At 39.9% G+C, this 144179-nt stretch overlaps 1 protein-coding gene across 3 annotated transcripts; it reads left to right on the top strand.

Annotated features, from left to right (window-relative positions):
- The first annotated feature begins 23683 nt into the window (after nt 1-23683).
- On the top strand, nt 23684-112420 carry LOC136866899 (gastrula zinc finger protein xLCGF3.1). 3 transcript variants are annotated; one of them, XM_067143996.2, is made up of 5 exons: nt 23684-23782; nt 51308-51427; nt 51751-51846; nt 67745-67827; nt 107113-112420. In XM_067143996.2, exons 2-5 carry the CDS (start codon nt 51362-51364, stop codon nt 107921-107923), a joined length of 1056 nt encoding a protein of 351 aa, XP_067000097.2. In that variant the 5' UTR covers nt 23684-23782; nt 51308-51361; the 3' UTR covers nt 107924-112420. The 3 variants fall into 3 exon arrangements, with proteins under 3 accessions (XP_067000097.2, XP_067000096.2, XP_068082993.1); XM_067143995.2 differs by lacking the exon at nt 23684-23782 and having other exon boundaries at nt 50512-51427; XM_068226892.1 differs by lacking the exons at nt 23684-23782; nt 107113-112420 and adding an exon at nt 74050-74105 and having other exon boundaries at nt 50512-51427.
- Nucleotides 112421-144179: the final 31759 nt, after the last annotated feature.

Genomic DNA, 144179 nt, shown 5'->3' with positions numbered 1-144179 from the left:
ACGTGAATTTTATTTGGAACAGAAATGTTTCTGCAGGAAATTTAATCTTTATGTGTTCATGCATGCGTTTCAGAATAATACAGGTAGCTGCTTAACCCTGTCAGACCCTATCCATACGTTTGTGTCGGTATGTTTCAACAGTAGGTATGATTCATTGCAGTGACCGAGAGAATTCTGAGCCGTTTCTTCTAAAGCATAGGTTTGTGCAAACTCTTTGATATGCATTTTTTTAAAACATTTTTATTCACAATCGGTATCTTACATATATATACAGATGTAGTATAAGATACAGTGTGAATCCCACATAAGGTAAACTTGTGTGTGGGCTTCAAAAATACAATAGCTAGATTATGTACATCATGGCATCTAGTGAATATCATTTACTCCATTATAATTTTGGTGATATTTAATTAGAGTAATTTTATGAACTGTTTTTCTGCATTTGGTGTAATAGGCCTAAACAGGAAGCTGGAAAGAATGGGCATGGGTTAAGGAGAAGGTTGGTTTCTTAGGAGAGAGGAATAGTGTGCAAGTTGATTTAAATATTATAATGGAAATTTATAAGTTGATCTACTTTGTAATAATTGTTAATGAGCCATGTGAATAGCCTTTTCTTCAGTGTATTCTGATTGCCACTGATCACGTCCACAGGTATTGTATATCCGTGGTTGTAGACAACTTAGATTACTTTGTCCAAGTAAAGTGTTCTGGCATGGTATACTTATTCCAGTTCTGTCTTGCAGCCTAGTGCAAACTTTTGGCTTGTGTTCTTTGCAGAAGAGCTTTAAAATTTATGCATGTATAGGGTCACTGACTGCACAAATAGCTGCCGTATGTTAAGTACCGTGCTTTGCTGGAACAGTTCATATGTTGGAAGCATCAGTGGCTTTTTGTACATGACTTTCAGTATGTAGTTCTGGCATGTATTTACCTGAGCCAAGTGTGAATCAAGTATTCTACCCCAACTGTTAATTCGATATTGCAGTTGTGATTGAACTAAGGCAAAGTATAGAGACTTCAAGGCTTTTGTTGAAATAACATTTCTAATGCTGTAAAATATATAAATAAATTTCTGAAGTTTAATGATCAAATTTGATGCACGAAAATTCCATTTCAGATAACTATCTATAATTATCTCTAGGTATGATACATGTATTGATTTCTGTAAAGTATAACAGTTGCAGCTTTCAGTATTTTTGCAAGTTGGTATGTGGAGTTTTAGTGTTAGGTTGTCTGAGGGTTTCATTGTTTTATTATGCGAGAAGCAGAGGAATTTTGTTTTATTTTCATTTAAAGTAGGTGGTTGTTTTGCCATTTCTGAACTATGACTAGGGTTTCTTGAGCTCTGTTGAAGGTGTCCTCCCAAGTTTCACCCGTGACTGTGACTAACGTGTCATCGGCATATAAATTAATTTTTGCATTACAGTTTAGCTCACACAGATCATTGATATATAACAGAAAACGAATTGGTCCTAACATTGTTGCTTGGGGTACACCGATTTTTACTTGAGGAATTTTACTTAGAGTATCCTTGATTCTTACCTTTTGTATTATGTTAGAAAGAAAGCTTTTAATTAGATTTTGAGGAATTCCACGAATGCCTACTTTTTCAAGTTTTCTGAGGAGTATATTGTGATCTACGGTATCAAATGCCTTTGTTAAATCCAAAAATATAGAAATAGTCCTTTTGGAGTTATCAATGGTTTTATACAAATAATCAATTAAGGAGAATATTGCATCTTGAGCACAAATTTTTGTCTAAAACCAAACTGATTTGGAGACAATATGTTATACTTATTCAGGTAATTAAGTAATCTGGTTTTAATGCATTTCTCTAGTAATTTTGAAATGTGGGTTGTGAGAGAAATTGGGCGATAATTGTTTAATTCTCTCTTATCACCTGATTTATGGATTGGGACTATGACAGCAATTTTGAATGGGTCTGGAAATTGTCTTTTCATTAGTGAAAGATTAAAAATATATTACAGGGGGTGTAGAATATGTGAACAATTGTTTTAAGTGTTTTACTTGAGATATTGTCATAGCCATTGGCTGAGTCATCTTTTAGTGCAGCTATGATATTCATTATTTCTGTTTCTGTTATGGGAAGAAAAAACATTGATTGTGGTTGAGGTATTGCACGAATATCATATGTACATGTGTCATTAGGTTCTTTGCTGCCATTCATTATTTTGTCAGCATGTTCTAAACCTATACCACTGAAATAATCTACACATTTTTCTGCAATGATAGTTGGTTGGGTTGTTTCTTGTGAGTCTGTAAGATTTATGCTGTTTATATCTGAATTTCTTTTCTCCTTTCTACATGTTATATCATTTATGTTTTTCCATAGGATTTTAGTATTGTTTGAGCTTATTTTATTAGAATAGTACTTCTGTTTTGCTACTTTAATGAGCCTGTTTATCCACTTTCGGTATGTTTTATGTTTGTTAATAGTGTTTGTGATCTCGACATTATTAAAGGACCTCATCTTTTGCTTTACAATTGTCTGGTGTAATTTGTCCCTTATTCTAATGGAAGTTAGGATTCCAGTTGTGATCCATGGTGTTATCTTTTTGAATTTTGATCTTACATGTCTTGTGTTAGTAGAGTGTTCAGAGATATGTTGAGTTAACAGCTGCATAAAACTACTGGTCGCTTTGTTGACATCATGTTCATTCAGGACAGATTCACAATTTTCCTTTTTAAGGCTTTATTTAAAGCTTCACAATCTATTCTGGCATTATTCAGTATTTTCCTTCCATTTGTAGTATTTGATGTTTCTGGGTTTGTTTATGTATCAGAAAAATAGGACTGTGATCTGTGATACTAGTATGTAGAACATATGACTCAAAATTGTTATTTCTATGAGATTTAACATGTATGTGATCTATACATGTTCTAGATTTTGGGGTTATCCTTGTTGCAGAGTTGATGTATGAAATGAAACCATTTGCACTTAAGGTGTTTATGTATTCATTTTTTGAGCATACTGACCAGTTGGGTTAAAAATGTCTATGTTAATATATATTATTGTATAATGTGTGGCTGCAGGTAACTGCTGAAGTGTATTTCCTAGTTCTTCTATGAATATCATTGGGCTTGTGGAGGGTGATTTGTACATTGCAAGTATCAAGTAGCTTTCTTTATTATATTGTAAGTTGAGTAGGCTACCTTTGGCTGCTTTTAGGGTTTTCACTGTAGATATTGCAACATTTTGTATGGTTACATGTGTGTATATTTTTAGACTGTCATGTGTAGAATTTTGTGTGGGTATAAAGTACTCATTATATCCTAAAATAGGGAAGGGTATATCCCTAATGAGTTGGGTTTCAGATAGTATTATAATGTCTGGTTTATGGTCCAGTTGATTTAACCTTTAATTACTCGCGCGGGGTCTTTGAGGCCCCACTCCCTTTTTAAATTGTTATATTTTCCCGAAGTGACTACGTGTGACCTTGACACATTCAATAGCTTCTTGTAGTGGGGAGCGTAGCTCAGTTCAGTAGTTGGATCACTGTTGCCGAGTAAGGTACTCAGTGGAGAGCAGTGACCAAGCCTGGAAGACCCCACGCGAGTAATTACGTATGAAAATAAAATAAGGTAACTCTTTTCATATTCTTGCACATATTGCGCATAACTAATTATTTATTTAGTTTTGATGATGTGAACATGTTATACACATATTTTGGCCAGCATCTGAACCTCTTGTGATGTCTGGGAATTGTTAACATACAAAGGTAAGCCTATAACCTACAGTATAAGGTGCTTCTACTTTGACATGAGATACAGTGCAGCAAATAGAGCTATTTTCTCCCATATTTCCGTGTTACTTCTATTTGTATTTCGCTTTCAGATGAATATGGCTGGAAGGCACAGTCATCAAATACAGGATACTAAACAGTGGCTTATAGAAGAAGAAGAAGATGGCGACGACGACGACGACGACGACGATGATGATGATGATGATGATGATGATGGTGATGATGATGATGTCCCAGTTGATTCTGATTCTGATCCAGAATGTGAAATATTCAGCAATCATAAAGCAGTAATACTGATCTCCAGCATTTTTATAACAGCACGAAAGATGGTGTATTGTAGACAAAAATGACAAGTTATGCTAAACTTACAACATAGCACGATGAACCAACAGATGGACACTCGTTGTCTTCTATCATATCATCAATGTGGTCGGTATGAACGCTTTCGTTGTATGGAAATTCAATTCCAGCCACGAGAAAAACATGCCACGGAGAGTATTTTTGAAAGAGCTGGCGAAATAACTCATGAAACCATGGCTGTTGGCGTGTGCTGCTGTACCTAGCCAGCCTAGAAATCTCAAGAAAAGACTACGTACAGATATGGTGACAGGGAAGATATAGAGGAGCCAGACAATTCAAGAAAGAGATTTTCCCTAGGTCAAAGGACAGGAAAATAAAAACTAGATGTGAAAAATTTAAGGAACATGTCTGTGGAGAGCACATGAACAAAACATGTGAGAATTGTGTGTAATGTGAAAAAAGGACACGGTCATGAACTTAATGATACTTAATGTGTATTGATTTCTTGTAAAAAACTTTTTAATGTGGTGCAGTGTTTGCAATAAATTAAGATGCAATTGTATTGTAATTAGGGTATTTTTTCAATGCATACTGTCCTGGAGGCCTTAAAGACCCCACGCGAGTAATAAAGTGGGAAAACTGAGCACGAGTATCTAAAGGTTAACATAACTAGCATGCTTTCAAAATTTGTTATCATGCCACTTATATTCAGGTGCATAATTCTCATTCCTGCAGTATAGTGGATTAATTTGTTCAAGTCTTGAGGGGTGTTTACAATGCCTGTGGTGTTGTCATCTTGTAAGGTAAGCCCTAACTCATGATCTGGTTTCATATCCATAGCCTAATGTGTAATCAATCAATCAATCAATACTGATCTGCATTTAGGGCAGTCGCCCAGGTGGCAGATTCCCTATCTGTTGCTTTCCTAGCCTTTTCCTAAATGATTTCAAAGAAATTGGAAATTTATTGAACATCTCCCTTGGTAAGTTATTCCAATCCCTAACTCCCCTTCCTATAAATGAATATTTGCCCCAGTTTGTCCTCTTGAATTCCAACTTTATCTTCATATCGTGATCTTTCCTACTTTTATAAACGCCATTGAAACCTATTCGTCTACTAATGTCATTCCACGCCATCTCTCCGCTGACAGCTCGGAACATACCACTTAGTCGAGCAGCTCTTCTTCTTTCTCTCATTTCTTCCCAACCCAAACATTGCAACATTTTTGTAACGCTACTCTTTTGTCGGAAATCACCCAGAACAAATCGAGCTGCTTTTCTTTGGATTTTTTCCAGTTCTTGAATCAGGTAATCCTGGTGAGGGTCCCATACACTGGAACCATACTCTAGTTGGGGTCTTACCAGAGACTTATATGCACTCTCCTTTACATCCTTACTACAACCCCTAAACACCCTCATAACCATGTGTAGAGATTGGTACCCTTTATTTACAATCCCATTTATGTGATTATCCCAATGAATATCTTTCCTTATATTAACACCTAGATACTTACAATGATCCCCAAAAGGAACTTTCACCCCATCAACGCAGTAATTAAAACTGAGAGGACTTTTCCTATTTGTAAAACTCACAACCTGACTTTTAGCCCCGTTTATCAACATACCATTGCTTGCTGTCCATCTCACAACATTTTCGAGGTCACGTTGTAGTTGCTCACAATCTTGTAACTTATTTATCACTCTATAGAGAATAACATCATCCGCAAAAAGCCTTACCTCCGATTCCACTCCTTTACTCATATCATTTATATATATAAGAAAACATAAAGGTCCGATAACACTGCCCTGAGGAACTCCCCTCTCAACTATTACAGGGTCAGACAAAGCTTCACCTACTCTAACTCTCTGAGATCTATTTTCTAGAAATATAGCAACCCATTCAGTCACTCTTTTGTCTAGTCCAATTGCACCCATTTTTGCCAGTAGTATCCCATGATCCACCCTATCAAATGCTTTAGACAGGTCAATCACGATACAGTCCATTCGACCTCCAGAATCCAAGATATCTGCTATATCTTGCTGGAATCCTACAAGTTGAGCTTCAGTGGAATAACCTTTCCTAAAACCGAATTGCCTTCTATCGAACCAGTTATTAATTTCACAAACATGTCTAATATAATCAGAAAGAATGCCTTCCCAAAGCTTACACACAATGCATGTCAAACTTACTGGCCTGTAATTTTCAGCTTTATGTCTATCACCCTTTCCTTTATACACAGGGGCTACTATAGCAACTCTCCATTCATCTGGTATAGCTCCTTCGACCAAACAATAATCAAATAAGTACTTCAGATATGGTACTACATTCCAACCCATTGTCTTTATCCAACAATGGGCTGAAGAGAATAATATGAAGGTTAATGGAGGCAAATCAACTGTTACAACTTTTTACAAACAGGAGTTTTAAAACTGAATTTGAATGAGGTAGTTATCCCAAAAATGGCAAGTGCAAATACTTAGGTGTGAGATTTGAAAGTAATTTGCACTGGAACGGTCAAGTGGATGACATTGTTGGGAAAGCATACAGATCGTTACATGTCATAACGAGGCTACTTAAAGGATGCAACAAAGAATTAAAAGAGAAAAGTTACTTAAATATGGTTCTTCCGTTATTGGAATATGCAAACAATGTTTGGGATCCTTACCAAGAATACCTAATAAAAGAAATAGATAGTGTGCAGAGGAAAGCAGCAAGATTTGTAACAGGGGATTTCAGGGGAAAGAGTAGTGTATCAGAAATGTTAAAGGAACTAGGGTGGGAAACTTTAAGTAAGAAAAGGGAAAAACTAGACTTATAGGATTATATATAGCCTTTACAGGAGAAAAGCATGGGGAGATAGCCATGAGAGGCTTCAGTTGGAAAATAATGATATTGGCAGGACTGACCACAAATATAAAATTAGAAGGAATTTTAGCAGAAGCGACTGTGGTAAATTTTCATTCATTGGGAAGGGTGTGAAGGAGTGGAACAATTTACCAGGGGTAGTGTTTGATTCCTTTCCAAAATCTGTACAGATATTCAAGAAGAGAATAAACAGGAACAGAGAAAATAAATGAAGTGTTAGAGGGCATTTAACCAGTGCAGGTTAATGTAAATAAAAATGTGTGTAAATAAATTAATTCCATTCCCTGGTCTAAGGAGTGTGGACAGCCAAAGTAGGAGAGTGCCTGTAGGGGTGAAGTACAGTGGGGACTTTGAGGGCCCAGGAACCGCTACGGTAGCTGTGAAGGCCCTTCGGGAACTCTGAAAGTGGTGGCAAAAGTAGCTCTGGTTAAGACGCAGCAGGTCGTTATGCTGCTTATGTTTTTTAAAAATGTAAATAAATGCAATGTAAATTTTAATCTTATTCCAGTTGTATTGTATCATTTGAAGTAATTCCACATACTGTATATGAGTTGACTGTGTTTGTAAGTATAGGAGATATTATATGTAGAATTTTGTAAATAATATAAATTTATTGATGAGCTGTGTGTTTAATAGGAAAAAATTTTTAAGCATAAATTGTATAATATTGTATTATGGGAAAATTTTCTTCTCATGTTAATTTAATATTTAGTTCTTGACAATAATGTATTATAGTGTACCATTTGCCACCGAGGTAGACACCTCATTTGCAAATAAAGTGATTTTGATTTTTTTTTGACAGCCTTTTGGTCATTTATGCTGAGATCAATTTCATGTGCCCATGCTGCCAGAAGATCAGAAGACTCTTTCAGGTCCTCCAGCCGTTCTGCAGCGAGAACCATATCATCTGCATATACATACAACTTTACACCATCTTTGATGCATCGTGTCACATCCGAAGTGATTATTGGGAACAGAAGAGGACTTAGCGGATCTCTTTGTAGTACACCATTGGTCTGTGCTATTGCATCTGATATTGATATGTTATCCTGTATACATACTGGACTGTTGGAGAGAACGTCTTTGATTATGACCATCATGTAGTGACTCTTACCTATGAATTGTTCCAGCTTTGTCAGGAGTATGTTCCTATTGAGCATATCGAAAGCTTTAGAGAGGTCAAGAAGGATTGCGTGGAGCTTCCCATCTGGTACTTTTAGTGCTTCCTCAATATCTTGTTTACTTTTTGAGAATAGCTTACGTATTATAGAGTAAATTGTATATACAGCAGTCTTCTTATTGCTTCAAGTATTCAATGGTGACAGATGTGATCACGTGTAATTCCATGGCCCCCGAAACGGGACCGTTGTGTATTAATGTAAATTGAGCTCTTGTAAAACTTTCAGAAGCCAAAGCTTCTTTCAATGCTATGTACCTTCCTGAAAGTGGAAAGAATAGCCTCCTGTTTTCTCAAAATATAAAATCGTGGAGACGTGCGGGCCATGTATTTGAAATGTGTGTTCCACTAACCAAGCACCTAGTAATCTGAGTTTACGGGCAAATGGTTTTGAGCGCACAAGCTTTTCTGAATTTATTAATTCGCTATTTTAATTTCTAGAGCTTCTCGGACTCCTTGGTAAGTGTTCACAGTTTTTGTAGTATTTTGATTTAAAATATCCTGATACAAGGAGAGAGAGAAAAATGAATTTTAACTTGGACTTTCATTGGCAATATAGGTAGTAAGTGTGGTTAGCCCTTCCTGCTCCCATTCACAGTGCATGCTTCCTTCCATCTGCAAACCACGGAAAAGACGGTAACAGTTACCCCGTAGTGAGTTATTTCATTCACAGCTATGTGATTTTTAAAATATAATAGTAAACAAAAGTTCATCCCACGTCAGCGATGTGGGCCAGAATGAAGAAGCGTGATATGGCGAAAAACTATTTTAAAGTATCGTACACGGTTCCATAGATAGTAAAAATATTTGTTGACAACATTTAATAGAGATTATTTATAACAGCAACTGATGGGTACACGTTTGTTTGTTTTAAAGAGGACAGTTCTCGCTGTCAGCTTCATGAAGTTCACTACAGTTCATTTCAGTGATACAAAATCATCCTGTACCGATATGAATTTGTTTTTGTTACGTCTGTCTGTAGAAGACGGGTGTTTAAAAATTTGTTGTACTCCGGCTTTGTTTCTCATTTTTGTAACCCGCGACGGTCGGGGTAGCCTATGTGTAGTTGTTGTTATTTGAGTCATCAGTCCATAGACTGGTTTGATGCAGGCCTCCATAACACCCTATCCTGTGCTAACCTTTTCATTTCTACGTAACTACTGCATCCTACATCTGCTCTAATCTGCTTGTCATATTCATACATTGGTCCACCCCTACTGTTCTTACCGCCTGCACTTCCCTCAAAACCCAACTGGACAAGTCCTGGGTGTCTTCATATGTGTCCTATCATTCTATCCTATCTCTTCTTCTCGTGAGGTATAGCGAAATCTATCTCCTCTCACCAATTCCATTCAGCATCTGTTCATTCGTGATTTGATCTATGCATCAAACCTTCAGCATTCTTATGTAATGCCGTATTTCAAAAGCTTCGCTTCTCCTATTTTTCTGTGCTAGTTACCGGCCACGTGGCTATGTGTTAAGTACCGGCTCCTATATAATGATGAATTAAACACACTGTGTACTTTTAACAAATAGTGGTTATAAGGTCCCTTGAAAGTTATCATCGTTTGCATAGAAGTTCAGGGAATTTATCCTCTCCTTACAATCGATCAAGTGGTACTGAGGGCAATACAAGCCGCAGAGTGTACAAGAACACTGGGTTGAAGCATGATGGTAACCTCGTCGGTGACAAATTCTGTGATGAAAGCCATGCGCTGCAGTCCGCGTGAAGACATGTCGGAGTTCAAAGTTGGACTCTTTCCATACATCTGTGTTCATTGCTGGAGTTTCATAGAAGTCTGGATCTATTGCTGCAAGCTTTTGCTGTCTTTGCTCGATGTGGGCTTCATATGCTGGGGTAGATACTAGATTATTGCTTATCATTATCTCCCGTATGAAAAAGTCCGTGTCTACCAGTTTGTACACTAACCGTGTCCGAACTGTTCTGTGTAGTCGTAGTGCTCTTTTCAAGTAGGTGGCTCTCCTCAGGTTGGCCATAGTGAGGTGCTTCCATATTCTGCTGATGGCATAGCAGGCTATTGGAGCTATCTTAATGTTAAAGAGAATGAGGGCGGATCTTACTGATAGTTTCTCAATGCTCTTTATTTCAAATATGGATGTTGGGAATGCACTTCGAAAATGATAAAACACGGGTACAATTCCACAATAATCGAACACATTTATTTTAATACACATATATACATGGAAGCCATCTTGCGAACTACAAAAATGATACCAAACTAAAACCTGAAGTGTCTTTCTTTGCTTATTTCAAAGCTCTCGTAAACAAATCTCAGGAGTAACAAGAATCAAAGAGGTTACACTAACTGATCTCACACAACATCCTCCCACCTAAGTCAAATGAATGTTAACATGAATTGACTTACACCCTTTATGCACAAATTGCCACTTTCATAAAATAGTCCTGAAACAATTACAAAATGATAAAATTCAATAACATAAACACAAATAAATATGTTAATTGACACATATCACAAATTTAACTTTTCTGGCTTGTGAATCAATCGTCCTAGACGAGTTATTTTCACTGTCTGCTTTGAAACTTGAGGACCATCTTCAGCAGGAGTTGAAGAGTCACGTGTTCCGGCCTCGTGATTATCCTTTATATTTTCCTCACTTGGAACAAAGTCTTTCCTTAGGTGGTTTCGGATTTCCTGGGTATTCTCAGGTGGTTGAAACTCGAGTCCTAGTGGGTATATTCTTTGAACTGGCCTTATAAGCTCGCCTGAAGCAGTGATGACACGAACTACTCTAACAGTGCCATCCTTTCCCTTAACAAACTCGACAACTCGTCCCAATGGCTAATCCATTCTCCTAGTGTCATCATTGCCAACCAAAACAATTTCTCCCAGTTTGAGATCATGTGGTTTATCCTTGCTGGCGAATAACTTCAACTGACCTAAATACTCAGTACAAAATCTTTCTCTAAGATTCTTTTTCAACTGAAGGCGATACTGCAGTCTTTTCCGAAGATCAGTTGCTTCGAACAGGTCATACTCAGGTACTCCTACTTCTTCTATGTCGTGTAGAAACATGTTTGGAGTTAGAGCAGCCAGATCTGATGGGTTGTCAGACAAACAGGTTAATGGCCGAGAATTTATGACGGTTTCGCAGTCACAGAGGATTGTCTGCATCTCTTCATAGTTGACAGATGATCGACCAAGCACTCGACGGAGAAGAGTTTTGAGCATTCCTACTAGTCGTTCCCACCAACCTCCCCACCATGGCGAAGCTGGAGGATTAAAACGCCAATCTATCTTCCGCGCTGAACTGTATTGTGAGATTGCATTCCAGTCCAGTTTGTGACAGGAGTTCTTAAACCCAACAAAATTTATTCCCTGGTCACTGTAGACAATGACAGGTCTTCCTTGTTTGCTGCAGAAACGTCTGAAAATTGTAGAAAGCTATCTGTTGATAACGAAGATACCAGTTCCAATCGAACTGCACGGTAAACTCCACAAGTGAATAAGCAAACCCATGCCTTCTTCGAGGTTCCATCATCGGCTTTGATGTAGAGAGGACCAGCAAAATCAACTCCAGTAACTTCAAAAATTCTTGCGTCACGCACTCTACTCTCAGGTAAAGGTGAAGGATGAGCTGCCAACTTCTTTGAACTATGACGTTTACAAATCATGCAGGAGTTAATAACAGCTCTAATTGTTTGTCTACCTCCTAGAATCCAATACTGTTGCCTCAGAATTGACAAAAGCATCTGCGTACCAGCATGACAGTTGCTAAGATGGGCGTCCATAATCAGTCGCTGAACGACTGGGTGATCAGCCTTTGGGAGCACAATGGGATGACAAAAGTCCCTGACATCATCCCGGTTTGATATCTTGGTCATCAAACGAATCAATCCCTGTTCGTCAACAAACGGAAGTAAGCTCTTCAGTTTGGAATTGAAAACATCTATGAACACTTTCTCCTGCACCCACCGTAAAATCTTCCCTTCTGCCGTGACAAATTCCTCACTTGTCGGGTCACAATGTATGCGTTGAGCTTTGCTGATGCGACAGTTGTTCAGAAAGCGGAACATCCAGCCTACCATCCTTACAATTTTCTTGTACTGAGAAAAGTGTTGGTAATACCAATCTTTACCGATGTCTTCTGAATTACTTGATATCAATGAAACGACATTCTTCCTTCTCTCCGAATTTATCTCTTCCTCATTATAAGAAAAGTCAGTTTGTGGCCAGCAGTCTGGATTTTCTCTCAACCAACCAGGGCCTTCCCACCAACGGCATTGTATCAACTTCTTCACAGAACATCCGCGTGATGGAAGATCTGATGGGTTTTCTTTTCCAGGAACATGTCGCCATTCACAACCAACTGACAGTTCTCGTATCTCTTTAATCCGGTTCATGACAAAAGCATCCCATGCTTCACTTCGCTGAATCCAAGCGAGAGCAGTTGCAGCATCTGTCCAAAAAATTGCCTTAATATCGGGAATACAATAATCCTTTACAATCGATGCATATAATCTCGTTGCTATAGAAGCTGCTAAAAGTTCTAACCTGGGAATGGTCAATCCCTTGCCTGATTTTCCAGTTGGTGCAACTCTTGACTTGGCAGCCACCAAGTGAACACTCACTTCACCATCTTGCTCAACACGCAGGAATACAGCTGCTGCATATGATGTCTGACAGGCATCTGAAAAAATGTGAAGTGTCCAGGAGTCGTCTGGGCTGTTGCAGTTAGACAACCAACGAGGAATCTTGACTTGAGCTAAAAGAGGAACTTCTTCAAGCCAACTCAAAAATTTCATTTTGATCTCTTCATTGACTTCTTCATCCCATGTCAAACCTTCTCTCCAAGTCTGTTGAAGCAACAATTTTGGTATTAATGCTACACTACATGTGACACCCACAGGATCAAAAATTCTATGGGCAGCACTCAAAATAACTTTCTTTGTTATTTTCTCGAAGCTAATCGAAAGAAGGTTATCTATGTTGATTGCTAGGGAATCGTCGGACTTGTTCCATAGGAGTCCTAACACATTGGTAGGTCCGGAAACATCATTACTTCCGGTCAACTCCCACCCTCGAAGACAAAATTGCCGTTCCCTCATGACACCTGAAGCTACATCAATAAACTGTTTAGCTTGTTCTTCATCGTCCAAACTGGCAAGGCAATTATCAACATAGAAGCTATGGGTAAGAAGTTCCGCAAATGACTTGGGCCATGGTGACTTCCCTTCCTCACACAGTACTAATGTATTTTCAAGGTGAAGTTTGATGCATGATTCTAATAGAAAAGGACTTGGAGAGACTCCAAATACAACACGACAATGTCTGTATGTCTTGAGACTTCCATTTCTGTCTAACCACAAGAATCTCAAAAAATTTCTGTCTCTCTCACGAATGCTGATCTGGAGAAAAGCTCTTCTTATGTCTCCAACAACTCTCACCTTCTTCAGTCGGAAACGAGCCAACACGGAAGGTATTTTCTCAATTAAATTAGGGCCTTTCTCAAGACATTGATTGAGGCTGGGCTGTTTATCTTCTTTAGATGAGGCATCGAACACGGGGCGCACTGGTGTTGTTGATCCAGGTTTCACAACGTGACGATGAGGCAAATAGTGGCAATGAACATCCATTTCCTGAGGAGGCACTTCTTCTATCACCCCTTCCCTCAGCCAATCATCTAGTACTTCCTGATAAGCATCATAGTAACCTTCAGTCTTCAATCTCTTAACAGTAGACATCAGTCTCTTCAGTGATAATTGGTAATTATCAGGCAGTGGAGGATGGTTCTCAACCCATGGGAGGTGAACTTCAAACCGCTCTTCTTCATTGACTGATACTGTATCAAGGAAATGTTGCTGTGTAGTAGACTCAATCTCAGATCTGCTGCGTTTCTCAGATGGATCGCTAATCCCTAAAGTATCTAGAGTCCACATATCTGTGATGGTGGCTTCTCTTGTTAGCATAGCAGTCACCACCATAACCATACTTTCCTCATTCCTATGTTCTGAAGGTACTTTGCCCATTAAAATCCATCCCAAACGAGTTTCCATGGCCACTAGTCCAGTACTTAGTATCTTGTGGCCTCCTGTAAACAATTTGCCTGCAACATCAGCTCCAATTAATATTTCTATTGGTCCATAAGATTCGATGTCACTCAAAACAATGTTCTGACTACTTAGTTCTTCAATCCAAGGACCTTGCTGTACTGAAGGTATGGCACCACAAATTCTTGTTTGGTCTAATGCTTCAAAGTGACAGTTGTAGCTACCATCCAGACTAGAGAGATAAATAGTGTACACACAATGATGGTATACTCCAGTGGTTGTACCTCGAAATAGCGAGTGTTGGATATTTTCCTGTCTGCCAGTTTGATATCCCATTTCCGTGGCTGTACTCTTCAAAATGTAGGAACGTTGTGATGCTGAATCAATTAATGCTCTTACAGTCCGCTCAACTCCTTGGCCACGAACCTTGACAACTAGTGTTTGCATCAGCACCCCACAATGGTTCGACAAACTAGCTAAAGCTTCATCTTTCTGGACTTGCGCACTAGAAGCCATCTTGTCTCCTGTTGAGTTCAGTCTCTCTACGGCTGAGTCTACCTGGGTTTGTGGCAACTTATCACACATAACCACAAAGTGTCCTCGACTACAAATGATGCACCTAGGCCTATTTCTATATTTCTTCGCTGGATGTACGACCTTGAGACAAGAAAAACAACATCTTTTAGTCTCAAGTGCAAGACGACGTTCTTGCAAAGTCATCTTCTGGGCCTTAATACAGTCTTGAGACTTGTGATTAGACGAACAAAAGACACACCCTGCTGTTTCTCTACCAGATGCAGTAAGGAAACCTGCTGCTGTGGGAATGTTCTCATTCGGATTAGTGGTGTGATTCAAGCTCTTTTCCTTCTTCTTTGGACCTCCCTTGACAGCTACCGAAGACAAAACACCAAACCCTGACATAGCCAAAGTAATCTTCTGTTCCTGTTCTACTTCACATCTAAGAAATTGCATCAAACTGTCTAAACGATTCTTGGAATTCACACTCTGGTCACCGACACTAGCCCCCCCCCCCCTGGTTCAACAGCTGAATTTGAAGAAGACTGGCCAATGAGCGCGATTGAAGAAGTTCTCTCCCAAGTTCTTAGAATGTCCTCAGGCAAACATGACTCTACTAGTGGTAAAAGCATGGAATTACACTTGTCCGTTGTGACACCTAAGGTTCCTAGGGCTCATATATGGCTCTGGAGCTTATCATAGAGGGATGATAAACACACCTTATTAGGGCTCACAGCATTCTGTAAGATTAAACTTAACAACTCCCTAATGTACACTTCTACCAGCAAATCATCCTTCCCATAGCATGCTTTGAGACTTGATATTGCTTTACAGTAATTTTCTCCGGTAGCAGGAAAGCTCTCAATTAAATCTCTTGCTCTGGATCCAGAAGTGGTGGCCTGTATGAGGTATTGGAATTTATCACTAGGGTCTAAAAGAGGGTCCTCATCAATTTTCTTAAATTGTGACCAGAAAGAAAGCCAATCTTTTAGTTCACCTCCGAACTTTTTCAATTCCAACAAAGGTAGTTTGTATGAACGCTTAACTTGGAGTGACGAGTTAGAATTAACTGATACTGCAGTAGCTTCTGAGTTCCGGTCTTCATTTAATAATTTCGTAACAACAGTCTTAACCTTATAAAATTTGAACTTATACTCGTCAGCCATACTGATTTCTTTGTCTAACTCGTCATCCCTAACCTCCACGTTCTCAATCATATTAGTGAAGATAAGAGTATCCATACCTGTTAATTCATGAAATTTTGTTTCTAATAGATCCATATGTGCACTAATACTTTCCGTATCTTTCTCCGGCATCTGTAGTAACGCGTCGAGCTCATTGTAGATCTTGGTTATTGATCGCCGTAATACCGCTCTTGATTTCTTTGTCACAGCTATATTCACTTCCATGCTTGAAATACTACGTATGAAACTGTTTATATGATTATATAACTGTCTAATGTCCTGTCACGGTCGCCAAATGTTGGGAATGCACTTCGAAAACGATAAAACACGGGTACAATTCCACAATAATCGAACACATTTATTTTAATACACATATATACATGGAAGCCATCTTGCGAACTACAAAAATGATACCAAACTAAAACTTGAAGTGTCTTTCTTTGCTTATTTCAAAGCTCTCATAAACAAATCTCAGGAGTAACAAGAATCAAAGAGGTTACACTAACTGATCTCACACAACAATGTATTTGATCGCTGCGGTGCAACGTTCCTCTATGTGTTTAGTAAACGTCTTCCCAGTTACTTGCAAAGTTAAGCCTAGATAACGGTACGAGTTTACCAGCTCTATTTTGTTATTGCCGCACTCAAAGACATCTTCTGTGGAGATATTTCCTCCTCGCCTAAATTTCATAACTTTGGTTTTGCTGGTATTTATCTCTAGATCATTTCTCAGTGACCATTCGTTTAGCTTATTGAGTCCTTGCTGCAGGGATTTTCTGTTTCTTGATAGCAATATCATGTCATCAGCGTACATGACCATTGCAACATCTTCCGAGGCCACCTCACTGATGACATCGTGAGTCAACAGATTAAAAAGCATTGGGCTGAGAGTGTCCCCTTGGAGTACGCCATTAGTCTGGGCTATAAGTCCAGACCGGCCTACTTTATCACTAACCGTAAGCCAGTTAGAACTTAGTATATCTTCCAATAAGTGCAATAGTGGATTCCCTGGTCCTAGGATAAAAGATAGTTTCCTAAGTAGAATGGTTCTGTTAACTCCATCGAACGCTTTAGTGTAGTCCACAAAGATAGCGTAGACGAAGCCTCCAGTTATGCTTGTAGCATCCCATATAATGCTAAGTACCCTCTCGATTGCTTGGATTGTTGATCTACCTGCAGTAAATCCATACTGTTTTTCTGGTATGTACATCATGGCTTGTGGTAGGATGCGGTCTAATATTAACTTGGTACCTAAATACTTTAAAAGGAGCACATTCGAGGGCTATCCCACGATATGAATCTGGAGAGTCCTTTGGCCCTTTTCCTTTATATAGCACCTGGATAGTAGATTCCCTCCACCTCCTAGGGATTTTCTTCTGTACGATGCATTCATTGAATATTGCTGTCCATATAACTACAGTTAGAGGAACTGATTCTTTTAGAAGCTCGTTTGTGAGGTTGTCCGGACCTGGCGCTTTTCCTTGTTTACATCTTTGAAATGCATTCCATACTTCTTCCACTGTGATTGGCACGATTGGATCCTGCTGCGTGGTTCGAGTCTGTGTGACGGCCATTTGGGTCCTTTGATATATACTTGAAAAATGGTCCTCCCATATTTTCATCGGTATAGTGGGATTCACTTTCGTTCTGTGGGGTTCTAGTATTCTATACGTTTTTGATTCTGCTGCTGCTATTGTCTCCAGCTCTTGCTTTAAAATGAAGTCTTGTCGTTTCTTTCTGATTAATTCCTTGTATTTGCTCCTTTCTTCTGAATATTCTTTCAGCGTTATTTCTGTGTTCTCTCCATCTGTGGAGTTTCTCCAAGGTTACTTTCCTTTGGGTGTAACAATCCTCGTCAAACCAGGACTTGCTTATTCTTTTCCCGGGCATCTTTCCCGCTGAGTTAAGTAAGGTATTTTCTAGTATGTCTAAGGCCTTATCGATATTCCCTCTAGATAGACATGAGGTTATTGCGTTTTTATCTTGTGACTGTTCCAGTAATGCTATGTTGATGTGCCGTGGGGCCCATTGTTGCTTAATGTTAATGATTTCCAGGTCATCTATTTTGAAACTAGTATGTATTGGAATGTGCTTTCTGATCGGTAACCAGATGTGTTTCTGTTGTAGTATGTGAAATTCATTACCTCTGAAGAATATTAAATCTATGACACTCGAGCCATTGTGACCTATGTACGTTAGGAGTTGTTCTTGGTTGACCAGAGAAAATCCTTCTTCTTCAAGGGTTTCGAAAACAGTTAGAGCCTTTCGGTCGGGTTTGTCCAGACGGCAGTTAAAGTTCCCTGTTAGTAGTATTGGTAAGTTATTACTCACTTTTTCTATAGCATGTAAAATGGTTTCTATCACAACTTCTGCAGAAACGTTGGGTCTTATGTACATTCCGATTACAGCAAAGTGTCTAAAAGTGACGATCACGGTGTCGAATTCTGTGTATTCACTAACTATTTGACCCATAGACGGCTTGTAGAAACAGGATACTCCTCCTGACGGTCTGCCTTGATGTCTTATCGTTGGCAGTGAGTGAACCGAGTAGTAGGCCTTGATGCTGATTGGTTCCAGGAGGAAAGTTTCAGTTAGAATTATTAAATCTTGAACTAATATGGATATCTCAGGAGTGAGCGTAAGTGACTTGAGGCCTTCGACGTTCCATAGGAGGCATGTAAGTACACTGTTGTCGGATACGAAAGAAGCGAAAAGTCACATCTTCTGGCTAAAAATCAGGGCTGAATATTCTCTCCTTAATGATTTCCAGGTCATCTATTTTGAAACTAGTATGTATTGGAATGTGCTTTCTGATCGGTAACCAGATGTGTTTCTGTTGTAGTATCTGATGCCTTAGTGTCGCTCAGAGTGCTTCGCGACGCACCGTCGCACTAGAGGGGTTTGGCAAGGAATGTACAAACAGAAGTACCGGCTCCTATATAACTTGCAAGCCTCTGTGAACTAAAGTGTTGTTCCGTTCAGTATTTTGCAGTCTATAAGTGTTATATTTGCCGGGTAGGTTCTCAAATTAGGAATATTTTTTTGAATATGTACAGTTATATTACTTCTGCGTGTAACTGACGTATCGTATCTAAAACTTCTGCTAAGTGTTTTTGTTGCACAGTGTGTGATTTTCAAGATAAGTTTCTGTCTCACACAAACAGTGCACAGTCATCGCGGCGCTGTAGATTTTGCCTCAAACCAGTCTTCTAAGTGGGCTTTGCAGTCGTGTTTCCAGGTGCGTGATGTAATCAATTACGCATATAGATCGTAAGAGCTCTAAGAATCAATGGTGTATCAGTTCATTTTAAAGAGTGTTCTAACAACAAGGCCATTTTAATTTTGGGGAAGGGTTGAGTGGTTCTCAGACAGTTGAGTCTCTGGCCTTCCGACCCCAGCTTGGCTGGTACGATCCTGGCTCAGTCCGATGGTATTTGAAGGAGCTCAAATACGACAGCCTCGTGTCGGTAGTTTTACTGGCGCGTAAAAGAGTTCCTAGGGACAAAATCCGGGCACCTCAGCGTCTCCGTAAACCGTAAAAGTAGTTACTGGGACGTGAAGCAAATAATATTATTGTTAATTATTATTATTATTATTATTATTATTATTATTATTATTATTATTATTATTATTATTATTTCACTTTGGGAGTAGCCTAAATCAGTTGCATTTTTAATATCCTTCAGGTGTTCTACAACAGGAAACGGGAACATAACGAACAATAGCAAGAAACATTTTAACTTCGATTTTCTCTAAGAAAACCAACTGTTATAGTATTACCTAAGAACAACCAGTGTCTTAAAGTGTTCCGTTATTAAAAAATGCTTATTGCGGAGTTAACAAGGTTATATGTTGACAGCTGAATGCTGTTAGATCTTAAGACACGGAGGATCTTGCTTCGTGATGTAGAAATCGCTGATGATGTGAGTTGGAGCTCCCGAAACATGTACGAGTTGAAATATTAGGAACTTGATAATATGTTGATGGGGTGGACCAAATTAGTACTTGTAGTATATTGTAAAATGTTCAGCATGTTGTAGAGCCACTGCTACTGCCCTTTGTTCTGTCAGGATTCTTGGAGGGCCACCGGCTGTGCTTTTTTCTGGAGACATATTTGCTGGCACTCATTCGACCCATCCCAAACAGTTTCTGTTGTGTCATATTGTACCACCAGGTAGGTTGCAGTAAATTAGTTTAATATTTATTTAAAACACATAATGTCTATAGAGCAAAACAAAACTTAACCTAATCTTCACACTAACTTTTGGACTTCAGCATAGCTAATTGAAATTTTAGTGAAAATGAAGGCATTACAATAGTACCTTTTCCATTAGAGTAACTTCCAAATTGGACCCATGCTGCCATCTTGACGTGAATGTTCTTCCTTTCAGGTCTGAGGAGTTGATGTATTGTACAGATTGCAAATCTTGTAGAGAACATATCAGCTCACAGTTTTCGGTGTAGAGAAGTCCTTGTTGGTTTCAGTATTAAGTTAATTTGCAAGAAACCACATTCACATTCATGGGGTAGAAATGGAAATGCTGTTGATGGTGTTTAAAAGTGGTTGACGTGAACAACAAGCAATTTACAATAATCTCTTAGAACTTGCCTCTCTTGAATCCTTCATCACCTGCACAAATTTTGTACTTCAAATTCAAACGTGACATTTTTCTGAACATTAGTCAACATTTAAGATACAGTAATTTTTTAATTTTATTCTTTGTGGTATTTGTGTTTCTTCTTTTGTTAACAGACAATTTTACATGTGTTGTCTTGAGCTGTCATAGGACATTTTAGGATCAAGAGAGCTTTTTGCATTGGCAGCTTGACTGTTTTCTCTCTCTTCTCCAGATTCTTAGCTCCACTTCGAGCTGTTGAAATTCCTATCTTCAAACAGAACAGTATGCCTGGATATTACTTTATGAGCCTCATAAAGAGTCATATCGCGCGCTCCTAGTTCAATGCTGAGTTCTGACAACTCTTGAAAAGCATCACACATAAGACCAAGATCAAGAATAAAATGAACATTTGTAATTGTTTTCAACAGACAATCACTGATATCCCTGTTGTCATCCTGTTTTGCTCTTTAACAATGTGCCACAAATAATCCGTCATTTTTCAAACGGCAGAAACACTTCTGTAACTTGAAGCTATAGAACAAGTATTTAGAATTCTTCCAATGTGGTACAGTTGCTGGTCCAGATCATTTCTCTGGCATTTTTAGATGGCTGTTGATATGAAGTTTGTCAAGAAATGACTTAGCTGTGATGGGAGGTCCTTAACAGCTACATCTTCAACAGAGAGTTCAAGTGTGTGGTTGCCCAGTGCCAAGACAAGACGTTATTGCTCCTCAATCAAAATCATTACGCCTTTCTTTTTCCCTAACATCACATGATACAGCAATAAGGTATTTTTTCATAATTTCTTGAGAGAAGCCCTATTCATTCAAAACATTAATCAGACATTCAAGAATATTTTGGACAGACATATTTTGCAACTCAACAATATCAATCAATATTTGTATGCCTATCTGTATGATGAAGCATTGTCCTTACATATATTATTAAAAATTATAATTAGCTAATAGTAATGCTCTCCTCAATTAACAAAGAAATTATTTGCTTCATTTGGTTTAGGGTTTTCTTGATGTCAGTTCCAATGTGATTAACCATGTTGATACAATCATTTGGCAGATGAAGAATTTGGCCCATGTCACTACCATTACTTCTTGGAGATCAATTTCATTTTAAAAGCTGGCAATTTTATTGGCTGTTGTGAAGATTTTGAAGGTTATCTCTTTGTGCAAACAGACCTCTATTGCAGCAGTTAATATGCTAGTGGAAGCCTTATGAATTGAACTAATTTTATGAACATGGATTTTTTTTCTCTCAGTGAAGTTATTTGATTTTTTAAATTTTCACCAAAAGAAGTCATCTGAACATTTACCCATACCTTAGAAATATTAATGTCTTGTTTGTTTCTGTCTGGCCCCAAATTGATTACTTCTTGACATATGTTACAGCCAAGCCTTTTATCTTTTAAAATAACCCATCTCCCCCTCTACAAAAAATCAGCTATTTCCTGTGGAGTTCTGCTGTCGGGAAGACTCATTCACCACCACGTGTTTAGCTTCTACAGATTCTATTGCAGCATTTTCCCCCAAAACTTAATAATCAGCACACAATATTCACTTGAGTCACTCTCAGAAAGTTTCAATTTGTTACCTGCTGGAGCCAAGGACAAAAACTGAGTGATTTTTGAATTCATTGTGATTTTACAACCTATCCACTTCATGTCCGTATAGATATGACAATCTAAGGATCAATGAATTATTTCACCATCTAATCGATGCCTTTGGCAATTTTACAAAATAATCAATAGTACATGTTTCGACTACTTCGCAGTGATCATCAGCAACATTCACTTTTGCTTAAGTATTAAAAAGGTAGAAGTATACCCAATATATGTTCTCACAGCCTTGATCTCTTCTTATGGGAAACTTAAGACTTTTACTAATGGGGAAGGATGATGGAGGTGAGGGGGGATAAATTCATAAGTTTTAATTATAATTTTGAGCATTCTCCTGCGTCTCCAACCACCCCCACCACCATCATCCTTCCCCATTAGACAAAGCCATAAGTTTCCCATGAGAAGAGATCAAGGCTGTTACGAAAACACATTGAACCCAATTTGTTCATGTCATTGGCATACAATTGTAAAGAATGTATGGAAGTAATATTGTATGAGGCAAAGTCTGTATGGGAAGCTGGATGCATGTTGTAATCCAACCTGCTTAATTTATAAGTCCGAAAGCGCATGTGTCAAGGTGGGCAGATATTGCTTAAGAGAGATGGCAATGGAATTTTCCATTCTAGAGAGAGAAGTGTAAGAGGTAGGCGACAGAGATATCCAAAATTAAGGTGGTAGAACTTTTGAACCTGTGAATCACAAGATAGCATGCGAGAAGCCAAGTGAAGCAGTAGCAAGGACACCAAAGTGAACGCACTGCGATATTAGCACATATCCACAAGAGGATATTATAAGAGATAAATAAGACCTTTACATAGTTAAAGAAATTAAGTTGAAATATCCTGGCTAACTTGTTAATTTAAATATGAATGCTGGGGCTGTACCTTAATTAAGGCCACGGCCGCTTCCTTCCCATTCTTGAGCCTTTCCTATCCCGTCGTCGCCATAAGACCTACCTGTGTCGGTGCGACGTAAAGCAAATAGCAAAAAAATTTAAATATGTGGCTACGGGAAGCAGGATATGATGAAACTGGTCAGGAGATTCCCCTGATGCTGTGCCGCAAGGAATACGGATGGAAGAATGCCAAGCTTTGAAGAAGACGCTCACTACTCTCTTTACTTCGGAAGGGTTTGGATGTATGTGTGTGATCGCCGTCGGAGAAACGTGGACCTGAGCATTTCTTGACTTAATGAATGCTAACTTGCTAAAGAAGAACCTAATCTGCAGGGATTATTCCCATAGGGATGTAGATATTCAAATTGCCATAGATTTAAGATATTAAGTATCGAGTGCTGATAAGCCTGTTCGCCGTACAACAGCAATGTGATCATAAATGAAGTTGCGGGATACTTTGGAGTGCAGTTTATCGTGGAATCATGGATTCTTGCCGAGATGTAATTCTAATCAAACTGTAACGGGAATTGTTCATGAGTGAGAAGATTGTATATTTGTGTATAATTTGTAATATAATGAACTTGTATTTTTCTTTTTGTATGCTCAGTGTAATGAACGTGTGTGGACAATGTGTGTTATGCTGTACATAAACTGTGTCAAGATCATGGACATCAAGAAGAAAATTTTCTCAGATGGTAGTGCCACCGTCATGATGGCGTGAGCATAACGTCAGTAGGCTGACCTGACAGCCGAGATGAGATGGTGTGTGGCTGAACATGGAACGAGACCAGACTAAGATGAGTATGCTCTGATTTTATGTAACTAACGTATCCATGATCAGTTGCTGTATAAATTTGTAAATAAATACTTAATGCATGTGATGGTTAATTTCATTTTGATTTTAAAATGTAGCAAGGGTCAGCTAGGGTTAAATAGTTAATTTTAGTACTAATGCCTAGGGGGAGTGAGTATTTTATATGTACAATTTGCATGTGTTAATGTTATTGTGATCTTTAAAATATATTTTATAAGCATGTGTTGTGTCATATGATCTTCTGAAATAATATAAGCGTGTGATCTGAAAGAATACTCGTGTGTGTGAATATTGTGATAACGATAGATGGCATTTAGTACATATTTAGGAGTCCTTGGGGCATGTTAATTATAGTAAATAGCATGTTGCATGAACCGTCATAATCTTCGAGAAAGTTAACCTCTTAACTGGGCATGGTGTATATATTCGTTCGCTGAATATTACAGGGTAATGGGCATGACGAATATATACGTACTCGTCCTTTACCGCGAATATTTCCTGGGTTTGAAGAGCTACTTTGCCGTGTCATGTATTGTCGTCTTAATTGATGTTTTTCCTGCTCGATGACAACAAATATCACATGTCACGCTTCTGGAAGCTTATTTGTTTTTAATTTACAACTGTGTGGTGCTACTTGTCTGCAGTAGGCCAAATACGGCAGCATCTAGTTCAAAGCGTAATTTCGAAACGCTCGAAGAAGACGAGATTTTTCAACACATAGATTGTACGATTTATCTTCTGAGAAATCCAGAGATGAGTGGTTTGATACAAATGAATGTGAGTCTGATAGTGAAAGTGGTTCAGAAAGTGAGAATGAAGAACAAGATAAACAACATGACGAATTGGATGAGGGCGAAGTGCTAGGCATGTTTCAACCTTTCCCGCCGCATAGTATTTCACTATTAATGACCTTGACCATAGTGGCCGGTATTGGATACGTATTGACTTAATAACAGAAAATATGTTGATAGATGGTCTGCCTAGTCAATACTATTTATTCATTTACCTTTCACCTTAACATCTAGCACATGTTTTGAGAATATTTATGCATTCACTTCCTCAGCTAGTGGATTAAAATTCAATATACAATAAGACCTGATAAAATAGGGGGTCCCCCATTAAAAATTCAAAACTATGACCATATTCGTTTGCTGAATATTACAGGGTAATGGGCATGACGAATATATACGTACTCGTCCTCTACCGTGAATATCTCTTGGGTATGAAGAGCTACTTTGCGACGTTGTGTATTGTCTTAATTGATGTTTTTCCTGCTCGATGACAATAAATATCACATGTCATGCTTCTGGAAGCTTGGAAGCTTATTTGTTTTTATTTTACAACTGTGCGGTGCTACTTGTCCCCACTAGGCCAAATATGGCAGCATCTAGTTCAAAGTGTAATTTTGGACCATCTATCAACATATTTGCTGTTATTAAGTCAATACGGATCCAATACCAGCCACTATGGTCAAGATCATTAATAGTGATTATGCCAGCCAGGCTAGAAAAATGATAAATAAATCGGTATTTCAAAAGACCTGAACTTTCTTAAGAAATGTATTAAAAGTAATGTCATACCTAAACATTTGAATTCAGTACAAAAGAGTGGTAGATTGCAACATCACGTAATGAGAACACAGCAGAAAGTAAATCACTTGTGGATTAAAGTGAAATTAGGTTTTTACACCTAAAAAAAAAAAAAACGAAGTTGAACAACACACTTTATGAATTACACCTACTCATAACCAGTCAAATTTCGGCTCTGGAATGGGAGGAGGCGCAATTTAACTTTGACCTCTCATTATTTACAATACTAAAGAAAAAACAAGAAATTCTAGATAGGAAATACCAGAGGCTTATTGATGACAAACGCATCACAAAAGATGAAATGTGAAACAATAACACTTACACAACAACACACTTCACCGCCACTCAAAAACCTGACCAACGTCGATTTCAATAATGATGAAGTCGAGATCTTAAGCAAGGGTCATAAACATAACTGGCCACACACGATTAAGACTGTTCAAAATAGGGAACTAGTGAAATTGATAGCGGAATCTGAAGTAGCAATTGCAGAGGTACCTATAGATGAACAAGAGAATATGAGGTTTGAGACTAAACAGAAAATTTGCAAAATAATGGAACATAAGACCATCGCAGATACCCACACAAATAACAATCTCCAAAAGATTAATAAGAAGATCAAAGATAACAACATAATTGTCATGAAGGCTGACAAGGGTAACACTATAGCTTTAATGAATAAAGATGATTACGTCAATAAAACGAATGATTTCTTGAAGGGAGACAACTTTCGTCAGATAAAGAAGGACCCCACTAACAATATGCAAAATACATTTAAACAAATTTTAGCTAACACTAATTTTTTGATGAATTCGAATGACACAAAACGCTTGGTAAATATGAACCCAGGATTACTTAAATTGAGGGCAATGCCTAAGGTACACAAAGAAGGCATACCTATTAGACCGGTTGTAAACTTCAGAAACAGTCCCACATATAAAACGGCCAAATGTGTACACACGTTTTTTAAAAAAATTACAGATTTAATGTAGATACAAGTCTTTGCAATACCATAGAATTTTGTGATAGGACAAAAAATATAATTTTATCACAGTATAATACTATCCATAGCTTTGATGTGAAAGATATGTATTTGAATATTCCGATCACGGAGACTATCAACATTGTCAAGGACAACTTAAACACACATAGTCCGTTGAGTAAAGTAGAAATTGATGAATTCATCAACTTGTTAAAGTTCACATTAGAAAACAACTTTTTTACTTTCAACAACAACTTGTATAAACAAATTATTGGGCTGGCCATGGGATCACCAGCGTCTGGTATCCTTGCGGACATATTTATGGACCATATGGAATCTAATAAAATAGTCGGTAAAATAAAAGGATTAGACTTATGGTTAAGGTTTGTTGATGACGCGTTTGCTATCATTAACAAACAAGAACTCAAGCCAATCGAGCTGTTAGACTAATTAAACAACCTAGATAAACACATAACGTTTACAGTCGAGTCGCAAGATAATAAAAGTCTAAACTACCTAGACGTAACAGTAACTAGAGACAATAAAAACCTGATTTACCAAGTATTTAGAAAACCTTCACACACAGATATTGTTATCAGGAAAGACTCGAACCACCCAGGAGAACACAAGAAAGCGGCATTTTACAGCTTCATCAATAGAGCAGTAAGAATACCATTAAATAGAAATGATTTTAATAAAGAGATAAACATTATCCAAGATATTGCCAGCAGAAACGGTTACCCCAAGAGCTATGTCAATAGGATAAAGAGTAAGGTCATGAATAGACCTAACACTCTACTTGTAAATAAGGAAGAAAAAAAGAAATTCGCTACATTCACTTATTAATAAACAATCATACAGTTTGCTTAAACTCTTCAGGGAACATAATATCAATGTATCCATTAGTACAGATAACAGTAATAACAATTTGTTATTCAATTCGAATAGCGTAAACATCAACAGTAGGTTCAGTAAGTCAGGAGTATACAAACTGTCTTGCCAAGATTGCGGAAAAAAGTATGTCGGGCAGTCGGGTAGATGTGTGTTGGTACGGTATAAAGAGCATGTCAATGCACGAAGACATTCTAGATACTCTGCAATGTGTGAACACATGCACAAAAGCATCCATCATTTCACTAATATTGAACGAGACATGGCTTTATTACATTCATTAAACAAAGGTAAACAAATGAATGCCCTCGAGAAATTAGAAATATACAAGTTGCAAAAATTCGAAAGTGAAAACAGCCTAAATGAACACATGGCAGAAGACAATCAGTTGTTTAAATTGGTGACCCAATACCCTAGAAAGAGGGCAAAAGAGAATGAGGTTGTGCGTGTAAGGGGAGAATTGTGACTGTAGTATCAGGGGCGGGACCTTCCACCCCTCTTTCCATCCACCACGCATCCCAATGTAACTCCGCAACCAATTGCCGTACAACACCAGTTACTTTCACATCTCTTCAACATATGCACGCCACACGTAATATTTACATCATCACACTGGTAAGGTTTAATATTTTTGGCCCGTTGTATTCTCATTTTGTTCATGATGGAGCCGTTTTGTTAATTTATATTTCCTTTCCTTTTTACAGACCATTTTAACTTTATTTCAACCTGACTGCATAATACACCCATTCACCGAAGATAATGACAGGACTTGAAGTTTTAATGAAACTTCATTTATTCTTATACAAATCCAATTGAACTTAGCAAGATAGTATTACAACTCCAAGGACACTGTAAACTCACATCACTGCACGACGCTATGTTCAATATTTTAATTTAAATAGACATTATTTTAACACCTATTAACGGTGGATATCGGCAGGACTTCAAGTTTTAATGGAATTTCATTTATTCTTAACTCAACTTTATTTGAACTACGCAAGATAGCATTGCAACATCTAGGATACTGTGAACTCATATCACCATAAGACGCTGTACTCAATGATTTTACCATCCAAAATTTTTTAAATATTGCATTGTAATGGTCATAGTTTTGAATTTTTAATGGGGGCCCCCCTATTTTATCAGGTCTTATTGTATATTGAATTTTAATCCACTAGCTGAGGAAGAGAATGCATAAATATTCTTGAAACATGTAGGGTCAGTCAGGGTAAATATGAGACATATTTTTACAACTTTGTTCATAAATTACAAACGACAACAGTGATAGTTATACAAAAAATCATAATAACTTGTGACTGGTGTTACAAAAAACACTGGAAACAACAGATTACTATTTATTCATTAACTTTTGAAAAATAAATATAAATGTGCATCTCATTTTTAACCCGTTAAGTGGGGAGGTCATAAACGAGGACTTCCTGCATAGTGGGGAATCATTTTCAGTAAATTTTTTCTTTAAAAAAGAAATAGTTTTTGCCAAACTACACCCGCTTAAATATTATATTATGTTAAAATTAGCATAAAGTTATACGTTGCGGTGTAAATTGCGCTATTATTTACAATTGAAACGATTTTTCAATCCATCCAGTGTCAGTGCAAAAATTGCATATGTGCCATTTCATATTTACTTCGATTCGGAGTATTATTTGTGTTGCTTACATTAATTCAACGTTGAAATACGTAACACACAAATAAAAAAGTATCAAATACTCCAAATAATACAGACACATTCACTCAAATATGACATTTTCCTGAAATAAAATAGAAAAATGTACTCACCACGTAGGCCTATAACTTGCCATTGAAGAGGGCAGCGAGTAATCCATGAGTTCATTCATCACAATTTTGTCACCACATTACACAAAATTACACTACACTGTTCAACACTACTTACACTCAATAGCTATAACAAATGACTGGAGAGAAAATTGACAAGAACTATTTCAGGATGGTCACTGATAGTTGCCGGCACGCAGAATGTACAGCGGTCACCGAGTGTAGACTACGATCTTCTCAGATTCCCCGAGTATGGAACCTGAGACTCGCTGGCATATTTGCAATGCTCATACTTCAACTGTATGGTATAGCCTGAAGCAAGGAGAGGGGCACAAAACAACATTGCATACTGCACAACAATACTGAGTGTCCCGCCGCTGGCCTTTCGCCACGCAAACAACGCATCTCTTATTTGCGTGCAGTCTTGACTTCGAGGCTGGATTGAAATCTGGAAAATGCCTTCCCGAGAATCGAGTTGACAAGTCAACGAGTGCGGGTCTCACTGATCGAATTGGCAAGGCTGCGTTAGGGGTAGCGTTCGCATACATTTCAAATAGTTTCTGCACAATTTGAATACGAAACTCCAGCTGAGTGAATTTACCGCCGTGTTTCTTGTATATCACAAAAGCATTGAACACTGTTATATCCAGTAGGTGTCTAAAAATCTTGTGGTAATATTTCTTCATTCTTTTTCTCGCCATACTGTATGGCACGATACATTGGTCCGATAAGTCCACCCCTCCCATTGAGTCATTGTACTCAATACATACGACCGGCTTCTCTTTGGTTTCTCCTTTCTTGTTTGGGACAGTGCGCATTTCCGCGTCATGAATACTACTCAGCATGCAGACTTCTCTCTTGTCTTTCCACTTCAAGCCCATGAGTTTGTTTTTATAGGCAAAAGCCACCTCCCCTTTTTTCAGCTTTTTCCCCATGACGTCCTTCGGAAGATCTTTCTGTTAGATTTTACAGTGCCGACAGCGTCTGTCTGAAACTCATTGAGCTGATCGAAGAGTTCCGGGCTACTGTAATAATTGTCTAGAGCCTTGAGATATCCCTTATTTAGAAGAGGTTCGGCTAGAGCAAACACTACTTTCGAGGGCTTGGTATACTGGGAAATATTTACCCCACAAACCTCATTTACTAGCTCAGTTTCCTTGCCTGTGTACCACAGGATATTCCACACATATCCTGTTTTAGCCTCACACAATTTAAAAGATTCCATCCCGAAACGAGCTTTCTTCTTCGGAATGTACATTTTCCACCCCAAGCGACCTTTCCAAAGGAGTAAACTTTCATCAATTGATAGACGATCATCTGGTAAATAGGACATTTTAAATTTTGATACAAGAATGTCTAGAACTGGCTTCACTTTGTAGAGTTTTGGGGATACTTGCCGATCGTAAGCCTCATTATCTGAGAAATGTAAAAATTTCAGTAGAAGGAAAAAACGTTTCTCGGACATGGTCTCGTAAATGATGGGAGTAGCAAACAATCTATTACGTGAAAAATAATGTGATAGCTTCGGCTTTTGAATTATACCCTGAAGAAGAAAGATCCCAAATAAAAGTTATTTCATCCTTGTTAGTAGGAACCCAATCCCTCTCTCTACTTCTCCTTTTCATCTTAGCTGTTCCTATACTAGCTTGTATTGACTGCTGAGCGTACAGATTAGTTTGCTCTGCAATAAGTTCGCACAGTTCATCGTCAATGAAATGCTCATATATTTCGTCCGGTTCTTTTTTATTTAAAAGTTCGCCCTGAATTCCACTTTGATATGTAGCTGGAAATCGGGCTCTCCTACATCCCCTTACATCCCAGTCATTAGGCGGAATAGGAGGCAAATCGCTCTCACTTTCTGACCCGCTACTCTCATCGGAGCTCGAACTCGACACCTGTCCACGGCATCTAGGCAACAGGCCTACTCCAACGGAAGCACTCGTGCTTGGAGCATCTAACAGTGGGATAGTTTCACCATTACTATCTAAACTAGAATCACTGCAACTATCTTCCTCACTGAGCTCGAGAATATCCCGTATATCATCACTCGGAAGATCTACAATTCTTTTGGACATGTTGATTACAAATATGAAATGCTACATGTAGAATTAAAACAATAAATCACAAGATAAATGTGTGTACCAACAAAACAGCTTATGAGAGCTGAAAACATTCACACAGAGACACGAAATACTACGCTCCTCGCGGCAGACTGACTTGACTGAGCTTCTCGCCAAGCGCCACATAGGTTGTTCTTGCGCTACGCAGCTATGTAGCAGATAATAAGGGGATTCCTAGACGAGAACTGCTTAGATACACGAAGGTGAAAAAAATTCTGTCAGATGGCAGCACCTCTCGGAACATATGGAGAAAGTTTCAAACCTACCGCTTGTTTCGTAACGGAGATAAAAAATAAAAACTTTCCGCGCTTCACATGACGCGCGCCCACCATCGGGCTCGCTCCAGCCGCGTCACCTGAAGCGAGCCCCACTCTACGGGTTAACCTGCAAAAGGGGGAATTATGAGACAACCCAGGGGAAAAGTGAGACAGTATTGTAGCAGACTGTAAAATCATATTGGAGAGTTAATAGGGTAATTGTAAGACAGCTTAGGGTCAAAGGAAGACAGGAAAAAATATGGGTGTAATAGTTTGCAACACTTTCCTCAGTTTTATTATTGTTTTGATACCACGAAATTTGGGCTTGAGATGTATTTTTATACTCATTCCTGATAAAAATTACTTAGTATAGACTGTTGACATTATACCATCTAATTAAATGGTACCTGAACTTTATGCCCGAATTTATGTTATATTTTAATTATACTAAATAAATACATAGTGCCCATTGTAATCAGAATGGTGAAAAAATGAGACATCACTTGGTTTAAACTGGCTTAACAGAAATTGTAGGAGTTCTAGTTTTTTTTTTTTTTCTTTTCAAAAACATCAACTGTTCCTGGGAATGCAAATGTAATGCCTCTACCTTTCCCTGTTGTTATTGGAACAGGCAATTTCCCTAGTAATTTTGACTTTTCCACAACAGATACATCATTTTCATTAAGCCTTAACACAGTTTTGTTATTGTCCACACAATTGAGACATATGATTTGCATGTCTCCACCTTCCAGAACTTTCTGAACAGTGGCAACATATTTATATTGAAAAAAATGCCGCTTTCCAGAACTTTCAAAAAGTACAAGTACAAAGTTACCTGGATTTACTTCATCTGCCATGGTCATTTCCACAGCATCTGTGTCAGGCAGATCAACTTCATCAAGACCGTCACCGCTACCTTGCCAGTCTTCGTCTTCGCTTGTAGCTGAGTCAGAAGATTGAAGTACTTTTTTTTTGCTAGTTGCTTTACGTCACACCGACACAGATTGGTCTTGTGGCGATGACGGGACAGGAAAGGGCTAGGAGTGGGAAGGAAGCGGCCGTGGCCTTAATTAAGGTACAGCCCCAGCATTTGCCTGGTGTGAAAATGGAAAACCATTTTCCGGGCTGCCGATAGTGGGGTTCGAACCTATCTCCCAAATACTGGATACTGGCCGCACTTAAGCGACTGCAGCTATCGAGCTCAGTGAATGAACTTCTGCTCTTGTCTTAGATGGAGGTTTTATTGCTGGAACTGTTGCCTTTTGAATACCTGTACCCTTTCTATCCTTCTTATGAAGTGGTTTCTGCTTTTCCCTCACAAGCTGGGAATACTCTTCAGATGTTATCACCTTTGCTGTTGGGTCCACTCATCTTCGCTTCATCATGGTTTTGTCAGTGTGTTTGATTTTTGAAAGTAGGATATTCTCAAAAGAATTTTCAGGAAGTATATCAGGAAAGGAGTCTGTAGGAACGACAAACATAAGTATTTAGGTACAGAAACAAGTGTACCAACTGTCTCAATTTTCCCCTAAAAGTGTCTCACTTTTACCCTAATGATGTCTCATATTTACCCCCTTTTATAAAAATGAATTTTCTTCTCAAATCAAAAACTTAAAAATTGTGTTTTCAGGCTGAAAAAGATGATTCTCCCTTACACTACCAAATAAAACCAGAAACACTTTCCTGGATATTTGTGTTGAGCCAGAGTAACAAAATACAAAGTGCAATGCACGAAAGTTTTTTGGTTAGAAAAAACACCACTGAGGAAAAACTTGTGTACTGCTAGATATATAGTTCAGACACTTTCCAATTATTTTACCATAATGGATAAAAGACTAATTTATAATATCATTCATGCAAAGTGTTGAGATTATTAATCAGAGCAGAAAAAATTGAGTGTCTCATTTTTTCCCTTTTTTTTTTTTTTGTCTGCCTCATAATTACCCTGACTGACCCTACTAGATGTTAAGGTGAAAGGTAAATAAATAGTATTGACTAGGCAGATCATCTATAGACACATTTGCTGATAGTATTTCACGTCAGAAATTCATATTTTCTTGTGCTAGTGGTGTAAATGTGGACTTTGATGATGAATCCAATGTGTTGGAATATTTTGTGTAACACTTAGAGCAATAAAAGCCATAATTACCCCAAGTGACAGCACCAAGGGTCTGACCGTGTACCAAAGGCACGGTTCAGATACGTGGAAACGTGCTAGACAAAGACAAATTAAAGAAAAAAAGGGCACTTACCATGAGAAAATAAAACAGGGCCCCCAAAGGAGCGGATAAAATACACCTGGTCATATCAAATTATCCCCCCTTTTAAAGGAAAACACCAACACCTTGGGGAACAAGATATTTAATCAGCATAATTAAGTGATAAACAAATAGGAAGGAATATCCTCGCTGGAAAATAATAAAATTAAAAATTTAAAAATATTTAAACTCAAACCAAAACCCTACGGTCGACCGTTTATAAAGAAAATAATTATTTAGTTCGTGAAAGACTTAGCAAGATAATGTAGATTTATGAAACCCCTCATGAACTCTCAAGTTTTCTTACAACCAAAGGTTTTCTTGGTACAGTACAAAAGTTTTTTTTTTAACATCCTTTCAACCGTGAGAAACAACCTTGACAGAAACAGTTTTTGATATTGATACTGAAAACCCCTTTTTAGGATGTGTCAAACGACCCCCTGCAAGGATGGGTAGGTATTACGTGCACTTTTCAAGAAATTAAAATAATAATGATAATAAGCACCGAAACACCGGGAGGAAAAATGAGCAGAAGGTAAAATTAAAATCTCAAAGAAAAATTAAATGGACCAAGGAAATCCGCGGAGAAGGTAGAATTCATCATCGGCACATCAAATACAAATCATCAATCCCATCACAACAACATCAACAACATTAGCATTCCCATGGCAACGACCAACAATGGGTCAAGGGAAGGAAGGGGCCAATCACAGGCCGCAAACAACAATAGGCGAAAACTAACAAAGGACCAAGAAAACAGACGCAGAAAATAACCCAAAACCCAAAAGGAAGAATAAAACTAAGTTAAATTAAAATAAAATTAACCAGAGAAGCAAGAAAGAAAGGCACTGGGACACACTGTACACGTAACACCCACATCCCTGAAGCGACTCGCTTGTTAAATTATTCCAGTAAAATGATAGCCTTTATCACAAAACCTTTAGGCCTAGAAAGGTTATTAATTAACACTAGGTTACCCAATTACGTTTTCGAAGAATCCAAAACGTTCTTTCACACAGTACGCAAGCCCCAATTTAACAGACATAATTACACATGGTATAAGTTCCAATTAACGAGCCGAAAATATGAAATTCCACAAGACAAGACTTAGTCTTTAGATGACGCCAGTTACCTAGTGTCGCGCACACTTTCTTCACATAGGAAAATTTTCAGGTCTTTCACCAAAATTCAGTAAAGGTTTAGTTGCAACAACACTTACAGTTTCATCCAGTTGGAAGGTTGTGAGGACGGCTTCGGTAGAATATGCTACTTACTTACTTAAAAAAAAACATAACATGCAAATTCCAGACGAGGAATAATAAACCAGAACAACTTGCAGAAATCCCCAGGGCAAAAGCCCCACGTATGTAACCTTAGCCAGGCTCGAACATTTTCGGAGAAATGATCTCCTTAGGGAGAGAGAAGCCACACACGTCCATCTCTTCCTTCTCACCAAACAGCAATGGCGACCTCCCAAGATTCCGCAGTGCCGGCCCCAACGATCGCATGTACGCAGAGGGCAAGCGCCTGAGTGGTAACGTAGCTTGCGAGGTAGTACATACCTACGCCACTAGAGTGCAGGAGAATACAGTCAGGCACCGATAGGACGTGCATACAGACAGCCGGGCAATAAGTTTTGAAAGGAAGAAGTAAAGAAGCGGCGAACCACTTCTAAGGACACAGTTTTTCCACAGCCATGAGGCCAGTTTCGAAAATATTTCCCAAGAGGGAAAAATTGTTACGCAGGTAACAGTCTCCCTCCCCGAAACTTGACATGTCCCACACATGTTTACCATCATAAGGCGGTGGTCTTGAAGCAAACAAAGTTTTTGGTAGAATAGTCCGAATGTGAAAATGACCACCAATCGCCAGCCTCAGTTTATGCACCACCAGCAGAACGAGTCCAACAGTCACTAAGAACCCAAACACATGTGATTTAAATTAAAGAAACAGTACAGTTCACTTAGACGACACCAAATGTCTAGCCACTTTCAATAATAATGAAGTTCCATGCACCAAACTGTGCAACACACAAGTCGCAGGCAAATTATTAATGGTCCAGATCACAGGGAACACTTATTCTCTAGATTTCTTGCTAAACTTTAATGCGAACTATTATCTTCCGGAAGTTCGTATGCGTCATCTGATCGGAGGTTACGCTACCTTGTGGTACATACACACCTTTAGGTAAAGTTCATAACTATTTACTTCCAGAACATTAGACCTTCTAGGTCTTAACTGCACCAGATCACATACCTAGACTTAAATTACTACATGTTTGTTAAATTTGTAATATTATAGGACTTGCGTTAGATAAGAAACGCCTTCATTTGGTTTCCACCCTTTGGTTTGGATGGTAACGACAACCCCAAAAAGGAAAAACGCCCAGAAAGGGAAGGGAAGAGAGAGAAAACAACAATGGTGAGCGTAAAACACAATCATAAGGTCCAACCGAAAATACTTAACCTAACCATAAACTAGATTAACATGACTTAAGATTACAGTATGGCACAGGAACAGACTACGATAATTATTTAAACAATCCATACCCAAAAACCAAATTACATTACATTTAAGGTATCATGCCAACAAAAATATGTAGGCAAGGATACAATTTTCAATACACAAGAAAAACAATAACCTAGGAAACCAAGATGGTTATCTCCACAAAACACCTTTCAATGCATACAACCAATCCTACCAGGATGGCTACACAATAACGTCACCATTGACAAACAGAAACCAGGAGGCAAACGTTACATAGCCCAAAAACTTACAGACAAGCACCAACTCAAGGGTGCTGAGTGATTGCAATAACAGAAAAGCTAAGAGAAACTCCCTTCCATACATAATATTACGAAACCAAGACCCAGACCAAGGAAAAGGAAGTTGAAAAACATTACACAGAACTACAAGTTAATTAAGCTACAACCTCCCTTAAATTAAATTTAAAACGGAATAGAACCACCAATCAGTGAGCCAATTAACAAGACTTAAACCCTTTAAGTACATGCCCAAGGACAAGAAATAAATCTAGCAATAAATCAATTTTAATACCACGTATACATTCCATGCAAAACCCAAATAAACAAGAAACAGGATTTGGATATAGTTTACCCCTTATTTTTTTTATTACCATTAAGAGAAACTCCCAGAAATAGGATACTAGGTAAGGATCAAAATTTCATGGGTCACAGTAAATAATTACTCAAGACAAGATGAATGTACAGGCTGCGGTTGGAGACTTCAAGATCTTTCAGATGGAGGGTACGCGTATAGTTGGTCATCAGCAACGAGCCAAAACAACACCATGCAAAGAGTAATAGGAGGGTAGCAGAGGTTATGAAACACAATCTTTAACACCATGATGAAACGGGACAGAAATTGGCCGAAAGGAAATAGGAGTGTTACCCAATCTAAAAACACATTTCTCACAATTTTACTGCACATACAAAAATATACCTTAACCAAGGGCGACTCAATCAATTAAAAGGTTCAATAAAGCACCTCAATCAAGCCAACGCCTTTGAATATGGGAGCACAGATCTGACAAGATTCCCTACCGGCTATCCACCAGAAACCTCGGACAAATCCAGACTAGAACAAGGTGATATCCGAGACTCACGCTGTGGCCACTCAGTCACAGGTAGCTCGCCAACAATAGTACGAGGGAAATAAGATATGAAAGGTAGGTCACGAACCAGGTAACTAGAAAACACTCCAAATAACAGAGAAATAAGAAACACCACCAAACAAACACATCACCAGATAGTGGGAAGGTTTCAGTGCCGCCTATGAAGCACCAGCTGATCCCATACTCAACTGGAGCACCGTAGGACGACAAGATGATGAACGATAGCCAAGGTTTTCAAACACTCCAGAAGGAAAAGGACCAATAGGCTGGCAGGTTATTTCGAGAAGAACATTATAGTACAGGATAATTGCATGATGACGTCAGATTACTAGGGTATGCAGAGAATTAAAATTAAAAATAGACCAGGTCGTACAGAAATCACACATTATATGCAAGCAGATAAGACACACCTACAGAGAGTAGTAAATCCATGCCAGGTTTTATTTCCCAATCTACCGGGACACAGGGTAAATTAAAGGCAACACCGCCCATACCGAAGCGCCATAATAAGTAACCAATATTACACGACAACAATACAACAATAATGGACCACAACGAACATGCGTTAGCTAAAAGGGAGGAAAACAGCAACTACCCTCAACAACATGTCGTGAAGCCGTCATTCTACCTCACAAGGCAAACCTAAAACCAAACCACGGTACCGTTTACAACTTTACTAAGACAGGACCGAAACCAATACCTACAAGGCACGAAAGGAGACCGCACTCCTCAGGTTCAGGATCCATTAGTGCAATACGTGCAAAACACCACAATAACAAATAGACTGGGCAGGACGACATGGAGCTACAACTCATTTAAATAACATACTACAAGAATAATACACAACTTAGAGACAAAACCAGGGAAGTAAGGACTTCAGAAGAGGATAGAATTAATACCACTTGCAAGCAGAAATACAATAAGAAACCACCTAGTTAACTGCCACAACCAGGAAGGAAAACCCAAAGAAAAATTTACCAAATTAGGTTAGCCGGGGCAGGATTTTTTTAAAAAAACCAACGGTACAAGAATGATTAGGAAAGGATAACTCAGTAAACCGGGAATTCACAACAGATAACAGAAATGCCCCAGAGAAGGACATCAGAGCACTCGCAACCTAGGGAATCGTGTCACCAGAAATTGGAGATAGAAGGCAGTGAAGACTGTGAAGTCCATGCCGTAGAGACAAACAACCAACCACCACCAATTCCAATTGACAGAGTTCCGCCATTGCCATTACCCACACCCAGTCCAAAACATAACCAACAGGACCATAACACCGGGTATATTCAGATCCTAGTCAACTTACACCAACAAGGAAACCAAAAGCTAATTCGTTTCAACAAAGCACACCTAACAAACCACAATAGGAATAGATAACCGAAATATTACCCGCAAGGAAACAGATAACAAGAACTAGGACCAAAGACAAAGACAGGGCAAGATAAATAGGGGTTAGGAGACTAACAGATTTCCTACCGGATTAACAACAACGCACAGAGCAGAAATTGCCCAGAATTTTCCAAATGAGTACCAAACCAAGGCAACAGCAGTACAAGAGCCAATAAATAAATTTATTATCAAAATTTTGCAAACGTAAATGATCAGGATATAATCGAATTATGATAGATGGAGAGACCTGCACCCAGACCCAAAGAGTAGTTAGATATTAACAATTAAGAAATCGGGTGCCAACAGAGCAAGAGAAAGTACACACATTTCTCGCAAACCGCAATTACCTTTTCAAAATACAATGTTTAGAACAAGTACACGCTAGAAAGTACTACATGGTCATGCCAAGAATCACCGGAGGCGTGAACGCAGCAGATAAGGTACCAAAGCTTAAACACGTGGTAAAAATTCTCACCCAACTAAGCAACCATGGTTGACAGGGAAAGAAGTTTAAGTACGACAAGCAACACCAAAACTCCTCAAAATAAATACAGTACACGAGAAAAGGGAGAAAAAATATTACATGATAAAATTCACACTAGACCAGAATAATTACATAATAACCCACGGAGACCAATCAAATTTGCTCACTGAAAGGTAGCTCTCATCCGCAAGTCCAAACATGCGTTAACCTGTTTTTAACTGGGACAAATGAACCCGTCTAATCCTCTTGGCGATGGGGTCACTCACCAGTACCGACACCGGAGATAAAAACTGTAAAATAGTACAGGGACCATGATACCGAGGAGCAAGTTTGGCTGAAAACTTGTTAATAGCCTTGCTAATGGGATAGGTCTTGACAAAAACTTGATCTCCAACCTTCAACCTAGGTGACTTTCTACCCTTGTTATACTTAACCCTGCCTTTCTCATAGGATACTGACAACTTCTTCTTGGCTTCATCCCAGATTTTCAGAACGTCATTTGGTTTAGACAAGTCTGGAAGAAGATCATCAATGCCCAGAACATTGGATATAGGGGAGTACGTGGTGTAGCAGAACATAAGTGACATGGGGGTTTTACCATGAGTTTCGTGTGTGGCAGAATTGAAAGCATGAGCCAACCAGTGCAGGCTAGAGTCCCACTTGGATTGGTTATTGTGATGATATGCAATTAGAGCAGATTTGAGATTCCTGTTCATCCTCTCGGCATAAGAAGGGTTAGGATAGTATGGGGTAGTGGTGACATGGGAAATGCTCAGCTCAAAAAGGTACTTCTTAAACAAGTGACCAGTGAAAGCACTGGCATTATCAGAAACCAGAAACTTGGGGGGGCCGAAGGACGCGAAGAGAGAATTAAGGCAACTTATAGTCGTACGAGCAGTCGTAGATCTAGTGGGAAAAATCCAAGAGAATCTAGAAAACGCATCAATAGCAACGAAGATATGAGTGTTTCCCAAGGTAGAGCGAGGGAGCGGACCAACGAAATCGATGAATAACCGTTCCATAGGGCGAGAGGCTTGTGAAGAAGATAATAGACCTACACGGTTGTTCAAACTAGGTTTGCTGATAGAACAAATTTTACAGGACCTAATCATGTTTCGGATATCACCATCCATTCTTTTCCAAACGAAGAACTGTCTAATTTTCTGCCTAGTTTTAAAGGTGCCTAAATGGCCACCAATGGGACAAGAGTGATAGTACTTGAAGATGATTGGCACTAAAACCTTGGGTACAACAATTTTGAAATTAGTGTCCCTTCGACCTTTACAGCATAAGACACCCTTCACCAAAGAATAAGGTTTAACCACAATACCATCACTAATTTTGTCGATGATTTCTCTCAAATCAGGATCAGCCTTTTGATGATCTGCATACTCATGGTACAACAGAGGTAGGTCCGAAAGAATGGCACCCACACTAGCAATATTAGTTTCATCATATTCTTCAGCCTTAGATTTTTCATCAAGACCAAAACTCCCATCAAACATTCTACTAAGGCTGTCAGCGATGACATTTTCCGACCCCCTAATATGCTTTACTTGAAAACTGAAGGCTGAGATCCTAAGCGCCCATCTAGTGATTCTGCCCGTTCTTTTGGGACGGTTCAAGACCCACGACAGAGCCTGATTATCTGTTTCCAGATCAAAATGTACATGTTCAATGAAAGGTCTGAATTTTTCAAGAGCAAACAGCTCGGCCAAACATTCTAATTCATAGATGGAGTACTTACTCTCCAGATCATTGAGGATCCTAGACACATAGGCAACCGGTCTACGACCATCCTCATATTCCTGTAAGAGTACACCAGCAACTGCTTTTCCAGAGGCATCGGTTTGTACAATAAAGTGTTTACTAAAGTCGGGTATAGCCAACACAGGAGCATTTGACAAGGTAAGCTTCAGGGTCTCAAAGGCTTCTTGCTGGGAGGGGCCCCAGATGAACTTGACATCCTTACGTCTGAGATGATTTAGAGGAGCTGCTATCTCTGCAAAATTTGGAATGAACTTCCTGAAGTTCACCATGCCCACGAAACGTGCGATGCCTTTGACATCTTTAGGGGGTTGAAAGTCCCTAATAGCCTGAGTCCTAGAGTGGTCGATGGAGACACCATCAGAGGAAACCACATGTCCAAGGAAGGACATACTCGGCTTAGCAAACGCTACCTTAGACAACTTAACAGTTAGTCCAGCTTTTCTCAAGCGATGCAGGACTTCTCTAACGTGTTCAACATGTTCTTCAAAGGAATTTGAGAAAATTACCAGGTCGTCCAGGTAATGAAAAACGAACTTGAATTTAATACCCGAAAGTATTGAATCTAACAGCCTCGTAAGAACGGCTGCGCCACAAGAGATCCCGAGCGGAAGTCTCAGAAATTCGTAAAGGTTCCAATCAGTAATGAAAGCAGTCAGTGGAATAGATGACTTAGACAACGGGACTTGGTAATACGCTTGATTGAGATCTAACACAGTGAAAAACTTGGCTCCTGAGAACCACCCAAAACAAGTGTGCAAATCCGGTAAAGGGATAGATTGCAAGATGATCTTGCGGTTCAAAGCCCTGTAGTCAATTACAGCACGATAGCCCCCAGAGGGTTTAGGTACTAGGAAAACAGGAGATGCATAGGGAGAAGTGGACGGTCTGATGACCCCATCGGCAAGCATCTGATCAATAATCTTTTTGAGTTCTAACATCTTAGGTGGTGAAAGACGGTAAGGAGGAGATCTAACAGGGGTGTTATCAGATAGCTCAATCTGATACTCAAGAACATCAGTAACTCCTAACTTGCTAGTGAAGACATCGGGAAATTGGTGGCACAAGTCACGCACACTATTAGCCTGCTGATAATCCAGATGACTAAGATCCAACTGATCTATTTCGTTGTTCTCCCTAGGTAGCGCTTTACCTACACAAGAAACACAGAAGGTACCCAAAGGAGCATCAATAATATCGAATTTACAATTTGGAGAAAATTTAAAGTGAAATTTCCTAGCCTGGAGATCCAAAATTAAACCAGTTCTTGACAAGAAGTCCGTACCTAAAATCATGCTACACGCTAGCTTTGGAGTTAGCAAGCAAAGAACTTCCAAGTAAAATTACCAATACGCAATTTCACATCAACGGACCCTAAAATTTTCATATTATGCTTATTAGCCGTGACACATGCAACATTGACCTTCTTCAACTCAGGCAGTTTACAAGGGGACCTCATTTCATCATACCAATTAGCATCAATTAAGGTGACGACGCTACCCGAGTCCATAAGAGCAACAATGGGTTCATTATTCAGTTCCACTTTCGCGAAGGTATTTTTAGACTCAACCAAAGCAGAAATCTTATTGAATGCCCGCGGGCAAATAACCTTTTCAGAATCCACAAAAATTTCTGGTGCAAGCGATTCACCAGAATTACCAGTAGGCCTTAGTCATTGACTGCGTTTTCGGAATGAAGTAGGGCAATTCTTTTTAAGGTGCTGCCTCGAGCCACACAAATAACAACAAGGACCAGAGCCACGCTTGACTGAGGGGCAAGCATTCCTAAGGTGATCACGTGACCCGCAGTTATAACATTTCTTAGAAGACCCACTATCCCTAGTTTGAGGCGAAACAGGGTTCACAGTAGGAGGAGGGTGGCAGATAGGTCTTGCAGCATCTCCGTGCTTTACATCTTCAGCAAAGGTACACGCAGCTTACAATTCAAGAAAATTAGTCGGACTCTTAGTGAGGGAGAGGTATGAACGATAGGCAGGGGAAATACCTTTCAGAATACGGGCCACCATTTCCTCTTCTGGCACCGAAATTCTAAATACCTTGCAATAAAACTGCAAGTCTAGTACATAGTTCAAAAGGTTTTCATGGAGCAATTGAGTCCGGAAGCAATACTGAGGAATCAAACTCTGCAATGCCAATGAAGGAATAAATTTAGACAATACAAGTTCATGAAATTCCATAATGGTTAAATTATTTGAAATTGCTTCAGAAATTTCACGTTTCAAAATTCCCTCACAATGAGAGAATAGGGCTCGGAAAATTTCCAAGTCATCGACAGAATACACGCTACCTGACTCTGTCATTTCTACCAGGAACCTCAGAAACCTGGTACTTTCTTCAATAGAATTGACGGAGAAATTTTTAACTCCGTTGAAAAGATCCTTCAGTGAAGAGTGAGAGGGAGCACAATTTAAACGGGCTAACAAATTTTCAAGAACTGGGGAGGCAGCACAACATGAAGCTTGATTATTAAGCGAGGCATCAGCATGACTAGAAGGAAATGAGGTTTCCCTCTCAACAACTGATAAATTCTCCATATCCTTACTTGCTAGCATTATATCTAGTTCAGCAGAAATACTAGAAGCAATGGTCAACAGCTTTGTACTTTCAGAAACAAGACTAGGTTGGGGACACATAGTAATCAAATCTTGGATGCGGCCTAAATAATGCCACACCCTAGCCTTAAGTCTGTTAATCTGCCCCTTAGTGGGGGAAGTTTCAATGAATTCTTGTCTGACAACCTCTATCTCCGTGAGACAGTCAGTAATTAAATTTAAGGACTCACCAAAGTTGCAGCACATCTTTACAGAATCAAGATTAATAGGAACCTGGACATGCGATGTCAGCAAAGCAGCGCACTCGGCAACAGTATTAGCAGGATTGATACCCCTGATAGTGAGCTCATAAACTAGCTCTGATTTCCTGAGTTGGAATGGGAACAGCACAGCCCTCGCCATAGTTGATGTACATGAAACAATAAATCAAAAATAATTAATCCAAATAAAAGCGTTCCTTTCACAGTAAGATACTTTACAAGTTTCAGTTTTTTACACTCTTTGAAACCTCAAATAATTTAAAGTTCCCCAATGACCAGGTTTTTTAAAGGGACAATGCAAAAAACTCAGGTGGTTGGCACAAACAAAATAGAAAAGCTTAATGAAAGGGAGATAAAGGATATAGTACACAGTGCCAAAATAAATTTAATGAGGATGCAACAGACCTACAGGTAGATCCAAGTAAGAGGCACACAAATCAATTAACTAAAGCTCTGCTGCCACGAACTGTAACACTTAGAGCAATAAAAGGCATAATTACCCCAAGTGACAGCACCAAGGGTCTGACCGTGTACCAAAGGCACAGTTCAGATACGTGGAAACGTGCTAGACAAAGACAAATTAAAGAAAAAAAGGGCACTTACCATGAGAAAATAAAACAGGGCCCCCAAAGGAGCGGATAAAATACACCTGGTCATATCAAATTATCCCCCCTTTTAAAGGAAAACACCAACACCTTGGGGAACAAGATATTTAATCAGCATAATTAAGTGATAAACAAATAGGAAGGAATATCCTCGCTGGAAAATAATAAAATTAAAAATTTAAAAATATTTAAACTCAAACCAAAACCCTACGGTCGACCGTTTATAAAGAAAATAATTATTTAGTTCGTGAAAGACTTAGCAAGATAATGTAGATTTATGAAACCCCTCATGAACTCTCAAGTTTTCTTACAACCAAAGGTTTTCTTGGTACAGTACAAAAGTTTTTTTTTAACATCCTTTCAACCATGAGAAACAACCTTGACAGAAACAGTTTTTGATATTGATACTGAAAACCCCTTTTTAGGATGTGTCAAACGACCCCCTGCAAGGATGGGTAGGTATTACGTGCACTTTTCAAGAAATTAAAATAAATGATAATAAGCACCGAAACACCGGGAGGAAAAATGAGCAGAAGGTAAAATTAAAATCTCAAAGAAAAATTAAATGGACCAAGGAAATCCGCGGAGAAGGTAGAATTCATCATCGGCACATCAAATACAAATCATCAATCCCATCACAACAACATCAACAACATTAGCATTCCCATGGCAACGACCAACAATGGGTCAAGGGAAGGAAGGGGCCAATCACAGGCCGCAAACAACAATAGGCGAAAACTAACAAAGGACCAAGAAAACAGACGCAGAAAATAACCCAAAACCCAAAAGGAAGAATAAAACTAAGTTAAATTAAAATAAAATTAACCAGAGAAGCAAGAAAGAAAGGCACTGGGACACACTGTACACGTAACACCCACATCCCTGAAGCGACTCGCTTGTTAAATTATTCCAGTAAAATGATAGCCTTTATCACAAAACCTTTAGGCCTAGAAAGGTTATTAATTAACACTAGGTTACCCAATTACGTTTTCGAAGAATCCAAAACGTTCTTTCACACAGTACGCAAGCCCCAATTTAACAGACATAATTACACATGGTATAAGTTCCAATTAACGAGCCGAAAATATGAAATTCCACAAGGCAAGACTTAGTCTTTAGATGACGCCAGTTACCTAGTGTCGCGCACACTTTCTTCACATAGGAAAATTTTCAGGTCTTTCACCAAAATTCAGTAAAGGTTTAGTTGCAACAACACTTACAGTTTCATCCAGTTGGAAGGTTGTGAGGACGACTTCGGTAGAATATGCTACTTACTTACTTAAAAAAAAAACATAACATGCAAATTCCAGACGAGGAATAATAAACCAGAACAACTTGCAGAAATCCCCAGGGCAAAAGCCCCACGTATGTAACCTTAGCCAGGCTCGAACATTTTCGGAGAAATGATCTCCTTAGGGAGAGAGAAGCCACACACGTCCATCTCTTCCTTCTCACCAAACAGCAATGGCGACCTCCCGAGATTCCGCAGTGCCGGCCCCAACGATCGCATGTGCGCAGAGGGCAAGCGCCTGAGTGGTAACGTAGCTCGCGAGGTAGTACATACCTACGCCACTAGAGTGCAGGAGAATACAGTCAGGCACCGATAGGACGTGCATACAGACAGCCGGGCAATAAGTTTTGAAAGGAAGAAGTAAAGAAGCGGCGAACCACTTCTGAGGACACAGTTTTTCCACAGCCATGAGGCCAGTTTCGAAAATATTTCCCAAGAGGGAAAAATTGTTACGCAGGTAACATTTTGAACGGTTCATAGGTGGTGACATGTTTCAACTTATTGCCGAACAGACCAATGTGTATGCTAAACAGATTTTAGAAGGCCATCTGAACTTGAAACCACAGTCACGAGCGAGAGATAGGGTGGATACAAATCCAACAGAGATTTAAAAAAAAATAACTGGACTTCTCATGTTGCAGAGGATAGCTCAAAAGCCAGAAAACAGTATGTACTTCTCAAAACGGTGAAGTACCGCACCCCCTTACTTTTGGAAAATTATCTCTGAGACAAATCACTGCAGTTCTAGTCAGGTAAATGACGTAACGGACCATGAAGTTAATGTAAAATCGTTCACAATGTCACTAGCATGATGTGTAAATCGTACATATTCCTTTTTTTTATTTGTTTTAATTTTAGGTGTTAACATATGAACAAAACACTCAAATTTCAACCAGGTAAATGACCTTGCAGTTAATGAAAAGTGGTTCAGAATGTCACATGCATGATATGATATTTATAAATATCCCTTGCTTTTATTTGTTTCAACTTTCGCCTATAAAATATGGACCAAACTCGGAAATTCCAAACAGGTAAATGACCTTGCAGTTAAGGTAAAAATAGTTGAACATTTCTCTAACATTAAAATTAATTTATTAAAATGCCTTTATTTTACTTTTTGTATCACAGATGAATGATGTTAGTGATATTAATAACTTTTCTGAATATCCTGCCGTGTAAAAATAATCTGCTGAAAAAATACACAGGGCAGGTTACACCAAGCAAACTTATAATACCCAGTTAAGAGGTTAGTTGACATTGAGCTGCGGATATGAACTGGTGACGATCTAGGGACATTACAGTGAATATTTAGAGTTTTGTTCATCGATAAGTGACTTGATTTTGTCAGGATAATATGTGCTGTGAGTTACTTGATATTTTTTTATATACTTAATCTTGTAATTTGTTTCGAGTTCAGTGTGCGATAAAGCACTTTAACACTCAAAACGCTACTGGTAGGCAGTGAACTAATGAAAAATGGAACAAGATACCATTAAGAATATTGAAGGCAAAGAAATTAAGTGTTCTTGATGAATGATAATGTGAATCCTGGTGAGATTTGAACCAGTGGATATGTGGATTATATGCTAGACATTGTGTAGTTTGAAATGTAAAATGCAAAGAAACAATTGAGATTATAAGCCAGTGGAGGCTACGTTATGTGGAGTATGATTTGAGAGGAATTATGAGAATTGCCGAGGACACAGAGATATTGGTTGTGTTGACAGATTTACTGCTGAAGGCACAGAGGAAACAAATATGCTCAAGTTCCGAGATAAGATTTCTCCACTGCTCTGCATTTTATGTTAAAGAATAAACCGTGTTGAAATAGGGTCATCAAAAGATATTTACAATGACATTTATTATTTAATTCAGATTGACCAGTTAGGTAACAGCACATAGTGATTTAAGGATTTAACCCGTAGAGAGCCAGACAACGATATATCATTGTTTCGTATATACGCGCAAAGTGCCAACCACGATATATCGTCGTTTGGATAGCGCGTAATTCTATACGAGTTTGTACAACTTGGGTCGTCAGATTGCAACATCTTATGTGTCGAGTCCATAGAGAATTGTCATTAGATTTTAACTACGCCGCTAGATGGTGTGTAAATTCATTCATTATCACGCATTGAATTTTTAAAGTCCGTGTTTTTCTACGACGTATGCTCTCCATGCCGCGTGAGTAAAATGGCAATTAGCGGGAGAAGTTATTTTGTTAACGATGATGAACTGGCTGTATATCGTAATAATTTTTAGTGAAGAAGAGGATGATGAAGACTCGGTTGAGGAATTCATTCCTCCAAGTAGTGAGGAATGGGAAAGTGTTATTGGGAGTGATAACAGCGAGTTTTCTGTAAACACAACCACATGCTCATTGTCTGAGTGTAAACACTGAAAGTGGTAATGACCGTCTGAGTGACAGTGGGTTGCCACGCGCTGTTGGTGGGGGGTAAGGGAATGGAGGAGCGGAAAGGAACTGGCCACCCTACCACACATAAACTCCGGCTCAGGAACACCTCTGCGGAGGTTCGGGTCTGCCTTCGGGCAGAATAACCCTTACCTTTCATGTTTTACTTTATCAAAGTTCCTCTCTTGTTCTTTAATAAATTTTGTTTCAACAAAGGTTCTCATTGATATCTTTTTATTTGTTTTTCTTCTCTCTTATCCTTCCTGCTTAGTAATTTAAGATTAGTTATATCTACTCAAAGATATCTCTGGGATCACCCATATAGCGACCCTGGGATTTTTGCCGGTGCCATATTTCAAAGGCTGAAAGGGTAGAGGGTTGAATATGTTTTGTATACCTCCATCTTTTTTTATGTACTACTAAGGATTCTATTAAATAAAGGTATCGATTAGGTGGTTAAATAATACTTTGATTCTTAGGTACCGGGCTGAGTGGCTCAGACAGTCGAGGCACTGGCCTTCTGACCCCAACATGGCAGGTTCGATCCTCGCTCCATCCGGTGGTATTTGAAGGTGCTCAAATACGTCAGCCTTGTGTCGGTAGATTTACTGGCACGTCAAAGAACTCCTGTGGGACTAAATTCCAGCACCTCGGCGTCTCCAAAGACCGTCAAAGTAGTTAGTGGGATGTATAGCATTATTATTATTATTATTATTATTATTATTATTATTATTATTATTATTATTATTATTATTATTATGATTCTTAGGTGGTTCATTGTGTTTTATAAAAGCCAAAGGAAACACACTAATTCAAATGTAGAATGCACAACAGTTGCAACCACAGCACACAAAGGAACAAAATTAAGTGAACAGAAATGAAGTGAAGCTCATCACAGTCATGCAAAGGAGATTCCAAAATTTTAAGCGCAAGAACATACAGTAGAAATAGTAGTGTTATTGAACCGGTTCAGTGGGATATGGTCGATAACTATGGATGCGAATTAATCCATCAACACTTCTTGACACCGTAATTCAACATCAGTGATGATGGCAACACCTAAGTGGACATACATTTTTAAACAATAAATCTAAAAACTTCACCAAACTTTTTCCAATCTGAAGTTTACTGGTATGCATACCAGAGTGTACTGGCAGAAAAAGCCCTGGTTATATCAGAGAGCACAAAGTGTAACTAATATCATGGAGACCTGTCCCAAAATGTCCTTTTATATCACACAATAAGGTACTTCATGTGAGGTGGGGAACAACACATAGCCCGTGGCATGGCAGCCAGCATATGTCAATCTGGAGTTCAGATGGAACGAGCCTGTCTTCCTGCGGCCCATAGCAGTGAGGGTGCTTAGCATTGTGCTCTTAATTCTTATGGAGGGTAATATGACTGGTGTCGTACATGGAGAAAAGATGTCCAGTTCCATTTTGGAATACATATAGGGATCTGTGTGTGAATCCCTTTTAAACATGCAGAAAAGTCCTGTTTAGTCTGCTTAAGGAAATCCTTGACTTCAGAAATGTTTTTTGCTTAGTGTAGCTCACTGGAATCCACAGTATCTAATACATGCAGAATTAAAAGTGCAGTATTTCTCAAGTATTCAATTAATTCCCAACATATTAATGAAAGCTATTTCACTAATTGTCCTAATTTTCAGTGAGTATTGTCCATGAAAATGGCCTTGTGTGTTGAGCCATTGATGAAATTGCACTTCCAAATATCTAAAACCCTCAGTTCCATTCTTCTGCACATTCTCGGATGAAGGGGTCCTCCAACCTCTGTCCCACATAGTTGTTGAAGTCTTTACAAATCAACATAATCATTTCTGCACTTTCTGTACCTGCATCAATTTCCTTCCACACACACACACTCTCTCTCTCTGTTTCCTTCCTGTAGATGTATTTATTCCTCCATAAATGATGGATGCTAAGCAGACATCCTTCCAAGGCCACTCATTCAGTAACTTTGCCATTTTACAACTGCTTTTGTGCACGGCTCTACTCCACCAACACCTGTGTACCATCCAGTGACAGGACTCCAAACTAATGCAACAGTACTTTATCAGAGTTGAGCATAAGAGCCCTCTAAATATGTACACTATCCCAACATTCTTAGGACACTATTCATGAGTAGCACTTGATACTTGTGAACCTGAAATAGTGTTTGGTGACAGCGGACTTAGCATCGGCAGTCTAGATAAGTACGTAAGTTTTCCATTATATTAATACTTGAATATTTATTTTATTCTTGTCATTACTGGTTCATGTTATCACTAAACTCTATCATTGTCAAGTTTACACAACGTAAACAATACTGTACATATAAAGCATATTTTAAGTGATTTGTTAAAATCTGAGGATGTTCTTGTGGAACAAAACATGTCATTCTTTGTATACTAGTGTGTATTTTACAGGTATGTTTATGGTGTTATAATGTATATTGTAATTGCTGTGTGTTTGACAGACTGGAAAGTTTTTATTACATTTAACTAAGTCGACATTGGAAAACATGGCTTCATTCTTAACAAACTGTGTAGGATGTAATAGTCGACTAGAGGTTCACAGAGAATACAGTGGTGTGGAGATCATTATCAAGCAAGTCTGTGGTCCTGTGTAAAGGTTCTTAGAGGATACAGTGGTGTGGAGATCATCATGAAGCCAGTCTGTAGTACTGTGTAGGGCGTAATACTTTAGTGCAGGTTCACAGAGGATGCAGTGTTGTGGAAATCATCATCAAGCAAGTCTGTGGTCCTGTGTAGAGGTTTGCAGAGGATACAGTGTTGTGGAAATCATCATTAAGCCAGCCTGTTGTCCTGTGTAGAGGTTCACAGACGATACAGTGGTGTGGAAATCATCATTAAGCCAGTATGTTGTCCTATGTAGGATGTAATACTCGTGTAGAGGTTCACAGCTGATACAGTGGTGTTGACATCATCATCAAGCCAGTCTGTGGTCCTAGAGGGGGCTGACAGTTGAGTGGCATCATAACTGGATTCTCACCACTGTGCCCCATTTTAATCCCCGCCAGTGTATGTAGGGCTTTTCAAGCAATATTCATGTCCCTGTGGATTGGCCTCCCTTTAAGACTAGGGGTTGTGTGGTGGTGATCACACTATCAACAGTTCTGTCAAACTGCAGGCTGGCTTGTTGATTCTAACAGCAACAAATATTGTCTGGTTTAAGTTTCAGTGCAGAGCTAGCGGAAGTAGTTGAGACCTACAGTGCTGTCCATGTAGTGCTAAAATGGACCTGAAAGAAGACATTAAAGGGGAACCAGTCTGGCTGGAAGGAACAGCAAGTACATCATTGGTAAGTGTTGTTTCAGATAACTATAAAGTGTTCAGCAACTCTATATTTCTCATGTTGTTTTGTGAGAAACAAGATCACATTAATGTAGACATGATGTAGGCTTTCTGGAGACACTGAGCAAAGTTCTGTGTAAAATATAAAAAAGTCCACCTTATTTTTTGACACGGCATAAGGCCTCTATCATATCTAAAATATCATTAAATAAATCATTGCTGACGTTAGAAATGAAATCTTAGAATGTAGTACACATTTTGTTTGTGAACATACAGGGCTCTTTGCAGATGTGTGTGAAAATGTTGCCTAATATATGAACTTTTCCACAGGGAAATTTTGAATTTGTGTCGCAAATGATACTGTTGAAAGAAGAAACCAAATCGGAGTTGATGGAGCCAGGACCAATGTGGGTAAATACATGTGAGGTAATGATGATGCTTAAAACGGCCTAACATCTAGGTTATTTGATAACCCATTGCTTAATAGTGGCATTTATGATGAAACTGCCCAACAAAGTTTAGTAAGCAACCCCTCGTTTTGAAGCATATAGTTTGTAGGTGATTGGAAAGATTGTGGAATTTATGAGATAGTCAGTTTTTCTTCCCCGTTTTCATATTTTCTTCAAGTATTTTGTCTTCCATTAGGTGCCGTATGGCCCTCAAATGATTTCATCATGTTTCTAAACACAGCAGGGAAAATACCAGATTGCTGAATAAGCATTAATTCTCAACATAAAACAATTCCTTCACTGTTATGGGCAGCTATGAATGAAACAATCGTGCTGCAGACATCAAGCGAGCGTGCTCACGGATTGAGCTCCTAGGATGACAGCAGTTCCTCTTCTTTTTTATTATTATTATTATTATTATTATTATTATTATTATTATTATTATTACTATTATTATTTAATCTCCAAAGTGCTGTGGACCCTATTTTACCATAAGGTATGTTAGGGTTGTAGCTTATACAAAATATGCAATTTCTCTGATAAAATTCAATACATACTGTAAACAGTAAAATAGACATGCACAGAAATGGAAAGATAAAAGTATGATATGTACAATCCTTAATACTAGAGTACTAATATTTAACAAAACCAGATCATAATATATACAATACATTTGCTAAACAGCTAATAAGCAGACACTACCAAATTATATGTGTTTAAATATATAATCAATAAATTCTGAAAATTCAAAAGAGCAGCATTTTTACAAATTATGAAATTTAGTGGTTGTTCGAAATGGCAACTGCAAGTTAACAAATGCATCTTACGTTCATAACAGGCTTTCTTAAAAGCAGAACAGAATGTGTTCTACAGTTTGAATGTCTTCAGTGCAGAAGCACAGTGAGTCATTTTGTGTTGGAATTTTGAATCGCTCGAAGTTGCATTGAATTTACCACGACCTGGTAACGCCGGAGATAAATGAAAGTTGCACACTATATATTTACATCCCAGCCTACTATATACATTTGTAAAAGAGAAGTCTTTGATTACTGAGCCATTTTTGCTTGCTAACCACAGTTCATTCCAACGAGAGAGCATTTCATGCTTTATGGTTCTTTTCCCAAAAGAAATTGGGCATTTAGTATAACTCTCTGACAAGTTAGAATTACAAGCTTCTTTGGCCAATTGGTCAGCTCTTTCGTTTCCTTTTATGGCGGAATGACCACGCACCCAACCGAAACATGTATGATTATTGTACTTTGAAATATTCTCTCTCACATGTATTGCCAAATTTTGTAAGTTATATTTATCTTTGGTGGAGTTCAGAGCCGCTTGTGAGTCACTGAGTATAATCGCACACATATTTTTGTTTATGCACCACTCGACTGCTTCAATATTGCAAGCAGCTTGGCTTAAAACACAACAGTATTCCTTTAATTTTATTTTCTCAGAATGAACTTCGTCTTCACCCTCATATATAACGACCGAGCTCGATAGCTGCAATCGCTTAAGTGCGGCCAGTATCCAGTAATCGGGAGATAGTGGGTTCGAACCCCACTGTCGGCAGCCCTGTAGATGGTTTTCCGTGGTTTCCCATTTTCACACCAGGCAAATTCTGGGGTTGTACCTTAATTAAGGCCACGGCCGCTTCCTTCCCATTCCTGGGCCTTTCCCATCCCATCTTCGCCGTAAGATATATCTGTGTCAGTACGACGTATAGCAAATAGCAAAATAACCAAAAAAAACATATATCACGAAGGCGCAGCCCACTATGATTTGGCTGCTGGAAATGGGAGAAGCATCTGTGTACATTGAATGGCTGTAATCTCTGGTACGTGCGTGGTAAAATCCAGAGCTCATATAATCTGCTAGATATCCCTCGTCAGTATGATGTACAGGAAGTTCAAGTTCCACTCCTTCCAATCCCGGGGATGTATTCTGTCCGTTTAGTTAACAGAAGTTGACATGCTGAATCCTGTGTGATGCAGAGGTTCTATACCAGAAATAGTAAGGGCAGTGTCTGTCGATATTGTACGGTAAGCGCTCGTGATGCATAATATGAAACCTCTTTGAATTTGAGACAATTACTCTTGCACTCATTTTATATGCAGAACATGTTCGAAAGCATTGACATGATAAAGCACTATTGGTTCAACAGCTCCATGATATATAATCTTCAAAATTTCCAAGCTTAGTCCCCAAATGGGTCGTGCTACCATTGTCAGGCTCCTATACAATTTTGTTGCTTTTGTTTCCAAATGTTGAAAGTGCAATCAAAATAAAAGTTTGCTGTCCAAAATTAATCCTAGATATGTCATGCTGTCTACAATATCTAATTCTTGACCATCTAGTTTAACCACCGGTGTCTCAAATTTCCTTTTCTTGGTGACTAGCATAGCAACAGTCTTAGATGGGTTGAAATTCAATTTGTTGTTCTGTCCCCACCTTAGAAGTATGTCAAGTGCTCCATTGCTGCAGTTGTTAATGTGTTTGTTGTTCTGCCCTTAACTAGTAGTAATGCATCATCAGCATAAGTAATTAGCGTACAATTATCAGGAAGCTTCTGTTGAAGAATGTCATCTTAAAGTATGTTCCAGAGACCCGGGCTACAAGCAGAGCCTTGTGGGCTTCCTTGATCTATGTTTCAAGTCATAGTTGTGCCACAAATGGTCAGGTGTACTTTTCTAATTGTGAAGTCATTTTGTGTTAGCCTGTAAATGTTTTTTGGACAACCCTTCACTTTCAGCTGATGCAACACTTTAGGCCACCATGCAAAGTTGAACGCACCGGAGATATCTAATGATACTAGTAGTCTGAATTCTTTGCAATCGTAGATAGATTTCATCCATTTTGTCACCGTATGTACTGCATCTTCTGGAGATTTTGATGGCATAAAGCCAAATTGGTTTTCATGTAAACTATTCTTTATCGTGAAGTTAAACATCACTCTATTAATTATAAATTTCTCTGAAACTTTTCCTACAGGGAGTAAGCTTATTGGGCATAAACATTTGGCTTTATATTTATTTTGCTTTCCGTGTTTAGGGATCACTTTTATCGTGGCCTCCTTACAACAGTCTGGAAAAACACAGAGTTCTAAACATTTGTTAAACAGTTTCAAGAACAAATCAGGACAGGTACTATGAATATGCTTCACAATATTTGCAGATATGGCATCAATTCCTGGGGCTCTCTTATCATCTAACTTGGAGATCACATGATTAACTTCTTTCATGCTAAAAGGATTTTCATCTTCTGTTTCTGTTTCAAAGTGCAGCTTGCCTTTCATTATCAGCTTCGTCTCTAGGAAAAATGTCTCTACTAGAGTATTTGCAGTTTCTAATAGTGTTGTTGTGAATCCAATGTCAGTGTCAATAGTATGCAGAGTAGTGTTGAGGTTATCTTGTTTTTGGCATACTTTATAAATTTTCCCCCAGGGATTTCTGGTTGATTCCGAGGAGCATAACTATTTCCAGCTATTTAATTTAGTTTGCATAATTGTCTTTCTATATAGTTCTCTGACACGTTTATACAAGGCTTCATATGCGAGCTTGAGAGTATCACATGTACATCTTTTGCATCTTCTCTGAGTTGCTAAAATGCAATTTCGGAGTGCTGTGAGTTGAGGTGTCCACCAGTAGTTCTTTGGATGGTTGTGTGACTGTTTAGGAAAGTGGAAGTTGCACAGATTTGCAATATGTTTGTGTGACATTGTGTGTAAAGTTGTTTAACTCTTGTGCAGTTGAGATAGCCTCCAATTTCTCAATTGAATTTTGGAGAACTCGTTGGCAGATAATTCAAAATCGAGCCACTTCACATTTTGTGTTTTGTATTTATGTGTATGATAAACGTTTGCAGGAAATAACGGGAGGACATCTTGTATCACTAATTTCTGTTTTAATTTGCCCATGATCAGTCATTGGGTTTTTATTAATCCAATCAGAAACAAATAGAAAGAGCCTTGCACTGCAGGTGGTGATATCAATAAAGCTCTCAGGGTTACCATGGCGATAGGTTGGTGTAGTACCGTCATTTAGTATATGAAGACGATGTGTACAACAAAAATCATTGAACTTCTTTCCCTTTACATCTAAAATGGGGCTCTCTCATGCTTGGTGTTTTGCATTTATATCAAATACAGTAGAGACAATACGCGACGCTTACGGATTTAGCCTTGTTAAATTGGGAGACAATTCGACAGTGGCGCTCCTAGTGACTTGACCTGAAATGTCGTGCTAAATTCAAATATCAATGGAAATGCATATATGAAAATGGATAAATAACTTAATTTAGAAAGAAAGTATTATTGAGATATTAACTTCGAAGTTGCTAAAGCAATTCTGGATAAATGAATGAAGAATTATTTAAAAGGTTTTTATTTAAAGACTGAAATTAGACACATAAACAAGATGGCTTGATCTTTCATTTATGCATTACTTTCTTGCTTTAGCATTCCCGCCTGAACTTTTACGGTTAGATTTGTCTTTTTCTCATTTAAAAATCATTGTATCATCACATTAAGACACTTGTCATTAAAAATATTCCTTTAACAAATGATTTAGTGAATTAACATTTAAAAGCTAGACAATTTTCCTCTTAACATGAAGTCTACTAACAGAAAGAAACCGTGGTTTCCCATTTTCACACCAGGTAAATGCTGGGGCTGTACCTTAATTAAGGCCACGGCCGCTTCCTTCCAACTCCTAGGCCTTTCCTATCCCATCGTCGCCATAAGACCTATCTGTGTCGGTGCGACGTAAAGCCCCTTGCAAAAAAAACCAAAAAAAAAACCAGAAAGAAAATATATAAAATCCCAGCTGTAATCTGAGGAGAAGGATAAAAGAACGAAAAGTATGAAAATGTTGTTGATAGTTATACTTTGAGGAATATTTACGTACAATTAGAGTAAAAATGTAACATACCCTTAGCTGTATAGTTGAGGATTTTTAAAGTCGCTGGCCTGGAAATGATCTGAACAGATCTTATAATTCTTATATAAGCGTAACGTCCCTTCTTTCTTGTACACCTTATCCAAATCACTTCTGTGACATTTCAAAACCCACAGATCACACCTACAACAACAACTCGGTATTGAAAGTTAACTGCTGCACTATACAATAAAATATGCATATTATATTTTAAGACAGTTAAAATATGGGTCGAGCAGGTCAGAAGATTATGAAGTACTATAAAAATCTCTTTGTCACTGGAAGAATATATATGCAAACACAATATTACTTACATTTTCTTGTCACGAGGGAAGCAAAAGAAAGACCACGCTTTCTTCTCTATTTCATAGTTACTGCAGCCAAACTCAGCACATACCTTTCGCCTCATGTTGATAGGAGATATCAAGGAATGTGTAATGAGTGGTACTGCTATCATACTGTCATGGGTGGTGTACTATCATACAATAGTGATAAGCGATCTGAAGTTCATACAGCGGAGTATAATATGATTTTAGCAATACCGTAGAAAGCTCAGTGTACCAAAGTATAGTAGTGAAATAGATAATGTGAATAATAATAATAATAAATGATTTAAACCAAGGAAACGTGCAGTAAAAAGGGGGCTAGGCCAATAGGAAGACCAAAAAAAAAAAAACAGTGTGAATAGAATATATTTAACAATAAAACATAACAACAAGATAAATAAATCGAAGGAGCAGCTTGTAAACGTAAAAAGAAGGCTTATCAGAAATGGCTCCAAACAAGGGCCGAGGCAGAGAGGGATTTGTATGTAGATGAAACAGAGCAAAACAAATAATTGTTGAATCCAAAAAGAAGTCATGGGAAGATTTTGGTAACAACCTGGAAAGGCTAGGTCAAGCAGCAGGGAAACCTTTCTGGACAGTAATAAAGAATCTTAGGAAGGGAGGGAAAAAGGAAATGAACAGTGTTTTGAGTAATACAGGTGAACTCATAATAGATCCCAGGGAATCACTGGAGAGGTGGAGGGAATATTTTGAACATCTTCTCAATGTAAAAGGAAATCATCATGGTGGTGTTGCAAACAGCCAAGCTCATGGGGAGGAGGAAAATGATATTGGTGAAATTATGCTTGAGGAAGTGAAAAGGATAGTAAATAAACTCCATTGTCATAAGGCAGCAGGAATAGATGAAATTAGACCTGAAATGATGAAGTATAGTTGGAAGGCAGGGATGAAATGGCTTCATAGAGTAGTCAAATTAGCGTGGGGTGTTGGTAAGGTACCTTCAGATTGGGCAAAAGCAGTAATTGCCCCTATCTATAAGCAAGGGAACAGGAAGGATTGCAACAACTATCGAGGTATCTCACTGATTAGTATACCAGGCAAAGTATTCACTGGCATCTTGGAAGGGAGGGTGCGATCAGTCGTTGAAAGGAAGTTGGATGAAAACCAGTGTGGTTTCAGACCACAGAGAGGCTGTCAGGATCAGATTTTCAGTATGTGCCGGGTAATTGAAAAATGCTACGAGAGGAATAGGCAGTTGTGTTTATGTTTCGTAGATCTAGAGAAAGCATATGACAGGGTACCGAGGGAAAAGATGTTCGCCATACTGGGGGACTATGGAATTAAAGGCAGATTATTAAAAGCAATCAAAGGCATTTATGTTGACAATTGGGCTTCAGTGAGAATTGATGGCAGAATGAGTTCTTGGTTCAGGGTACTTACAGGGGTTAGACAAGGCTGTAATCTTTCACCTTTGCTGTTTGTAGTTTACATGGATCATCTATTGAAAGGTATAAAATAGCAGGGAGGGATTCAATTAGGTGGAAATGTAGTAAGCAGTCTGGCATATGCTGACGACTTGGTCTTAATGGCAGGTTGTGCCGAAAGCCTACAGTCTAATATCGTGGAACTTGAAAATAGGTGCAATGAGTATGGTATGAAAATTTGCCTCTTGAAGACTAAATTGATGTCAGTAGGTAAGAAATTCAACAGAATTGAATGTCAGATTGGTGATACTAAGCTAGAACAGGTCGATAATTTCAAGTATTTAGGTTGTGTGTTCTCCCAGGATATTAATATAGTGAGATTGAATCAAGGTGTAGTAAAGCTAATGCAGTGAGCTCGCAGCTGCGATCGACTGTATTCTGTAAGAAGGAAGTCAGCTCCCAGACGAAACTATCTTTACATCGGTCTGTTTTCAGACCAACTTTGCTTTACGGGAGCGAAAGCTGGGTGGACTCAGGATATCTTATTCATAAGTTAGAAGTAACAGACATGAAAGTAGCAAGAATGATTGCTGGTACAAACAGGTGGGAACAATGGCAGGAGGGTACTCGGAATGAGGAAATAAAGGCTAATTTAGGAATGAACTCGATGGATGAAGCTGTACGCATAAACCGGCTTCGGTGATGGGGTCATGTGAGGCGAATGGAGGAGGATAGGTTACCTAGGAGAATAATGGACTCTGCTATGGAGGGTAAGAGAAGTAGAGGTAGACCAAGATGACGATGGTTAGACTCGGTTTCTAACGATTTAAAATTAAGAGGTATAGAACTAAGTGAGGCCACAACACTAGTTGCAAATCGAGGATTGTAGCGACGTTTAGTAAATTCACAGAGGCTTGCAGACTGAACGCTGAAAGGCATAACAGTCTATAATGATAATGTATGTATGTATGTATGTATAAATTTTTAACAAATGATGAAAGATAAATATACCAGAGTAGAGAAAAATCCGAAAAGTGTGCCACTTTTACAAATTGAATATCCAATAATGCATAAAAGGAAAGCCTATTAAATAAATTTTAAGTGTACAATATATATAGAAACTGAGTAAGAAAATGGGAGTAAAGCCCTGAAGGGGAAGAAGCACGAAAGGGAGGAGGAAGGGAAGTGGGATAAGGAATAGGACGGGGAAAGGATTTTCTTCACCGGGTATTGCAGAATTTACCAATTGCATAGGTCTAGGAAGACATCTGAAATGATTATAAGTATTTCATAATCGTCCATAGTGTAGATGTTATGATCTTTTAAAAATGCAGCATACCAACTCGACGGAAGCAGGGAATAGCCCGAATGAAAATTTAAAGTCCAAGTGAAGATAAATTACAATAAGTCTTGCTCACCAAATAGCTTGAAGAGAGAGTCCAGTTGGAATTGACATTATTACAAGGGGCACAGTATTTTTGGTACTCCACCATTCCACCACGAAACTGGACTCAAATGTGGAGCAGCGGAGTGGGCAATATATATTGGTGTAGATTATTCCAGAAAAGGAGAGAAGGCGACAAGCTAGTGTGTTCGAGGAACATGACATCACGTGTTCACACAGCGCACAAGCAACGGCGAAGTGCAGCGAGGATAACGTAATCGCGCTGTTAGAGCACGGGTGAGCGGAATGCTTGATGCGGCAAGAATGAGGTCGAGGCAAACAGCAGTAAGTAAGGTAGGGAAATGTGCTGTAGATACGGCGATTGTAATAAAAGACACACACTACTATTTAATAATGTCAACTCAATGAAAACGCATAAATAACACAAAAAACATCACACACAAATACACATGCTCTTATGACAGAATGAGTAGTTCTTAAGTGTACCCGCTAGAGAGAGCTCTTGTAGCTGTACCTTGCTGAGTGTCACGTATTGTCTCTACTGTATTTGTTTAGTGACTTACAGATGAGATCCAATTTACACAGAGCATTGTCAGTCACAATCTGGATCGAGGTATAGGTTTGTTCTCTGCCAGCTCACACACACTACAACACAGTCACAGCAACAGAACTGTAGCAACTTCAAAACATTGGGATATTTAGTAGCTGTTGCAGCTCATCCTCTGTGCTCCGATGGATCAGCAGAATGAATGTTTAAATTTGTGCCTAGTCCCTTAACAGCATTATTTCGAGTGTATGGTTCTTGAATGCACGAAAGTTTGATGTGCTGTGTATCTGATAGATTTCTGGAGTCAGTAAGTATTTCTTGTGTAGGAATAAGAGATCTGTGTAAGTTATATTGATATACTGCTATTTTAGCCATAATTAATCTTAGATTTAATTATGTTTAAAATTCTATCATATGCCAGACGCTGTGAGGATGTTGCTGTGTGATTTGTATCTATGGCTTGAAAAGATGTCCTGTTCCCCATGTTTCGGTTATATGATTTGCAGTTGGCACACTCTGTTCTGGTTCGGGGGCATACTTCTACGGTATATTCCTCTGAACAGATTGGGCATCTTTGCAATTTACAGTCTGCTGCAAAATTGCCATAACGGCAATTTGAGTGACACCGGGCGAGTTGGCCGTGCGTGTAGAGGCGCGCGGCTGTGAGCTTGCATCCGGGAGATAGTAGGTTCGAATCCCACTATCGGCAGCCCTGAAGATGGTTTTCCGTGGTTTCCCATTTTCACACCAGGAAAATGCTGGGGCTGTACCTTAATTAAGGCCACGGCTGCTTCCTTCCAACTCCTAGGCCTTTCCTATCCCATCATCGCCATAAGACCTATCTGTGTCGGTGCGACGTAAAGCCCCTAGCAAAAAAAAAAAAAAAAAAAAAAAATTGAGTGACAATGTATGACAGGGAAATAGGTTTTAACATTGCACCTTTGGTAGCCGATATATAGCTTCTCTTCTTTCATCACGGCATGGTAGATCTTAGGCATCACTTCTATCACTGCATACCGAGTGTCGCCGCTCCGAACTTACTTCACAAATCTTTTCTCCAAGACTTGTGTATGATCTAGTAGGCACTGCTTTATGCATGAGTTCTGGTTTTTAATGGCGTCCACAAGGTCCTCCTCTAGAAAGTCTTGTTCAGTACCATGAATGATGAGTCTAGGATTTTTGTGCTTTGATATTATAGCCGTCAGGTCTGGGGAAGTTTCGTGAATGCGACTGACTAGGTTCGTGCATTCATCATGATTCCTTAATTCGAATGACACCCCATTTCTTGTTTTCTTCACTTTATTTACTCCTACATTTAGAGGACTAGATTTAGTTGTAGCTTGCAATAGGCATAATGTCTGTTTGGAGTTCTTTACCATGTCTTTGTTCTTTGGAGAGATGGATACCACATTTTTAGTCTTAATGTTTTGTTTATTTATATGAGTGCGAGATACTGTGTCAGAATAAAGCGGCTGTTCGTGTTCGTTGATCTGGTGTAGAGATTAAGATATTCTCCAGTTTGATCAATTCCTTCATGAAAGTTTGCTAATACTGATTTAACTGTACTCACAGAGTTAGTAATATTTTCTTTCCACTTCTTATTCAGTCTTTTGTCACTATTTAGTACTTCAAATATGTTTTTGATTTCTTTTTCAGCTGAGCTACAAAGCTTTGCATGTTCGTTGTTCACAGCCATCTTGATATTTTTCTTCTCTTTATTATAATGATTATCAAATCATGATCATTATTAAAAGTAAGCTGTAGTACTCACTGTAATCCTCATCCCGATCTCTCACCATTGAAACATGGTTACTATACCTTTTCTCAGTGTGAGAAATTTGTGGTATTTGTCCTTATATTATAAAGAATATTAGGGTTATATAGAGTATTAATGTAATGTATTGTATTTTAATTTCTCTATAGGTATTATTGTACAGTATTGTTCTTGTTTATTATATTAGATATTTAATGTAGAGTAACACAGTCATTTCATTAAGTTTTTTATTTGTTATTACTGGTTGTGTGTATGGAGATAGGAAGCCGTGTCCCTAACTTTCTGGTTTAAAAAAAATCACATATCGGTTTATTTTTCTATCTATCACCATAGCCTGTGACAGCTGGTTTATCACAACCCACAATATATAGGAGAATCATCACTTTAAACTTGGGTGTAGCAAGTTGGCCATACAGTTATTAGGGTCACTCAGCTGCGAGCTTGCATTTGTGAGGTAGTGGGTTCAAAACCCTACTGTTAGCAGCCCTGAAGATGGTTTTCCATGTTTTCTGACTTTATCCACCAGGCAAATGCTGGGCCTGTACCTTAATTACGGCCACAACTGCTTCCTTTCCTATCACATTGTTGCCATAAGACCTATCTCTGTCGGTGTGGTGTATTAGTATATTGTCATGAAGTTACTGTATGTTGTTATGAACTGACCCTTGCTGTTTAATTTACTGCTACATCTGTTAGGGATGTTCCCATTGATGCGGCCCATCCTACAAATAGGAATTGAGCCCCGAGAGTTTCAGCGGCAATGGCTAGATCACAAAAACCAACTGTAGTTTTGCCCAGATACTTTGGAACATTTTTTGCTGTATGCAGCAATTGCTACTCAAGCCAATAATATTTTCTTTCCTGATATTACTTTCAAAATATCGTGGCAAGTTGATGGGTAGTGGATGAATAAATATCCGACTGGTATCTTCTACACTAAGATTTATTTACAAATTACACACACAGGTTTCCTGACAACACAATTTGTACTCGAAGTATAGGACACAGCTTCTAGCACTACAGATTACACACGCAGTTGCACCCTAGGGCAGTGTACACTTTACTTCAAAAGTGACTGCACACCACAAAGTTCGCATTCGTCTACACAGTTTGACATTCACACACAAGATCGCACGTCGCACAGCTGCACGGTCTCTCCTTCGCTGTCAGTCCACACTGTAGAATGATAGTCCGACAGTTACTTTGCAGGACAATCCTCAGCTGTATTTTTGTGCAACGAAAGCTGGCAGTCACTCACAGACTGAGCTCACAGCTCAGCCACACCAACTCCAACTCTGGCAAGTCACTTCTATATCTGGGCTAGTCAGCCCAGAAGAGTCCCGATGCTGGATGTATGCAGAAACCTCATGAGGCGGAAGACTCCTGGCTAATCATCTTGTAATTTACATAGTCCCATGCTGCACTACCACGGGTGGAGGCTGGCCTGGCACCTAAGCCTTGGTCATGATTAGTATGGTCGAAGAGTAAGCAGGTGGGCCGATTCAGTGACATCACCAGCCAATTGGAAATTGGCATTACAGATGCTATAAGCATTACACTCCCCTCATCTTAAGGCTGCTTGTCCTGAGCTACTTCACGATATGGTGCCAGGTGATCCAGATGGATTACCGTCATCTTCCTTCGGGGAGGCCGCTGGATCTGGTAGACAATGTTATTGATCTTGGTGACAATTGTATATGGCCCTTCCCTTTGTGACTGAAGCTTCAGTGACTTCCCATTTGTCAACAGCAAACGGTACAACTGCACTCGGTCACCTTCCTGGAAACCCACAGAGTTGACCAGAATGTCATAGTGGCCTTTCATCCTGTCACTGACGACCCTCAGATGATGCCGTGCATTATCATGGATGTCATTGAACCAATCCACCAACTCCCATACATAGTCCGTCACTGGCTGCGGCTGGTCCGGTGCTGACCCGAACATCAGATCATATGGCAGCCGGAGCATCATTTTCAAGACCATGATGGCAAGTGTCATGCCCGTTAGCTCGTAGATGGACAGAGATGGGCTATCAAGAAGAAAGGGACCCTCTGATCCCAGTACCTCTGGTGTGCCAAAACCACCTCCTTGAGATGCTCCTCGACGGTTTTCACAAAACGCTCCACTATGCCATCCGACTGAGGGTTGAGGAGCATCGTATGGGTCTTCTACACTTCTAAATGCTGCGGAACCTTTTGCGTCAGCCTCGACTCAAAGTTACTTCCTGTGCAATTCCCGTGGTACATCGAAGCTGCAAAAGAAGTTCTTGACTAAGACGTTGGCCACTGTCAATGCCTCCTGGTTGGGGAAGGAGTAGACCTCCGTCCATTTTGTGAAGTAGTCCATGGCCAGCTGGAGTCCTCAATCGGCAGTCATTGATCTGGGTTCTACAAGCGCTCTGTCACCTTGTACTTGTTTCTCTAACTGTGCCCTCACCCTGCTGGCTGATATCACTTTATCACTGGCCAGTGTTAATTGTGCTACTTGATGTTGCGTCCCTGGGCGTCAAAGCATTATCTCATGTCTGCTGAGCCACAACACATGTCGCCTCGTATGCCCATAGCACATCTAGGCCCAAGATGATCTTATCCTTGATGGCGGCGATGAAAGCCCAGACTTGAAAGCTTCGTTGTCTCAGCGTTGGTTGAAGTAGTGCCTCCTTCAGGACAAGGATGGTGTCTCCTGAGGCTGTTCGCAGCATTTAGGGGTGGTTGGGCTCCCTCTCTGACTCTCCCTCAGTGATATCAGCCCTGGCGATATAAAATGCCCCTCCCCTTGTCTGTCCTGACCAGTACGGCCTGTCTCCAAGCCACCCGTTGGTGATCAAGCTGTCGTCGCCGTACACGGTGAGCACATTTAGTGTGAAGCGAAGGAACGTTGGTGAGTGGGCTGTTGAGTTCTCCTTATCGACCCTTATTTGTTCCTCTGATCAGGGACTGCGCCTCATATGGCAGTTCAACATTTGATAGCCACGCTTGCTGCAGTTTCAGCAGGTGATATTTTAGGAGTCTTGGCATTTAGGTGGTTGTGTGCATGGCTCTCCTGTTACGGGGCAGGTCTCTGGCACATCTGCGTTCCTCACGGCTTTTATTCTTGGTGACGGTGCTGCTGTTCTGTTCATTACCTCCATCCTCAGGGCTAACATCAGTGCCTCCCTGAGGTTATGCTCCCTGCTGAACCGCAGCCTTTGACGAATCTCAGCATTTTGGAGTCCATCGATGAATGTATAGGCTGCCTCCCGCTGAATGTGGTCCTGAGCTATTCCATCCAGAGCCTTGTGGACTAGCTGCTCCACATCTTGCATGAATTCCTGCAGCATCTCAGCATGCTGGGTCCTCTTCCTGAGCTAGACTCGGTAGGTGTCTGCCAGCTGGTGGTCACTGTATCGGCTGTTGAGTCCTCCCACAATCTCCTTATAGGTGGCAGCCAGTTGTAGGTTGTGTAGCACCTCTGTTTCTTCCTATTGCAAGTGATAAATGTCATTATGGATCTGTATTGAAGATACTATATGTAGGATGCCCGACTGTTGCGACCACACTCTATCTCGAATTGCATCCAGGGAAAGTCCTCCAGGAAGTAGTTCCATTGAAGTGTCGGTGCTTTATCTTCGTGGCACTAGAGCATCCTACTAGAGCCACTGTCACCGCGTTTGGCCCTAGCACAAGTCTCCATGGTCATCACTCTGATACGCATGGCATTCACTTCCTCGTTCAGGTCTCGAACCCCAGACTCCACAAACTGCTGTATTTTAAAATTTGTTTCTCTACCAGTTCCTAAATGGCCTGCATAATGTTGCTCTTTATTTTTTTTGCAGAGTGTGCATTTCCTGTTCTAGCTTAAACTGTCCATCTTTCACTTCACTAAATTCTGATTTAAGTTGATATTTGAGTTCTTTAATTAACAGGTCATGATTCAACGTGAGTTTACTTTCAAGCTGGTCTTGAGTACATTTAAGTTTGTTCCTGAATTCAGTTGTGATCTTACTGAGAAAAGCCTCGAGCAGTACAACATCCATTTTGATATTCACTAGAAATTACTAGCTATGAAACTACCGCTACCAGTAGGTCCCCCATTCTGACACTAGTTGCAAGTTGGCGGGGTAGTAGATGAATACACATCCAACTGGTAGCTTCTATACTAAGATTTATTTATTAATTACTAAAGCAACACACACAGGCTCACTGACAGCACAACTTGTACTCATAGTCTGTTAGCTTCTCACTCCTACTAGCGCTACGACTTATCCTTACAAGCTAAACAGTTCACGAACACCTACTGTTGCACCCAGGGTAGTGTACACTGTACCCTGCACGGTTTGTGCTCGTGCTCACACACAAGATCCCATCGTCTCTCCTTCTCTGTCAGTCCACGCTAGTCCGACTGTCACGGCAGTTCAGGCACTTCGTAGCACAGTCTTCAGCTGCACTTTTGGCAATCCCTTACTGACTGAGCTCACGACTCAACCACACTGACCCTAACTCAGGCAAGTCAACCCTGTCTCATATACCAGGACCAGTCATTCCAGAAGAGTCCAGATGCTGGATGAATCCAGAAACCTTAGGAGATGGGAGACTCCAGGTTAATTGTCTAGTAATTTCCGTAGTCCTACGCTGCGCCACCACGGGCGGAAGAGAGAGACTGCTGGCCTTGTTCATGATTGGTGCGGTCAAAGAGTAAGCAGGTGGGTCGATGCGATGACGTCATGAGCCAATTACAATATATAGTATGGCTATGTTGCTGTAACTTCCCTTGAATTGATCAATGTTTTATTGATGATATGCTTGATGACAGCTACATTCAAACCTTTTACCTTTGTAAGGTCAGTATAGCTTCATGTAATGTATTTCTGTTATTTGTCTATTTCATAAACTTACAAAATATCATCAATCTGAGTATTGTATACAAATTCAGTTCATTGTGTGTTGAATGAAAATTAAGGGAATGTATGTACTGTACTGCTCATATGTTAGAAGAAATACCAGGTAATTTTGAGCTCTCTAGACAGAGTTCTGTAGAATTCAAATCAAAATGTGAATTTTGTAATTCTGCTTTTATAAAGACCTCAGATTCTCTAAAGTCAAAGTATAAATCAATGACTGAGAATTTGTAAACTGAATGCAACTCAACAATGTAGAGAGTTTGTTTGGGATGAGTTCCATTGTATTTCTGCTCAATGATCAAAATTCTCTTTGGGAATGTGTAATGGAAAGCAACAAACAAATGTCTGGTTGAGCCATAGGAACACATAAAGATGACGATGGGAGGGAACAGAGAATGAGGAGATTGTCCTTCTCCTTTATTGCTTCCTCTTGTAGAACTGCTATGTTTCCCTGTCTCTCTCTATAATTATGGCTTCATTTGACACTTGTTTGTTCATATCCATTCCTTATCTTTACGTTGGAAGATAAATGAGTGACAGTTTTGTTGTGGAAATATCAAGTTTATATGTAAACAGTTTTGGTCTTATTGCCTCTTTACTTTCCTTAAATTATTTTCCTTATTATTTATAGCCTTCTCTGGATGTTAAGGATGAAGTAGTCACAGTAGAACATGCAGTCAACCAACCTGACCTCGTTATCAGAGAAGGATACAAGTAAGTGGAATGTACCTTAAGTAGATTATAACCCGTAACCTACACAATAAGAAATATGTTGTTTACCTGTTCACTAGTTCTCTCCATTGATCCCATTTGGTGTGTACCTGACAACATTTATTGAAAGTGAGCTGTAGACGCCCATTACTGTGCCATCTGGTGAGCCTAGAGAAAGCCAGATGCCATCAAATTAAAAACACTTACATGAGGCTATGCTGATCTTTCTCTGTAATCTAACCATTATCATAAATATAGTCAGAGAACAATAGAGCAAAGAACTAATAACAATGATAAAATCAATCTGTAAGAATTGTTACAGTTGTGTGAAGACAATAGTAGGTAGAACAGTGGTTTAAAACAAGGGAGTGTTGTAGTCACCTTACCGTTCATAATGGTGATGGATGACAACAAGGGACGATGATTGAGGGGAAAGAATGAATGTAATGATGTTTAAGGATTATTTTGTGATTTGGAGAGATGAGGTGGAGGAGAATTGAACAATGGCATTGAAGATCAAAATGGAGAAGAGCAGGATAATTGCCAAAGTATACACCCTCTTTCTCATCATCGAATTAACCTGGGATTTGTGTTAAGTATTGTTCACAGTTCTTCTGCTCAAAGTTCCTGAGGCAATGATTACCCTAGTTTTCATTGCATTGTAAAACAACCGAGGTAAATAGAACGTCTCTTTCATTCTGTACAAAATGTGGAAGGTTTGGACTTAGAGTGCTCTTTGGAGTGCCGGGTGCTACTTTCTGTCACCATATGGGACTGGTATTTCCGGTTTTGTACATGCGGTATGCATGCTATGTGATGTTATGTTGCCTCAACACAAGGATCAATGTAGCATGTACACTTTCAGCTGAGGCAAAAATCTTATCTGCAACCTGCCGTTTACAAATTCTAATTATATCATTGTATGGAAATTTCTTTGTGAAAGTTATGATAATAAACAATTAATTGCAACTAGCCACATCCATCAGCTTTTACAACCTAAAGTAATCTAGTGAATTACCAAGCTGACTAATAGACTTTGGCATGCTACTGAGTGATGTTAGAGTTCGTCATATAATCGTGATCCAACCACTCAGAACCATTCCCTTCCTTTGAAGATTTTATTGTGTTGCTTGAAAAACACGGACATTTGTTGGAAAATTTACAATGCAACACGACAAGCAAAACAAATGAAAAAAGGTTTACTGAACCTAATAATTGATTTAACAGTAGGCACTTCTAAAATGTATGTGTAGCGCTTGCACACACAGCCAGGGCCAGCATCCGTTGTATAAGCGTGACGTTTTAAGCCTGAGCATCTCATGAAAGAAAAACAATTGTTGTTAGGAATGGTTTATATGCAGAACATATCATATGTGTAATCAATGTGAAAGCAAGGATAGATGTAAAGAGTGCCATAAAGCTCATCATACATTATTGCATTTTGATAACAGAAGTCACCATTTCAGTTTTCATGAAGGTAGCTCGAATGCACATGAAAACTCGCGGGGTGCTGTGAGTAACCCAGGAAGTTATTGCAGTGTAAGGCGGACACATACGTAACGAATATTGCTAGCCACAGCTGTCATTACAGTCGAGGACTTTCAGAGGTGTGAATTCTTGTGCAGTTGTCTAGTTGACGGATCACAAGCTAGTTACATCACAGAAACTCTCGCTCAGTGACTTAGAATAAAGTGATGTCATAATGAAATGCCTATATCAGGAACTAATAACACTGTTTCCTCTATCACTCGAGTGTTGATGTCAGTGTTACCTCTGTACTCTAACAACCTGACTTGTTTTATACTACTACACTAAGTCTTACAGGACAAATGCCTTCTACTGACACTGATGTTAGTGATTGGTAGTTGGCTAATGAACAATTCAGTGTACCCTCTAAGATTGACATACTGATATAGAATGAAATATAAGTGTTTTTCCTGGAAAAAGAATTATCCTGTTTTACAAGAAACTGAACTAGGATGGATTCTTCTAGGATGCACGCCAATGAAGAGTCAGTACAACAGTACTACATTATTTCTGTCTACACAAACCAATCCAGATTCTCAACTTAGAAGTTTCTAGGAGCAGGGAGAAATCACATAGGTTCCTCACAGTAAGGAAGATGAAACCTGAAGAGCTATTTGAAGAATCAACAACGATGGATGAATGTGGTCATTTAGTTGTAAAATTTCCATGGCGAGAGAATCACCCACCATTAGGAGATTAACTTAACAACGCAACGCATATATTTCAACTCTAAGAAGGAAAACTATCCAGGAATACCAGACCTAGAAAAGATTATACTGAATTTATGAAGGCATACATCGATTTGGGTCACATGCCACCAATCTCCACTAATTCTGACAACAAGTTTCCTAACGACATTTCGGCAGAGAAGGAGATTTTCTACTTATCACACCATGTGGGATTCAAGGAAACCAGTTCTATGACAAAAAGTAGACTTGTTTTTGATTCTTCAGATAAGATGACTACTGGAGTTTTCTTAAACTACACACTGTTAGTAGGACCGAACATACAAGATGATTTGTTTTCCCATTGTAATCAGATTCAGTACTCGTACTTACAAGATAATTGCTGATATATCGAAGATGTACCACCACGTCTTCCTAATCCGCACAGAGGATTAAGATCTACAACGTATTTTGCGTTAAAACTCCCTTGATGAGCCGCTGTGTCATTATCAGCTACTTACTCTCGCTTATGGTACAGTTCCAGCATTGTTTCTTGCAACAAGATGTCATTCAACTAGCCTGTGAAGAAGCAACTGGTTCTTGGCATGCTGCCAAGGTAATAAAGTGAAATATATATGTTGATCACCTACAGACAGGAACGGACAATTTAGCTGAAGCACAAGGGTTGCAAAGGGATTTCATACGTGTTCTTCAGAGTGGAGGTTTTATGTTACACAAATGGTTGCTAATCATTCTTAACTTTTTCATGAGATTCCTGAACATCAGAGAGAGACTCAACTTCCCTGTAGGTTTGATCATGATGGGATCAAGATGCTGGGACTTCTTTGGTATCCGCTGCGGGATACGTTTCAGTTTGAGATAAATGTTAAAACAAATATGGGCAACATAATGAAGAGAAAGGCTCTTGTAATCACCTCAATTTATGACCCACTTGGCTTAATCTCTCTACTTACAATGTCATACAAAATATTCATGCAACTATTATGTCTTCTTAACCTTAATTGGGATGAAGAATTTCCAAAAACAGTTCATGATAAATGGCAAGCTTTATACAGTCAGCTATCACTGTTGAATCAAATATCAATTCCTAATTTTATTAAGGTTATGGTAAAATAACCATCGTACGGATTCCCGGACTTCTCAGAGGAAAGATGCACTGCATGTCTGTATTTAGAGTATGAAGATGGTTACTTCACATTTGATATGTTCGAAATCGAGAATAGCTCCAGTCAAACTAATTTCCATGCTAAGACATGAGTAAGGAAGACAGTTCCTGCTTTATGTTTGAGCATAAATTACATCTGTATGTGGACAGATTGTACTCTATTTGCTAGCTATAATCCCATCAAGATGGAAGACTTACGTAGCTAATAGAGTTTCAGAAATACAAGATTTCACTTCTGACTGCACATGGCAACATGTACTCTCAGAGCACAACCCAGCTGATTTGCTATGAAGAGTAACCCACACATCGGATCCGATTGGTAATTATCTTTGGTGGAATGGTCCAGCATGGTTTATGAGAAATGAAGACCCTGCGCCGACTCACCTAACTTCAATACTTGAAGAATCGCTCGGTGAGGAATGCCAACTAGTGACCTGTTTTACAGTCACACAACTAAGAGATATAAATTTCATTGTAAATGTTCCGTGACATGCCTTATCGGAGCCATGAATTGGTGATCCAGGCACATATATTCAAAACTTCATTAAACATGACCTGTATTTGGCGCGCGCAGATCTGAGAGGGGAAACGCGTGAGGATTGAGAGCCAGGGGAAGTTCCATCCAAGGAACGCATGCTATGGAGATATCTGTGTGACGAGAAAAGAAGAGGGCAAGCCTCGATCCCGTACCACGTGATAATACAGTGGGGGCGAAAATTGCAGATAGCCAACATTCTGCAGAGAAATTTTATTTGAATAACCAGCTTAACAGGACAAAATGGTGAGAAGAGATTAATTAATTAATTAATTTATTTATTTATTTATTTATTCACGAAGCACAAGATACAGCTACACTGAGCAAATTTCACTTGCACTGTCAATAGACTATTTAACAAATGTAAAATTTCATAATAAAACATGAGAAACATAACAAAATATAACAAGATCAGGTACACAGCCTACTAATAACAACTGTCCAAATCGAAAACCGTGAGAATGTCCATGTTCGTAGCCAAGTCGTCGTGGGTCAAGATGGCGGTATAATCCCTTCGCATCAACTTATCTTTAAGATATTATTTACACACCTCTTGAATACACTTTTATTTGATGCTAGATCAAGCTCTTGTCTCTTATTAATATTGTTAAAGAGTGTTGGGAGGCGGATTAGGACAGATCGTTGAAGTATTGAGTGGTGAGTGTGGGGAATGTGGAGAAGGTCTTTGGTTCTGTTGGAGCGGGAAGGAACACGGAGAGAGAAGAGTGAGACAAGATGTTCCGAGTGGTAATGTCCATTTAAGATCCTGTGAAGGAATCTCAGGTCAGCTACCTGTCGCCTGATGTGCAGCGGTGACATATTAATTGCCATTAATACCTGCTACGTAGACAGATTTCTGAGCTTGGGGTTTCTGTTCCTTACAATTGCAGCAAAGAAGGACACTGCTCTGTGTAACTGCTTAGTATTGGAGGGGGAGGCTGTTGTCCAAATCGGAGAGCAGTAGTTTAAGAGAGGTTGAATGATCATGAGGAAGAAGTGACGAAGAGGAATGGGGTCAAAAATTTCTGTGAAGCGATAGAGAATGCCTAGTAATTTCATAGCCTTGGTTGTATATGTTTCTATATGGGTCTTAAATTGTAATTTTGTATCGAATATTACACCTAGGTCACGCTGTTGCGTAACCACGGTGATGGACTTGTCGAGTAGGTAATATGATGTCGGTAGAGGAGATTTACGTAGTGTTATGGTCATGTAGCTGCATTTTTGTGGATTGGGGATAAGTTTCCAAGTACGGCACCAGTTCGAGAGGGCGTTAAGTGAGGACTGTAGCAGAGCTGCATTTGCTGGATTCCTGATCTCCCTAAATATCTTGCAGTCGTCAGCAAAGAGTAGGGTATTCGCTGTTTCATTGAGTTTGGATGGCAGATCGTCCATAAACAAAGAAAACAGCAAGGGGCCAAGAATACTGCCTTGTGGAACACCGGAGGTGACTGGTAACCATGAGGATGAAGTGCCTGATATTACCACTCTCTGCCAACGGTTATGTAGGAAGCCAGCAAGAAGAGTCAGAAGACTGCCATGTATATTAAATCGTTCGGAGATTTTATGGAGCAACAGAGTATGGTCTACAGAATCGAAAGCCTTCCAAAATTATTATGATTAGGAGAACAAATGACACCACATGGATCTTTGGAATTATGTGGAGAGATGTCCGGAAGGGGTATGTTAAATATCCCGTGGAATTTAAATTATGCAGTAGTGACTATCACAAAGAAAGCGTCCCACGCGATACACTGAACACATGGCCTGTCGTGGGGAGTCCTGCAATTGCTTGAGAGGCAGGGATGATGCTATGGATATTGCGAGATAATTTACGAATGGATCAGCTTCCACATACAATCGAGATTCATGGAATACGTTTAGCTACCTCTCGATCGCACTGGCTTACTAATATTCAAGATATCAATGGAATAGATTGATATCCTCTCTGGGAGGAGTCTAGGGTCAGCCATTTTTTGTGCCAGTTTTACATATAGATCAGCAGCAGGCGCACCCCAGGTCAGTCTGGAACCAGTCTTGGAGCATACTTCACATCACTCGTTACTTGAATCCGCTCCTTTATACAAAGAAATTGTTCAGATATAAGCTCGTATGCCGAAAACAGTACACAAATGTATGTGTTTGAGAGCGATAAAATACGGAATAAGTTATTTAACTGTTTAATCAGATTTTGATAATTTTATAGATAACAGGGCATTACTTCTGTGCGTGAAGGTAGCCCTGAGCTCACTATAAAGGGTGATTGTAACATTAAGTTCCTGAGTGGATAATATTTTGTGTTGGTGTAACAGTGTCTTCAGTGCAGAATGAGAAATTCAACCATGTTCCAAGAAACAGCTACCCAGCTCTGGACTCTTGGTAACTAGTGATGATCGTTGCTGATATGGAGGGCTAAAGTCACCCAGCATGGACCCACCTGAGGCTTGAACGGAAGGCATCATGTATTCAGCTAAGTGCATACCATTTTTAGTAATTATGAATGCGTTCCTGTAAATAAGTTAATAGTAGAGTAGGATATATTTTAAAAAGAAAATTATATTTCAGGGCATCGCATAGGAAGCTTGTTGAGTGAGTTAATGTTATTGATTTGCTAGAAATCATGGTGGAATCGGTGTAATTAATCCACTTTGACCATTGGGTTACAGTAATCGCGTAATTCATTTTGATAGCTGGTTAGATGCACAGTTTATTATTATTATTTTTTTAATAGAAGCTTTTAAAATTTATCTTATGAGTGCATTAGGTTAAAGATTAAGACGGTGGAATATATATCGTAGGCCTACAGTTACTGTGTGTAAATATAGTATAAATAATGCATGTATTTTCTCTAGAAATAGTTATGCACTTAATACATTTTTCTTTAAATATCAAATCAGTAGTAGATTTATAGTATAAGGTGTTTTTTCTTGATTTAGATATGCTGTATGATGTACGACGAACAACGCTGGGATTCGAATCGACGACCTCCATTTAGATAGGTGTTTTCGTATGGAAGCATTTTATGTTAATTCTTCTATTCCCCTGCATTGTAAAGAAGTATAATGTTTCTTAGGTGACTAATTATCGACTTTAAAAGCACTGTTTCTTTATGATTATTCGACGTGCTCAGGTCACGAACCCGGGTCTATATTGTTTGAGTCTGTGTCAGTGTGAATTAAATAGGGACAAGATCCCTGTTAATTATCTAATTATTTAAAGTCGTGATTTGCTGTTTTACCAAAGGTACTGATATGCCTTATATATGAGAAATTAAAAGCAGGTGATTTGTTTTCAAGAGAATAAGAAGTTTAGAATAGTGTGTAAGCTCAGGCTCACATAGGGACTTTAAAGAAGGAAGTTGTTAGCGGGGTAGACCGGTGGGTGTGGCTACCCATCTGTTTTGGCTGTACTCTGAAATATGTGGCTGAGGGAGACTGTAGTACAGTAAAGACAGACCCGGGAACAGAATGGTATTCTCTGTCACAAGGAGTTGTGAAATGAATTATGCTTGTGTCATATACAAATAAAATGTTCGGCCGTAGGGCCAGGTAATTAATGAATGAATTTAGCCGATAGGATCCCTTTGCAAATAAAATAGATAGGGTTTCCTTTCAGCGACCCGCTACGATACCAGAAGACCCATGATTCGAATCCCGGCACATCCAATGTGGAATCATTCGGGTCCCTTTGACCTGGACAGATATATTCATACAGCCAGTGATTGAATGTGTATTTTTTCTTTTAATTGTGTTTCTTTGTGTTCCTTAATTGCTTATACAAGTGATTACATTGTTTGTTTCGAGTAAATTTTGCTTTTACTCTTGAACTGATGTTCGGTTCGTATTTCTCTGTCCTGAGTAGGGGACCACTCTATTATGTCTATAATTTCACTTCATTTTTTTGTGCTTTGTGTATTAATTGTAAGGGAGGGGGATTAACCACTCAACTAGTTTCAATTGTTTTTCTTTAGTTGTAATTTGGTTCCCACTGTCGAGGGAAATGTCATGTAGGTTACGCTGACGCATTCGTAATTACAGTAATTTAATGGATATATCCGGGATGCATTTATCTGACTAAAGACTAACAATCATCTTGTCCGGGAAATTAATAATATTTTGTTAATTTATGTAGTTCGTAATCACATGTAATCGGTGGCATGGTCCCCAACGACTTGTATATTATCTTAAAATTTGATTTAATTTTGCCAAGGACATTAAAATTTAGTTTGTCCCTATTGGAAGAATTTCATTTTGCTGTAGTATACTGCGCCCTGAATTTCCTCCCCACCCTTAAGCCTGTAAGCTAGATATAAATTTATAGATCCGGACAAACCACCCCAGGAGATCCAATTGTTAAGATCAAGGGTGCGGAGAAGTGTGTTCAAATCCTGCACAGGCCCTGGGCATTGCCACATTTGTTGTCATGAATACTTGAACTTTGCTTTCACTGCGGCTTCGTATCCCAGGCCAGAAAGGGTTCAGTATTGAACTGTGATTACAATTAAAATTAAAAGTACAATAGTTCCACCTTTTCAATACAAATTCAAGAAAAGTGAATTACTATACAGAAGAAGCATTTATTAGGTACTAGTTTCGACCCATTATCAGGGTCATCGTCAGCCAAAAGCACGAGTTGCACAATGTATCAAATAGTCCCTAGAAATTGTAAAAAAGTCGCAAAAACATATTGAATTTGACACTATAACAAAGAAGAAGAAATAGTCACAGTTGTGATAATAGTTTCAGATAATGCATAAATTACATAAATTAATGCACTTAGCTGTCATTGAGGGAAGAACTCAAGATGATCAATTTGGATGTCAAAGAATCTTGAGACTTGTAATTCTTTTGTTATGAAGATCTGACACCTTGCACTGCTCTTTTGTTATGGAGATCCGACACCTTGCGCTGCGATGTGTTCGACGTATTGCATAGGGTTGTGTATCACTCTTTATGAAGTTCCAACAGCTGTATGTCATCAAAAATAGTACTGGTGTTAAGAAAACCATTTATGCACACATAGTGAACAGTGTAGAAAAATGGTACATAGAAATCATTCAAAGAGATTAACCTTTACATAGCTGCGCTCGTAATATTGTGAGCGCGGAGAGTGACCGCTGCTCTGCTGCGCCTGTAATATTGCGAGCATGACATTCTTCTGACTTTATCAACACAATACTCCCAATGTTGACATAAGAAGTCATTCAGACGGTACACGCTTCTCTCTGCAGTAGATAGAAGCTTACTAAAATGACAATCTGTTGATTCATTCATGAGTTATTGAGATAAATACGACACTCTGCTTTACGAGCTGCTCTGCGGTATTCCCGGCGTGCAAGCTAGCAGTGAGGCCCGCGTCAGGGATGAGTAAGCTACAGTATGTCGACCGCCAGTAAAGCGCGCGATCTTACCGAATCCAAGGTTGTAAAAGTGCTATCCACATTAGAATCGGAAGATGAATATTCCGATTTTAGTGATTTCGAGAATAATGATGATAGTGATGACACCGATTATAATGAAAGTAAGATGTAGGCTATCTGCAGTTTTGGATTTACTAGTTTTGTACAACTCTTGATTAACTGGTCTGGACCATTTTTTATTTTGATATCAAACCAAGATGTATAGGAATTTTAAATGCATTCTCAGTGTTTTATCTTGAATATTTTACCGTAAAATTTAGATCAATTTTTACTCATTTTAGACACCTCTGAAGTTATTGTCTTCAGTTTAGTTATATATCGGTGCTTAGAAGTGGACAGCTAGGACCACCTGTAGCCACTGAGACATGTAAGTTGAGCTTTTAACTGTTATTATTAATTATTAGTTCGATATTTGTTCAATTGTTGGCCTTTTATGTTGGACAACCTTGAATTTCGTGTGCAACATATAGCTAATTTTGTGTTAGAAAAATCAGTTTAGGACCTTCCATATTTAGTATAAAAATATATGACAATCAGGCAAGAACCCTCTGGTTTTTCCCATCTTATTTCTGACTTTTATGTATTGAAGTTAATTATTAAAAATAATTCAGCACAGGGCTTTTACAAAAGTGAATTTATCTCAGCAATGAAAAGGTTAAATTCCTTAAAAATCTGAAGGTGAAAGAAACTGAGACACAATTTTTTAAACATATGCCCTCTAGCGTAAAAAATATTTTCTTTCACAATACAGCAGGTGGAGAAGAATTGCAGTACAATTCAGAAAAAAAGTGAAGTAAATACTGTTGTTAGTAATAAAAGCCAAATAAAGGGGGTAATGAGAGAAGTGGAAAAAACTAATAGAAAAAGTAATAAAACTATGTAATGTGTAATATGTGACTCACCTTGCACTGCAATGTGTTGGATGTATTGCATAATTTATGTGACGGAAAGTACAAGTAAGGAAGATCAGGACGGGAGGAGAAAAAAAAATGGGTAGGACCGATCGGAGAGAAATGGGGAAGGGAGGGGGAAGAGAAGAATGAGTAATTTAAGGCGGGGTTGAGGGTTTTCTCAGAGAAAACCAAACTTCCATTTGACCTCCGGATTATTTTTAGAAATGTTAATTTAACTAATCTAAAATCGATTTTCCATTCTATTCATGGCACCTTTCCGCAACAGTTATTCTTATTCCCTCACCCCTCAGCCCCACCTTAAGTACAATCGCAGAGTCAATAGAATCTGGAACATCAGAGTAAGTGGCTGGTTTCTATTCGATCATCTCATTAGAGAGTCTCAAAGTCTACCTTCCATAACCTCAACAGTGTGTTTGGTTAGATGAAATCTCATTTTAAAGACTTTGTTGCTAAGTTCTCTGAATGGGTTTCCTCTTTCTTGGAATACTTTAAGAGACCACCAAAATACTTCATTATCGTCATCTGAAGAATAATTGGAGGAGTCGGACGTCTGTAATTCAAAGACAGAATTGCGATAAAAATTCCTTTATGAGATTAAATACCATGATTTATTGTTATGGCACTATTTGTCACTACAAAAGCCTTCTTTTCACATCGATAAATGCAGTCTGCAAGGCAAGGACAATCATGATTACAAGGCTTGATCCAAGGAATTTGTTGAATCAATTTTGATTCCAGATCAAGGAAAAATGATCTTGGATCAACATTTATACAACACAAATTTTAGGATCAAAGTGATCTAGTATCAGTTTTTAGCCTTGATCTAGGATCAACTGCTTTGTACATTCGGGCCTTAGAGCAATAATCCAGAAGGCAGAAGACCATAGACAGTGGTAACTGCTAGTGGTCACATTGAATATTTATACGGTACTCAGACATGAGTTATGCGACTGATAAGCAGAATGTTCGATATCTTGATTGGTTGATTTATTTTGGAGATCTTTATAATTAATGTGGGAAATCAGATTTTATAGCACATATTTATGATTCTCTTTGTGGATTTTTATCATTTCACTGAAATCATTCTTGGGACCAGAAAAGTGAATGCAAGGCAGGTATAGATATCTATAGCACCTATAAATGTATTCGGAAGTGTCAAAGAAACATAAAAGAATTGAGATATATGTAGTAAGATCTTCACTAGGAATATTCTTTTTCTCTAGAACCAAGGAGAATAACATAGATTTATTAGAGGTTGCAGTAAGAAATGGGAAGCAGTGAGTATACTGTACTCAGTTGTATTAAATAATAATGTTAGATTTGAAGTTTGGTTAATGAAAGTCTTTGGTAATATTTAATGAGTGATTCGTTATAGAATAATGTGAATTCTGAAATCCTAATATGCTTAAATGAGATTGAAAGGAGTTTCTTTAAATTAAATAAGTGATAGATAGTTAAATATTAATAATAATGTTGTGGAATCCTTGAATCTCAGTTCACATCAGAAATCAATGTAACATTAGAATACAGTTGCTGGAGTAAGATAATGTTATCATCAATGACAACCTCCTGAAACGTATTAGTTTTTTCCAAGTTCCCATAATATTAATTGATTATGTCGGAAATTGTAGAGAATGTTCATTGAAAGCAACTTCATTTTGAGAAAGTAGAAGTAATTATTTGCCAGCGAATTCTTCTAATGATTCCACATTTCCCAATAATTTAATAAGTTAAGTCCCAAGTTAAATAAAGTTCAGAAAGTTGAATTGTAATATTACCAGTGTTTCATGTGTGTGCGGCATGGGCTCAGAAGTTGGATATGGCAGAACAGGGACCTGCTAGCATGCCGGTAGTGGTACCACTGCAAGCTATCACGTGATCCAAGGAAGAAAGCCTCGTGGAGTGGCACATAGTTGTGACTGTCTCCCTCAGTTATTTTGAAATGATTTGGAGGTATAATGTTCAATTATTATATGCAGTAAACAGGAACTGAAATCACACATGCTGTAGAAAAATTGAAATTTGATAAAAACAAAATTCACTGTTTCAGTTTTGTAAAATATTAAAATTTGTCACAGTTCACTTCACGTTGTCACTTCTTTGAAAAAAAAGCTTCAAATTAGGAGGGAAATTCACTACATTTTTTCAGCTAATGTAGTCTCTTAGATAAATAGGTTCTGGTATGTGATGTGATACCGGAGATCTTGAGGATTATGTTGTTGTCAGTACTTTGTTGTTCTCACTGGCTCAGATGGTTGAGGTGATGGCCTTCTGACCCCAACTTGGCAGGTTCGATCCTGGTTCAGTCCGGTGGGATTTGAAGGTGCTCAAATACGTCAGCCTCATGTCGGTAGATTTACTGGGATGTAAAGGAACACCTACAGGACTAAATTCCAGTACCTCGGTGTTTCCGAAAACTGTAAAAATAGTTAGTGGGACGTAAAGAAAATAGCATTAGTATTAATTTTGTTGCTCACTTAGCACTATCGAGGAGATAAACCTGGGATTATGCCTTTAATTTTCATATTTTGCACTGGAATTGTAGGGATATAGGCCTTTTCTTGCAACTCCGAAAATAGCATTTTAGAAATAATATTGATGCTTGCACCAGTGTCTAGTGATGATTGCCATAAGTCCAGGTACATCAGTAAATCAAACAACTTGCTCAAAGGAATAAATACCAGATAACGAATTGAAGGTACCGGTGAATTCACAAGGTCATCCATTAAGTCGTGGTCGATAACAGAATGTTCTAGTACAGTGAGATAATGTTGAATAAATCAAGTCCTTTCAATCGATGGAATTGCATCGTGAAATAATCTGAAAACCCACTCGGTCCGCTGGTCCGCTCAATGAATACTTTTTGAATTATAATTCAAGTATAGTGCTTTGTTGAATGTCGACACCCAAAAATTTCTTGAAGATGATTTACATACCAATCGATTATCATATAATAGGTCTCGACTCTTGAATAAGGCTCGTTTGAATCCTGTGTAGTCCTTGAAAATTTATCTAAAGGCTTTATACCCTATTAGTGGCACTCCGTCCAGGTGTTATTCAACCATTTTGAGTTGATGTTCCGGAGATATTTTGGCTTCTCGGAAATATTCTTCAATTTCCCTAATAAACCCGCAAGGAGTCATACTGAATCCTATATTTCCTGTATATTTCTTCGACCTGTCCTAATGCATACGTATGATTGTGAAATGTTTCATGAACTTTTTAAATATTCAGAAATAAGTTACTCCTTCCAAGTTGAAAATTGTTTCATAAAAACTTATCTCTACGACAATATTCATGTAAGGGAGATAAAATAATTGTATTCGTCTGGCTGTATATACAGCTGATCACAAGCATCCATAATTGCTATAATATATTAAGAAAAATACCAGAAAGTCAGTGTGTGGAACATTCCCTGTTAGTCAAAAATACAGACGGTGATGCAAACTGTTCATATAGTCCCTTTTTACACATACGACGATATCACGCAGTTAGTCTGCAGAAAATCCCAGTTATGTCAGGATGCCTTTTGCACTGAAGAGTAATCCATATTCCTTCCATTGTAATGTAAGGATCTCTTAGGTATGGAAGACATGGCTCATTCCCTTGGAAATCTTTCTTAGACAAGTGCAAAAGTGGAAAGAAAATTACAGTTAGTATCATAGTCGTAAGGTCGCCAGGCAAACAGATAGAAATATAGCTAATTTAAGTAACCTGTTAGAAATACAGAATTATAACACTCTCTCTATATTCTTAGTTAGACGTATGTTTGAAATCATGTTTGTTGTACATGTGGATTGTCCGTAATGATTACGGATTTCACTTCGTGATTACGGCATTACGGTCAAAGGGAAAATGATTACGGAACAGCAACATTGTTACGATATTAATTAATTTCTGCGAAAAAAAGAAGTAAAAAATGTTCAATCCCTTAGAGCATTACTGATCAACCCTCCTCATTGCAGTGTTTGTAAGTTGGCAACTAAACATATTTGGCAGTTATTTGGCCGCCACTTCCTTTTGTTTCCCACGAGCGTTGTGAAATCACGGCCAGCTACGCATCAAGTCGGCCGTGAGGTACGCTCTACTCTTTGCTACTCGCTACTCCTTGCTCTGCTGTTCTCCAGTGCGCGCATTGGGCTGTCTGTTTGTGCGTAGAACGAGTGTCATATTTAGCCCATTTTAGTTGATTCGAAAAGAAGTGGTCGGTTTTTGTAAAATGAAGCGGAGCAATTATCAAATTGCATCATCTTCTAAGAAGACAACAGTGTTACAGAAATATTGAGACGGTTACACAAAGGAATGGCCATGCCTACTTCCTCCACGTGTTAGTGAAAACCACGTGTTCTGCAGTGTGTGTTCGTGTGATTTCTCTGTGGCTCATGGTGGATGAGATGATTGCAGAAGACACATAGAAATCAAGAAACATCACACATACGGTGAATCAAAATTACAAAACCAGTCTGTTTCATTGTTCTTCGTAAAAGGTAATGAAACTGCGGTGACGAATGCCGAATTGCTGTTCACATCATTCCTTTTGAAGCATAATATTCCATTATCAGTTTCAGATCATGCTGGAAATTTGTTTAGATCAATGTTCCCTGACTCTAAAATATCTCAGAAATATGCTTGTGCAAGAACTAAAACCTCTGCTTTAGTTCAATACACAGCGTCTGAAGCAAAAAAAGGAAATAAGTGAACTTTTGCAAATAACGCCTTTTTCTTTGGCTACTGATGCTAGTACAGATTCAAATTCAGTTAAACTTTATACTATAGTTGTCTCTTTCTTTAATGCTCAGAGAGGCCAAATATCAACTCTTCTGTTTTCATTGTTAGAGAGTACCGACAATATAGGTGAGGGAATTTTCTCTGTTATTAATAGTGAATTGTCTTTAGTCATTCCATGGGAAAGTTGAATTTCTTTTTCATCTGACAATGCATACACAGTGATAGGGGCAAATAAAAGTGTTGCCAAAATTGTGAAGGACAGGCATTCTTCTGTTTATGTCCTGGGTCGTTCCTGTCATCTCATACACATCTGTGCACAAAAAGCAGCAGCCCAATTACCAGTCAATGTAGAGAACTTTTTGGTTCAGTTATATTACTATCTTGATAAGTTCTAAAAGGCAAAACACTTTGAAAGGCTGTTTGTGGCACAGATGGTCACAACATGTTGAAATATGTTCGTTGCATGCATTGTTGGATGCGCTTGAGAACGGTTGGCTGTTGAGAGAGCTCTTGCATTATTGTAGTGATAAAGTAGTGAAAACCTATTGAAATAGCTTAATTTTGTGTATATTGGATTCGTTTAGTGCTGTTTATATAGTGGTGTTTAGTGCTTGTTGGTAGAAATTGGGAGTAGTAATAATTATTTAAATTTTGTAACAAGTAATTCAGTTGGTCTTCAGTAAATTACGTTTTCTAGGTTAAGTAGGCTAGCTAGGTGCACCTTGTTTCGAATTTAGGTTTAGGTAATACTTTAGGTAACAATATTAACTTTAAAAATATTTGTAAATATCTGTAGGTTCGTTGGTTGTACTTACAAAGGCAGATTATCATAAGGAATAGTACCGTAACTTCTGCAGCAACTTCTCCGGTATTTCGTATAGATATTCGTTCAAACTATCGCGAAGGTAATAATTTACTACATTAAAAAACACGATACGCCTGTAAACTTCCATTTAAAAAGAAGTTAAATAGATTACACGGTAATAGTTAACAGTCATATTGTTATTGACTATTGTCGCTCCTCATATTCAAATATTGCATTGTTGGCTACAGTCGTGAACAAAGGGTGTAGTGTAGTCAAGTAAATATAAATAAAAATCAGCTGACCTTGTATTCCATTCATTTGTACTTCTGAGTAGGTAGTTAGTATCCGTAATTTATATTTCGCTCCCTCGATCTTTCAGTATTTATGAGCAGTTAGCTAATAATAATAAAGTTCATATATCCCAGTAATTGCAGTTCAAGTCCCTGCAGTAGTAGTAGTAGTTTTGATAGAAATATTTGAGAAATTATTGTAGACAACCTCGTATTTTTCAGTAGGCCTAATTAAGGACACTATTTTTTTTCTCCGTCCCGTGCAGTAGGGAAAATAATAGTAATCCACCAGCTGTAATAATCACATAACCACATTTCAGTAGAATTGTAGTGAAGATAAGGTATAAGATATTAGATAGTATCTTGCCAGTTATATTCGTGTTTTTCTTCGTGTATGGCAATCCTTTTGATACTTAAGCATTTAACCAAATGCAGTGTAGTGTAGTGTAGATATATTGTAGTATAGATACAGTACATTTAGATAGTGCCGTATCTTGCCTGCTATATTCGTGTGTTATCTTTCGTGTATATCTGTTAGACCGTAATACTAATAATAATTTGTCTAAGCATTTAGCTTCGTTGGTAATCTTTGAGTACAGTAGTTCTTGCAAATTTCATTTCTGTTGTGCTTAGTAGTGACATACGGTACGGTACCGGTATCGTAATTAGGATACGTCTGAAAGTAGTTTAAAAATTACTGTAGTGTACTGTACAGTAGTATACGAGTAATAACCTATTAGAATTTAGTGTGCTTATTTTATTATTGTAAAATATTTGTGTAGTACTGGTGTAGTAGAGGTATCCGTAGAAACTCTTACTAAAATATTGTTGAAATTAGGATAGGCTTAATTGCAGTTTGGAATTGTGTAGTTCTTGTGTATTACTTTCGATATTCAGTAATTAACAGCAGCTTTTATCCTGTTAGGGGTTGTAGGATAAAAAAAAAAATAGAGCACGACTAAGTAGTATTGTAGTGTAGTCGTATATTAATTACCTTATTATTGTGTACTATCCCAGGCAATATATCCCTCCGTTCATTTATTTTTTTTGCAAATAAGTTATTATTATTATTATTTTTTAAATTTAAAATTGTCCCCCCGTAAAGAATGGCTAAGGAGCGCGAGTGTACTTATTGTGGGTGTGGTGAGGCATTGAGGGGTATGAGGGAGGAGTTGGAAAGTTTGAGGGAGATAATTAGGATTCTCACAGAAGACAGAAAGGAAGATAGGACTCCCTCAAACAATGTACAGGTTACAGTAGGTGTACAAGAGGGAGGGGAAGGAAAGGGAGGAGTTGTAGAAGACAGGTGGTCTAATGTTCTAAGGGGAAGGAGATTGCAGGCCAAGGGCTCTATTCAGGATCAGAATTCAGGACAGGTGTCTGTGCAAAATCGGTACGAGTCACTCCAGGTAGAACAACAGAGGGATGATGAGGGACAGGGAACTGTTGCTGAGATGCATGGAAGTAGGAGGAAGGGAAAAGGTAGGAAAGGGAAAGGTAGAGTAGAGGATAGGAAAAGACAGGTGGAACAGGGTCATGGGAAGGAGAAAAGGGAGGAGGAAGTAGCTTCTGCAGCTATCAGGAAAGATAGGGTTGACCAGGAGGGGAGGGGATCAAATGAGGTGGGTAGGGTTGAGGCTCTGGTCATGGGGGATTCCATCGTTAGACACGTGGGGAAAGTGTGTGGAGGAAAGGGAACCAGGGTAGAATGTTATCCAGGAATTAGGTTGAGGCAGATGTTGAGGAAAGTAGAAGAGAGGGAGGAGGGGAAGGAGAAGGTGGTAGTGTTTCACGTTGGTACCAACAACGTAAGGCAAGCTGATATAAGTACCAACATAGTTGGAGATGTGTAGGATCTGGTAAATGGAGCACGGGTGAAGTTTAAGAAAGCGGAGATTGTTATTAGTGGAATACTGTGTAGGAGGGATACTGACTGGAGGGTGATTGGGGATTTAAATGAGACTATGGAATGGGTATGTGGGAAACTGGGAGTGAAATTTCTAGATCCTAATGGGTGGGTAGGAGATAGGGATCTGCGCTCGGATGGCCTTCATTTAAACCGCAGTGGTACGTATAAGTTAGGAAATTTGTTTGGAAGGGTAATAGGGAGGTACATTCAGGGAAACGCGATGGCCTAGGGAGCGGTGATAAGGGAACAGGGAACTGGAAATCAAGTAGGGATGACATAAAATTGTTAGTGTTGAACTGTAGAAGTATTGTAAAGAAAGGAATAGAATTAAGTAATTTAATAGATATATATTTACCAGATATTGTAATAGGAGTTGAATCATGGCTGAGAAATGATATAATGGATGCAGAAATTTTCTCACGGCACTGGAGTGTGTATCGTAGAGATAGGATAGGAAAGGTAGGAGGTGGAGTTTTCATTCTGGTGAAAGAAGAATTTGTAAGCTACGAAAAAGTTAAAGATGAGAAACATGAAATTCTAGGTGTAAGGCTCATTTCTAAAGATAATAGGCAACTTGATATATTTGGAGTGTACAGATCGGGAAAGGGTAGCACTGATGCGGATTCGGAATTATTTGATAGGATAGTCAGCTATGTGAGAAACGACATGGAAAGAAATGTGATTGTAGCGGGAGATCTGAATTTGCCAGATGTCAATTGGGAAGGAAATGCGAACGACAGGAAGCATGACCAACAAATGGCAAATAAGTTAATATGGGAAGGACAGCTGGTTCAGAAAGTGATGGAACCAACCAGAGGGAAAAATATTTTGGATGTGGTGCTGGTAAAACCAGATGAGCTCTATAGGGAAACTGAAGTAATAGATGGTATAAGTGATCATGAAGCTGTTTTTGTGGTAGTTAAAAATAAATGTGATAGAAAGGAAGGTCTTAAAAGTAGGACTGTTAGGCAGTACCATATGGCTGATAAAGCAGGTATGAGGCAGTTTCTAAAAAGTAACTATGATCGGTGGAAAACGGTAAATAAAAATGTAAACAGGCTCTGGGATGGGTTTAAAGAAATTGTTGAGGAATGCGAAAACAGGTTTGTACCTTTAAGGGTGGTAAGGAATGGTAAAGACCCACCTTATTATAATAGAGAAATAAAGAGACTAAGGAGGAGGTGCAGACTGGAAAGAAATAGAGTTAGAAATGGCTGTGGAAGTAAGGAGAAATTGAAGGAACTTACTAGAAAATTGAATCTAGCAAAGAAGGCAGCTAAGGATAACATGATGGCAAGCATAATTGGCAGTCATACAAATTTTAGTGAAAAATGGAAGGGTATGTATAGGTATTTTAAGGCAGAAACAGGTTCCAAGAAGGACATTCCAGGAATAATTAATGAACAAGGGGAGTGTGTATGTGAGGATCTTCAAAAGGCAGAAGTATTCAGTCAGCAGTATGTAAAGATTGTTGGTTACAAGGATAATGTCGAGATAGAGGAAGAGACTAAGGCCAAAGAAGTAATAAAATTTACATATGATAACAATGACATTTACAATAAGATACAAAAGTTGAAAACTAGAAAAGCGGCTGGAATTGATCAGATTTCTGGGGATATACTAAAGACAATGGGTTGGGATATAGTACCATATCTGAAGTACTTATTTGATTATTGTTTGGCCGAAGGAGCTATACCAGATGAATGGAGAGTTGCTATAGTAGCCCCTGTGTATAAAGGAAAGGGTGATAGACATAAAGCTGAAAATTACAGGCCAGTAAGTTTGACATGCATTGTATGTAAGCTTTGGGAAGGCATTCTTTCTGATTATATTAGACATGTTTGTGAAATTAATAACTGGTTCGATAGAAGGCAATTCGGTTTTAGGAAAGGTTACTCCACTGAAGCTCAACTTGTAGGATTCCAGCAAGATATAGCAGATATCTTGGATTCTGGGGGTCAAATGGACTGTATCGCGATTGACATGTCTAAAGCATTTGATAGGGTGGATCATGGGAGACTACTGGCAAAAATGAGTGCAATTGGACTAGACAAAAGAGTGACTGAATGGGTTGCTATATTTCTAGAAAATAGATCTCAGAGTGTTAGAGTAGGTGAAGCTTTGTCTGAACCTGTAATAGTTGAGAGGGGAGTTCCTCAGGGCAGTGTTATCGGACCTTTATGTTTTCTTATATATATAAATGATATGAGTAAAGGAGTGGAATCGGATGTAAGGCTTTTTGCGGATGATGTTATTCTCTATAGAGTGATAAATAAGTTACAAGATTGCGAGCAACTGCAACGTGACCTCGAAAATATTGTGAGATGGACAGCAGGCAATGGTATGTTGATAAACGGGGCTAAAAGTCAGGTTGTGAGTTTCACAAATAGGAAAAGTCCTCTCAGTTTTAATTACTGCGTTGATGGAGTGAAAGTTCCTTTTGGGGATCATTGTAAGTATCTTGGTGTTAATATAAGGAAAGATCTTCACTGGGGTAATCACATAAATGGGATTGTAAATAAAGGGTACCGATCTCTGCACATGGTTATGAGGGTATTTAGGGGTTGTAGTAAGGATGTAAAGGAGAGGGCATATAAGTCTCTGGTAAGACCCCAACTAGAGTATGGTTCCAGTGTATGGGACCCTCACCAGGATTACCTGATTCATGAACTGGAAAAATCCAAAGAAAAGCAGCTCGATTTGTTCTGGGTGATTTCCGACAAAAGAGTAGCGTTACAAAAATGTTGCAATATTTGGGTTGGGAAGAGTTGAGAGAAAGAAGAAGAGCTGCTCGAGTAAGTGGTATGTTCCGAGCTGTCAGCGGGGAGATGGCGTGGAATGACATTAGTAGACGAATAGGTTTGAATGGCGTCTATAAAAGTAGGAAAGATCACAATATGAAGATAAAGTTGGAATTCAAGAGGACAAACTGGGGCAAATATTCATTTATAGGAAGGGGAGTTAGGGATTGGAATAACTTGCCAAGGGAGATGTTCAATAAATTTCCAATTTCTTTGAAATCATTTCGGAAAAGGCTAGGAAAGCAACAGATAGGGAATCTGCCACCTGGGCGACTGCCCTAAATGCAGATCAGTATTGATTGATTGATTTGAAGCAAATTCGAGCAGCTGTGGCACCCCACGTTACCCGTTGGCTCTCGCTTCTTCAGTCTATTGATAGTTCTTGAGCAGTGGGAAGCTTTGATACTCATGTTTTGTAGTGAGACCCACCATAAAAATAAGACCACCAAGCTGTTTGAAACTGTGAAATCTTTCAACAAGACCCATGCACAAAACTGTTTTGCTACTTTCTTCAGAGTACACTTCATGCTTTAACTCAGTGAATATATTCCTGCAGCAAGATGCTCTAGCCATACATCTTCTTAGGAGGAAACTTACTGGTCTTTTAACTGGCCTACTTGTCAGATTTGTTCAGTCATGTTCTATTCAGTCAGAATCTACCTCCCTTTTGAGCGTTGAATTCAAGAGGAGGAAATACAAAAAAGCCAATGAGGACTTTGTAATTGGAGCAAAAGCTAGGACATACTTGAAAGATAATGACTGTGATGAAGAAATGTTTTATAATTTTGTAAGAGAGCTTTATATGGCAGCTTGCAGTTACATTATCAGGAAATTTCCCATTGGTGAATTTCTTCATCATACCGAAGTTGTAGACTTCTCTCAGAGTGAAGGTTTCCTATTCATCTCTTGACTACTTTGTTCGAAGATTCCCAAATTTGGTCAAAGAAAGTGAACATAACAAACTTGAAGAGGAATTTGCAGGTTACCAATGCGATACTCTCCTGGAATATATTGTATATGGACCTAACATTGATCTGAATTGGGGCAACCTTGCGGAGCTTAAAAATGAAAGTGGACAAATTAAGTATAAAACCTTAAGTAATGTTGTATTTGCAGTACTAAGTATAGGCCTACCTCATAGTAACTCTCCCACAGAAAGAGTTTTCAGTGTTAGGAAAAATCAGACAGAATTCAGGCCTACATTAAGTACATCCACACTGGAATCACTTATGGTTCTGAAGACGAAAATATCATCTCAAGGGGAAGTATGTTTTAAGAAAACCTACACTGAAAAGCAGCTGCTGGGTGCAAATAAGCTACAAAGATATTTTTATTGCAGAAATAACAGGTAATGAGCAAATTTTGTTGTGTAATATGATATACTTTAGAATAGATTGGAGTAGGAAAGGGAAAATGGGGCGCCTTGTATTTGACTCGTAAACGTTTACAATGGGGGGGGGTTGCGCGAATCAAAAAACCCCTGATAACCCCCTTCAAAGTTTGGCTCCTTTCCATAAGTATTCTTTGCCATATATTCTTTGAAGTTCTGTCATGATGTTAATAGGAAGTTGTGGTATATCTTGCTTGGTATTGTACCAGGAAAACCTAGGCCCTGGCACATATCAATTGAAAAACTTTATTTCGGCATACAATTTCCCTCCGACATGCGAACAGCTGAGCGAAGGAACATTCCAGTATGTACCAGACTCCACGAGCGAGCCAGGCGAGGTCAAGTGACGTCACCTACCGCTTGAAACTTGCCTCCCCTAGAGACATTTCTCGAAATAATTTTTCTTTCGTGAACTTTTTAACGCCTTAACCGATTTGAATAGGACCAACACTAAATTGTAGCAGACATCGTAAAAGTAAAATCGTGTAAATTTCAAAGCAATCTGTCCAGTAGTTTTTGAGTTATAACAATATAAAGTTTAAGAAGATTGAGCACTCTCGGTCACATGATTCAGAACACCACCCCTCCCGGCGCAGATATATATGCCACTATGTCAAGGCTGACAAGCAGTGCAGTGCAGTATGTATGTGTGTGTGTGTGTGTGTGAGTGAGACAGAGGGGAGACTAACCCTTGTACAGTCGCTCAGTGCAGTCTCGAAGATAGTACTTTCCGTCGCGTTTCGCGGAAATGAAATTATGGGATAATCAGTAGCCGTCGCACTTATAAAAGACGTCGCACCGTACTTAGTCTATCGTGCCGTGACTACGATATAATTCACAGACATTTCGACATATAACACGTGATATAGATGTTGATTCCCTAGGGAATCTGAAATATTTGTTCCGAGTGAGTAAATTTATAATACCAATATAAATGGTCCGTTATTAGACATTATAAATTTTCCAGCTAACACATCCCTGCTTGCCAGCATTTCGCCCTTGTGTGCTAGGCTGGGCTCATCAGTTGGTACCTAGCACACCTACCAAGACGCTGGCTAGTGCATACTGTTGAGGCCACTGCGTATGTCCAATAATGGACCATTTATGTTGATATTATAAATTTACTCATTTGGAACAATATTTCAGATTCCCTAGGGAATCAACATCTATATCATCTGATGGTCAAGCAGGCATCAATTTTTGATAATGAGACAAAGTGTCTCATAGTGCATTGGCACTGCCGGTGGCTACAGTTAGCGTACGCAGTGGCCTCCACGGTATGCACTAGCCAGCGTCTTGGTAGGTGTGCTAGGTACCAACTGATGAGCCCAGCCTAACACACGAGGGCGAAATGCTGGCAACCAAGAATGAGTCAGCTGGAAAATTTATAATGTCCAATAACGGACCATTTATATTGGTAATATAACACGTGTGAAATCATTGAAGTACGAAGTCAAATATTTGATATTCACAGACTAGAACATGACGTGTGGACTTCGTTAATTTCACATAATATTGAACTACTACAGTAAACAGAAACTGTCATGTACAATAACTCTAACTATTCTAGGACTCATTTCTTTTAATACAGTACATCTTTGAACTGTGTCTCTTTATTTATGTAGTGTTCGTGCCATATTAAGACACGACTTACTCCAGTGATAAATTTGGTGAATATTAAGAACTTTTCCTAAATATTATCACTACCAGAAAATCAGTGTTATCTGCTAGGATAGTGATTCAGAGACTGTGATCAAAGACTGTGATGAGAATTATTACACGTTGCTTTTTCAAGTGTTTGAGCTGTGTATTTATGGACGTTCTCAGTGACGATTTTAAATAGTGTTTTATGCAGCAAGGACTGTAATTATTCATTAACGTCATAAAATTAAAATACGAACTGAACTGTGTTTGACAGTGAATGATAGCGTCTGTAATTACTACTCGCGCCAATTGAACTTTCCGTGTGCGCAAATCACCTCCACGAGCAGCGGAAACCTTGGTGAAATTCTACAAGATCCAGCTACCTCGAACATCATCTCATCTATGGTACCCATCGAGGGACGTCAACGTGGTTTCTTCGTGGAATATCGAGTTCGAGTCTCCGTCCGCACTCCGCGGAATGTTCCAGACTCCCATTCTCCACATCAACATTTGTAAGCCAAATTTTCTTTACTAAGTGAGTAGTCACAAACTGACTAACTTTTTCTTATCAATCTTGAAGAGTGATTTTCTCAGTGCTGCATGTGAACAATATTTCGTACTTTTTCATCATTTCTCAAAAGTTCATCTTTAATGATAAATTTATTTTTCAAAATTTAATATTCATATTACATAGAAGAACTCTAGGATTTTCAAGTGTTCTATATTTCAAGGCTAACAAACTAAGAAACTTTCAACAGAAATTTAAATTCTTATTTCAGTTTTCAATTATAAGTGTGTGTTCATTTCATGAATTAATACTTAGAAAGACTTTAGGTGAAGAACTGACACTTCGTGTTTTCACAAAAGTTAGAAAGACTATAGGATCAGTGATATTTATTTATTTTTCTCGAACTGAATTCAAGAAGATTTACGTTTAAACTTTTGATTTCAATGAAAGATCTGAGTCCTATATTAATATTGCAGGGTGATGAATTATTCAACATTATTAATAAATTATTTGGAAAAGTATAACCACCTATTATTCGCCCTGCGATTCTATCCTGCTCTGTATCGGCTCCAAAATCAACTTCCACTACCTGAGGTCCTTCTCATGCCCTAAACCCACAAACTTTTCCTGGTACAGTATACTGACGAAATATAAAATATAATAAACCCATCTAAAACCAGTGAACATAATACGACTAACAATTGGTGACCCTGACATGATCACCCAAATACGCAAAGCAGAAATTGAGTCCCTTTATTGATGAATCTCTGGAATGTACTGGGTGCATTGCATAATCCAAAAGACATGGAGTTAAATTCATAAAGGCCGAATGGAGTTATATCTGTTTTTGGTTTGTATTCTTCCATATTATATATGGCCACGGGAGCTGCTCCAGCTGCAACTGGTATGTTTTCAGGTCAGCTCGTACCAGCAGTATCCACTGAGGTTACAGTGTTGGTGTCTCTAAACCTCAGTTGGCTGTGAAGCAAATTCTGGCACCTTTGTCTTCAAAGGTGCAGCCAAAACCTCTTTGGTGGCTTGTTCTTCTTTCTCAGCTTCCTCTGGATCTCTGGCAAAGTTAGAGGCTTGTGTCCCTGTCTTACACTTAACTAATAACAGAATTAAGTTGATCAGTAACTAATTACAAATCATTAAACAAGTAACAAATCATTAAAAAGTAACCAATCTTAAACTTAACTATTTAGTTGTACTGAACTATAGCTAACGGTAAGTACTTGGACATTAAAAGAGTATACTACAACAGTATCAGTATAGTTTTGAGGATATACACAAACACTAAAGTTGTAAAATTAAAAAGATGATTATGAACCTGAATAGAATTATTTGTGAAATAAATGTACTCTTGTATTGTGAATTTCCACGCAAGTTAAGAAAGGTACAGGGGAAGGTTAAAGTAGTCATGGTGGAGGAGGATTTGAAAAAAAAATTGGATGAGGAAATAGGAAAGTAATATATCCTGAGATACTTTCACTTCCTTACATGAAACCACTTTATTGTCGCTTGTCTCTTTCTTATGAACACAATTATACACAACACTACACTATTAAGGGAAACACACTGAAGCAATTTACAATGGATTCTGTCAAGTACAGATATCAACAAGTTCTCACCCTGGTTATTCACTTCACCATCATAAGGCAAGACTGACTACCCTCTCACTCAAGTTGATTCTGAGAAATAAGCCTAGAGATATCAGCTCACTCTAACCCAAACTCTGCATTCTCTTACTGCACTCTCTCTCTCTGTCACTGCCTCACTGACTTCACCACGGAGTCCAGCTCTGACTCCGAGTCAATACTGACTGAGACTCACTGTCGGCGTGTCAGCTCGATATACATACACTGTTCGACAAACTGTCTAGAAATATTTACTTCTCAAAATGTTCATGCAGCCAGGTTGCAACACTCTAAATGGAACACACAAGAGACAGTCCATCAACTGGCCTCTCGATTGGAGTACATCAAACTCGAATGTTTGGTTACTGTTTAAAAACACATCCTCTGAATGTTTCTACATGTATCTGGATAATAAATCATTATTGTAAGTTTCCAGAAATCTCCATATGTTTCAGAATGATAGTGGATTATACCCAATTTACGAATATTACAGAGTTATATACAATTTTCTACTACACAGATTTTGAGGTTAGATTTATTAAGAATACGTATTCGAGGTCATACAAATGTACAATACATATTTACAGGGTATAGCTGTACTTAGCATTTAGTAAAAGATAATTAAAATACTTTAAACATAATAATTGAAGTTTTTACAAGAGTTAGGTTATGAGTAGGTTGGCGTACATACGACAGTGTCTTGCTGTTTGTGCCTTTCCATCGGATACTTTGTGGACTGATATCTCCCTGACATCTGTGGCATGAATTGCAGTAACTGAAGGAATTGCCATTTACTGTGGACTTGTGCTTGTTTATTGTATAAATATGGGTGTTCTTGTGTTTTTGTGAGGTAAAGTGACATAGAAACATTTGTTAAGTTAAGAAGGAGAATTCAGATCTAAAGTTCGTTGAAGTAAGGTTAGACATTGAAGATTACGTCTCTTTTGTAGACGGAGCCAGCCGAGTTTGGTGTAGGACATGGTCTGTGTTTTTGATGTTGCAGATGAACCTCAAACGAGCATTTTGCGAGTGCTGTAACTTATGAACTATTTCATCAGTGCAGTCATTATAAATTATCACAGTAATTCATAATTAGCATATCTAGCATTTTGGTTGGAATTTTTTTGAGTTTAAATGGAGATATGCTGAGGGTATGACTTAGTCCTGTGATCTGCTTCGGACAAGAGTCTTGGATAGGCCTTAAGCTTGTTTTGGATTTGTCATGGTTGAGAAACCATCCATGCTTTAGTTTACTGATTCGAGATCCAAATTTCATTTCTCTTTTGTTTTTAAAAACTCGTCCTGTCTGCAATGAATGTACAGTTTCATGTCGTCTGCGTATGTGAGATGCCTCCTCTCCTGGGGTGATGATTGTATCTGATATTTTCCTCAGCATTATTCCACTAATAGTATCAAACTCAATTGCATTTGATTGTGCCATGGTGAAGTAAAACTTCTCTTTGTTTAATACCTTTTTCTTATAGTTCTCAAAAATAACTTTGTATTGCACTTTGATCCAACGCATTGTATGGTGACACGAAATAATCGCCCAGCTCTTCCAGTGTTATATCCAGATCTTCATTTGTTTCATGTGTATTTACACTAAAGTTTTCGACTGCCTTCCATAAAATGTCGGGTCATGCTCCTTGTCCTATCAAACTCTGTTGAGCGTTTCGTGTTTCCTGTTTTATCTTATTGCAAACTTCCAGTTGTCATTAAATTGATGCTCTGTTGTGTCTCATTTTCTGTTCTGTGAGGTAGCTGTGTCTCGATTCACCTCTAAACATTTAATGTCTTCATTTTTTCATGGACATATTCTTTTCTTAGTTCTTATCATGTGTAATGGAGAATGTCTGTAACACTAGATCATTACAACTGTGAACCATGTCGTCAATATTCGTAATTTGTGTAATGTCATGGCATGGTTTCGAATATGCGTCTGCCAGTAACACATCACTGTATGTAGTCTCGCATGGTAATGTGCTTTGGCTTTGTTTTTGGTACCTGTAGGGGGTACAGGTAGCACATGAAGATGACGTCTTGAGCTGAAAATCCGGGAGCTGAGGTCATCCGTGATTCATTACTTTGTTAGATTGTCTGTCAGTATTAAATCGAAAGGTTTTAGTATGATGAGTTGCCTGGAACGCATGTTTCCACGGAGTTAGTATCTAAAAGATTTGTACTAAAGTCTCCCATAATGATCACATGGTTGTATGATGGGTAATAATCTCACTAAATCCATTCCTAAGTCGGCCAAACGTCCCACTTTTGGTGGTCTATATACAGCACACAGTGAACACTTCGTATTCAGTTTTAAATAGCTAAGAACCTACGCCCCTACACTACCACTACCCCTATTTTTTCATCAGATCTACGGGGCCAATGACCTTCGATATTAGGCTCCTTAAAACAACAAGCATCATCATCATCATCAGATCTAAAAAGTTGGTACCGTTTTAGGTTGAAATTATTAGTTATGTTTACTTTTCAGCCAAGTTTCGCTCATTCAAATAATATCCACCTGCAGTGTGTTGAAGACAGCTTTCAGTCATCCGTCTTTGTTTTGCAGAGCAAGAGATTGAGCATTTAGGTGAACCATCTGCAGTACATACTTCTTGTTACTCAAGGCTGCTCTAAAAATATCTGCTGTAGCATAAGGGGCTGGCGTGCTAAGGTAGGGGTAGGGGACGGCTTTGGAATGCAGGAAACAGTTAGTATTGTCGGAGGGATGAATGACATCAGTGATAATCGTTGCCAACTAGCTCACAAAATTTAAAGGTAGAAAGCTAAGTTTAGTGTGGATTTTTCCGATGGATTTTAATTAGTTAAGCTCTAATGCATATTTTGTAAGAGTTTAGTCAATTTGGAATCACACTGCCTGAAAAAAATGCAGCATTGAAATAAGGCAGATAGATAAAAGCAGAGTAATTTGAATGGGCTTACAGTAAGAATGACTGGCAGAGCTCACAGTAACCAGCAGTTGGTCGTGAATCCCATTCACACTGAAGTTCCCTTAAACGACACACATGAATATCTGATCTATCAGGCTCTTTTAATAGACTAATGATATCTCCTTTATGTTACCAACAATATAAATGACAGGAAAGATCGGTGGCAGCCTTCAGGATGGATAGTCATGTTGCCGTGAGGTCTTTGCGAATCGTGGTGAGTGATCCTTTCGGGATGGAAAGTCGTGTGCCCGTGAGGTCTTCACAAATCATGGTGGGTGATCCTTTCAACTTCCTTTTGTTTTTGGATATTCCTTGCAGATAACGATACGCTGTTATTTGGTTCCATTTTTCCTGGGGATTTTGGCCCTACATGGAGGCAGTGATGTATGTTATTCACAGTGACATCAGATTTCTTGTTTACACCTTCCGGCACACCAAAAATGCTGACATTATTTCTCCTCTTATAGCGTTCCAAATCGTAGCACCTAGCACTCATATCCCTCATTTGATTAATTTCCAAGTCTTTATTTTCTAATTTCTTCTTGAGATCATATACCATGTCCGTATTTAAAAAAAATGACTTTTCAAGCTACTTTAAATCCATGTCCGTCACTCTTTTTGCTATTGCTTTCACCAGTTTTCTGGGAAATTTCTACGAATTGACAACTTCATCTAAGACACTTTTCACCGCATAATCCAAGTTGGCAGCAGTGCGAATAGCAGCGGCTTGATCCTTGCAGCTCTTCGTATACCTTCTTCTTTGAGTAATTCAATCTAATGACTTGTTTGCCCCTGCGATGAGTGTTTTGCAAGTAGGTTGGTCCTGTGCAGTACGTTTTGCATGCGCATAGCTCCTGCAACCTGAGTTCACACGAAATTTCACCATCGAGGTATTTCTTTGTCTTCCATGAGGGTGTTTCCCTGGTGTTTGATCTTCCAAAATTTCCATCAACACATTCTTATGGCAAAGCCTATGTCCTATCCATGTCCCTTCATACACCACTGTTAATATTTATCATCATCACAGGCACAAAATTTACTTCACTGAAGCTAATAAGGTTCAAGTTTGTCACACACATTACTGCTCACAAATACACGAGTGTTGCATGCATGCATCGCCTAGCATTGGCACATAAGACTAATACGGAATGTTATATATACAGTAGTTCTTATTGATACTGTATGTATTTGTTGAGTTGATTGACTTCTTACATGCAAGTTTAATCTCACAATGAATGGAGCCTCCGTGGCTCAGGCGGCAGCACGCAGGCCTCCCATCGCTGGGTTCCTTGGTTCAAATCCGAGTCACTCTATGTGAGATTTGTACTGGACAAAGTGGAGGCGGGACAAGTTTTTCTCCGGGTAGTCCGATTTTCCCTGTCATCTTTTATTCCACCTACACACTCCAATATTATTTCATTAATCGTTGTCCCAGAGGAGTTCTGCAGGCTTCAGCAGGCTTCAGCAGGCTTCAGGCACGATTCTTATCCTCGCCGCTAGATGGGCTTCATTCATTCCATTCCTGATCCCGACAAATGACTGGAAACAGGCTGTGGATTTTTAATTATCTCACAATGAATGTTCACAGTCATGTAGTTAACAATCACTCATCACTATTCGTAAATATAAGTAGCTGTACCCAATACTAAAGGGCCACGACCATTGAGTCAAATTGGGGACAGAGAAAGCATGCACATTTAGATTTGGTTCATTGTATGATCCCCACGCTAGAGCTTTGTGTCTTGTACTCATAGTTCCCTCTGTTTTCATAGTGGAAGAACCTTGTGTGCACGTGCATTTACTCGTCTTATTAAGGTGTGTCTTATTTTGAGAACTGTATTCAAGCTCACTGAGGATCTGCTGCATTACTTTAGGATGTTGCTCATACTTAGTTTGAAATTACCTGTTATTTAGGACTGTATGAGCACTTTTTGATTGAAGGGCTGCCTGTTCGACAATACCTAATGCACAGCAGGGGTAACAGTGACTATCTCTTGGCATGCATGATGTTTGGTGCTTGATGTAGTAGGTCCAGGTATATTCTTAATATCTTCATAAACTGTGTCATGATACAAGGCTCCGGATTGACTCCCAACACAGAAATCTCATAAAAACTGCCATGTTTACAGGCTTTGGTCGAGGGGATGTGTTCTAATCTTAAATTCCTCTGAAACAGTAAGACTGGCCTTTTCCATTCCAATTTTTGTAAGTAAGGGCAAGCAGAGGTCTCCGCGAGTGGTTGGCGTGGATTTGAGAGACGACTGTTTCTCCCACGGACAGCTGTGCATAGTTTGTTTGTGAATGAACACCCCTCACGATTTTGTGGTCCTCCAGCTGGAAGGTTGAACATAGTGTAGTTTGCAAGTATGTTCAATAAAATTTTGTAGTCGTGGAGGGGGCAAGTTTACAGGAAAATGCGCTCATCTGCCTCTAGCTTTGAGAATGAAAAATGAAGAGCATGTTGCGACATGAGGAATCGCATTATGAAAAAACGTACGAAAGCCGGTAATATACAAGGAGCCCATAGGCCACAAAATTCTAGTACCATCAAGATTTGCACAACCTCCAGTTTGAAAGTGTAGCGGAACACAGTTATCTAGCACGTGGGATTCGGCATGTTATGTAGTAGACTGTGTCTGGTCATGTTGTAAGTGGTAGAGAGCACTGTATCATACAACTAATTCAACTACTTGTTTACGATTTTCTGTGTTGAGTTTGAAGTGAAGTATGCCATTTCAGGTGAAGACTGGTCTCAGTTTGACTGAGCCAGAACTGTGGACATATACAAGCAGCAGTATCACACAATATCCAAAAGGTGGAAAAGGTACTGTCAGTCCTAGGGAAGGTTGACTAAGGGAGACAGTGCCATCTCCATGTATCTGCACAAACTGCACCGCAATACACTGCATGTTTCCCAATTAAGGTAATTTAGTTCGATTTTCCATGTTCCACTAGAGAATCAGTCATCGTGTTGAGAGGAGAAAATAGGCTATCCAACATGTTAGCTGGGGGAAGGGGGGTAATGTAATGTTTGCAGTTGAAACATGTATACCACTGTGGCATGGTACACGATGACAAACGCTGTGAAGACGTAAAGGACATGGTGAGAAATACCAGCATGTTCAAGAGGTGGAGGTCTGAGAATATCCATGGCCTTCGCACAACATTGATACCAATTCGAGTGACCTTAACTGCCTACCAGTATATCGATGAAATTCTTCGGCTGTTTGTTCAACTCTTTAGAATTGAATATGCTCATATTCGTTGATGACAATGCTCGCCTTAATCCAGGTGCATCACTATAGAATTTCATGAAGCAAGCGGATATCAACCATATAAATTGGCCAGCTAAATCACCGGACATGAATAGCACCCAGCATGCATGGGACCAGTGAAAATCGTCCGATTCTGATCATTCACAACCTCTACAGACACTGCCAGATAGCTTTAGAGCTGCCGAGATGGAATGGGACCTTCTTTCTCAAGATGACTTCAATTTTCTGATCGCACAGCGTGCCAGAGACCTCAACAATGCCAGTTTACAAATTTCTCAACCCTGACGTGTTTAAATAGACTTCAGCTTGGAAAACGAAGTTTTTCATTCATCTGAAACCGTTTGATGTACAGAGTTAAAATTGCCTTTGATGGTTGCTTTTTTACACCAGTATCCAAGAGTTAAGCATAAGTTACGAGTAAGCAGGGCAACAGGAAATAGACCACAAATCACACGACATATGCACCTACCAACCTTACATGTTTGCTCTGTATAGGAAAGGAGTGTTCCCTGCTTTGACTAGTGGCGTAACCACAATATAAACACGGCCAGTGCCTGCGCCCCATATTCCCTCAGTCGTGTTTGCCCTGTTATAGTGTGCAGAGTGTTGCCTCGTGGTGAATGTGACAACAAAATGGCACAATGATTACATTTGAACCCTATTTTGCAGGGTAGAAACAGGCCAGACAGAGACCAAATTCGCCGTATCCTTGAATGTGCCACGAATTGTCATTTCTATGCTTTGGAGACGATTTCGAAACACAGGAGATGTTAATCGTAGGTCTGTGCCATGTCAACCAAGGGTAACCACCCCACCACCCCACAGCAGCACCGATATATGGCCTTAACCGCCCGATAAAATTGGAATGCATCTGCAAGACAATTGTCGGCAGAGCTTGCAGCCGTCTCAGGAGTTGCCGTTTCCCAGAAAACTGTATACTGGAGGCTCAGAACAGCTGGACTTTTTGCCCGACATCCAGCGGTGTGCGTCCCACTCGCTCCAGCACGGAGACAGGCCCGTTTACTGGGAAGCCGTCAAGATCGAAAGTGGACCTTAAATGAATGGAGGCATGTGCTCTTCACATATGAATCCCACTTCAGTTTTCAGAACAATTCCCAACATACATTAATCTGGAGAGAAAAGGGTAGCCAATACAACTACAGGAACATCGTGGAACGGGACCATTATTGTGGTGGTGGCATCATGGTGTGGAGCGGCATCATGTCAAATGGCCATACGGACCTGCATATCTTCATGTTTGGTCCAAGAAACACTGTTAACGCTCAGATACAGGGATGATGTAAGGCCACATGTTCGAATCTTCAGAGATGCCGTTGGTCCAGACTTCCTCTTAATGGACGATAATGCCCGACTGAGCCGCGCTGCTCTGGTGGATGAATTTCTGGCTTGGGAAGAAATACATCGCATGGACTGCCCAGCGAAGTCTGCGGATCTGAATCCTATAGAACCTGCCTTGGATGCATTGGGGAGGCAAATTTCATCCTGTCGGCCTCCACCAAGGGAACTCCAAGACCTTTGCATTGCCCTTTTGAGGAATGGGATCGACTGCCACAAGAGCTCTTGGACCATCTGATAGAGAGTGTGCCACATCGCTGCGAAGCATGATTGGCCGTTAGGGGTAACCATACACCGTATTAAGAGCATATTTTGTTGTGGAAGACATTACCAAGTTTTGTCAGTTGTTGTCAAAGGTGTACCTTGGCTATCAGAACCTTTCTGACACTGTTTTTTGGACAAGTTGTTGACATATGGTGTGTGATTCAGCTTCCGTTCGTTCAGCAATCCGTCTGACATTCCTACCAGGCATTATGGCCTCGTTTAGCGATTATGCTTTACTTTTGGACATTAGTACATATTCTAGATTTTATACAACCCTGACGTGTTTAAATAGACTTTAGCTCGGAAAACAAACTTTTTCACTCCGAAACCAATTGACATACAGAGTTAAAATTGCATTTGATGGTTGCTTTTCTATGTTCTAGATTTTATATACGTAATACTTCAAAATATTCTCCCCTTAGGCTTCTGCTCCGAAAACAAAAATGATCTTTTCTCCGAAAACCATTGATGTCTGGAATTGAATTTTCACTTAATCATTGCTGTTTATACCCTAGAAGTTAAATTATGTTGTAAGCATTCTATTCCTGATGGATTTCGATGGGGGTTAGCTCTAAAAGCAAAACCGTTCATTTCTCTAAAACAATTTTAAACACGATGTTAAAATTACACGTGATTGTTAATGCCTTTTACTATCCTAAATGTCAAATAAGTTATGAGGTTAACTTATCAACCCTGAGGGAATGAAAGCAAAATTATTCTCTCTCCCGAAACCATTTCTCCAACGAAATTGAAATTTCAAATCATGCTCAGTTTTTATGTTTTAAGTCTGATACAAGATATATCAACCATTCCACCTCTGTGGGGTCGAATGTGGTTCAGCTCTGAAATTTCAGATGATGGTTACTCCTTTGACATATGTGTTAATATATATTTAAAATAAATCACCTTTATGGCATGTAAATGATAGCTGACTTCAAAAAGGAAATATGTGACCTTCTGAAACCGTCTGACATATGAATTGAGGGTTTATTCTGCAGGTTTCATCGACACTGGAGTCTCGAAAGTGTAAAACATCCAGGTTGAAATTGTAGCAAAACAGTGTTACCTCGGTAGTTATATTTATTTACTCAAACTTATATCTATATTGGCATTTTCCGTATGTTTCTCCTGTTGAAAGCGTCAGTATAATACACAGGGTACAAGAAGGGTGGTCCAAACATGACTTGCAATAATAGATTGTATATTTTCTGGCATTGTTCACTTAACAGAAGTACTATGTACTGGTCCTCTTTTCTTTTCTTGCCTCAACGATGTGTTGCTCTCCATTAAGGCATTCTTGTCGTGACCTGTGGAGTGGTTTTCACATTTCCCTCTTCCAAATCCTTCCACTTTTGTCGGGGCAGTCACTGACTTCTAAAGTAAGACTTTCTGCTTTTCACTCTCTTGTGAAACCTTCAGTTAATATGATATAACTCAGTAGTTCTTACTTACATTCGCCTTCAATTCACTCATATTTTTTGGACGTTTTAGGAACATGGGACATACTTGCATCCTTATGCTGTATACTGGCACATTTCATTGCTTGCTCCAGAAGCGATCAGCTTACATGACAAATCTGAACATAAAAAATGTGCACAGGCTAAACGAGTAGTTCCGCATCGTGTGAAATATTCAGGTATGAGGGCTTATAAATGTAGAATTTTGTGTTCAGGAGTTTTGGGAGGATTAAAAATCGAAGACTAAATTTTATTGGCTTGCGGCATGAGCAAGTACTCCTGTCTCTTAAAACGGATAGCGATTGAAGTGTCATTAACAGAAAATGATTCAAGTAGATACAGTCAGTGTATTACATTCCTTCATTGTATTTATATTTCTCCAGATGTCAGCGAAGGAGCGCCACAATACGCTGGAGTAATGCGTCTCCTTAATGTAGTATCTGTCCAGATGGATGCCAGCCTGTGCATACCGGTGCCATTTCTGAACCCAACGGGTGCAATTTTCCTCGTGTTGAGACTTTTCGCCATTACTCGTATGTGCCACACCATTTGATGACTGCCGATAATTCCTAGACAGTCCATCGATGGTGTACGGTAACGAGACAAATCTGATCTTGAGGAATTGACGGCCGACCGGTGCGGTGTAAATCCGGAGTCTTATTCCGACACGCACCAAATGTCCTGAAACATCGTGCAGTCATCCTATCCGGTAATGCATTTGTGCCACAGGCTTCCCGTAATCCTCTAAAACATTCAGATGCATTTTTTGCCATGGGCAATCTCGGTTTTAATCCACAAACGTTGATCACCACTTCAAAACATGCTTTACCAGGCGAGTTGGTCATGCGGTTAGAGGCGCGCGGCTGTGAGCTTGCATCCGGGAGATAGCAGGTTCGAATCCCACTGTCGGCAGCCCTGAAGATGGTTTCCTGTGGTTTCCCATTTTCACACCAGGCGTATGTTGGGGCTGTACCTTAATTAAGGCCACGGCCACTTCCTTCCAACTCCTAGGCCTTTCCTATTTCATTGTCGCCATAAGACCTCTCTGTGTCGGTGCGACTTAAAGCCACTAGCAAAAAAACCATGCTTTAATGCAGTGAACTCAACACTCTTCAATTCAGCATCAGGCAGCAACTATATTCTCAACTGGATGCCTGTCCGATGCACACTACATGACTGTCTGACTGCTCCCATATCTTATTTGCGCATGTCTGGACTAGAATGCCAATAATAGCCCTTATATATATGCTACTCAAATTAATGTAATCCCACTAAATTACGTACATACTCATTATACACTCTTACGCCTTTCGTTTCTCTAAGCACCTGGACAGTCTAGTATACACTTCGTTGCACCTAATTAGCTTGAAAATCCTAAACAAAAGATCGTATATTTTCAGTCGTTTTATCATTAAACCTTTAAACACTTATTCTTACCCACCTCTTCTCTTGCATGGCCGCATCTATTTTTCTCGTGCTTAAGGTATCCTCCTCTCAGTTTGCTGTGTATGACTGCACTACCAAAGCCGGTTAATACCTGAAGCTTCATGTATTGAATTTGTTCCTAATTAGCGCGTATGTCCTCATATCATTGCCCTCCTACCATTGTTTCTCCAGTTTGTAAGACCAACAATATTCTTTTGAATTTCATATATATTGTTTTTAACACAAATATGATATCCTGAGTCCGCATAGGTTTCACTCATATACAGCAAAGTGACACTTGAAATCTAACCGGCAGCCACGAATTACATCTTCGAGCCATTGTCGATTTTAGTAGTAAAGTTAAATCTCGTATAAAAACAGTAATTAGTTGTAAGATAGGATCACCCCTGAATATTTACGGACTTTTGTATAGAGTTGGAGTTTTGAGAAACTTCATAAATACACCTGTCATAAAAATGCTAAGATGTTCTTTTTTTCCTTATTTAGGGACCAAACTAATGGGCCTTAACACATTTCATTGACTTCAACTTGATCACAGATAAGTGAGATTTCTAGATATAGTATGTAATTTTCTATTGCAATTCTCTGCATTTCTTTAAGTATCCATTTTCTCCTTGGCGACCTGTAAATGCTGCGGGGAGATTTTAACCCTTAAGTCCCCAGTGTACTCTTTCTTAAAAATCTGTTTTCTTGTAAACTGAGTGGCCAAAAGTCACAGGAGGAGGTGTCCCATTGTAGAATGTGCTATGTATGACCCCTGAGCATTGCGACTAGCTGCCGCATAACTGAGCTGTCTGCCACAGACACCAGTGTCATGAAGATGGCAAAATGTCTCGAGTTAACCAACTTTGAACGTGGGATGTTCATCGGCGCATGGTGCGTGGGTCATAATATTGCGCACATTACATGCGAATTCGGGCTTCCAAAGGTCAACAGTGTCGAGGGTGGATCTTCATTATCGCAGAAAGGATATTATTGCCTGCGTAAACTGCCGCACGGCAAGACCACAGGTGCCTAATGAGCGGACATCACTTCGCCTCCGCAGAACCATACTGATGCTTTACGGGCTACTGTGAGCCAGATCACCACCCAGTTGAATGTAGGGAATCAGGAACCCATTTGTACCAGGACTGTGAGGAGCCAACTGCACCGCCTGGTCTTCACCACCCGACCAATTCGTATCCCTTTGTTTGACACCTTAATACAGAGCTCAACGCGTGCATGGGCCTGCGAACATCGGCAATGAACCTTGGAACAGTGGCAACATGCGTTATTATCTGATGAATCCCTGTTCCAGTTGTATCGATCCGATGGGCGCATGAGGGTATGGCCTATGCCCCATGGAACTATGGGTCCTGCATGTCAACAATTTTGTGTCCAGGTGGGAGGTGGCTTAGTTCTTGTCTGGGCGGCATTCTCCTGGTCGCAATTAGGCTCTATTCTCTGGCTGCATGGAGTGCTGACAGGTACACGTTATATGGATACTCTTTCAGACAATCAGTATCCCTTTCCGGCCCTAGAGTACCTTCATAGGAATACCATATTTCAAAGGGCAATGCCCCATGTCACCACACTGTGGAGGCAAGGAGCACTCCAATGAACTTGTGGCCATGGTTTGATCCTCTAGATCCCCGGTCATAATCCATTCGAGCATTCAAGGGATGCTGTCGATGCTGGTGTATGCTCCATGAACCCCACACCAACTACACAAGATCAATTGTAGGTAGCAGTGCACGATGCATTGTTTCATATCCCTGCAGAACGATTCCAACACCTTGTAGAGTCGATGCCCCACTGTATTGCTGCCAATTTCTGGGCTCGCCGATGAGCTACTCATTTTTAACATTACATTCAGTGTCTTCACATTACCTTTGGCCACTGAGTGTATATCCAGAACCAGTACATGAGGATTGAGTAATTTGATGTTTTACACAGCCGTGTAATTCGTTATGGATGTTCTGATGATACATCAAATTTATGGAATTTACGTGCCCATTGATGCTGTGGCATAATATTTTGGTACTTCATTGCTACCATCATAGTGTGAAATTTACACCTTATTGAACCTAACTTCCAGGAAAAAACTCTGGAAAGGGATTGTCATGATTGCTACACTATCATTGTCACAGAAGTTCATTTGCATGTTTGTTTTAAAGCACACAGTTGTAACCTTTAAAAACTCGAATACCCATAATGAACTCTCTTAAGAGAACCAATAGCGACGAAATCAAATCCCCTTTGCATATAAGGTAAGGTGGACATATAAGGCGTAAGTTACTTTCTAATATAAGAAATAATTTTCAGAGCGGAGTGGCCGTGTGGTAAGGGTTGCGCAGCGTTGTGATTGCATTCAGGAGATAGTTGTTTCAAACCCAACTGTCGGCAGTTCCGAGGTTGGTTTTCGGCTGTTTCCCATGTTCACATCCAATTGTACAACGTCCCCTTCCCACTCGTAGACTTCTTCGCCATAAGACGTACCTGTATCAATGTGACGTAAAACAGATTTTGCCAACACCTGATTTACTTCTGGAATTTAAACATGAGTGTCGTATGATCCTGAGATGTTTTGTATCTATTTCAGTGCGGAGAATGCTGCAGTACTAACCAAAGATCCCTCTTATTCGTCCGGAAGTTCCTGTAAAACACTGAATCGATTGAGTCATGTGAGGCTCCGAAGGACAACTCATGGGACAGAAAAGGGACACTGCTGTACACAATGCAACAAGACATTTGCTCAGAAATGCAGGCTGAATGCTCACATGCTCTCTCATTCTGGTGATAGGCCGCACAGTTGCACTGTGTGTGGTAAGACGTTCGCTCAAAGTAATTACCTGGTACCCCACATGCTAACACATTCTGGAGAGAGGCCTTTCTTTTGTACCGTATGCGGTAAAACATTCTCTCTGAAAGGAAACCTTAAGAAACATATGTTAATTCATTCAGGGGAAAAGCCGCATAAATGTAGTTTGTGTAACAGAGGATTTTCCGAAAAGGGCAGCCTTAAAACCCACATGATAGTTCACTCCGGAGAAAGATCACATGAATGTACTGAGTGCAGTAAGAGATTTTCTCTGAGGGAGACACTTAAAAGACATATGTTGATTCATACTGGAGTAAGACCATACCAATGTACAGAGTGTAATAGACAGTTTTCCGAGAAGGGTAGTCTTAAGAAACATATGTTAACACACAGTCAATTAAGACCACACATTTGTTCAGAGTGCGGTAAGCGATTTTCTCTCAAGGGTAGTCTTAGAAGACACGTGTTAACTCACCATAGGCAAAGGCCACCCCTTTCTACTGGAAGTCCACAACTTTCTACAGAATGTATTCAAACATTGTCTAATTACCTTAAATCTCGGATGGTAACGAAGTCAGCAGAAACTCCGTGACGCTCATGATTTTAAAGGACATTTTGCGGAAGTTGCTTCTGGCGCTCGTGCTTCCTCCTTCGGGGCTATGTCTTTGTACGAGATGCACTCGTATATTTGCTTTATAATCATCACCAATTCTTACCTCTTCAAGTTTGTCCTGTCCATCCACAGCTGTTCTACTTTTGACTGCCAAGTTTCATTACATTTTGTAGGGTGTATGAAATTTTTTTCAACCTTCATGATGTTTCAAACTGGTCTTTTGTTAACAACATTCCTGTCATAATACTACTTTGGGGTTCGCCTTGGACCCTCCTCTCTCATATGTCAATGTTGCTATGTATAGAGATATTTAAAGATGATTATTTCAGGGTAGTTGTTTAAGTAAGCCCAGACAGACATTGCTTGACCACTATTAAATAACCTTTTAACGTAGTATTCTGTAATTTAATTGTCCCTTTAACAAATTCATTTCTGAAATTGTTAATGCATTTGCCATTTCATTAAGGTAGCATGTGACACTGAGGATGACTTTACAGCATCATTTAATCCCTTTTCTTCCGTGTGTACAAATTCCTCTCATAGTTAATGCAGTTACCTTCTTGTAACTCTGCACAACAGAATTTTACAATAGACCATGACATATATCTAAAATATTTGTGTGGTTCATTTGCTAGAATTTTAAATGCTCCTGCCATTTCATTTCTCTTTGAGATGAACTAGAGTTCTGGCATATAGTCAAGCAATGTACTTTTTGTGCCATACATTTGCCTTTATTTCTGTCAACATGGTATGTTATCCAAGAGATACCAGTTGCCTTATGTCTTCAGCAGTCACGTTCTAGAAAACTGAACTTCGAATGCGAGAATTTACAGATGTGTTCTTGCACTTAAATTAATCGGAAATGCTGAGGCCACTCCGTGACAATGTATTATTATTCATTTCATTGACAATAGCATTTGAACCTTCAACATTGTTTTTATTAGAATATATACATTTTCTTGTTCTCTATTTAATTATTTAATATTTGGTTGTAACTGGGAAATTCCTTTTATTTTCCATGTTTTATGCATCAAAGAAATTCTTGTAATGTTATATTGGTGTTGATACCAAGTTCAATGGCACAACATTCATCAGATATTAGTCATAGCTGTTTTATACGAAGGTTGGAGCAAAAGTCATGGCAACTATTTTTTCTTGAAGATACCAGTCCAGTTGGAAAATGTGATATATGCAGATGAAAGGGCAAGGTGTTAACTACATGTGTGGACAATGAATAGCACTGAAATATCATAACACTAATTTATTACAGTAGTATACAGGGCAATATGGCCTCCCTGGTACAAAATAATGACACAGTACACATGAAGTTTACATGACAAGCCTGGGCCTAAAGACGCTCAAAGTAGACACCACACGCTGCCAATGATGTGGGAGGCACTGAATATCATCTGCCTCAGCACTTGCTGCACCATGTGTGAATTGTGTCACCTGTTGATGCACAGCATTAGCAATGTCCTCTCATGTTGCAGACCATGTAGTGTTTCCTTAATCTTTTGAATGAGATCAAAGTCACAGAGCGAAATGTCAGGAGAATACAGTGGGTGCTCCAATTCTTCCCATCCCAACGTCACAGTAGCTGCCCTACACACTCTGCTTTATGTGGTTTTGCATTGGTCCATTCCATTGAATTTCTCATTCACAGAATGGCTATTTTGATGTAAGTGCGCTGCTCAACACAGGTTACTTCCATCTCGCAAAGTCACTCACCACCCGACTAATTTCACAGCCTCCGCTGCACTACTAACAGCTATCACAGAGCCATCTGTTGTTCTGCGTACACACTATGCCTGCAGAACATTCACACAATACATATCCGTCCACATATCTAAAACAAAAAATAGTTGCCATGACTTATGCCACAATCCTTGTATTTTCTAAGGCATCAGTATACTTTTACATCAGTCCTTGAGAATCGAAATTTTGCACTTGTCACTTTGTAGCTGTCATGATAGTGAATTCTATACTACAGTTGTGAAACTTGTATGTATATGATGTGTTTCTTCTCTGTTGTTTTTCTCCATGTATAATACAAAATCCTGCTTTGTGCTTTTATCCAATTTTCATGTTGCTTCATATTGCCGTCCTTCATGGTTTTCCCCGCATGGCTCGGGGACCTAATACAGTGCTGCAAGTTGCCAGTGAATTGGAGTGATTGTAGTATGATGCAAGGCTTCCCCTGTCTGCTGTGCAGAATACTCTGAATTAAATGCATGACATTCAGGAGGAAGGTACAATTCATAGTTGAGAGGTATGTAGTGGAGTGGAATACAAAGCACTCAACTGTTGCAGTACTTAAGTATTTGTTGGACCAATCATTATATTTAATATAGAAGGAGATTGTATTCGAAGTGCAGTGTACATGTTGGTAAGAACAAAAAAAATTCACACAAACATTGTTATACAATGACATGATGAGAGTAATACAGTTTTCCAATAGCTAGTATACATGATGGGGAGAAAGACCTCTTTTGATTCTTTCATTACTCAAGATGGTTCAGGTTATGCCTAACAAGATACTCCCAAATTCAATTCCAAGTGGTATTTAATAAAAGTCATTAACTTTAATTTACTCCCTAATGCATAAAAGCAACTTAACTCTCTTCTCTGTGCAGTGGACAGAAGGCACTTCCCTCTCACCACTGCATCTCTTCCCCTCTCAGCGAAACACAGAAACTTCCCACCACCCATTGGCATTGCTAATTGACAACATGGCGAATACAGCCAAGAATCAGCTTGGATACGTATAAATGCATTTCCATCAGTTTTAAAGGTGATAGCTTAATACTACTACAACAACTAATCACCATCTCTCGATCATTGATATAACGCATCATCTAAAGTGATTTGATAGAATATGAGGATGTTCTTATAGAACAAAACAGTCATTCTTTGCTTACTAGTGTTATATGTCTTATAGTTATTATTTTCAGCAGAGTGAAAAACCTTGAAGTTACATCAACTAAGTCGACACTGGAAAAATATGGCTGCTTTCTAAACAAAACAATCTCCTCTCCACAGAACCCACAAAGGCCTCCTTGGCCAAAAGTTCCCACCTGAAATATTTTTGCAGTTTCATCATATTTTGTTAACAAAGATCTCATTGCAGACAGGAATGTTTTTGAAAATTCCTAAATTTGGCCTAGAGCCTTTAAAATTACCCGGAGTTCACTACACCAACCATGGAGGACTCCAAGTGCAGTAAACGTAAAGTGAGCTGTCTAGGTTAACGAAGAACACTAGTCAGTGTTTGTCGGCACAGCAATAATCCTCAAATGTGACCTGCTGGGTGGAAAGGAACCTAAAGCACTGCACACATCAGCAATTGTTATTCAAAGAAATACATTAATGGATATTCACCACTGGTGTACATCGCGATCTGCCATCTTTTAAATAGCTGTATTCATTGGTAATTTCTCTAAAATCCCATCATTTGTCTTTTCCTCAAAATTTTACCAATGGTGTTGCTATCCCTTTTCAAGTTTCTCCACATTATTGCATTCCGTACATTCCACTTTATTTAAGTCATCGGTGACAGTCCGGTCACCACTTCTTGAGTGTTAACGACATCCTTCCACTATTAAGCACAGTGCTCGCCTGGCATTTTTTCATCATATTATAATAGAGGAGCAATCTTCTCCTTTGTAGTATTATGCCATACGTTTTGGGCAATTCCCCCGCCCCCGTTGCGCTTTGTTGGCTGCCTGGTTGCTCCCTTAAGAATGATGTTGGTTTTTTCAATTTTTTATTACTATGTTCAGCCTTTCATGGCTTATTTATATGTGTCTTGGCACGTATTCCTAAAGGTTGATATTCTCCCTTCATCCTTCCACCGCGCTACTATGGCAACATGCCTTCCCCTCTTTACCAGCCAAATGGGCTGGCTTTCCTTCCCTCCCTCCCGTCTGCTGCACGCTCGCCTGTGTCGAGCATCGGATGGAGGTCAGAGACTTGACTTGACTACACTTGTAGCCAGGGGCCGGACATATTCTCTGTGCCTTCAGGGACAGTGGCTGGTCCGCTTGGGTTTCGAACCCTGCCTTGTCCACGGTGTGGAGGTAAGCTCTACAAACTAGATAAAATTCAAGTATTAGCGCGGGGTAGGACGAAGCGAGGATCTCACTATTGGGTGTGTAAAATGTTCAGGCATATGACATGATTGTAATCCAGTGCCTTTTTAATGTAATTGTATACATGCAGGCACTTTGGAAATTAGCTGCCACCTCCATCGTCAATGGTTTAAGATGATGAATCGAAGCTAGTTTTCTTTGGTGTTGTATGCACTGGGTGTTTTTTATATAGAGAGCAGCTTTGGAAGGGTGAACAGGTTTTAATGTCCTGGTTGAGGTGTTATATTAAACCTTTGGGACTCAATGTCCAGTATTTATGTACTCCTTTCAGAGCCTGAGGATGTATTGAGATTTAAATTTTATTGTTCTATATTAAGGGAAAACCCACTGAGGGGTTTTGCATATGTAATAAATATGGTTTTCTGAAAGCAACGTTATCTTGAAACAGGCCCGCGGCTGTATGCTGTTCCTTCTTCTGTGGGAATGTTTGTAAACCTATGCAGGGTACAAATATCTTTGTTTGTCTCTCCAATAACCTTTCATGTCTTCTCACATCCTCTTCTCAACCTAGCAAGCATCCACCATTGCATTCCCTTCCCCACTACATCCACTTTTTTTCTAAAAGCTACGAACGGATAAATAAGCCCTCGTGCTGTGACAAACACCAAGGCAGATCTGGAAAGTGGAAGATAAGTAGTTCCACACTGTTGACTATTTTCTTTGCTTCACTTGACCATGCTCACTGCAGGGTCGACGTGATAATTTATGTCCAGAAAAATATTCAAACTTTACAGTATATAGCGATAATCACAAATATCGGTACACATAAGCAAGAATATGTTTCTAAAATTGGCGTAAGGTACTAAGCATTTAAAGACGTTTCTTTGAACAATACTTCAGAAAATATTAATTACTGACTGTTGCTATTAAGGGATAGTCCAGTAAAAATGAAAATTTTCCCCAATTTATCAATTGGTCTCAAATTTAAACACATAATTTGTGAGTATTATTAAACATGGATACAAACTCACAACACAAATGATTCAACAATTTTCAAGATTTTTGTTTTCTTAAGAGATTTTTGAAAATCATGTTTTTATACCAAATTACTTTAATGTTTGAAAAATTGAAGACTGTATCTCATAATATAGTCACACAGTTTTGCATAAGGTTTTTGGGTATCTTTTGTGGTGACTTTTAAGTTTATTTTCAAAATTTTGAATCTTTTTATGGAAATAATTACAGCATATATTTATCAATATTTCATTTCAAAATTATTACTTTTTTAAAAGATATGCAACATTGTTAGCACTGTTAGTAGGAGTTATCTCTAAAAATTTCATCCCTTTTTGAGAATATTTACTATGAAAAGTTATATTTAAATATTAAATTTCACATGGTTACACAACACAATCATTCGCCGATCCTTGCTCTGGACTGTACATTGTTCATATGGCCGTCAGTGTGGATGCATTTCGTCTTTTTTTTGTCAAATGCTAAACACCGTTTTGCCTTATGTATCCTCCGTCGCTCCTCTCTAACTTCGCTTCTTATTTGCTAACAGTGGAGTGGTCTCTTGGTCAGATAGCACCCTTGATTGAACTGTGAAATGACTTCTGTCACAGCTAGTTCAATTTTTTTCTTGGATAAAAATACATTATTTGGGCACTTTGACCAGATTATATTATGAAGGCATTCATTTGCATTTTGTGTCTTTCCAGCAAATCATCTGGAGTTAATTGTATCAGATGCCAGCCTCTGATAAACTGATATGATCCTAACAACAACAGATGGTCTCAGAGCAGTATGGATAGAAGTCTTGGGTTATTATGGTTGCTCTCCTTTGGCAGGGTCACGATTAAAGAAACACCAAGATTTCTCACCTTCTGGACACTTCAGGTGTTATGGTTTCTCATCAGTGTCCATACAGTGGTACAGTGTTGCATAGAGTGCACTCTTCATTTCCATAGTACCTAGAACATTGTCAACAATGGCTCTTCTGTAATAATCAGTCAGCCTTACAATTGTTTCTTCCTTGAAACTTCCATGTGCTTTCCCACCGAGAGTCACGTTTTGTGCCACATCCTCTCCCAAGATGTTTGCAGTGTGATTCACACACTCCTCCTTCTGTTGCCATAAACATTCAGTTCCTGCAGCTGCATGTGTGTTTTTCAGTCTCAATCAGACAATAGAGTGGTGTAGCGCTTCCATGACCTCTCCGCAGCTTCCATGTCCGCACCTGGAGATGATCCACAGCGTGCCTGGAGACCCTGTTCCCGGCAGTGCAGGAGTGACTGTACGAAACCAGTCACATCCATCTCCTCTACCATCGTAGCTTACTCACAGATGCACCTACAAGAACACTACTTTCCTTTATATGTGCCTCGCATACCTGCCTCCTTGATTCTTCCAAAAACATGATTGGCAAAAACGTTTCCTTCCCTTATAATATGGTTCAAAATATTATAGTATGTAAATTTGCTCATAATATTCATGTGCATGCCTAAACAGAATATTTTCACAGCGGCACATCCCCTACCAAATCTGTTGAAAGATTCTACAGTTGTCTTGTGTTTGTCAAACATGCTCTCGTTATTTTGAGATTTCTGCTTCTGAGAGCAAGTGTAGATTTGATTCAAAACATAACCACAGTGTCCACATTAAACAACCACTTTTCTAGAAAAACAAAACGTATTTCTTATTTGTGCAGTTACATTCTTCTTGAATCATTTACAACACAGTGCATTTTTATACAGGGATCTCAGAAAAGTCATGTCAGCAAACATCTTCATGTTCAGGTTCATTTCATCTCTTATAAATATTTTCTTCCCTTTCACATGTGGGTGTTTCTTCTGCGTGGTTTGTATACCACCTCCTGGTAAGCATTTCTTTTGCTGTCCATTTTAGTGCAGTTTTACCTCTGACTTTAGGCATGATTGAACACTGAGTAACAGAAATAACACCACCGAAACACACTTCTGACATTATTGTTTACAAATGATTTCAAAAAACTTACGATCAATGTGCATAAACCTGCTTCTCAAAGAACATATGCATATTCGAGAGCTACGGGGAATGCTCAAGAGATGGCACCAAAGTCCAGATTTATTTTTCAGAACAAACAAGTAACACTGTGACAACTCCTCAGCTGCAGGCTAGTATATAATAATATTTTTTCCTATATTTCTCTTTCGAATATCACAAAATCCTTTTGTACTATGGAAGCACGTATGTGTATGAATATATTTCAGCAAAAATCACGAAAATCAATATTTTATTGCTAGACTATCCCCTTAAGAAAACTATATTTTGAGAAAAACACAATTATGACTGTCACTAATTTTCTTACCAATAGCACAAAATTTTCATCACACCGAATGTCGATGTCCGGAAGTGCTTTGTGATTTAGTTTGGTAAAAAGACCCACAGCTAACGCAAGAAGTCAAAACCTGGGAATGCAACTTTTCACCCCGAGGCGCTTGAGTTCAGCACTGCTGTAAAATTTCCATTTCCGTGCAACGGATCATAAATGTGCAGAAGTAGTGTTTTGTTTGTTCATACAACCTGTGAAGGGAAATATGGATATTATATCGGTGAGCAACTGTTATTTTATCACATTTGTTTGCATTCTCAGCTTTGCTAGTTTATTGCAGTGACGATCAGTTTATCGTGACTGTTGTAATTCAAACATTCCAAGAGGCAACGAAAGGAGAAGAAATCGTCTCACATCCCACTGTCTCACGATGACAGCCAAACATACAAAAAGAGAATGAGTGAACATATTTACCAACATACTTTTAACACTATTAAACATTTTAAACGCAGAAATTTATGGTTGAATATGGAGCCCTGAGGTGATATATCACAGCTCGTAAAGCCGGTGTCAAGTCCTATTCGTACTCCGGCACATCTGCTGATACCGTGGTTGACCAGATGCTTCCGAAGGTCAGTCATATGGTGTTGCTGATGATGTTTGTTGTTAAAAGTGGTCTAACAGCTGGGTTATTGGCCCCTAATGGTACGAGGTGCAACTGCAACAGCCCCTAACATTGATGGAGAATGACGTTCGGCTAGTAAACGTCATACAGTAGTGAAGTGCGCACATAAGACAAGTAAAAAATGGAGCAAAAAAATTAGAATAATCAGGGAATAACACATGAAGCATTTGGGAAGCAAGGAAGAGTGCTTAACCCACCCGAAATAAAAAGCAAGAGGAGGATATCCTAAGGAATTACGGAGGAATTCACTAAAAAACGACGCCAAGATTTTCAAGAAATTTAAAATAAAAATATAATGAATTAATAAAATTGACATTAAAACTAAATTTGAAAAATTACTAAACTCTGGAAAATAATAATTATGAAGATAAACTTGCAAATAGTAGGGAGTATAATAAATATTAATTAAATAAATAATTTTCATGTAAAAAACTTAGTTCTGAAGTAAATAATATATTATCACACAAAATATCCTGGTGCACCAGCCTACTCTAAGCTTTACCATTAATAAACACATTAAGTGTAATTTAAATTTAAACATAGAAAAGGAAAATGGGTTGGCTGGATAAATAGAGGGTTTTTTGACAGGACCAAGCGGAGGATAGTTCCCCACAATACCCACATAAACGAAGGTCTCCCAACATTTCACATTAAATTAAAACAGTACACAAATACCGCCCATACTGTCCACACAGGCTAGCCCAGAATTAGAAATATCAGCCCAAAACAAAAATTATTTAAAATCACAAAGCCATGAAACATCAGAAACTTCTTAAAAATAGAACGAGCCAGTTCAGTCAACATGACTGAATCAAACACACGAACTCCACTTAAGATAAAAACAATTCATTATATTATTCACGAAACCACACACAAGTTGCTGTTATCGCAGACGAGACAACCGTCAGTAATCAAAAATTACGTAACTGCTAAGCACGAAGAGATAAGCAACAATAACACGAAGACAAGATAAGAACCTGACACCAAATCTCTCGCACTAGGGCTGTCCAACAACCCTCGATTAAACCCAACGTTACAATAGCATTATTGACAAACAGTCGCGTTAAAATTAATGCGGGTTTAAAAATAAATAGAACAAGGATCTCATTAATCGCCCGCAATCCAATCCACCCTAAATTATATATATCCGAAGAGACATTAAAGTTTTCAAACTTACGATAATAATAATTGTACCGGGCGGTACACCTCCATGCCGCTTATTTAAAATTTGCGCCAGTTGAAACTCCTCTGCTGGAGGAAGTCTGAACTTTATCTACGGTATTAATTTTCTACTTTCTCAGAAGATGTCACTACCTGGAAATTTTGGAGTTTTTGAACTGTGTCATTTTCGACGTATTTTTGTTTTGCTTGTAGTAAGAAGTGTGAACTTTCTCTTCTAGAGGACACTACTGAAGATCAACAATAGTGCACCCTAGTGCGGAGTGAAAGAACTGTTTTTTGGAGAAAATTTAATTTCAAAAGTTTGTTCTTCGCTAAATTTCTTTCAGTCATTGTTTAAGTTGGCAATATTAACCCTTTCTTTCCCCTTGTTTTGAATTTAGCCAATCCCGAATTTCTTAAATTAATTTTCCACCAATGATGTGTTTCTTCTTCATCTTGTGTAGGGGTTTTCTTTAACCACCAATAAAAGATTGTGGGCGGGTGTTTTCCTTCCTAAAACGCCTCGAACTTTCCGCGAGAGTATATAAACTGCTGATTTTAGGGTCTCTGCGCCACTTCTGTTCCATCTTTTCGTGTGTAAAGTACATAGCAGGGGGCGGGAAGCGCCTCTTTCTTCGGCGGCAGTCAACAACCAGGTAATGGCCGATTAATTACTTCTTTTCTTGCTTGCTCAGCAGTTTAACTCTCGGGGCGGGTCCGAAGTTTTTCCATTATGTAACCTTCCTTAAAATGTAAAGAAACTTGTATCTATTCTATCTTTTAAACTACATATTGGGATAGAGAGTGCTTAACCCTCTCGAGCTCCCACTCATATTGTTTTGAGGTGAACTTATTTTCTCAACCTATTCTTCCTTAACATTATGTAAATTTGTTTCTTTCTAAAGTCACCTCTTTATTATGGGATTAGCCCTTGCATTTGTGGCCTAGAGCCAGATTAGGTTTTAAAAGCAAATGTATTAGGAGTGCAGTTCGCCTCCTCTCAACTTGGTATTTTAGAGGTCATGTAATTATCCTTTTATCGCTTAATAGACCTCAGTAGGTTGGGTATTTTACCCCTGTGCTTACGTCTTAAGAGGACAGCTTGAAAGTAGAGTTAGGTGTGGCCTTGTGATAGGCTTAAAACTTTGAGAGCGGATCGCTCTTTTGCAATTTGTTTCTGCGTGCCTCTAGGAGGCATTACTGTGTAATTCGGAGCAAGTGCTCCTGGGCATGATTGGGGTTTTCTGCCCCTTTGCTAAACCTTATGTACATGTAAATTCGGGCTAACTGCTCGAGAATTGGAAGTTCGGGGCCCGAAGCCAAAAACCTGTAAATACTATTGTTGCTCTTTGTTGCCTTGCTACTCTGTACCTGCCATTCTTGTTATTTCTGAGTTTGAAAAGAAAATATAACCTTGTTAAATTTTAAATTAATTTCACTTTCGTAGCTTGAGACCTGTTCACCACCCCGCACCTTCTTTCACCTCTAACTACCACAAAAACACGGTAACAAGTGGTAGCAGAGCGTGGTTGAATGGGTCTCAATTTAGCCCCTTTTGACGGCTAAACATTGCTTTGATTCAAACTCTAACAATTTTCTCAGTTGCTGGAATTTTCTGATTTTTTTCAAAATTGTTCTGTCATCATGCCCGGCCCTCGCGATGTTCTCCATCTTAACTATTTGCGCAAAGAGGAGTTGATCTATGAGTTAATTATCAGAAATGTGCAATCTGGAGGCACGGTTGCAGTAGACACAAATAAGCTTAGAGAGTCCCTTGATTTGCCCATTTCCATCCCCACCTTGGGAGAGAAAGAAATTGACGACTCTCTTTCCACGATCGTCGAGAATATTACTGGGCTAGCATCTGTAGTTAGTTTTTTTTTATGAAAATGATCCTTCTCCTAATCAAATTAAGCGTGTGCAAGCCAGGCTGTTTCATTTTTCAAATAGAGTTAACGATCTGTTGTCTCTAAAGTTGAATGACGTTCAGAAGAAGGAAGCTAGTACGCTGCTTGAAAATATTTCTGAATTATCTAGCAAGGTCACTCAATTGTTAACTGGGGAGGTTCCTCCTAAAAGCGATCTACCCACCACAGTGAATATAGGTAGCGAGGAAGAGCCTCCTAAGGGAGAAATAATAGGAAAACCATCGCTGCTCAAACAACCCCTGCCCCATTGGACGAGTCTGAACGCCGTAAGTCATTAAATAATGTACGTTCTGAATTAACTTCCTTGCCACTGAAACCTTTACCTACTATGTCACCCGGGTTCAGCAGTTTGCCTCATCCATTGGCAATGTTGCTCAGAGGTAGCTCTAAGTTTTCCGTTAATACCACCAGTGAAGTAATTTCCTTTTTAAGATTTTTAGTTGAATTTCAGGATCATGCCCTTGTGTTTTCTCTTTCTCCATGTCAAATTTTGCAAATTATCTATCCCTATGCAATTGGCATTCTCTCTGATAAAATAGTAAGAGCCATTGCCGAGCAATCATCTATTGAGGATTTCCACGCCCACTTGCTAGCTAACTTCATCCCGGCCAGGGCAAGGTCCTCCCTTATTCAGAAGTACTATTATCGTGTACAGCGTTTGGATGAAAACTTGGCAGACTTTATCCAAGATATTAAATTCTATACTAGGGTGTTTGCTCTTCATTTTCCTGAAGACCAGATTGTACAGGCTATTGTAGAAGGAATTTCAATATCCTATAGGTCATATTTGTGTTTCGCGGCGTGCCCGCAAACCTTCTCGGAACTTGAAGCATTCGCCGTTTCAGCGGAAGGGGTTAGATACGCCGATTCCTTGCGTGTCGCGAAAGAACCCCCACCTTCCTTTAGTAATACTCGGCCTCCACCTCGCCGATCAGTCACTCCTCGTAAATGTTACGCTTGCGGGTCGCCTGACCATCTGCGGAACAAGTGTCCATTGATCAAATCTAGTAGGGCAAATAATGGAGCTGGTTCATCACAAGGCTGTTTTAAATGTGGGGCTTTCTCACATATCGCCAAGAATTGCCCAAATTCAAATAGCACCCCCTCCTGCTCAACTTCCGGTGTAAATTCCACCAATGCCAATAATAAAAAATGACTAGTGGCTTCGGCTGAGTCGACTAATCCTTCTTCCCGAGGCTCAGCCCCTGGTAAACAGGTCGAAAATTCAGGGAACGATCAGTCTTCAAATTCATCTTTTGAATGCCCTAAAGAGTGTCTTAGGATTGCGGCGGATACCCCCGCACCGGTCCCCTTTCTCAAAGTTGAGGTAAATAACGAACCTATAACAGCTCTATTAGATTCAGGCAGCGTTTGTTCTATTATTTCAGCCGAATGGTATGCAAAATTGAAATCTGTTTGTAAACTACCTGACTCATCTCCTGTTCAATATGTTTCGGCTAATTCATCCCCATTAGAAATTCTAGGTTCTTTACAGGTCAAAATTAGTATTTTTAAATTTACATGGAAAATCATATTGTTTGTGGCCAAGCACTTGTCTTGCCCCATTATATTGGGAGCTGACTTCATTTCCTACACTGGTCTTGTGCTCGATCTCCAGAGTAGGTCGTGCTCTTTCAAATTTGCGTTTAATTGTAAAATCCCATTATTGAAATGTAATTCTGTATCATGTTCATCTATTTCGCCTACCCAGGATGAGATGTTGTTAGACCTTAGACATCTACCTGAGAAGCAGGCTGATAGTATTCGTAAGTTGTGTCAGTCGTTTCCAGAGGTGTTCTCTGATACTCTTGGTGTTACTGACCTTATCGAATACAAAATTGAGGTGACGGATTCGATTCCTGTCCGTTTTCCACCTTATAGGCTATCTCCACCTAAAATGAATGCTCTGAAAGAAATCATCGATCAGATGTTGAAGGATGGTATTATTAGGCCCTCTAAGTCGGCGTATTCGTCGCCTATTTTTCTAGTCCCGAAACCCCAGGGGGGCTTCAGGCCTGTCATTGATTATAGGGCTCTCAATCGGAAGGTGGTGTTACAATCTGTGCCCCTTCCCGACCTTCATTCTTGTTTTTCATGGTTCCGTAAGGCCAAGTTCTTCACCATCTTGGACTTGAATCAGGCCTACAATCAAATTCCTCTAGCCGAAGAGTCTAAACATCTTACAGCGTTTGCCACGGACTGGACTTTATACGAATACAACCGCGTGCCTTTCGGGCTCCCCACGGGAGCAGCTGTACTCACTAGGCTGCTAGATAGGGTCTTCTCCGACATCAAATTTGAGTACTTGTACCACTACTTGGATGATGTCGTCGTATTTTCAGAGACCTTTGAAGAACATCTAGATCATCTGCGAGAAGTTCTCGATCGCCTTCGTAAGGCTGGGTTAACTGTCAAGTTGTCCAAGGTTGCCTTTGCGAAGCCCTCTATGTCATTCCTAGGGCATATTGTGTCACCTGATGGTGTAGCAGTCGATCATTCGAGAACACAGGCCATCCGTGATTTTAAACCACCTAAGGACATCAAAGGTATCGCCAGGTTCATTGGAATGGTGAATTTCTTCAGGAAGTTCATTCCTAACTTTGCTAATAGAGCGGCGCCCTTAAACCTTCTTCGTAGGAAAGGCATCAAATTCGAGTGGGGACCTTCTCAACAAGCCGCTTTTGAAGATCTTAAATTAGCTCTCTGTAATGCCCCTGTCCTTGCTATGCCTGATTTCTCAAAGAAATTCATTGTCCAAACCGACACGTCGTCGTCAGCAGTAGCTGCAGTCCTTCTTCAAGAGACTGAACTAGGGAGGCGACCCATCGCCTATGCATCTAGGACCTTGTCGGCTCAAGAAGCCAAGTATTCTATCTATGAGCTCGAAGGTTTGGCAGTCTTATTTGCCTTAGAAAAGTTCCGTCTCTATCTTGAACATGTCAAATTCGACCTGGAGACAGATAATCAAGCCTTAAGCTGGGTCTTAGGTAGGCCGCGTCGTACTGGCCGTATAGCCCGTTGAGCCATCCGTATTTCTGCCTTCCAATTCGATGTCAGGCATATCCGAGGCACCGAAAATGTTGTTGCTGATGGACTCAGCCGTATGTTTTCCAACGACGTTGAGAACCATGAACCGGTCGATAGTTCATCTCCTCCCGAGTCCATGCTATCTGATGTTAATGCCATCTTAACAGATGCTCCCATGCTCTTTAGGGATATCGAGAAATACCAACGTGAAGATCCGACGCTGGCTCCGATAATGGAAACCCTTTCTTCTGGGGAACATGTGGTCCCTTATGTTCTGAGGAATGGTGTTTTATGTTGCCCATCGAGGCATGATAAGATGATGAAAGTTGTCGTTCCAGCTGTTCTTGTACCTATGATCTTCAAGTATTATCATGAGACCCCATTAGGAGGGCATCTTGGTATCTTTAAAACTCGTGAGAAGATTCGTGAAATGTTCATCTGGAAAGGTATGGACGGTGAAATCCGTGAAGGCTTGTAAATCCTGTTTGCTTAGTAAACCAACCATGTCCACCAAGGTAGGCCTTTTGTCTTCTCATCAAGCGTCGCGCCCCATGGAACGCCTGTATATTGATTATGTAGGACCCTTCCCCCAGTCTAAGGGAAATGCTAACAAGTTTATCTTTGTATGCGTAGATGGCTTTACTAGATTTTCATGGTTATTTCCGACTAAGCTGGCTACCGCTCAGTCCACCATTACTTGCCTAAATTCTATTTTTGCTTCTTTTGGTCCGTGCCAATATATTGTGTCTGATAATGCTAAGGCGTTCACATCAAATCTTTTTCGTAAATTCTGTTTTGACTTGTCCATCTCTCATGTAACTACTTCTGCTTATTACCCTCAACCATCTCTGGCTGAACGGGTTAATCGTAATCTCAGGTCCGCGCTTATTGCCTATCATCATGAAGATCATTCCAGGTGGGACACGTCCCTGCATTGGTTAGCTTTTGCTTTGAATTCGGCGGTTCATGAATCTCACAAGTTTACTCCAGCTTCTTTGATGTTCAAGTTCGTTCCCAACACGCCGCTCTCTAACCTCTGGTCTCTGAGTGACATTCTACCCGAGACAATAGATCCGGATAATATTAAAGATCTTTGGAAGAAGGCTAAAGCCAATCTTAAAGTCTCTCATGAAAAGGTTAGGGAAAGATATGATCATGGACGGAGACCCACCCATTTGAAGGTAGCTGACCAGGTGATGGTCAAGAATTTTGTTCCCGCGGGCAAGCTTGCCCCCAGATTTCATGGGCCGTGTATCATTCTAGATTTCCTTACGCCAGTCACATTATTATTAAGCAATCCAGCCACCGAGAGGATATTTAGGGTTCACCTGTCACAGGTGAAACCGGTGTAATTTCTGGGTTAACTTGCTTCATATAATCGTGAAAGGAATATGAAGGTTATATTTTTTTTGAGTTTTCACTTTTAAGGCATTCTGCCCCTTCTATAATATTTTGTTTCATATGTAAGTTTTTGTAAACCTTCCCCGCACGGTTAAACTGCCATCCTATCCTTGCCACGGCCATTACCACGCTCCCGTCTCCTGCTCCACTACACACAGTGGCTCGCATCTGAAATGAATTTCTGCACGCCGCTGGCACCTCAACCTCTCCACAAAGCCTGTGCCCTCAAAAAATGATGATGGTTCAACAATTCTGCCGCCTAGCCTTAATGCTTCAGTGCCCCCGCAGCCGCGCGGCGCCGTGCTGCGACTGGGATAGAGGAAGGGCCCCCTCTTCCCCAGCGAGGACGACATGAGCACGGCGAGCCGGAGCCCTCCTCCCGGCCAAGGCTGATGTGCGGCGCACGACCTGCTACTGGCCCGCAGCCTGTAGATGTTCACCGCGGGCGCGGCGTGCTTCAACACCTCTACTCCTCTCATAGTGCCGGCGAGCGGTATCTCAGGGTACTTGAGGGGTCCGAGCGGCCTCCTCTGGACACAAGCTGCAGCGGCCGGTCTGGCCATCCAATTTAATTAACTACATGGACAATTACTATCAGCAATTACTATACCTGAGAATTCAACAACAATATCTGGTGGACTTAGAAAATTTTTCCTCAACTTTAAAACTAAAGTTTTCCTTCTCAATTCAACCTTCTACAAACATTAAGACAGTACTTCCGGTGTTACTACAAGAATTTTTGAAACTGAATCAAACTAAATTTCAACCATTTCGATAAATGCTTCTGCAATCAATCTTCGTATCCACATCATAACTTGGACCTTGTTTTCAAACAAATTTCATGTGTCACCCCTGGAGGAACCTTTGGGGGGGGGGGGAGGTCTGTACCGGGCGGTACACCTCCATGCCGCTTATTTAAAATTTGCGCCAGATGAAACTCCTCTGCTGGAGGAAGTCTGAACTTTATCTACGGTATTAATTTTCTACTTTCTCAGAAGATGTCACTACCTGGAAATTTTGGAGTTTTTGAACTGTGTCATTTTCGACGTATTTTTGTTTTGCTTGTAGTAAGAAGTGTGAACTTTCTCTTCTAGAGGACACTACTGAAGATCAACAATAGTGCACCCTAGTGCGGAGTGAAAGAACTGTTTTTTTGGAGAAAATTTAATTTCAAAAGTTTGTTCTTTGCTAAATTTCTTTCAGTCATTGTTTAAGTTGGCAATATTAACCCTTTCTTTCCCCTTGTTTTGAATTTAGCCAATCCCGAATTTCTTAAATTAATTTTCCATCAATGATGTGTTTCTTCTTCATCTTGTGTAGGGGTTTTCTTTAACCACCAATAAAAGATTGTGGGCGGGTGTTTTCCTTCCTAAAACGCCTCGAACTTTCCGCGAGAGTATATAAACTGCTGATTTTAGGGTCTCTGCGCCACTTCTGTTCCATCTTTTCGTGTGTAAAGTACATAGCAGGGGGCGGGAAGCGCCTCTTTCTTCGGCGGCAGTCAACAACCAGGTAATGGCCGATTAATTACTTCTTTTCTTGCTTGCTCAGCAGTTTAACTCTCGGGGCGGGTCCGAAGTTTTTCCATTATGTAACCTTCCTTAAAATGTAAAGAAACTTGTATCTATTCTATCTTTTAAACTACATATTGGGATAGAGAGTGCTTAACCCTCTCGAGCTCCCACTCATATTGTTTTGAGGTGAACTTATTTTCTCAACCTATTCTTCCTTAACATTATGTAAATTTGTTTCTTTCTAAAGTCACCTCTTTAGTATGGGATTAGCCCTTGCAGTTGTGGCCTAGAGCCAGATTAGGTTTTAAAAGCAAATGTATTAGGAGTGCAGTTCGCCTCCTCTCAACTTGGTATTTTAGAGGTCATGTAATTATCCTTTTATCGCTTAATAGACCTCAGTAGGTTGGGTATTTTACCCCTGTGCTTACGTCCTAAGAGGACAGCTTGAAAGTAGAGTTAGGTGTGGCCTTGTGATAGGCTTAAAACTTTGAGAGCGGATCGCTCTTTTGCAATTTGTTTTTGCGTGCCTCTAGGAGGCATTACTGTGTAATTCGGAGCAAGTGCTCCTGGGCATGATTGGGGTTTTCTGCCCCTTTGCTAAACCTTATGTACATGTAAATTCGGGCTAACTGCTCGAGAATTGGAAGTTCGGGGCCCGAAGCCCAAAACCTGTAAATACTATTGTTGCTCTTTGTTGCCTTGCTACTCTGTACCTGCCATTCTTGTTATTTCTGAGTTTGAAAAGAAAATATAACCTTGTTAAATTTTAAATTAATTTCACTTTCGTAGCTTGAGACCTGTTCACCACCCCGCACCTTCTTTCACCTCTAACTACCACAAAAACACGGTAACAATAATAATGATATCTAAAAAATAGATACTAGTGTAAGCGTAGTATTAACTCGAAACACGGCCAAAGAAGGTCAAAACACACGAACGGATGCAGGAATGACAAGATGAAATACCCAACACAAATAAACACGAATATTAGCACAAAACACGGCCATGATAGCGAAAATTAATTAAGTACATTAAAATGGTAACCGCACACTCATCACAGACAAAGCACAGAAAAACTCGCAAATACACAGAAGAACAGAATTAATACAAGGGGAAAACTAATATAAATTTCAACGGTTACCTAAGCGTGACAATGGCCTTCACCATTGCACACAACACTCACTTGAAGCAAGAACGCCACGCCAGAAAACATAGATACAATTCACATTCAAATTAAAATACAAATGAAATATGCATAATACACACCATTACAATATTATTAACAAAAATAATTCATAAAGCGTACATACAGGAAGGACATTCATGCCTAAGCAACTCACTTGTGTTTTGAATTACACTACTGCACTTACCCGCAAGAAACAAAAATTAAATACTACATATATGTACTCAAAAAGTATTATCAAATAAGAGAAAGGTTAAAAATGACAATTCCCAGGTAGGCCTTAGCCAATACCCGAAGGTAGATTCAATGTGTTAGCAGCGGCATAGCTTTCAAACAGTCTCAATCGTGGACAAGCAGCCTCGGTACACGCTCTAGCGGGCACCGTCCAAACACACACTGCAGCTGCAATGATGCACTAAAATTATCAGAGTCCACCAGCTGCATCCACTGACTAGAATCTAAAATGAATGATGCTGGAAAAAAAGACCATCAATCCAAAACCGTCAGTGGATCTAATTCGTAGTTTCATATTTTCAGAGATCTCTCACATGGAAAATGAGGTTAGTGTTTATCACCACAGCTGACACTGTAAAGAACCGGAGAGCTTTTGTGAGAGTGAATAATGTTGGTGCTACTTGTTTCGTATTGCTTGTTCGTGTGGTCGTGTTACAGCAGGGATACTTCTTATCTGTGTATGTTAAGATCAAGTACATCCTGCCCTGTTGCCGCTGTTCGTCGTCCTATTTCCAGTTGTATAACCACAATTTAGGTTGATGCTACAAATGGTAACAGGATACTTCTTCAAATACTTCAAATCCACAGCATTTCTGAAGCACTCTGCAGTGTGATGTCTAGTGAGCTGAATGAATCTTGATGTTTATCACCGCAGCTAGTGATGGTGGCTAGTGTTTATCATCGCAGCTAGTGATGGTGGCTAGTGTTTATCATCGCAGCTAGTGATGGTGGCTAGTGTTTATCACCGCAGGTAGTGATGGTGGCTAGTGTTTATCATCGCAGCTAGTGATGGTGGCTAGTGTTTATCACCGCAGCTAGTGATGGTGGCTAGTGTTTATCATCTCAGCTAGTGATGGTGGCTAGTGTTTATCACCGCAGGTAGTGATGGTGGCTAGTGTTTATCATCGCAGCTAGTGATGGTGGCTAGTGTTTATCACCGCAGCTAGTGATGGTGGCTAGTGTTTATCATCTCAGCTAGTGATGGTGGCTAGTGTTTATCATCTCAGCTAGTGATGGTGGCTAGTGTTTATCATCTCAGCTAGTGATGGTGGCTAGTGTTTATCACCGCAGCTAGTGATGGTGGCTAGTGTTTATCACCGCAGCTAGTGATGGTGGCTAGTGTTTATCACCGCAGCTAGCGATGGTGGCTAGTGTTTATCACCGCAGGTAGTGATGGTGGCTAGTGTTTATCACCGCAGGTAGTGATGGTGGCTAGTGTTTATCATCGCAGCTAGTGATGGTGGCTAGTGTTTATCACCGCAGCTAGTGATGGTGGCTAGTGTTTATCATCTCAGCTATTGATGATGGCTAGTGTTTATCATCGCAGCTAGTGATGATGGCTAGTGTTTATCACCGCAGCTAGTGATGGTGGCTAGTGTTTATCACCGCAGCTAGTGATGGTGGCTAGTGTTTATCACCGCAGCTAGTGATGGTGGCTAGTGTTTATCATCGCAGCTAGGGATGGCTAGTGTTTATCACCGCAGCTAGTGATGGTGGCTAGTGTTTATCACCGCAGGTAGTGATGGTGGCTAGTGTTTATCACCGCAGCTAGTGATGGTTGCTAGTGTTTATCATCGCAGCTAGTGATGGCTAGTGTTTATCACCGCAGCTAGTGATGATGGCTAGTGTTTATCATCGCAGCTAGTGATGGTGGCTAGTGTTTATCATCGCAGCTAGTGATGGTGGCTAGTGTTTATCACCGCAGCTAGTGATGGTGGCTAGAGGTTATCACCTCAGCTAGTGATGGTGGCTAGTGTTTATCACCGCAGCTAGCGATGGTGGCTAGTGTTTATCACCTCAGCTAGTGATGGTGGCTAGTGTTTATCATCGCAGCTAGCGATGGTGGCTATTGTTTATCACCTCAGCTAGTGATGGTGGCTAGTGTTTATCATCGCAGCTAGTGATGGTTGCTAGTGTTTATTATCGCAGCTAGTGATGGTGGCTAGAGTTTATCACCTCAGCTAGTGATGGTGGCTAGTGTTTATCACCGCAGCTAGCGATGGTGGCTAGTATTTATCACCTCAGCTAGTGATGGTGGCTAGTGTTTATCATCGCAGCTAGCGATGGTGGCTAGTGTTTATCACCTCAGCTAGTGATGGTGGCTAGTGTTTATCATCGCAGCTAGTGATGGTGGCTAGTGTTTATCACCGCAGCTAGTGATGGTGGCTAGTGTTTATCACCGCAGCTAGTGATGGTGGCTAGTGTTTATCACCGCAGCTAGCGATGGTGGCTAGTGTTTATCACCTCAGCTAGTGATGGTGGCTAGTGTTTATCATCGCAGCTAGTGATGGTTGCTAGTGTTTATTATCGCAGCTAGTGATGGTGGCTAGAGTTTATCACCTCAGCTAGTGATGGTGGCTAGTGTTTATCACCGCAGCTAGTGATGGTGGCTAGTGTTTATCATCGCAGCTAGTGATGGTGGCTAGTGTTTATCATCGCAGCTAGTGATGGTGGTTAGTGTTTATCATCGCAGCTAGTGATGGTGGCTAGTGCTTATCATCGCAGCTAGTGATGGTAGCTAGTGTTTATCACCGCAGCTAGTGATGGTGGCTAGTGTTTATCATCTCAGCTAGTGATGGTGGCTAGTGTTTATCATCGCAGCTAGTGATGGTAGCTAGTGTTTATCATCGCAGCTAGTGATGGTGGCTAGTGTTTATCATCGCAGCTAGTGATGATGGCTAGTGTTTATCATCGCAGCTAGTGATGGTGGCTAGTGTTTATCACCGCAGCTAGTGATGGTGGCTAGTGTTTATCACCGCAGATAGTGATGGTGGCTAGTGTTTATCACCGCAGCTAGTGATGGTGGCTAGTGTTTATCACCGCAGCTAGCGATGGTGGCTAGTGTTTATCACCTCAGCTAGTGATGGTGGCTAGTGTTTATCACCGCAGCTAGTGATGGTGGCTAGTTTTTATCACCGCAGCTAGTGATGGTGGCTAGTGTTTATCACCGCAGCTAGTGATGGTGGCTAGTGTTTATCACCGCAGCTAGTGATGGTGGCTAGTGTTTATCACCGCAGCTAGCGATGGTGGCTAGTGTTTATCACCTCAGCTAGTGATGGTGGCTAGTGTTTATCACCGCAGCTAGTGATGGTGGCTAGTGTTTATCACCTCAGCTAGTGATGGTGGCCAGTATTTATCACCGCAGCTAGCGATGGTGGCTAGTGTTTATCACCGCAGCTAGTGATGGTGGCTAGTGTTTATCATCGCAGCTAGTGTTGGTGGCTAGTGTTTATCATCGCAGCTAGTGATGGTGGCTAGTGTTTATCACCGCAGCTAGTGATGGTGGCTAGTGTTTATCACCTCAGCTAGTGATGGTAGCTAGTGTTTATCATCGCAGCTAGTGTTGGTGGCTAGTGTTTATCATCTCAGGTAGTGATGGTGGCTAGTGTTTATCATCGCAGCAAGTGATGGGGGCTAGTGTTTATCACCTCAGCTAGTGATGGTGGCTAGTGTTTATCATCGCAGCTAGTGTTGGTGGTTAGTGTTTATCACCTCAGCTAGCGATGGGGCTAGTGTTTATCACCGCAGGTAGTGATGGTGGCTAGTGTTTATCATCGCAGCTAGTGATGGTGGCTAGTGTTTATCATCGCAGCTAGTGATGGTGGCTAGTGTTTATCATCGCAGCTAGTGTTGGTGGCTAGTGTTTATCATCTCAGGTAGTGATGGTGGCTAGTGTTTATCATCGCAGCAAGTGATGGTGGCTAGTGTTTATCACCGCAGCTAGTGATGGTGGCTAGTGTTTATCATCGCAGCTAGTGATGGTGGCTAGTGTTTATCACCGCAGCTAGTGATGGTGGCTAGTGTTTATCATCGCAGCTAGTGATGGTGGCTAGTGTTTATCACCGCAGCTAGTGATGGTGGCTAGTGTTTATCACCGCAGCTAGTGATGGTGGCTAGTGTTTATCACCGCAGCTAGTGATGGTGGCTAGTGTTTATCATCGCAGCTAGCGATGGTGGCTAGTGTTTATCATCGCAGCTAGTGTTGGTGGTTAGTGTTTATCACCGCAGCTAGCGATGGTGGCTAGTGTTTATCATCTCAGCTAGTGATGGTGGCTAGTGTTTATCATCGCAGCTAGTGTTGGTGGCTAGTGTTTATCACCGCAGCTAGTGATGGTGGCTAGTGTTTATCACCGCAGCTAGTGATGGTGGCTAGTGTTTATCACCGCAGCTAGTGATGGTGGCTAGTGTTTATCACCGCAGCTAGTGATGGTGGCTAGTGTTTATCACCGCAGCTAGTGATGGTGGCTAGTGTTTATCACCTCAGCTAGTGATGATGGCTAGTGTTTATCATCGCAGCTAGTGTTGGTGGCTAGTGTTTATCACCGCAGCTAGTGATGGTGGCTAGTGTTTATCACCGCAGCTAGTGATGGTGGCTAGTGTTTATCACCGCAGCTAGTGATGGTGGCTAGTGTTTATCACCGCAGCTAGTGATGGTGGCTAGTGTTTATCACCTCAGCTAGTGATGATGGCTAGTGTTTATCATCGCAGCTAGTGTTGGTGGCTAGTGTTTATCACCGCAGCTAGTGATGGTGGCTAGTGTTTATCACCGCAGCTAGTGATGGTGGCTAGTGTTTATCACCGCAGCTAGCGATGGTGGCTAGTGTTTATCACCGCAGCTAGCGATGGTGGCTAGTGTTTATCACCGCAGCTAGTGTTGGTGGTTAGTGTTTATCACCGCAGCTAGCGATGGTGGCTAGTGTTTATCATCTCAGCTAGTGATGGTGGCTAGTGTTTATCACCTCAGCTAGTGATGATGGCTAGTGTTTATCATCGCAGCTAGTGTTGGTGGCTAGTGTTTATCACCGCAGCTAGCGATGGTGGCTAGTGTTTATCATCTCAGGTAGTGATGGTGGCTAGAGTTTATCATCGCAGCTAGTGATGGTGGCTAGTGTTTATCATCTCAGGTAGTGATGGTGGCTAGAGTTTATCATCGCAGCTAGTGATGGTGGCTAGTGTTTATCACCGCAGCTAGCGATGGTGGCTAGTGTTTATCATCTCAGGTAGTGATGGTGGCTAGTGTTTATCACCGCAGCTAGTGATGGTGGCTAGTGTTTATCATCTCAGCTAGTGATGGTGGCTAGAGTTTATCATCGCAGCTAGTGATGGTGGCTAGTATTTATCACCGCAGCTAGTGATGGTGGCTAGTGTTTATCATCGCAGCTAGCGGTGGTAGCTAGTGTTTATCATCGCAGCTAGTGATGGTGGCTAGTGTTTATCATCGCAGCTAGTGATGGTGGCTAGTGTTTATCATCGCAGCTAGTGATGGTGGCTAGTGTTTATCACCGCAGCTAGCGATGGTGGCTAGTGTTTATCATCTCAGATAGTGATGGTGGCTAGTGTTTATCATCTCAGCTAGTGATGGTGGCTAGTGTTTATCATCGCAGCTAGTGATGGTGGCTAGTGTTTATCACCGCAGCTAGTGATGGCTAGTGTTTATCATCGCAGCTAGTGATGGTGGCTAGTGTTTCTCATCTCAGGTAGTGATGGTGGCTAGTGTTTATCATCTCAGGTAGTGATGGTGGCTAGAGTTTATCATCGCAGCTAGTGATGGTGGCTAGTGTTTATCATCTCAGGTAGTGATGGTGGCTAGAGTTTATCATCGCAGCTAGTGATGGTGGCTAGTGTTTATCACCGCAGCTAGCGATGGTGGCTAGTGTTTATCATCTCAGGTAGTGATGGTGGCTAGTGTTTATCACCGCAGCTAGTGATGGTGGCTAGTGTTTATCATCTCAGCTAGTGATGGTGGCTAGAGTTTATCATCGCAGCTAGTGATGGTGGCTAGTATTTATCACCGCAGCTAGTGATGGTGGCTAGTGTTTATCATCGCAGCTAGCGGTGGTAGCTAGTGTTTATCATCGCAGCTAGTGATGGTGGCTAGTGTTTATCATCGCAGCTAGTGATGGTGGCTAGTGTTTATCATCGCAGCTAGTGATGGTGGCTAGTGTTTATCACCGCAGCTAGCGATGGTGGCTAGTGTTTATCATCTCAGATAGTGATGGTGGCTAGTGTTTATCATCTCAGCTAGTGATGGTGGCTAGTGTTTATCATCGCAGCTAGTGATGGTGGCTAGTGTTTATCACCGCAGCTAGCGATGGTGGCTAGTGTTTATCATCTCAGATAGTGATGGTGGCTAGTGTTTATCATCGCAGCTAGTGATGGTGGCTAGTGTTTATCATCGCAGCTAGTGATGGTGGCTACTGTTTATCATCGCAGCTAGTGATGGTGGCTAGTGTTTATCACCTCAGCTAGTGATGGTGGCTAGTGTTTATCATCGCAGCTAGTGATGGTGGCTAGTGTTTATCACCGCAGCTAGCGATGGTGGCTAGTGTTTATCATCTCAGATAGTGATGGTGGCTAGTGTTTATCATCTCAGCTAGTGATGGTGGCTAGTGTTTATCACCGCAGCTAGTGATGGTGTTTAGTGTTTATCACCGCAGCTAGTGATGGTGGCTAGAGTTTATCATCTCAGCTAGTGATGGTGGCTAGTGTTTATCATCGCAGCTAGTGATGGTGTTTAGTGTTTATCACCGCAGCTAGTGATGGTGGCTAGTGTTTATCATCTCAGGTAGTGATGGTGGCTAGTGTTTATCATCGCAGCTAGTGATGGTGGCTAGAGTTTATCATCTCAGCTAGTGATGGTGGCTAGTGTTTATCACCTCAGCTAGTGATGGTGGCTAGTGTTTATCATCTCAGGTAGTGATGGTGGCTAGTGTTTATCACCGCAGCTAGTGATGGTGGCTAGTGTTTATCATCTCAGGTAGTGATGGTGGCTAGTGTTTATCACCGCAGCTAGTGATGGTGGCTAGTGTTTATCATCGCAGCTAGTGATGGTGGCTAGTGTTTATCACCTCAGCTAGTGATGGTGGCTACTGTTTATCATCGCAGCTAGTGATGGTGGCTAGTGTTTATCATCGCAGCTAGCGATGGCGGCTAGTGTTTATCACCGCAGCTAGTGATGGTGGCTAGTGTTTATCATCTCAGCTAGTGTTGGTGGCTAGTGTTTATCATCGCAGCTAGTGATGGTGGCTAGTGTTTATCATCGCAGCTAGTGATGGTGGCTAGTGTTTATCACCTCAGCTAGTGATGGTGGCTAGTGTTTATCACCGCAGCTAGTGATGGTTGCTAGTGTTTATCATCGCAGCTAGTGATGGTGTTTAGTGTTTATCATCGCAGCTAGTGATGGTTGCTAGTGTTTATCATCGCAGCTAGTGATGGTGGCTAGTGTTTATCATCGCAGCTAGTGATGGTGGCTAGTGTTTATCATCGCAGCTAGTGATGGTGGCTATTGTTTATCATCGCAGCTAGTGATCGTGGCTAGTGTTTATCACCGCAGCTATTGATGGTGGCTAGTGTTTATCATCGCAGCTAGTGATGGTGTTTAGTGTTTATCACCGCAGCTAGTGATGGCTAGTGTTTATCATCGCAGCTAGTGATGGTGGCTAGTGTTTCTCATCTCAGGTAGTGATGGTGGCTAGTGTTTATCATCGCAGCTAGTGATGGTCGCTAGTGTTTATCATCGCAGCTAGTGATGGTGGCTAGTGTTTATCATCGCAGCTAGTGATGGTGGCTAGTGTTTATCATCGCAGCTATTGATGGTGGCTAGTGTTTATCACCGCAGCTAGTGATGGTGGCTAGTGTTTATCACCTCAGCTAGTGATGGTGGCTAGTGTTTATCACCGCAGCTAGCGATGGTGGCTAGTGTTTATCACATCAGCTAGTGATGGCTAGTGTTTATCATCGCAGCTAGTGATGGTGGCTAGTGTTTCTCATCTCAGGTAGTGATGGTCGCTAGTGTTTATCATCGCAGCTAGTGATGGTGGCTAGTGTTTATCATCGCAGCTAGTGATGGTGGCTAGTGTTTATCATCGCAGCTAGTGATGTTGGCTAGTGTTTATCACCGCAGCTAGTGATGGTGGCTAGTGTTTATCATCTCAGGTAGTGATGGTGGCTAGTGTTTATCATCGCAACTAGCGATGGCGGCTAGTGTTTATCACCGCAGCTAGTGATGGTGGCTAGTGTTTATCATCGCAGCTAATGATGGTGGCTAGTGTTTATCACCGCAGCTAGTGATGGTGGCTAGTGTTTATCACCGCAGCTAGTGATGGTGGCTAGTGTTTATCATCTCAGCTAGTGATGGTGGCTAGTGTTTATCACCGCAGCTAGTGATGGTGGCTAGTGTTTATTATCGCAGCTAGTGATGGTGGCTAGTGTTTATCATCGCAGCTAGTGATGGTGGCTACTGTTTATCACCGCAGCTAGTGATGATGGCTAGTGTTTATCATCGCAGCTAGTGATGGTGGCTAGTGTTTATCACCGCAGCTAGCGATGGCGGCTAGTGTTTATCACCGCAGCTAGTGATGGTGGCTAGTGTTTATCATCGCAGCTAGTGATGGTGGCTAGTGTTTATCACCGCAGCTAGTGATGGTGGCTAGTGTTTATCATCGCAGCTAGTGATGGTGGCTAGTGTTTATCATCGCAGCTAGCGATGGCGGCTAGTGTTTATCACCGCAGCTAGTGATGGTGGCTAGTGTTTATCATCTCAGCTAGTGATGGTGGCTAGTGTTTATCATCGCAGCTAGTGATGGTGGCTAGTGTTTATCATCGCAGCTAGTGATGGTGGCTAGTGTTTATCACCTCAGCTAGTGATGGTGGCTAGTGTTTATCACCGCAGCTAGTGATGGTTGCTAGTGTTTATCATCGCAGCTAGTGATGGTGTTTAGTGTTTATCATCGCAGCTAGTGATGGTTGCTAGTGTTTATCATCGCAGCTAGTGATGGTGGCTAGTGTTTATCATCGCAGCTAGTGATGGTTGCTAGTGTTTATCATCGCAGCTAGTGATGGTGGCTATTGTTTATCATCGCAGCTAGTGATCGTGGCTAGTGTTTATCACCGCAGCTATTGATGGTGGCTAGTGTTTATCATCGCAGCTAGTGATGGTGTTTAGTGTTTATCACCGCAGCTAGTGATGGCTAGTGTTTATCATCGCAGCTAGTGATGGTGGCTAGTGTTTCTCATCTCAGGTAGTGATGGTGGCTAGTGTTTATCATCGCAGCTAGTGATGGTCGCTAGTGTTTATCATCGCAGCTAGTGATGGTGGCTAGTGTTTATCATCGCAGCTAGTGATGGTGGCTAGTGTTTATCATCGCAGCTATTGATGGTGGCTAGTGTTTATCACCGCAGCTAGTGATGGTGGCTAGTGTTTATCACCTCAGCTAGTGATGGTGGCTAGTGTTTATCACCGCAGCTAGCGATGGTGGCTAGTGTTTATCACCTCAGCTAGTGATGGCTAGTGTTTATCATCGCAGCTAGTGATGGTGGCTAGTGTTTCTCATCTCAGGTAGTGATGGTCGCTAGTGTTTATCATCGCAGCTAGTGATGGTGGCTAGTGTTTATCATCGCAGCTAGTGATGGTGGCTAGTGTTTATCACCGCAGCTAGCGATGGTGGCTAGTGTTTATCACCTCAGCTAGTGATGGCTAGTGTTTATCATCGCAGCTAGTGATGGTGGCTAGTGTTTCTCATCTCAGGTAGTGATGGTCGCTAGTGTTTATCATCGCAGCTAGTGATGGTGGCTAGTGTTTATCACCGCAGCTAGCGATGGTGGCTAGTGTTTATCACCGCAGCTAGCGATGGTGGCTAGTGTTTATCACCTCAGCTAGTGATGATGGCTAGTGTTTATCATCGTAGCTAGTGATGGTGGCTAGTGTTTATCATCGCAGCTAGTGATGATGGCTAGTGTTTATCATCGCAGCTAGTGATGATGGCTAGTGTTTCTCATCTCAGGTAGTGATGGTCGCTAGTGTTTATCATCGCAGCTAGCGATGGTGGCTAGTGTTTATCATCGCAGCTAGCGATGGTGGCTACTGTTTTTCATCGCAGCTAGTGATGGTGGCTAGTGTTTATCACCGCAGCTAGTGATGTTGGCTAGTGTTTATCACCTCAGCTAGCGATGGTGGCTACTGTTTATCATCTCAGCTAGTGATGGTGACTAGTGTTTATCATCGCAGCTAGTGATGGTGGCTAGTGTTTATCACCGCAGCTAGTGATGGTGGCTAGTGTTTATCACCGCAGCTAGTGATGGTGGCTAGTGTTTATCACCGCAGCTAGTGATGGTGGCTAGTGTTTCTCATCTCAGGTAGTGATGGTCGCTAGTGTTTATCATCGCAGCTAGCGATGGTGGCTAGTGTTTATCACCGCAGCTAGTGATGGTGGCTAGTGTTTATCATCGCAGCTAGTGATGGTGGCTAGTGTTTATCACCGCAGCTAGTGATGGTGGCTAGTGTTTATCACCGCAGCTAGTGATGGTGGCTAGTGTTTATCACCGCAGCTAGTGATGGTGGCTAGTGTTTATCATCGCAGCTAGTGTTGGTGGCTAGTGTTTATCACCTCAGCTAGTGATGGTGGCTAGTGTTTATCACCGCAGCTAGTGATGGTGGCTAGTGTTTATCACCGCAGCTAGTGATGGTGTTTAGTGTTTATCACCGCAGCTAGTGATGGCTAATGTTTATCATCGCAGCTAGTGATGGTGGCTAGTGTTTATCACCGCAGCTAGTGATGGTGGCTAGTGTTTATCATCGCAGCTAGTGATGGTGGCTAGTGTTTATCATCGCAGCTAGTGATGATGGCTAGTGTTTCTCATCTCAGGTAGTGATGGTCGCTAGTGTTTATCATCGCAGCTAGTGATGGTGGCTAGTGTTTATCACCGCAGCTAGTGATGGTGGCTAGTGTTTATCATCGCAGCTAGTGATGGTGTTTAGTGTTTATCACCGCAGCTAGTGATGGCTAGTGTTTATCATCGCAGCTAGTGATGGTGGCTAGTGTTTATCACCGCAGCTAGTGATGGTGGCTAGTGTTTATCATCGCAGCTAGTGATGGTGTTTAGTGTTTATCACCGCAGCTAGTGATGGCTAGTGTTTATCATCGCAGCTAGTGATGGTGGCTAGTGTTTCTCATCTCAGGTAGTGATGGTCGCTAGTGTTTATCATCGCAGCTAGTGATGGTGGCTAGTGTTTATCACCGCAGCTAGTGATGGTGGCTAGAGTTTATCATCGCAGCTAGTGATGGTGGCTAGTGTTTATCATCGCAGCTAGTGATGGTGTTTAGTGTTTATCATCGCAGCTAGTGATGGCTAGTGTTTATCATCGCAGCTAGTGATGGTGGCTAGTGTTTCTCATCTCAGGTAGTGATGGTCGCTAGTGTTTATCATCGCAGCTAGTGATGGTGGCTAGTGTTTATCATCTCAGCTAGTGATGGTGGCTAGTGTTAATCTATATATTTAAGCGGATTCCTTCACAAATTTATATTTCCAAGGATGTGTTAACTTATTCTAAAATTTTGCAATAGAAAACGTTGCCGCCGACCAATTTTTGCCCTATAAGATGAAATAAAACCTTGGTTGACCAAGTTGTGGAAAAGATGAAATTATTTTTCAACTTTTAAGGACCTGAAGAAATATTACTTTATTGAATATGTGGATTTCTTTCCGCCATCATGCGTGAGATGACGTGTGTGTTTTGTCGTCTGGCTAGATCGAAAGTTCTGTGTGTTCGCCGACCCTTCTGTGGGCGCCGGGGACTTTTATTCGATCTGTTCAATAAATTTACGTATTGGACCGTCTCAGGTAATGGTTCATGTATTTGGAATATTAACGCTATGTATGTATTGGTGGGTAAGGACATGGAAACAAATAGAGGTACACCAGGATGGCATGGTGATGGACGAGTCTTCCTTGAAAGGGTGGAAACGTGAGTTGCATAAGTTCAAGTACGGGGAAGCCACGTGTAAAAACTGAGCTAGAGCGAATTACTTGTTGTTCGGAGAGAGAAAGAGATTGATGCAATCGTTTGCAACAGGAAACATTACTACAAATAAACCAATCTCTTGTCTACCCATGTCTCTCTTAATCCAGATTTTTCACTCTGTAGGTTCCCCGCGTTTTTTATCACTATTTCAGGCATCAATGTGGACAATAACTTTACTTTTATAGGCCTGCTACGATGTGCTTTACCTACCCTTTCCACGTCATGTATATCTACTTCGCTGAAGTAAATTTTAATTTTGTTCTGGATGACGTTCACAACTTTATAAATTGTCCCCGCTTTGCCCTCTCCCTTTTCTTCCGGCACTTCATATATAAATTTCTTCCTGCGTTCTTGACTACTGTGTTCTATTTCTATCTCAGCTTCAACATCTCCTCTTCCATATTCCTTATTTTCTCTCTGAGTAACAATTTCTCCCTCGTTGTTCCCCACTATGGTCATTGTTTCGTCTGTTCTTTTGGATTCATTGTCTCATATTTTCGAACTCCTTTACTCGCTCCTGTATCAAATTTTGAATCTGCTCAAACGGGCAAACATCCTCCAAAACACCCTCTACCGCCCTCCTGATAACTTCCACACCTTCTCAGCTCATGTTGCCACTAGAAATCAGCCCGAGGTTAACTTCGGCGCCTCCTGTAACTAACAGAACCATAACCACCCCTGCCACCAACATCCAATCACCCTTCATTCCCATTTCCACTTTACCTTCCTCTCTTTTGACTGTTTCTTTCTTCAATCTCCCCTGCCATCGTCCAATAATTACCCGATATTGTTCCACACCAGTCATCATCCTCTTCACTTTCCAGTTCCGTCTTGCTCTCACTCCACCCCCGTTCTACCTTCACAATCGACCCAGCACGTCCGCACTCGTAGCTCGCTTAGGCTAGACTGAAATCTTACATTACGGAAAGTGCAATGGCAGAGGGTCATCCAACTCCAGCCGGACGAAGTGTACTTTAACTGTCGGTCGACGAGGCCTCACTGGACACGTGTGCGCTCGTCCAAGGTCTCCCACCAAAGACGCAGCGTCTCACAGGATCGCCCGTCAGCGGAAGAACAGTAGCACAGAGCGAATAGCAGTCGTATGCGCTATCAACCACCAAGCAACAGTTGCCAAAGTTCTCCAGTAGATGGCGCATGAGTCCATATTCAAGTAACACGCACCACCCAGAAGCTACAGACAATTAGCTTCAATCAGGCAATCAATCAATCACTACCGATCTGCATTTAGGGCAGTCGCCCAGGTGGCAGATATTCCCTATCTGTTGTTTTCCTAGCATTTTCTTGTATGATTTCACAGAAATTGAAAATTTATTGAACATCTCCCTTGGTAAGTTATTCGAATCCTTAACTCCTCTTCCTATAAACGACCATTTTCCCCAATTTGTCCCCTTCAATTAAAACATTATCTTCATATTGTGGTCTTTCCTACCTTCAAAGACACCACTCAAAAACTTCTTCATCTACCTATGTCCTCCCACGCCATCTCACCCTGACAGCTCGGAACATACCACTTAGTTGAGCAGCTCGTCTCCTTTCTCCCAAGTCTTCCCAGCCCAAACTTTGCAACATTTTTGTAACGCTACTCTTTTGTCAGAAATCGCCCAGAACAAATCGAGCTGCATTTCTTTGGTTTTCCAGTTCCTGAATCAAGTAATCCTGGTGAGAGTCTCTATGGGAGCCATACTCTAGTTGGGGTCTCACCAGAGACAAATAGGCCCTCTCCTTTAGATCCTTACTACAACCTCTAAATACCCTCATAACCATGTGCAGAGATCTGTACACTTTATTTACAATCATACTTATGTGATTACTCCAATGAAGGTCATTTCTTATATTACTACATAGGTACTTACAATGATCCCCAAAGAGAACTTTCACCCCATCAACGCAGTAATTAAAACTGAGATGACTTTTCCTATTTATGAAACTCACAACTTGACTTTTATCCCCTTTTATCACCATACCATTGTCTACTGTCCATCCCACCACATTATCGAGGTCATGTTGCAGTTCCTCACAATATTGTAAATCATTTATTACTCTGTACAGAATAACATCATCTGCGAAAAGCCTTATCCCTGATTCCACTTGTTTGCACATATCATTGTTATATATATATAAGAAAACATACAGGTCCAAAAATACTGCCTTGAGGAATTCCCCTCTTAATTATTACAGATATAGATAAAGCTTCACCTACTCTAATTCTCTGAGTTCTGTTTTCTAGAAACAGAGCCACCCATTCAGTCACTTTTTGTCAAGTCCAATTGTACTCATTTTTGCCAGTAGTCTCCTATGATCTACCCTATCAAATGCCTTACACAGTTCAGTCGCGATACAGTCCAATTGGCCTCCTGAATACAGGATATCTGCTATATTTTGCTGGAATCCTACAAGTTGGGCTTCAGTGGAATAACCTTTCCTAAACTCAAACTGCCTACTATTAAACCAGTCATTAATTTCGAAAACATGTCTTATATAATCAGAAAGAATGCTTTACCAAAGCTTACATGCAATGCATGTCAAACTGACTGGCGTGTAATTTTCAGCTTTTTGACAATCACCCTTTCCTTTATATTGTTATATATATAACATCGAGGTCATGTTGCAGTTCCTCACAATATTGTAAATCATATATATAGCAACTATAGCAACTCTCCATTAATTTGGTATTGCTCCTTCAACCAGACAATAATGAAATAAGTATTTCAGATGTGGTACTATATCCCATCCCATTGCCTTTAGTATATCCCCAGATATCTTATCAACTCCACCTGCTTTTCTAGATTTCAAATTTTGTATCTTACTGTATATGTCATTGTTATAATAGGTGAATTTTGATACTTCTTTAGTATAACTCACCTCCCCTATCTGTACATTATCCTTGTAACCAACAATCTTTACATACTGCTGACTGCCTTTTGATGATCCTCGCATACACACTCCTCTTGTTCATTAGTGATCCTGGTATATCCTTCTTGGAACCTGTTTCTGCCTTAAAGTACCTATGCACACCCTTCCATTTTTCACTAAAATTTGAATGGCCGCCAATTATGCTTGCCATAATGTTAACCTTAGCTGACTTCTTTGCCAGATTCAATTTCCTAGTAAGTTCCTTCAGTTTCTCCTTACTTCCACAGCCATTTCTAACTCTATTTTTTTCCAACCTGCACCTCCATCTTTGCCTCTTTACTTCCCTGTTATAATATTGTGGTTCTTTACCATTAGTTACCACCTTTAAAAGTACAAACCTATTTTCACATTCCTCAACAAATGCTTTAAACCCATCCCAGAGTCTGTTTACATTTTATTTACCTTTTCCTACCGTTCATGGTTACTTATTAAAAACTCCCTCATGCCTGTTTTATCAGCCACGTGGTACTGCCTAATAGTCTTAATTTTGATATCTTCCTTTCTTTCTAATTTACTTTTGATTGCCACGAAAACAGCTTTGTGATCACTAATACCATCTATTACTTCGGTTTCTCTATAGAGCTCATCTGGTTTTACCAGCACCACATCCAGAATATTCTTCCCTCTAGTTGGTTCCATCACTTTCTGAATCAGGTGCCCTTCCCTTATTACCTTATTTGCCACTTGTTAGTCATGCTTCTTGTCGTTTGCATTACCTTCCCAATTGACATTCTGTAAATTGAGATCACCCACTACAATCACGTTCCTTTCCGTGTCATTTCCCACATAGCTGATTATCTTATCAAATTATTCTGAATCACCATCTGCACTACCCTTTCCTGGTCTGTACACTCCAAAGACATCATGTTGCCTATTATCTTTAGAGATGAGCCTTACCCCTAGAATTTCGTGTTTGTCATCTTTTACATTTTCGTAGCTTACAAATTCTTCTTTCACGAGAATGAATACTCCCCCTCCTACCATTCCTACCCTATCTCTATGATACACCCCCCAGTTCCGTGAGAAAATTTCTGCATCCATTATATCATTTCTCAGCCATGATTCATCTCCTATTACAATATCTGGTAAATATATATCTATTAGGTTACTTAATTCTATTCCTTTCTTTACAATACTTCTACAGTTCAACACTAACAATTTTATGTCATCATTACTTGATTTCCAGTTCCCTGTTCCCTTAACACCGCTCCCTAGGCCACCCTGTTTCCCTGAATGTACCTCCCTATAACCCTTCTAAACAAATTTCCTAACTTATATGTACCTCTGCGGTTTAAGTGAAGGCATCTGAGCGCAGATCCCTATCTCCTGCCCACCCAATAGGATCTAGAAATCTCATCCCCAGTTTCCACATACCCACTCCATACTCTCATTTAAATACCCAATCACCTTCCAGTGATTATCCCTCCTACAGAGTATTCCACTGATAACAATTGAACCATGCTTGTTACATGTTCATTTATTTGACATTTCTTAATGCAAATGGCTTCTACCAGCCTCATTTTCCCATATTTACCTATGTATGTCAAGTATTGTACAGTAGAGCGCAGCGTTTAAACTGAGAGGTCGTTCGTTTTGCGACAGCGGCGATTATTTCTCTCTGAAGCTCATCTTCTCCGTGTATATGTGGTAGATAACAACAATGGAAGCCACGATGTTTGAAGTAGCGTTTAACGTCTTCAAGATTGGATTATTTACGCTTATCTTTTTTTATTTTAACTATTGATAACTGCAGGTATGTTGGTACCTTTTCCAATAGTTGTTTTGGTGACGATTCATTTCCAGCTGTCACGGTTGATTGACATGCATTTTTCTCGCTCAGTGTATGATACATTTCGTGTGGGTGTGACTGTGATTTTGTGATGAAGGTAAGAAAGGGTCTCTGTGTGACTACATTTCGGTGCACTGCGTGCTTTCGTCGCACGAGGCGCGTCATGTTCAATGATTTGAATAAAGTGATGGTTCATCCTGGCCGTAAAAGATAATTGCTCGATGCACGCAAATGCTTTGAATATGTGAGACCTGTTGCTGATGACCGTAAGGTCATAATTTATGGTTTGTATTTGACAATGTTGTCCGAACGGCCGTTCGCATTTTTATTTTCGGATACCCTCATGTGCGTATGTGAATGCTGGATGTATGTGTGTTAATGTGTGGGGGAGAGAAAGGAGGTATGTCGGTCGACCTGTTTTATTGTCCCATTTGTATCTGTACCTTATTTTGTTCTCGGTACCGATCTGTATATTTATTTAATCCGTGGCTGACGCTCGGTCCGGTAGCCGCCATGTTGGCTGTGTATTTATGCACGGGAGTAGTATAATGGGAGAGTTCTGCCGCCTCCTCCTCCTCGCGCGGCGCGGGAAATTTGAATTCTGGCGGGAAATTTGAATTTTGGCGGGAAATTTGAATTTTGGCGCGAGATTTGAATTTGTAAACAATGCCACGTGCTTTCTGACAGCTGTCATCGACAACAACGCATCGCTAACCTCACTGCTGCCATCTTGACGGGCCTAAACCTCAGTAGTACCAACTTAACCTAACTAGCATGAGGTAAACAAAGCCACGTGTTTTTTGACAGCCACGTGCTTTTTGACAGACAACAACGCATCGCTAACCTCAGTACTGCCATCTTGACGGGCCTAAACCTCAGTAGTGCCAACTTAACCTAACTAGCGCGAGATAAACAAATCCACGTGCTTTTTGACAGCCACGTGCTTTTTGACAGATTTGTAAACAAAGCCACGTGCTTTTTGACAGACAACAACGCATCGCTAACCTCAGTACTGCCATCTTGACGGGCCTAAACATCAGTAGTGCCAACTTAACCTAACTAGTGCGAGGTAAACAAAGCCACGTGTTTTCTTGACAGCCACGTGCTTTTTTTGACAGCTGTCATCCGTCATCTTTAGACCACAAAGCACTGTGCTGCCCTCTTTAGATGCAAAATTC

This window comes from Anabrus simplex, chromosome 3 (genome assembly GCF_040414725.1).
Source record: "Anabrus simplex isolate iqAnaSimp1 chromosome 3, ASM4041472v1, whole genome shotgun sequence".
Taxonomy (NCBI): domain Eukaryota; kingdom Metazoa; phylum Arthropoda; class Insecta; order Orthoptera; family Tettigoniidae; genus Anabrus; species Anabrus simplex.
The sequence above is the reverse complement of the archived record's forward strand: the minus strand, read 5'-3'. Positions and strand labels throughout refer to the sequence as shown.

Excerpts from the sequence above, each read along its gene's own strand:
- LOC136866899 (XM_067143996.2), top strand. The coding sequence starts at position 51,362 with ATGGACCTGAAAGAAGACATTAAAGGGGAACCAGTCTGGCTGGAAGGA. Across the intron at positions 51,428-51,750 it reads GAACAGCAAGTACATCATTG|GGAAATTTTGAATTTGTGTC; the intron begins GTAAGTGTTGTT and ends ACTTTTCCACAG. Across the intron at positions 67,828-107,112 it reads GTTATCAGAGAAGGATACAA|TGCGGAGAATGCTGCAGTAC; the intron begins GTAAGTGGAATG and ends TATCTATTTCAG.